This window comes from Lygodium microphyllum, chromosome 3 (assembly GCF_053477565.2).
Source record: "Lygodium microphyllum isolate KBCC chromosome 3, Lygodium_microphyllum_v1.1.10, whole genome shotgun sequence".
NCBI classification, from domain to species: Eukaryota; Viridiplantae; Streptophyta; class Polypodiopsida; order Schizaeales; family Lygodiaceae; genus Lygodium; species Lygodium microphyllum.
In genome coordinates this window covers 184,986,034-185,130,212 of record NC_141137.1, presented here as the reverse complement: position 1 = coordinate 185,130,212, position 144,179 = coordinate 184,986,034, and the positions used below count along the sequence as shown (strand labels likewise).

At 42.2% G+C, this 144,179-nt stretch overlaps 3 protein-coding genes across 3 annotated transcripts; 1 reads left to right on the top strand and 2 right to left on the bottom strand.

Annotated features, from left to right (window-relative positions):
* Positions 1-40,323: 40,323 nt before the first annotated feature.
* On the bottom strand, positions 40,324-44,735 carry LOC148039292 (pentatricopeptide repeat-containing protein At2g03380, mitochondrial-like). Its single transcript, XM_087675188.1, has one exon. The coding sequence runs from the start codon at positions 44,346-44,348 to the stop codon at positions 41,106-41,108; it is 3,243 nt and encodes a 1,080-aa protein (XP_087531314.1). The 5' UTR covers positions 44,349-44,735; the 3' UTR covers positions 40,324-41,105.
* Positions 44,736-60,795: 16,060 nt separating this feature from the next.
* On the top strand, positions 60,796-139,456 carry LOC148039290 (putative plant SNARE 13). The gene is made up of 10 exons (XM_087675187.1): positions 60,796-61,165; positions 86,987-87,079; positions 104,135-104,228; positions 104,337-104,374; positions 104,514-104,605; positions 136,888-136,967; positions 137,083-137,139; positions 138,488-138,580; positions 138,710-138,784; positions 138,912-139,456. Exons 1-10 carry the CDS (start codon positions 61,083-61,085, stop codon positions 139,008-139,010), a joined length of 804 nt encoding a protein of 267 aa, XP_087531313.1. The 5' UTR covers positions 60,796-61,082; the 3' UTR covers positions 139,011-139,456.
* Positions 128,793-132,723, bottom strand: LOC148039291 (uncharacterized). Its single transcript, XM_087675579.1, has 2 exons — positions 131,653-132,723; positions 128,793-129,032 (listed from the first exon to the last, which is right to left on the bottom strand). Exons 1-2 carry the CDS (start codon positions 132,610-132,612, stop codon positions 128,793-128,795), a joined length of 1,200 nt encoding a protein of 399 aa, XP_087531705.1. The 5' UTR covers positions 132,613-132,723.
* Positions 139,457-144,179: the final 4,723 nt, after the last annotated feature.

The following is a 144,179-nucleotide window of genomic DNA, read 5'->3' as shown; positions in this document are numbered from 1 at the left end:
CCACCAATATCCAGCTCTTAAAACCTTCTGTACCATCAACCGCCTAGCAAAGTGCGCTCCACAAGCAGAGTCATGTCACTCCTCCAAGATAAATGGAACCTCGTCAGGCATCACACATCGACAATAGATATCATTGATACCCTGTCGATATAGTGTTCCTGTGATCAAGGAAAATTTCAAGGCTTGCTATTTAATTTTTCTCTTCTCGGATTTGGATAAAGTAGCTTTAGTCTGTCCCCCGTAGATAAATAGTGTGTTATAGCAGCATACCAGGAGGGAATAGATGCCGTATCAATCTTGAACAAAGTTTCCATGTCACTTTCTTTAGCCACAGGATCTTTGGGCTCTCCAAAATCCACAAGACATTCTACAATGCCCTGTAGCCTTGGTGTCTTGCTCTTGATCTCATAATCAAACTCTTGCAAAGTGATTAACCACTTTGCTAAACGATCTGGTGGCTATAACTTGTTCAACAACAATCGAAGCCCTTCCACCTTTGTATAGAAAACCACCTTCTCATAGAGAATGTAGTGCCTGAACATTTTGGTCGCAAATACCATTGCAAGGCATAACTTCTCCATATAGGTATAGTTAATTTTCGATATGCCCAACTTCCAACTAGCAAAAGCTATCAAATAGTACCACTTTTTCTCCCAAATTTGGGATAAGCAACAGCTGATACTATGCATAGTGGCTTCTGAAAATATATAGAACATTTCACCCTTTAGGTGCTTTAAAAACATGTGCTTTGGCAAGCTCCTGCTTCACATCGTCAAAAGATACTTTGCAAGTATCACTCCATGTAAACTAACAATTCAAGGATGATAGGTTTGTCAGTGGCAATGCTCTTTCTGCCAAGGCATTGATAAACCTCTAATAATACCCTATCGATGACAAAAATCTATGTACTTCCTCTGTAGTACGTGGCGGACTCATGGTGACTATGACCTTGATCTTTTTAGGGTCAGTCGCAATCCCTACTGAACTGACCACATGGCCTAACAATAGCCCATAAGGGACTCCAAAGATGCACTTCTGTGGGTTAAGAGCTATGCAGAATTGTTTACAACGCTCAAAACACTTCCGCAAAATTATCAACTGCCTTTCTCTTGTGGTGGCTGCCCCCAGGTCATCAATGAATACTTTCAACTCCTTTGGGGAGATGTCACCAAAGGTCTTGTAGGCTATTCTTTGCCATGAAGCAAGTGCATTACATAAACCAAATGCCATCACATGGTATGCAAAGGTACCAAAGACAGTAATAAATATCGTTTTAAGTTTGTCTTGCTCAGCAATTGCCATTTGATTGTACCCCACAAATCAATCCATAAAATATACTTCCCTACTTGTTAATTGATCCAAATTTTGGTCAATAAAGGGCAATGGGTAGTAGTCCTTGACTGTTTGCTTATTTATCTCTCTAAAATCTACACAAAGCCGAATTTGATTGTTCTTCTTCTTTCTAATCACAATTGGTGAACACCATTCAGTATGCTAAATAGGGAAGATCAAACCCGCTTTTCGCAACTTCTGTAGCTCCTCAAACAATCCGTCCCTTAGTTCAAAACACATATGCCTTACTTTCTGACGTACAAGGTAGGTTCCTTCCTTTACAAGAATAGTATGCACAGCCAGACTGGGGAGAATGCCCCTAAGTTTGTCATAGCTCCAAGCGAAGATGTCGTGGAACTCTTAAATTAGGGACACATAGTCCTCTCTCTCTTTCAAACTGAGCATGGAACCTAATTTAATTGGCCGTGAATCATTAGGCATACCAAGATCCAACTCAATAACGTACGCGTCTCTTATTCGATCTTAAGGCTCTATCGGCTCATTCAATGTTATTTGATAAATGTCCCCTGTAGTGGACCCTTCTTTAGATCCATCGCTCGATGACGTCTCACTACCAGATTGATCTTCTACTGTTTCTAGTTCGGTAGAGGATAAAGGAGCCCTCTCACTCTGAGGTAACTTAGGGTAAGCATCCACTATTACACGATTGGCACCTCTACCTAGAATCACTTGACCAGTGGGTAAATCAACTTGGCAGTCTATTTGTAAGATCCATGGCCTACCTAGAAAAACTCAATAGCTAGGATGTCCTGCAAACCTTATCACCCTAAATTCCAGATACCATTCCACGTTCGCAACTATAATGTGGACTTTAGTGATGCAACCTTCTAGTTGTCTTAGACTATCATCCGCCATCCTAAGAAGTGTGGAGCTGTCTTTTTGAATTTCAAGACCTAACCTCTCCATCAAGTCTGAACTCATGATATTGATAGAGAATCTAGTGTCCACGATAGCATGCTCTACTAATATTCCATCCACATATGTTGAAACCCCAAGGCAATGCTTTTCAACATGATCAAACCAATCTTCTTCGACTCGTGCTATGCCCAAAGGTTCTACAATATACCCAATATGCAAGATTTTCTTGAATTCCTTGCATACTCCTGGAGAAAGTTTAATCGATTGCAAGAGATTCACGTCTGGTATAACTTCGCAAAGAGAACTTGCTGGGTCAAAGTTATGGTAGTTAGCCAAAGTTCTCTTCTTGCATGAAACCATTCTCTCCTTTGGTCTTTGGACCGGCTTTAGTGCCTCTTTTTTAACTTTTGCCTTCTTTCTTGGCAATCCCTTATCCTTCTCTCAGGATCAACTTTACTATCAATAGGCCTTAAAGGTCCACCTTCCATATTAGGATTTAGAACTTGCTTTCCCCTAGCCTCTTGCTTAGGGTTTCCCTCGATAGGTTTTACAGTTCCTTTATCACCCTCTTTAATCTTTTGACCTCTTGTTATGGCTCGTAGATTAGAAGTTTCAGCATCATTGACACATATAGCTTCAATAAGACTGACTCCACTGTCATGAGGCAACTCCTCTACAATAGTCTTTCCTCTTTGTAGTATTTGTCTTGGTCCCTCATCTTGCTAGAGATTATTCCCTTGTGCGTGATGGTTAATTGGACCCGACAGTTTACTCCCTTGTTGGAGAGAACTAATCTTACTCCAATAGGTAGCAGATAAGTGGCCAGACTTTCCGCAAATATTGCATTTGACATTCGGGTGATTCCTACGGAAATGTTGGCCACTACACCACTTACAACTGAATCTTGAGGGGGCACCCTCTTTAGGGCATTGACTCCCTATCAAATTATGTTGCTCCTTAGAGCATTTGAAACTCCTTAATATGTAGTTCTCTTTCTTCTTCTTCTAACCCATGGAGTGGACTAACATTGCTAGTGTTTATTGTAGACGATCTCTACTTGTTATGTCCTAAATTAACAGAACGTGTTGGGGGTAAATGCACATCTGCCTAGCTGCTCATGTATTACTACACTGATAGTACCCGTGCCTTGCACACTACAGGTGGTGGGTGCCCATCACTATGACTTCATTCTTTATTCTTTCAGTGACATTTGAATAAAGGGAAGGCCCATCACACATTGTGACTATAGGAGTTTCCACATTTGGAGTTTCTCTCTTGCTCCTGCTCCTTCCACCATAGCTCTTGCTCTCGCTCATGCTTCCACTTCAGGGCTCACCTCCCTTCAACTGGTATCAGAGCCTTCTTCTTCATGAGCTTGAGCTTGGTTTGGCACACTCTCATTTTCCATTCGAATACATATAGCAGTCATCTCTTTGTTGGCAGTTATAGCAACTTCGTTTGAGCTTCCTATCGGTTTCATTCTTCTTGGGCACTCTTTGAGCCTTCTCGAGCAAGTTGGAGCAACCCCCCATAGCCCTCACCCTACTGGTGCAACATCATGTTGCATGGAACATGCCCTTTTTTAGCAACAGCTCACGTTTTTCATCTCCTATAGCATATCTTCTTCATTGGGCAGCTATACAAGCACTTATACACTTGGTTTTGATGCTTGGCATTGATCCTTCCACTCTTGGCATTCAATTTGAATGTTAAGCTTTAGTTTTGGACTAATATAATAGTCCGTAGACTGTCATAAAATAGGGCAATACTAGATATCTTTGATATCTACACTCATTGCCATTGGTAGCCCGGTTATGCCCGGTTGATGCTTATAAATTCACGGATGCTATGTCCTTGCTTGGAGTTGATTTTAGAGTGATTTAACCACTTTATTTGCTATGTTTTGGTTGTGGTTTGCTGGCTAGAAATGCAAGGTAGCACCTTGTTCGATGCTTCTAATGGTCAACTTTGTTGGTCTTATGATGCCCGGTTATGTTGGGGTGATGACTGCATGTATGGGAATGCTATGCTTATGTTATGGATTGGATTTGGAGCTTATTTTGGTCCTGATGTTAGTACACTAGTACATCATATGCCTATGATTTGAAGTGGCTTTGAGTTTGATTTGAGGACTCATTTAATTAGTTTTGACAGTGAATTTACTACTGTAATAACCAAGGCTGAATTCAGCCTATTTGGTCAGTGTATGCTCTACCTATTGCTTCTTGGGTGATTCGTTTGACCAAATGAATGTATATCAAGGTTGAAAATTTCTTCGTTTTGGTTTTGGAATGGTTTTGAGTAGTGATTAAGCTCTATTTTGGTCTACACTAACTGGCATTGGACTATAGTTGGCATTCTTTGTGACAATTTATGCATGATTGTCTATGCTTGACATCTAGGCTTCATGCTTTGATACTTATGTCAGAAATGGATGCTACTTGGAATGTCTATGTCTGATCGGAATTTGGGGCTTTATCTGTGATTGCATTTGAGCATTTTGGAGATCTTGGACACTCCATTTGGTTGCCAGCTGCTCAACTTTGGAAGCTTTAGTGCTTTATGCTTTATGGGCTTAAGCTACTTTGGGATTCATGCTCCGAATGTATCCTACTTGGATATCGAATGTCTGATGATATGTACTTGATGTATTTGAGTAGCGCTTGCTCTATTTGCATCTAACTTTCCTTCTAGTGGGAGATTTTGGCCTATTTGGATGTACGTAGAGCTTTGACTTTGCAATTGAGCTTGAGATCATGGGGCATTGACATGTATCTGGTCTCTCTGTGCTTCATGTATGCAGTTCATGCTTAGTGGGTTGATCTGACACTACTCTTGGGTAGGCACCTATCTCTGTCATGGTATTGTCAGTTACGTATGCATATTGAATGGCTCTGTATTGAGCTTTACTTACCCTGCTCTATCAATTGTGCATGTGCTTGTTGGTCTCTTTTGTTACCCTGAGAATTTTTACATGCATGACTTTTATGTCTATGAGATGTATCTTGTCTGACACCTTGCTATTGCTCTCTTTCACTCACTGTTAGATGTATTTGCTTCTTGGTAGTTGCAGTTGGTCATGTATCATGGTCATGTATCAGTGATAGCTCTACTGTGATTTATTATAGCAAGCTATAAATTGCAAACCATGAGCATTTACTAAGGGCAATCATTACTGCTAAACACCCTTTTAGTCATATTTGGTGGACAATTGGTCATTTTAGCAATTTCTCTTATTTTCAGCTTATTTTGGCAGTGGTTTTGGCATGTTTCTTGCTAATTACAACAGCATGTTTTATGCATTTTCTGCTTCTATTTGACTCATTATGTTTGGTCATCTCAAAGATACAGCTTTGTTTAACATTGCCAAGTTGGATGGCATTGACTATGGCTACTAGAGGTCTCAAATATGGCAATTTGGTGCAGACATTGCTAATTAAGCCACCAATAAGAAACAAGAGTATTAAACCCAAGAACATGGATGATGATGACTGGGCTGATTTAGATGCACTATGCAAGTCCACTATCATTTTATCACTCTCAAAAGAGGTCCACAACAATGTTGAAGATGAAGATCAAAGTGCATGGAATCTATGGGAAAAGATTCATGAGCTTTATGCAAAGTAGAGCCCTTCTTCGCAGATGTATTGGCTTAAATAGTTGATGGATCTCCACATGAAGGAGGGGACCCCATTGTCTACTCACATTAGCTAGTTTCATTTTATCATGAAGAATCTGCTTCAACAAGGTATTGAGTTTCAGGATAATCTGCATCCTTTGTTTCTTCTTGGTACTTTACTTGAGTCTTGGGATGTATTTCACGTTGCGATCTCTGTACCAACAAACTTGATGGGCTGAAATTAAAAGATGTAGTGAGTGTTCTTTTGACTGAAGAAATTAACAAGAAAAACAATGATGCTTCCTGCAGTTCACATGCTTTATCTATTAGAGGTGGCAGAAGTGGAAAGAAATATAATGATCGTCATGCAAAGGACTCTTAGAAATCCTGGTTTAAGTCTCGTGGACGTAGCAAGTCCCATGGATGTAAGTCTGATCTTACATGCCATTATTGTGGGAAAGAAAGACACATATGGCCATAGTGCCATAATATGCATGATGACAAGTGCAAAGAAAAGGGGAAAGAGAAAGTGTAGGAGAAATCCAATGATCGCAATATTATGCCTGCAAAGTCCAACATAAAGATTGAGGAGATAAATGTCATGCAGGCTATAGGATGGTGATCACATATTAGCAGCCTCTTCATGTGATGCTTCTCAAGTGACCGAGGCTCGATCTGTATATGCAGAGTGTTGGCTCTTGGATTTGGGTGCATCTTTTCATGTGACCCCCTACTATGAGTGGTTTCATACCTATCACAGTGTATCTGGTTCTGTGTGCTTAGGTGATGATTAGTCTCTTGCTATTTTGTTGGCATTGGTAATGTCACTCTACAGTTTCCCTTTGGTAGCACTTTTCTTATGCAAAATGTACATCATATACTCGCACATACTAAAAGCCTTATGTCTGTTGGGCATCTTGATGATGTAGATTATCATATATGCTTTAGCAATTTTACATGGAAGATAACTCGTGGCAGGCTTGTTCTTGCAAGAGGTGCCAAGTCTGGCAACCTCTACACCTTGGTTGTATCTGATACTACTGACCATGTTTTGTCAATGGGTTCTATCCCATATGTATGTCTCTCGCATGCTCATCTTGGACATATGTCACTTAAGGGAATGAAAACGCTTACGGCTTTGCAATATCTTCCACCTTTTGACTACTTGCATTTTGAGTCATGTGATCATTGCTTATATGGCCGGTAGATTAGGAATTCGCATAAAAATTCTAGTTTTCCATGCATGAGTGAGCCTTTGGCTCGTGCATTCAGATGTACGTGGACCCATGCCTTGTCAGTCATTAGGGAGTGCGAATTACTTTGTCACATTTATTGATGATTATTCACGTAAGCTTTAGGCTTATTCCATAAAGTAGAAATCTGATGTCTTGGTTGTTTTAGCATTGGGTTGCTCTCGCAAAGAATCAGTATGGGCATAGGCTGAAATGCCTAAGGACAAATCATGGTGGTGAGTACATCTCGTGTGCCTTTGAGCAGTTTTGTGATGATGGGATATTAAGCGTCAGTTGAACGCCCCTTATACCCCTCCTTAGAATGGTATAGCCGAGCGCATGAATAGGAGAGGGTCCTCAATATGCTTAGCCAAGAAGGCTTACCGCAACATTTTTAGGCTGAGGCACTCTCTATTTCCATGCATCTCATTAACAGGTTACCTTGCAGTGGTATTGAATTCTAGGTTGCAAATGAGGTATGGACAGGAAAGCCTCTCTCATATGCTCATTTGCATGATGTCTTTGGATATGAGGCCTTCTGCCATGTGTCAAAGGACCAATGCAATGAGTTGGATCCGAAAAGTGTGAAATGCATTTTCCTTGGCTATGGAGATGCACATAAGATGGGCTATCATCTTTGGGATCCGCATGCATGGAAAGTCATACATAGCCATGGTGTAGTCCTCCATGAAGACAAGATGCATAGGCAACCTAAGAAAGTGGTTGAGATACGTAGGGCTATCTTTTAGGAGGAGCTCCCTTCTGTCAAATAGACATCTAGATAGCATGCACTAGTAGAGCCAATGCTCATGGCCAAGATGTTAGACATGATGTTGGACAGGCAGCATAGCTCCTTGAGCTGTTCTACTAGAGATAGACGACCTCCTGACCATTATACAGCCTCCATGGATTATGTCTTGGTTACAAATGTAGGAGAGCCTCTCACCTATGATGAGGCTATGCACACGGGTGATTGTCACTCCTGGGAGAGGGCTATGTAGTCTGAGATTGACTCATTGCATAAGAATCATACGTGGGACCTAGTTTCCTTGCCTAGTGGCAAGAAGGCTTTGCCTTGCAAGTGGGTGTACAAGTTGAAAAGTATCCCTAGCCACCCCAAGCCAGCATACAAGGCCAAATTGGTTGCTAAGGGTTTTAAGAAAGACTTTGATGAAGTCTTTTCTCCTGTGGTTAAGGTGACTACCCTACACTTAGTCCTAGCTTTGGTTGCCCCGCTTGACTTAGATTTTTATATATTGAATCAAGACGACTTTCTTACATGGGGACTTGCATGATGAGATATACATGGAGCAGCAGCCTAAGGGTCTTACAAAGACTCGTAAGGAACACCTAGTGCGTAGATTGAGGAAGAGTCTTTATGGTCTAAATCAGGCACTTAGGGAATGGTACTACAAGTTTGATGCTTCTATGCAATCACAAGGCTACAGTCATAGTGCTATGGATTCGTACTTGTATACAAAGAAAGCTTGTGATGGTTCATTATTGATTTTGGTACTCTATGTGGATGACATGCTTTTGGCAGGGAAAGCTCATGATGAGCTAGGATGCTCTTAAGTCTCGGCTCAAAAAGAGCTTTGAGATGAAAGATGTCAGACATGCCTCTCATATACTTGCTATGCGCATTAAGTGTGATAGGTCTCAGGGGCTACTCTATCTGTCACAGAAGGAGTATATACGTAAAGTCCTTGCGCGCTTCCATATGCAGGATGTGAAGCCTATTGGTCATCCATTGCCTTCTCATGTAAAGGTATCACAAGAGGATTGACATGCAAATAGATGAGCAAAAGTTCAAGATGGTCAACATTTCCTATGCATTCACAGTGGGCAGTCTTATGTATGCCATGATAGCCACCCATCTAGATATTGATTTTTGCAATTGGTGTTATGGCACGTTATATGGATACACCTGGAAAGAGGCATTGGGATGCCATGAAAGGTATCATGAGGTACCTGAAGGGCAGTGCTGATATGTGCATTTGTTATGGCAGCTAGGATATGGGAGTCATGAGGTACACTGACTCTGACTATGCAGGACATGCAGACAATAGGAAGTCCACTTCTGGCTATGTGTTCACTTTTGCTAGAGGTGTTTTTTCATGGATGTCCAGGGTGCAGAAATGCACGGCCCTCTCCATTATATAGGTCGAGTATGTTGCAACCATTGAGACTTGCAAGGAAGCCATCTAGTTAGGTTGTTTGGTTGCTAACCTTGGTATGACAGATGCTATCCCTACATTACATTCGGATTCTTTGAGTGTTATCCTACTAGCCAAGAATTTGGTCTTCCATACGAAGATGAAACACATTGAGGTGAGGTATCACTTCATTCGTGAGGTCGTTGAGGACAAGACTATTGATCTTGTCACTGACCACAATCCTGTAGACTTGCTCATGAAAAGTCTCTCAGTGGAGTGTTTTGCCTTTCTTAGGAAGATGATGGACGTAGGATGAGATGACGTCTTTCCCCATCCTGTTGTAACTATGTACACGTACTTTTTTCTTCTTCCCTCCTCACTAGGGAAGATTCGCCTTTAAAAGTGGGTGGTTGATGAGAGTAAAGGTGCCTCTACCTAGCCGCCCATGTATTACTGCACTTACAGTACCCACACTTGTACACTGCAAGCGGTAGGCGCCCATCACTGTTCAGTTCATTATTTATTGTTTCAGTGACATTTGAATAAAGGAAAGGTTGGTCACACATTGTGACTATTAGAGTTCCCACATTTGGAGTCTCTCTCTCTCTCTCTCTCTTCCTCCTGCTTCTTCCACCATAGCTCTTGCTCCTGCTCGTGCTTCCACTTCAGGTCTCACTTTCCTTTAGAACTAGTATTGAGAGGGGTCGAGAAATATATACCTAGAGCCCTTTTGTGAGGGGGTTGAGCTAGAGGAGAGCAACTCCTCCTTAGCCTACAATCTATCATTTTTAGACATCTCTTTAGATTTTTCTTCCTCCATCCTTTTGTTATCCAAGTCACTGATTTCCTTTTCAAATGTATCCGCGAGTCTTGGAAAAACTTAGTGCCATTGAAAAAATCATCATGAGTGTTAGTGTCAGATTTTGGAGCTTTCTCCTTACCCTTGTTGGCTACTAGTGTTGAGATATTTGTAATCACACCTATTGTAGCCTCTTTATATGAGGAAGTTCTGGGCTTAGTACATGCAAGTAGACTGAATCCCATATGCACAGAGAGGAAAACTGTAGCCATCCAATAACTATAAAGCATTGTACTTAACTACCACTTTTCATATAGAATGAATACAATGTCATGATACTTTGTACTTTCAGTTAAGTTTATTGTCTTTGTCAGTCCTACACAAGATTGTGTTTATGAGTCCAAGCTTCCATTTTGGAACCTAATTCACTTGTATAACAGTTGTAGTCTTCGGTCAATGTCATCATGAGTTTAGTCTATACTTACAAGCTGCCATAGCCATGCTCTAGATCTGCGTATTTTAACATGGTATCAAAGCTTAGTTGAGCATGGCCTAACTCTCTTTTCACTCCTCTTAGGTCCTTTCCATATTTGCTCAGCTTAGTTTGAGTATTGGACCCTATCTCCAACTTTATTTGCATTCCTACGTTCAATGAAGCTTCCATGGCAGCATTAGCCAGCAGCACCCTGTCAGCTTGAAGCTTTCATATCTCTCTCCACAGGCCAAATCTCTCTAAAATTCCTTCTAGAGAAGTGTTTCTCTACTTCTAGAGCTCCTCTTGGCACCTCAATCATTGAGATTGGGCAAGTATAGCTTCAGCATTGCCTCTTTCCAGAGTCCCTGTCATAACTGTGTCTGTGGATAGCACCTACCTACCTCTGTTGGAGCAGCCATATCTCATCAACCAGGCCATATCTCTTCAATATTTCTTTTCAAAAGTTGTTCTTCAAGTCAAGACGCAACTTCTTGCCACAAAAATTGAGGAGATTGATGCAGACCATACCCGAAATTTGTATTTTTCTAAATCTAGACACAGTTTTGATAGCAACCACTTTGAAGGCTTAGATCTCTCAAGTCAAGTAAAATGAGTACAAACCCTCTTAGGGGGAGTTAGACCCATTAGTGAGGGTCCTCGATCTCAAAGGGTTTGAGCAGATTCAACATGTGGAGCTCGTGGGAGCTCATTTACCAGTCGTTGGTTCCTGTTTTGATAGGACAGCCATAGCCACTTACCTTCAAGCTCATTTTTCCTTCATTTTCTCTCTCCTGCCACCTAAACCAAGCCAAGGCCACTCTAATCTAAAGTTTTCAGCAAGTACTCAACCATCAAATCAGCAAGGAGGGGAAGCTATGAAGATTTTTTGAAGATCATCAAGTCAAACTCAAGCAACAAACATCAAATTTCAAACTAGTATCTTTTGATACTTCACTGCCATTGCTTGTGTCTTTTGATACATACAAAGATCAACTTATTGCTGGTTATTCTTTGTCATTTGAAGCTGATTTCCATCATGGGGATGACCAAAATCAAGTCTTTTATGAAGATGCTTCTCATGAAGAGTAACATTACTCTTGTTGCTCAATTCAACTACATGGAAGACTTGTTTATTCCGTTTGCAGGGATGGATGGATTTACTTGTTTTGAAGAGAAATCGATGAATTTATTTGAAGATTTTGAAGACATTTCTACTGCCTCAAAGATGATGATACCTTTGCTTGAGGGGGACATGGACATAAAGACTCATACAACTGGTGCAAGCAAAGTCAATGAAGAAGCAGATCAAGAGGACCAAAAGATCAAAGAGAAAAAGAATAAGAAGAAGGAGCATAAAAATCATGAAGACTTTGAAGTGCCAAACAAAGCGAAGTACAAGTACAGGAAGCTAGACAAGAAGAACTGCAATGAATCAAAGATCTATGTCAAAAGAAATGCTAAAAATTGCAAGGGCCTCACGGTCCTTAATCTTATTTTTTACTGAATTTTTTAGCCTTGTAATGTCTAGCCCAAATGTCTTTATCATAAGCTTGTAAAACTCCTCATGTAGCCTTGTACTACAGCCTCTGTAAGGCCCCTACTATAGCCTCTGGATGTCCATCATGTTTGTGGTACCCACACTTAGCCTTTTTTGCAATAGCCTCTGGTGTTTTGCCATGTTTATGGTGTGCCCACACTTTGCAGGTGTTACTTTCACTAAAGCCTCTACACACTTTGTACTTTCTGGTTGTGATTGAGGAGGGGTGTTGAGATATTTGCAATCACACCTATTGTAGCCTCTTTGTATGAGGCAGTTCTAGGCTTAGTACATGCAGGCAGACTGAATCCCCACAGAGAGGAAAACTGTAGCCATCCAACAACTATAAAGCATTGTACTTAACTATCACTTTTCATATAAAATGAATACACTGTCATGATACTTTGTACTTTCAGTTAAGTGTCTTGTCTTTGTCAGTCCTACACAAGATTGTGTTTATGAGTCCAAGCTTCCATCTTGGAACCTAATTCACTTGTGTACAGTTGTAGTCTTCAGTCAATGTCATCATGAGTTTAGTGTATGCTTACAAGCCGCCATAGCCATGCTCTAGATCCACGTATTTTAACAACTAGGGATCCCCCACAGTTGATCAAGAGTGCAGCATATATGTTACTAAAACTAATCTCATTGTTATTGGGTTTTTTACTACAGTTATTCCTCTTACTATTTGCTTTTGTTTTCTTGTTCTCTACTTTTTGAAAGCTTCCCTTGTCCATTGTCAGTGAGTTATCTTTGGCTTTTTCTTCTTTTTTCTTTACCCCATTTGGGACTATCTTTTATTAAATGGCCTTATTTCATGCATTTGAAGCATGCATTCAAGAGATTTTTCTAGACTATATGTTGATCTCTAATTGGTTGGCCCTTGGAGTTCATGATCATGATAGTGTCCTTTAGTTTTCGACTGATATCTATTTTAATGAAAATCTATGGGTGCCACCTAGGATTAATTTCGGCCACTGGCCTCTGCCCCAAGACCTTACCAAGGGGGGCAGCTATGGTGCCTAACACTTAATGAAACATGTTGGGCACGTTTAGGAATTCTGCCCAAATAGGAACCTCAGTCGGCTTTGGAACATTCAAGTCAAATTCTGGGTGTCACTTGAACAACATGAGGGGAGCATTATGAAGCATCCATTGTCCATGGGAGAGGACCAATAGTGTCATTTCCTTAGTCTCAAATAGAAAGACAAAGTAATTATTAGGGAGATATTGTGTGGATAGCAACGTGTAACTTACCATCCCCAATGCTCTCAAATATGAGTTCTCAAGACCTCAATGGGGGGACATGCCCCATGGCATAAACTGATTAAATCCATATAGTGCTATGGTGAAAACACATGATCTAAAAGTTCATTGTCAATAATTGTTAACCCCAGCTCAAGATGGAAGAAGCAGGTTGGAGAACAAGCAAAGGCGCAAGGACAAACTCTAAAATTAAGCTAAAGAAAAAAGCACATTTTTAAGTGAAAGGTGCCTTAAAATTTTTAAAAGAGCACCAGGCTCTCTCCTGTGCAAATTGTAAAAGGGAAGACAAGCATAAACTAAAGAAATAGTCCAAGTAGAAGGGAATGGGTAAAAGGACCTTGCCACAATAGTCGGTCATGTAAAAAAGAGGATGGATGCCCATGGGATTTTATGGCATGTATATAAAGTTCAAAAAGTGAATGAGAGCTCATTCTTTGGTGTGTGGTAACAAGAGACTCTTCTTCTTCTCTCCTTCTCTTCTCTTGCTTGCTTGTGTGTGCTTGAGAGAGGGAGTGTGAGAGTGTGAGGGAGCGAGTGTGTGAGGGTGAGGGATGAAGAAGGTGAAGCTCTCCGCCATCTCCTCTCTTCTCTTCTTCTCTTCTCATCTCTTGTCTCATGCGTGGTATGGAGGATGGAGCTTGGAGGTGGAGGCTTGAGGATGCTTGAGCTTGCATCAAGAATTGTGGAGTTACCGGTGTGCTTGAGGGAGGAGGCAACTCATTTGGGCATCAAGGTAAGCTCACTACACCTTGGTAGGATCGAAGGCACGTCAGCTAGGTGAGAGATAGCCATAGGTGCTCGCTTGAAACGCTTGAATGAATAAGTGATTTGTGGGTCTTGGTGGTTGAGCGTGAGCTCCCTACATTTTGGTTTCATTGCCGGGACCAACGGATTCAAGCTTGAGCACTTGTGCACTCAAATCGAGCAACGTAGTAAGGGTTTCATCCCCAAACCAAAGCTTGAGATAGGCGAAAAGTTTTGGGTTTTTTAATCTTCACAAAAAGTAAGTATTTTGGTTGTTTTGATGGTTTGATGATTAGGAGAGTAGGAGAAATCAATTCAGTGCTTTCCTTTCGATTCTTGTTGCATTTAGAGTAGGTTAGGATTAAGAAATTGGATTGGAAAAGCGTAGGATTTGCTATAGTAAAACAGGCCTGAGCAAGACACAAATCAAGAAAAACGGGGAAGAAAGAGTGATCAAGGAAAACGTGAGGGATTAGGAGTGACAAGACTCTTGCTGGGAAGAACATACTAGGTAGTCAGCCCACCCAATCTGTGCTCGATTCGGCCGAGTCCAACTTGGCCCTCGGCCTCGAACCGCTCAACCGCCAAGACCCACTTAGACACTGGTCATACAAACCTCTGAAGGCCATACAAACAAGCCTATCGGACCAAACACATAAATGAGAGTGCAAGAGCCACTTAGACACTTTGTTTTCTCACTCACTCTGATTTCCAGCACTCAAAATGCACTTAAGAAAAGCTAAAAGCCTGATTACGCATAGTGCACAGAAACAAGTACGCACACACATACACATATACACACAGTGAGGGTAAGTTGAGGACTTTTTGTAATTAACAAGGAACTCATTCAAACATAAAAACTTGAAGGAACCCACCATCAAGAGAAGATCCCAAGACATAGATGGGTGATCGAATCCCCAAAGGTAGGACCAAGTGAAGAACACGATTGGAAAGCCAAACACAATAAGGACCAACACTATAGAATCCCTATGGGTGAGAGACCAATCGAAAGAGCGGTGTTCACAGTATTCATTAATGGAATAAGAAGTGAAGAGCTCTACAAAGCCTTGGCAGACAACTCAAGCCTGCAATGAGATGTGTTGGCAAGGGTCTTTGAGGAAGCTATTAGAGTGGATGACCAGCTCAAGGAGAGACGCTCCAAGAGCTCTAATCGAGAAGAGTCGAGTGCTAGGAATTTTGAGAGAGCTTCAACACCAACCGAGAGATCAGGTTCAACTGTTGAAGATAAAGGGAAGGGCACTGATTCAGGGCAAGAGTTAGTGCAGGATGAAGATGGACATAGCCAAATTTCAAGAGATAATGAGACGACCAACACGCCCACATGTCCAATGTATGTATTGTGGTGGAAACCACTTGCCAGTCGAGTGTCAGGGCCCTAGGTCACGATGTTGCCCGAACTGCAATAGGTTCAGTCATGAGACCATGCATTATCGACTACCTCAGAGACTCCCATACTCACAACCCTATGGTCAACCCTACCTTGTGAATATTCCATCGAACTCTTTGGAGGGGATCCCCATTGGCCCTCCCAGCACCTAATGATGCTAAGCCGACCATCCCTAGGATGGAAATAAATCCTACAGGTATCCCCAGACCACCTGGACCCTATGTAACCCATCCATGAAGTGACACTCCAGTCCACTATGTGGAGGAGCCAAATGGCGATGAGCCTTATGTACACCCTTACGTATCATATGATAAAGAAGGCAATGTAGTCCTTATGGACTATTGACCAGTGCCGGTGATGGCATTAGGTAGAGGAAGAGGAAGAGGGAGAGGCCTAGGAGGGTAGACACAAGAGCCAATCGTGTGTTGCACCCAAGACACATTTCTTCACGTTGCCCCGAGAGGGAGCAAGCAAATAGAGACAAGGGTGACTTAAGGTACGTTGAGTGCAGAATCACTCATCTCTTTGTTGACTACCCTAGATGGAAGCCATCCTCTAGTTTGAAAAACAAGCCATTGGTTCCATTGGGGTTGTTCGGTGTCAAGACACTCAATGGGAGGGCCACACCTATCCCATTGCATGTCATGACCCACACGTAAACAAAGCAGGTCGGCATATCATTGCCATAGCCTAGCAACCTCGACGCACCCTCAGTTGGAAGGAAGAGTTTGAGGCGGAGGAAGAAAAGGCCAGATGCTAAGGTCACACTTAAAACCGAAAGTGCCACGACATTGCCTATTGGAAAGAAAGTCACCGATGCAGAGGCAGAAATGTCGGCTCCAAAGACAGCTGAAAAGGGAAGTGCTAAGGTTGGGGAGTACCCCAACCTAAAGCACCAACTTGAAGCCATTGAGAAGGTGAAGGAGCAGGTGAAGGAAGCCCAAGAGCACCTAAAGGACGCTCAGCCCATACTAGAAGACGAGATTGATGATCTCTCAAGCATAAGCATGCCAATCTCACCCCCACGATCGAAATTGAGGGATGCGATGGCACCACAAGCAGTGTTGCTTAGAAAAAGTCTAAATGTTACAGGCCAACAAACTAGTCAAGGCCATTGGCCAAGAGCCGCAGATTTAAGAGAGAGGCAAGCAGCTAGCAACCTCCTTAATACATTAGTGACTACCCCTGTGACTCTAAGCTTAGGCGACCTGCTTAGGCTGTATCCAACACTATGGCAAGAGCTGAAACAGTGGGTCAAAGAATCAAATGAGAAAGCCGCCGCAAACTCGCACGAGAACGATGCGAAAACACAAATACCGAACCTAACAATGCACTCAGTGCCTAAGTCCTTGCACGTCAATGCCTTTTGGGAAGGCACAGAGATGCATGCAGTCCCGCTAGTCTTAGCTCTTGGAGATGTCACAAGAAAGGGAATCGTAGACATGGAGGTGGGAGTAAGTGTGCTAACCCATGCAGTACTCCAAACCTGGGGTAACCCACCGGTCGAGACTGCTAGGTTCAATGTCACATTGGCTAATAAAATGAAGGTGAAACCATTTGTTGTGTTAAAAAATTGGCCAATGAAGATCGTAGGAATCCAATTCTCTGTTGACTTTATAGTCATGAAGGGAGTGGACTATGACATCCTGCTAGGTTAACCTTGGACGCGCAACGTGAGAGTCATAGAAGACTGGGGCAACATCCTCATCTTCCTAGTCAATCAAACGAAGGATGTGAGGGTAGAGATGGACACCTGGAAGACTATACATGTTAACCTAGATGTCATCCCCACCATGCTAAAGGGTGATAGCCAGATTAGGAAATCGTATGGGGCCTTAACCAAGTATATCACGTGTCCTGAGGACAAGAGAAACTGGATGCACGTTCTTTCTACCATCGACCTACCGTTCTCGAATAATGAGGAGTACGAACAAGCCATCAAGACAATTAGCAAGCCCAAGGACACACCCTTAGTACCAGTCTGCATGATAGTTGGAAGCGTACGTGGAAAACCCAACCATGTCACATTCCAAGTCCCAAACAATAGACGAGAGATCTTGGAGATCCTAGGATATCTGACCGTGACAAGTTGGCTGGCAATCCATCAACTAATCTCAAGCCACTCCACAATCTCTTGGATGAGCCTGAATGGCGATGGACCAAGGTGCACAATTTAAACTTGATGTACAATTGGGCTCTAATCCCCGACCAACAAGAAGAGACGTATTAGAACTTGTGAAATGATGAGCAGTTGGACACAGATAGCTCTAACGATGAATATGAAGACTGTTATTCCTTCAATGATGAGAGTGAAAAGGAAGTAGACACTATAGAATACAACACTAGGGGGCGTGAAATCGAACAAATACGAGTTGAATCTAGACTGTGCAAGTAGAACACCTTCAGGATAGAAAAAGGAGTCATGCACATGGAGTATGATCGAGCTTGGTTGGAGCAGATGGGTGCAATTGACTACTAGCAGGCAGGCCTAACCCTACCAAGGGACACGCCACTACTAAGAACAAACTCACATTCCGAGCTATGACCACACCAAAAGAGACTCCCTCTTCTAGCAAGGATGGGGAGTTTGATTCTGAGTTGAAATTCAGCTCAGATAGTGATCATGAGATTCTTCAACCTTCCAGGACTAGACACACCAAAGGGAACCTACCCGTCCACCTGAGGCGCTGACAGCTAAGGGAGGAACGATGGAAGCTGCCTAAGGAAACACAAGTAAAGGAGCAACGAAAACCACAAGACCTACCAAAGAAATTCATGAATTTTAAAAAAGGAGATACGGTAGTGATCTTGCTAGGAGCCAAACGACAAGGGCAAGCAAGCAAACTAATCGAAGGGCCCACCAAGGTCAAGGAGGTCAATTTAGCCAGGGAAGGAGAGACAAACCGACCTGTCTTTATAGCCAATGACTTGACTAAGGAAGAGGAAGCAAGTCTCATTGCTCTCTTACGAGAGTATATAGACGTCTTTGCTTGGTCCCTAGAAGAGCTCAAAGGGGTAGACTCGAGTGTAGTGACTCACAACATACCCGTGACATCTGACGCAATGCCGATCAAGCAGCAACCATATCCCATGAATCCAAGGCACGCCCACACCGTCAAGGAAGAAATTGACAAGCTAATGATAGCAGGATTCATCTATGAAATTGAGCACATGGATTGGGTTTTGCCCATAGTCATTGTATTAAAGAAGAATGGAAAGATTAGAGTGTATGTCAATTACAAGAAGATAAACGCTGCTACGAAGAGAGATAACTATCCATTTCTGTACACCGAGCACATGCTCGAGAGAATGTCTAGCAAAGAGGCCTACAGTTTCCTGGACGGCTTCTCTGGATACAATTAGGTGCAAGTGCATCCTAATGATAGGCATAAGACCGCATTTGCCACTGTGAGTGGGGCGTCTTTGCCTACATAGTCATGCCCTTTGGGTTGACTAACGTGCCAACTACTTTCCAGCGACTTATGTGCACTACATTCAAAGACATGCTTAGAAAGGAGTTAGAGGTCTTTGTAGATGACCTATGTGTTCACTCTACTTGGACGGAACACTTGGACAAACTCCGAGTGGTCTTTGAACGGTATCAACTATATCGTCTCTGATTGAACACCTTGAAGTGCCAATTTTGGGTAAAGCATGGATGCATCTTAGGGCACGTAGTATCAAAGAATGGCATTGCCACAAGGTCAGAGTCATTGTCAATCTTCCACTCCCAGCTGATTACAAGGGCGTTCAGTGCTTCTTAGGCCATACAAGGTATTATCGATGGTTTGTGTGGAACTGCACATTGATTGCTAGACTTCTATACAAGTCGATAATCATATTCGAATGGACCGAGGAATGCCAACGCACATATGAGAAACTGAAAAAGGCTTTAACCACCGAACCAATTCTACAAGCCCCCAGATTGGACACTCACATTCTATGTGCACATTGACGCTTTGAAATTCATCGTAGGAGCTGTGTTGTGCCAACCCGGTGAACACAACCTAGATTACCCAATGAGCTTTACTAGCAGACAACTCACTGAGACCGAAATAAATTGCTCAACAACAACAGAGAGAGGGGGCTTAGCCATGGTATTTGTTGTAAAGAAATTTTGGCATTATCTTTTGGCTACACCTTTTATCTTCTTTGTTGACCATCAGGCCCTGTTATATCTTGTTAATAAACCTTGTGATACAAGATGCATCACTCAATGGCTACTTCCGCTTTTAGAATTTGACTTCTCCGTGGTGGTACATAAAGGGAAGCAACACTACATGACTTACCATATGTCTCACATCCCCACCAGAGAAGCTGCTGGACAAGGCATTGTAGACGAACTGCCAGATGTGCATCTATTCCACTTATCCAATGAAAGAGATTTGTTTAGAGCTGACATGAAGCCGTATTGGGAAGATGACATAGTCCAAGTGCTTGAGCACGCAACTACCAGAATGACCAATAGAAAAGGCCCGACTTAGGAGACTCATCTTAAAGATCCAACCCTATCAATTGATAGTAGGCCAACTTTATAGGTTGGGGCAAGATAGTTTGCTGCGTAGATGTGTGTGTAAGCATGAGATGTGTGAGTACTCACAGAGGCACACAGTGGAACCACAAGAGGACACTTCAGTGGGAGACAGGCCAGTCCGCAAGGTGCTACAGCCCTAGCTATGGCGGCCTACTCTTTTTCGAGATGCAGCATGATTTGTAAAGCATTGTGCTGAGTGACAAACGGACTAAGGTCCCTATTTGTAAGGATTACATGGAGCTAACCCCAATCATTGCACGACAACCCTTCGAGAAATGGGGGATTGACTTCATCGGACCCATTAGTCCCGCGGCATAGTATTCACAAAGCTAAATACATCATTGTCACCACTGACTATCTAACGAGATGGACAGAAGCACAAGCTATAAGAAAAAGGGACGCTAGGACTACTGCCAAGTTCGTATGGGAGCAAGTGATCTCACGATTCTACTGCCCCATCAAACCAAGGCACACACTTCATCAACAAATTGATAGCTCATCTCCTATTTACCTTCCTAATCATCCATCAAAAATCTTTGCCTTACTACCCTCAACCAAACGGCCAAGCTGAATCCATAAATAAAATCTTGGTAAACGTCCTAACCAAGGTAGTCTCTGCTTCATGCAGTGACTGGGATAACAAGTTGATGGCGGTCTTATGGGCCTATCGCACGGCTTATAAAATGGATGTGGGTCAGACTCCCTTTAGGTTAACCTATGGAACTGAGGCAATTCTACCCTTAGAGCTCTTCATTCCTAGCCTGAGGATATCCCTTCAAGAGAGATGGGATGGGAAGGAGGCATGGGTGGAACGCCTGGTTGAGCTTGAACGCTTATCGAAAACTCGGCTTCTAGCCACCCATGTGCTAATATGCGAGAAGACAAGACGCAAAAGTTGGTTTGACAAGCATGTCAAGCAGTGAGACTTTGAACAACGGGACTTAGTACTACTGTACTCAATCAAGGGACACAAACAGAAAATGAAATTTCGAGGGGTAGATCCTTTCAGAGTTCAAACCAACAGCCAAATTGGCAATGTAGAACTTGAAACCCTAGAAGGTGAGGGCATAGGCTTCGTCAATGGCAGCCACATAAAGAAGTACTTCCCTCCCACACACCCACTACATGAGCCTCCAATGCTAGCACCCCCTATCAAAGTATGAGTAGCCACTATCACTGAGATGGACAATGAGGATGAGGAAGCTATAGGACCAGCTTACCTAAGCAAAACAATCACTTCCAAGCACATATGCACCATCAATGCATTGATTAATGAGAGAGCTGACTGACTTTAATGTCTTAACTCATGATCCCAAATTGGCAAACTATAGTTACAACCCACTAACGCTAAGCTCAGCCCATATGGTGCTGATCATACACACTAAAGATGCAGGCATGGAGTCGCTATTAGGATGAACCTTTAAGAAGAAAGCTCATTGTAATGTTGACTATGAGTCCTAGCATATCCACCTAGCCATGGGTAACGTCCTCATAGTTAGAGCTTTCAACACGGGCTGCGTGGCTCCTTCCAAGTCCGCAAAGCCATTGATGGAGAAACCTGCCGCCAAGTCTAAGGAGGGGGGTGGTGCTTCATCACAACCCACCAAGCCCCAAGACTAGCAAATCACTAAAGTCAAAGCTAAAGCCCATGAGCCAAAGCTTCAATGGATGCCTAAATGGCAACAACCGCCACCTAGGGGCAGCCACCCACAACCCCACAAGGCTAAGAATCCCACCTCATGCCCTAGGGAATCAAGATGCAATTATAGACATTGATGTACAATCAAGCCAGGATGGGTCCCCAAGACCATGTTTTGCGAGCACAAGATTATTACAAGAGTAACGCATAGATATGGATTCCTAAGGCCAAAATGGCCCAAGCACTAATCAAACGCCACCCTCAAACTTGACCACACAAACCCACATGCCACAACCAAGGCCAAGGTCGCAAAAGCCTCTAGATTCAAAGACTTCAAAATCACCAACACATAAACCAACGAAAACTGAGTGATTCTATCGACCCAAGCCGCAACCTGCCACCCACACACATGCCATGACTAGTCCTACAGCTCATGGAACATCACACGAATGTAGCAATACACTGTCAATAGCCACAACCCAGCATCCTGTTGTACAAAAGGTGCAACCACAAGCTCAGGAATAACCAAAGCGACCAGCATTAGCTGTTGAACCCTCTAGTTCAGTCAAACCCCAACCACCTGCCGGTCTTACACCCTCCTATGAGCAGCGATCAATTCTGACTATGGCCCTGGACTTAGCGGAGGACACAAGGGATGAATCGGTTGCCTGTCTTAGATGCTTAGATGTCACCTTCATGTTCCTTGCTAAAAGTTATGACCTCTTAGACTTGGGGCTCTTAGACGATCCTATAGCGACAACGGAAGTACGGACACTCCCTTGTTCCTGGGAAGAATTGGAATTTGTATTTTTCAAGGCTTTCGAGGCAGCTGAGGAGCTGATTGCCACCGAGGTTTCCCACAAAAAAGTGTAGAAACAATGCCTCATCACGTCATATGACAAGCTCACAACTTATGCCAACGATCAAGAGATAGAAGACTTGAAACAGCTTGCTGCTAGCAACTCTCCTTTCTTGAAAAAATGGTACACTCTTTGCCTTCAATGGGAGCTCAAGGGATGTCAAATCATGACAAATGCTGAGCAACGATGCGCAATCAAAACATCGGAGTATGACCCAACCTATGTCGCTCCAACCTCTTATAGGGTATTAAACAACCATTCGTGACCGACCCATAGAAGAACACATTTAGGAACACCCCTACTTAGATTGCATCCTCACCGAGGAGAAACTACACATTGCTAGTCGCATAGACTTCGATGACTTCTTACTCAATGTCCTTACTTACATCACCTAGGTAGGCATCTCACCTTTTGACATTGACCAGTACGCTCATATGGAATATAATCCAAACTTCTATGCTTGGCTCATGCAAAAGTAAAGTACTATGCCCATGCGCAAAATGCCCTCTACACTCTATCCTTCAATCCTAAGAAGGATTCTTCTCAATTCCAAGGAGGCGGGGGTAAGGGGGTAGGGTGAATCAAGATAAGGTGAATCATAAGGAGAATCAAAATCAAATCAAACACATAAGGAAACAAGAAAAGGAAAAACACATCTTAGAAGCCTCATTCCACATCTAAGAATAGAAAAGGAAGGAAAACATTAAATAGTGATTGAGGAAAATATCACAACCTTTGAAATAAAGCTTGGAAGGAAAGTTTATTTCTATGCTAAAAGCATTTCGAACCAGTAAGCATAAAGTTTTTTCTTCCAGCAATTGACTGAAAAGCACTAATGACAAACCATGGCTTATGACAGAAGCTGAAAATGTCAAATCAAGACCGAGCCCATTGCCTTCCCTTCACGAAAGAGGAAAGAGCAAAGTACAGCCTCTCTCTTGAAAATCGGGCGTACAACTAGCTCAAATTCAGGAGCATTCACAACATCAAAGAGGTGGTGACCAGTGAGGAGGCCATCAAGAGGATTGTAGACTAGTGCAACCTTGCTAAGTACATTGAAAAGTTCGGACAAGAGGATTGTAGACCAATGCAACCTTGCCAAGTACATTGAAAATTTCCTGACCACACTAAGTGTGTGGAACTCCTGAGGACATATGACCCCGACAAGGAGAGTGGGATAGTAACCGTGGAAAGTATAGAAGGAATCAAGCAGGTGCAGGTCCCGCTCAGTAAGGCCTTGGTGGAACTCCTGAGGACATATGACCCCGACAAGGAGAGTGGGATAGTAACCGTAGAAAGTATAGAAGGAATCAAGCAGGTGCAGGTCCCGCTCAGTAAGGCCTTGGTGGAGAAGGCAGTAGGATTGGAAACGAAAGTGGAAAAGAGGCAAAAAAGAGATGTTTATGCCATGATGGGGATGAGAAAGGAGGGCGTCTTGGACGAATGATGGCATAAGCATCCAAGACATCCCCGACGCGGAAGTTAGATTGCAGGACAAGGTGATCCACTCCCTCTTCTCCAGCCAAAGGTACAACTCACTCATGCATAGGATCAGCATGTATGTGCTAGAGAGCATGGCGACTCACTCGTTGGATGAGGTGGATTGGAATGGCTACATGCGGAAGACCATAGACCAATCCGCTAAAGCACTAGCCCTTGGAAGCAGACCCACAGGTGGAGAGTCCCCAGCATCAAAAGGAACCAATAGGCCAAAGCCTCATTTATTGGGTATGGAGGAATCTTGACCACCCTTATCCAAGAGGCAATAAAAGAGGCACAGGTCGGGGAAGAAGGAGCGCACGAAACACTTGATAGGTCACCTCCTCGTCATGACAAAGAACAATCAAGTGAGAGGACGATTAGTGAAGATGAGGGAGAGCAAGAACCTCAATCCAATAGAAGGAAAGCAAAGACGCTTAAGAAGAAGATGATGCAGAAAAAGCAGGAGAAAGAAAGGAAGAAAAAGGAGGAAATAGGCCTACAAAAAGCCAAGAAAGAGTCAAAAAGAGCCGAGGAAGAGAGGAGGAGAAAGGCTGCCGAACAGGAGGAGGAGCTAAGGAAGAAGGAAGAGGAAGACATTGAGCTAGCCAAATGTAGGTCAATGGAGCAGCAAGGCGAACAAGGCAAGATGGACACATTGAGCCCAAGGAGAGAGGAGGGCCCAGGTTCAAGCACTCACGTACCTGAGGACACACCAACCACAGCACAAGAGGGCAAGGGCAAAGCCCCCATCCACCCCATTCCTCCCCTCATGATGCCTACCCCCGCAATGGCAACACCCACCCAGAGCACCCCCATGCCACTAACCTTATGGCATGGGTGCAATATTTCGTCAACAAGGAACTAGCTCAGGCAAAGAGCATGGAAACCCCGACTGTAGGGCAAAAGAGGCCGGTAACAGCAGCAAATGCTGAGTCAAGGCAGGGCCCTAAGTGGCAAAAAGTAGGAGCCTCCACAACTCCCATCCCCACAAATGTGACACCACCTGCTACCTATGACGAGTATTTCGCGGAGCTACTCTCTCAATTGGAGAAAGTCAAGGAGGAAAAGAGAATAGCGGTAGCTGAGTTGGAAGCCAAGAAAGAGTCAACGAAAACCTTCTAGCTGGAAAAGACTCGGCATAGGTGGTGCTTTACCAAAAAGAGGTTAGCGAGCTAAAGGCCAAGCTCAGTGCCAAGGAGGAAAAAGAGAAAACCTGGAGCAGCAACTCGAAGATGAGAGCCAGGAGTTGGTTGCGCTACAACATGAGTAAAAAATCTTAATAATGCAACATCAGGACCTGGAAGCTCAATTGCAAAGAGCCCACTAGGCATGGAGAAGCTTACTACAAGAGAAGCAAAAAGAGAGTAGGAACAGGAGGAGCACCAACGAGAGGTCAAAGACCTCGTGGTCAGGGTGTTCTAGAGATAGATGAGTAGGAGAGGCTGGCTGGAGAGAGAAATCGAGCACCTGGAAAAGAAGGAGGACCTCACCCCACAAAGAGAAAGAACAAAAGTCGATCATAACAGCCTTAATAACAGAGGTAGGGGGAGAGCTCCGGGGAGATGACTAAGAGAGCAGAAGAGTGGGCAATCCGCAATGAAGGGAGGGTGAGAACCCTGGTACGCCGTTTGGCTCAAGTAGAGAAAGACAAAATACTTACTGAGAGTAAAGTAAAGGCCGCTCAGGTGAGCTTCCAAATGCAGCAATGCACCTTCTTGAATACCCTATTGGACATCAGACAAGCAAAGGAGGGAGAGTCCATATAGAAGCCATCAAGAAGAAGCTCGGAATGGCATGCACGGCCCTGAGGACAAGCCTGCAAATGCCACCACAACCAGTGGGAGTGGGCCTTAGCCTGGAAGAGCAGCGTCACTATCTCCTATTGGCAGGCATAACCCCACAAGAAGTGGACGCGCTTGGGTTCACTAAAGGAGAACAGCAGGAGCCAAGGTAGGAGGAGGTGGCGAGCATGAACCTTGAAAGGGGACCACATGAGGAAGAGCTTGTCCCACCGCCTCCCTCCCCATAGCCTAATGAGCAGCAACAAGCAAATACCTGTGCAGAAAGAAAGGCGGCGCTAAGAGAAAGAAGAAAAAAAGTGGTGGAGGAAACAAAAAGAAAATGGAATGCCTGAGGAATAAGGGCACCCACGGCACCTATTCCCCCCTTGTGAGGACAACTCCCCAGCAAGCTTCCACATCGATCTTGTAATCTGGAAGAGGTAAGAAATGGCTAGGAACCCCTTTGACTTTAATTTCCAATTGCCCACCACCCTGCGTAGAGTTTTTCCCATCAAGGTGGTGGAGGAGGTGAATAATATCGGAGGCAGGCTGCTCGGGGAGAAGTGGCTGAAGGAGAGAGAGTAGAACCCCACACTATGGGGCACTGAAGATGCAGAATTCTAGCAAAACAAAGTTTTTGAGGTGCCAAGGTCTATGCCTAGTTACGAATGCCAACCTAGATGGAGAAGGAGGATCTTTGACACCAACATGGACACTTGGATGGCCTTTTGCAACACTCAACCCTTCGAGCCGAACGACCCAACTTTCATGCCATACCCTCAAAGGGTGGGAGTGGATTTTGACTTCAATGTCCACGGTCGCTATGACTTCCCAATAATTTATAATTTTCATTGTACTACATATAAAGATGCCATCATTTTCACATCAGAAAATTTGTATGATACCCTAATCCACTTCATTAACGAATTCTCTTCATGCCCTGACCCCGCCTTTATCACCACCTGTAATTACCTTAGATTGCTTAGGATACTCCTTAGGCAAGATCCCACTCCCTAAGAGTGCAGCTTCCCAGTCCTCCATTTTGATCCTAATGCTATAGATAGTTGTGCGATGGCTCGACTAATGATGCGAGCTCCTCTACTACCCTCATTTTGCTTAGCTCTTCTAAAGGACATGAATGATAGCCGCTTCACCCACTACAATCATCCATTCCTCTCCACCACTACCCTATAGGTCCACCTAGACCTCAAGGGGTATATCCAAAGCTGCCAATTCCTTAACAAATCTATTAAGCCTCCTTCTCTATCTCACTCTGATGACAAATACTAGATTTTGTCATAACTATGTAACTCAATACAAAAAAAAGGAAATGGAAAGAGATATCACACAAGACACTGCGAGCTGCACGTCGATCACAGTCACTGCACCTACAAGTTCTCAAGTTAGGCACGTCTGATGGTCTCGGTCGACCGGGCCTTGTGTTTAACCCCCTAGCCTCTTTTTGACCCCCCACTACCATGCTTAGGGCACATCAAGGGCAGGACATACCTAGGGAAGTAACACTCGCCTATGGTTAGACATGTCACCCTAAGCTGCCCACATCGCACCCCCTTATGTACACATCGGGTCCTCAAGTGGGGGACAACACCTAGGCTTGTTCAACCCAACTCCCAGTTCCACTAGCACAATCACAATGCACCACATAGCAGAGCAAACACCCCCATGTAGTGCACCTTCTTTTCTTTTTAGATACAAACAAAGGCCCTAACCACCAGCTTCGGAGACCCCATCATCCATGCAATACGCCCCTGGCCTCCACCACCTTAACCGGGTGATCTGTTCTTCCCAAGCCCAATTCCCATCGGACCCCATCAACATCGACTCACATGTCTGCACTTTCTCATCGATCCTTCACCAGCTCAAAAATGCAAGTGTCTTGGAACCAGCACCCACTTAAGAATGAGGTCATCTTATGCAATGATACCATGCAGGTGAAACATAACAAAGACAGACCAAGGCAGTCCTAATCAAAAAGTGAATGAAGAAGCTCATTTGGAACAGTGCAAGAGAAGGCAACTGTGGAAAACCAAAAGATGGATCTTTCTAAAACCATCTTCAATTTCAAAAAATGGATCTTCCCATCAGTCTCTCTCCACGTAGGGATCCATCCAACACGATATTCAATTTCACAAGACAAATCTCCTCAAAGAAGGACCCATCCCAACTTCATCTTCAATTTCAAGGGCTAATCCACCCAGCACCAAATCTCGTAAGGGCTTGTATAACAACTCAAAAAAAGCCACCCACCTACACCCATCCCTCCTACCAACCACTCCACATCAATGCCATGGGACTAGCACTAAACTAGAAGGGGGTAATGTCAACCCCAGCTCGAGACAAAAGAAGCAAGTCAAAGAACAAGCAAAGGCATAAGGACAACCTCTAAAATTAAGCTAAAGAAAAAAGTGCATGTTTAAGTGAAAGGCACCTCAAAATTTTTAAAAGAGTGCCAGGCTCTCTCCTGTGCAAATTGTAAAAGGATAGATGAGCATAAACTAAGAAATAGGCCAAGTAGAAGGGAATGGGAAAAAGGACCTTGCCACAACGGTCGGTCATGTAAAAAAAGGGGATGGACGCCCATGGGATTTTAGGGCATGTATATAAAGTTCAAAAAGTGAATGAGAGCTCATTCTTTGGTGTGTGGTAACAAGAGACTCTTCTTCTTCTCTTCTTCTCTTCTCTTGCTTGCTTGTGTGTGCTTGAGAGAGGGAGTGTGAGAGTGTGTGAGTGTGTGAGAGAGGAAGTGTGAGAGTGTGAGAGTGTGAGGAAGTGAGTGTGTGAGGGTGAGGGATCAAGAAGGTGAAGCTCTCCGCCATCTCCTCTCTTCTCTTCTTCTCTTCTCTTCTCTTGTCTCGCGCACAGCTATGGAGGATAGAGTTTGGAGATGGATGCTTGAGCTTGCATAAAGAATCATGGAGCTACCAGTGTGCTTGAGGGAGGAGGCAACTCATTCGGGCATCAAGGTAAGCTCACTACAGCCCAATAGGATCGAAGGCACATCAGCTAGGTGAGAGATAGTCATAGGTGCTCACTTGAAATGCTTGAACGAATTAGCGAACTGTGGGTCTTGGCGGTTGAGCATAAGCTCCCTACAATAATGATAGAGCATGTACCTTCATCTTCTTGGATGTGGCCTTGCGGCTTGTGGTTTTCCTATTAGAATTTCAAGCTCCCGTTACTCTTCAGTCAGTCTATCTTTATGTGTGTGACCAACATTAGCTGGATACAGTTGTACACATGTGTGGCATTCAATAAGTCGGTGTAGTCAGTGACTTATAACTATAGTTAGTCTTGGTTAGACATACCTATGTGTGTAAGTCTCTTTCAGTTAGTATGATGGAAGAATAATGGAAGAAGAACAAGAATGAGCTTAGGCTCATCTTCCCCTCCACTTTATCTCTCTCCCTCTCTTCCAACATGGTATCAGAGCTTGAATGCCGAAAGCGTGAAGGCTTGGCAGTGGCCATTTGACATCAAGACATCAAATCTGAAGAAAACATCATCAAAGGAGACTGTGCCTGCAACCTATTTTTTTGCAGAAGCTATATCTTGCTACAGAAATGGTTCTTGGAGAAACGGCCCGCTACCTAACTGTTTCAACGTGGTCTACAAATTTTCATAAGAATTTTTTTTCAAGTTCCTCGTAGATTTTGAGATATTCAACACAGACCTATGCAGACTGGTTGTTTACTGCAGTAAAAAGCAGGTGATTCCAAAGCACTAGTGGCTTTCATCCTAACAATGTATATGCCCTTATTATTATGCATTTGAGCATGATATTGGAGTGTTAAATGCTCAATTTTGGAGCTTATTTGTAGGCTAGAAATAGTGAACTAGTTGCTATCCTGAATTTGGAAACAATATACCTACAGGATTGAAGTATCTATGATGCTTATTTGCTAGTGACAAATGCTTGGATCATACCACTTGAGTGGTAGATGCTTTTTGGGATATTGTGAGTGCTGAGAGTCCAAAGTTTGGACTGATTTGTTGCTAGTTATACTAGGGTATTGGCTGGTTATTGTCTGCAAGAATGATACCTATCATCTTCACTTGGCATACATGCAATATATTCTGACCAATTGAACATGTATCAACTCCTGCATAGAGTGGCAACTGAATAAGATGTTTTGAGGCTGTTTTGAGGTCTGAATACTCTTGTTTTAACAAAGAAAATACTGTTGGTTATAGCAGTGGGCTGGCTGTATTTGGTACTACTACTTGCAGACAGTACAAACATTGATACTTGTATGGACATTGTTTGTTGCTAGAATATTTTGCCACTACCACAGAATGTTTTAAACTTATTTGAACTTGGTTTATGCTCAGTTGACTGTGTTTTTTCATTGTTGGAATACAGTTTACAGCAAGCAAGTTGTCAAGAAAACTGTCCTAAATTGCAAGAAATTGTCCTGAATAGCAAGAAACTGGTCTTGCATTGTAGGAAAAGGAGTCAGATACTTACAGGTTGTATATATCACTGAATACCTAAGCTGCAACTATGGCAAATGCTCAAGGCACTGACAATATCACTCAAATTGTGGGAGAAAAGCTGGACAACAAAAAATTTTCTTTATGGAAGTTCCGTAGTATGAAGAATTTTTTTGGTTGGCAAAGGTTATTAGGACTTATGTACAGATGATGAAGCTAAACCTAAAATACATGAAAGGAATCCGACAAATGATCAGAAAAGGTCTCATAAGCTATGGATTGAGAGAGCATGCAAGGTGTTACATTGGTTTTCCTTATGTGTATCAGATGCTATGGTTATACAGATTACTAGATGCAATTCCCCAAATGATGCATGGGACATACTCATGAAGAATTATGGAATTGTAACACATGCAAGAAAGATTCAGCTAAAGCAGCAGTTCAATAACATATCTAGGAATGGCAGAAGCATTCAGCCCTACACTACAGAGATTAAGAACATAGCGGATCATCTTGCCACCATTGGATCTTCAGTGCCTGAGGATGATATGATTGCAATGACATTGAATGGACTTGGCAAAGAGTATAAAGCATTTGATATGTCTATTTCTGTGAGAGCTGAATCCTCTGATTAGGATGAGCTGATTGCTTTACTGCTGCATGAGGAAGTTAAGCTTGGGCTGAATACAGGTTCTAGTACGTCTCAAAACAGAGACATTGTTCTTTACTCTAGCCAACGTGGCAGATGCGGCAGAGGCCGTGGCTCTTTTCGAGGTTGAGGAGACACTCGAAACACTTATGGATAGCATGAGCAGAATGCTTGGCATGGCATAAATACACATGACCAGCATGGATCTTGCAATTTTCGAGGCAGGGGGAGATTCCCTAGAGGCAGAGGAGGATCCTGACAGTCAAATGATCAGTCCAACAAGGACAAGGACTGTCATTATTGTGGTAGATATGGGCATATAGCCAAAGATTGTCATAAGAAGCACGCTGACATGAAAGCTAAGGGTAGACAACATGGAAATTATGCTTCATCTAGCAGAGTTCATGATGAGCAGGTTGACAGATTGTTTGCCATGTAGCATGTGTCTAAGAATGCATCTAGGCAAAACAGAGATGAGAGATGGTATATTGATTTAGGGGCATCAAATCATATGGCACCCCGTGGAGAATGGTTTGATGAGATGGTTGCAATTTCACATGGTTATGTGTATACTGGGGATGACACCCAACATGACATTCAGCACACAGGAATTGTTCCATTGTTGATGCCTGATGGCAAGAAAAAGAGCCTGCATGATGTACTACATGTACCTACAATAACCAAGAGACTTTTGTCAGTTGAACAGATGGCAGAATAGAATCTGCATGTGAGATTTAATAGAGATGGATGCTTTGTTGAAGAATATGGTAATGGCTGCAAATATTTTGCTAGAGGTCGAAGAGATGGCAGAATGTTTACTCTTGATGTGTTAATTCCAGAATTGAAAGCAGCCATATTTGCACATGATGATGGTGCTATACGGGATGTTGAGATATGGTATAAGCGGATTGGCCATGTGAATGTACAAAAGCTAAAATCTATGCAGCAAAAGGAGATTGTACTTGGACTGCCTAAGTTCAAGTATCATGACTTTGGACATGTATGTGATACATGTCAGTTTGGAAAGCAAGCACAGTTTCCATTTATGAGACATGTACAGAATAGCTCACGACCCTTGCAGTTGGTACATTCAGATGTATGGGGTCCATCTCATAATGCTTCGTTTGGTGGTGCTCATTACTATGTATCCTTCATTGATGATTTCAGCACATGTATACTTGGCTTTACATACTAAAACATAAGGATGATGTGTTTGATACATTCAAGGATTTCAAGAAGCATGCTAAAAATGAGTTGAGTTGTAAAATTTCATGTCTTGGATCAGATAGAGGTGGAGAATATGTATCTAGTTACTTTGACAAGTACCTTGCTAAACATGGGATCAAAAGACAATTAACTTGCATGTATACATCGCAACAAAATTGTGTAGCAGAAAGAAAAAATAGGGTACTTATGGAATCGGCAAGAGCTATGCTAAATGAGAAGAGTTTGCCAAATGGTTATTGGGCTAAAGCAATAGTGATTGTTGTCTATATGCTGAATAGAACTCCTACACCGGGGATTCATTATGTAACTCCATATGAGATGTTGTATGGCCATAAACTTGACATTTCACACTTGAAGGTATTTAGCGGCATTGCATATGTGCATGTTCCTGATAAAAAGAGGAAGAAATTGGATCCTAAAGCTATCAAGAGTGTGTTCCTTGGTTGTGCACAAGACGGGAAAACTTACAAGTGTTATGTACCGTCTACACATAAGACATTGATTAGTAGAGATGTTTTTGATGAGCTAGCATTGTGGTATGGTAATCCTATTGCAGTGGCTACTAGTGATGGATCAGGCAGCACTAGTAATGCTAAAAATACACCTACATTGAGTACATCTATGAGTGGTCCTACAGGTGATGGGTCACCTACAGTAAGACCTTGGTCAGGACGCTTATGGAATCGTACTCCTATGTCCACTAACACGGATATGTCAGTGAGGGGGAGATTGGATAAGGGAAAAGAAAATATGCTTGAGGATGTGACAGGTCTACTTGCAGCAGGTTATGAGTCATCCAGCAGTGATAGTTTGGATAGTGAGTTAGGCATTCCATCTGTTATAACGCCTAGAGCAAGGTAGAGTCGTTATGTACCGCCTCATGAGAGGCAAGCTCAGAGTGAGCCACAATTATGGAGATCTGAGAGAGTCAAAAAACTAGTTGACAAGTTTACATACACTGGTTATTCAAGCCGCCATTATGCATATATGTCTAGTGTGACATGTTACAAAGAACCTACAAAGATTGATGATGCAGTTACAGATGATAACTAGTGTGCTGCCATGGATGAGGAGTATGTAGCTCTGGCTGAAAATGAGACATGGGAATTGGTTGAGTTGCTTAAAGGCAAAGTCCCCATTGGCTACAAATGGATGTACAAGGTTAAGTGCAAGTTAGATGGTTAGTTAGAATGCTATAAGGCCAGGCTGGTTGCAAAAGGGTATGCACAGCAATATGGCCTAAATTATGAGGAGACTTTCAGTCCGGTGGCTAAAATGGCAATAGTTCAAAATTTCATTACTTTGATAGCATGCAAAGGGTGAAAATTATGGCAAATGGACATCAAGACTGCTTTCTTGAAAGGTGATTTGGTTGAGGAAGTATATATGGAGCAGCCTGAAGGCTATGTTCACCCGAGCTTTCCTACACCTGTATGTAAGCTGAAAAAGGCTTTATATGGATTGAAACGGGCACCTAGAGTATGGAATGCTCGGATCAATAGTTATTTACAACAACATGGATTTAGATTGGGTGATGCAGATCACAGTTTGTTCACGAAGAAGAGAGATCATGGACATGTGTTTCTAGTGGTTTATGTAGACTGGAGATGATGAAGAGGGCATTGCTGAAATTAAATCATGTTTACAGGCTAAATTCATAGTCAAAGATATTGGTGAACTAAAGTATTTTCTTGGGATTGAGGTAGTCTCTGCCTCAAGGTATATGGCTACTACAGAAGTAGTATGCTCATGACATGTTACAGAAGTATGGTATGGCTAAATGCAAGCCTATGGAGATACCTCTTGATCAGAATGTCAAGCTAAAAATTGATGTCTTATGTTATGCAGTGGGACTGATTAGTCAGTTCATGTAGAAGCCTCGCAAACCACATTAAGATGCAGTCAGGAGGATGATGAGATATGTAAAGGATACTATATATTATGGATTTTTTTATGCATATGGAAAATCCCTTGACTTGACAAGGTTTACTGATGCTGATTGGGCTGGTTGTGCCTATGACAGGAGGTCAACCAATGGTTATGCATTTGGATTGAGCAGTAGTATGATCAGTTGGTAGAGTAAGAAATAGCCTATTGTTGCATTGTCTAGTACAGAAGCTGAGTACAGAGGAGCTGCCTTAGCGGCTTGCGAAACAGTTTGGTTGATGAAACTGCTGGAAAACTTGGAAATACAGCTAGAAAGCAGAGTGAGATTGCATTGTAATAACCTCAGCAGTGTTATGTTGGCTAGCAATCCTATCTACCATGCTAGGTCCAAACATATTGAGATTCACTACCATTTCATCAGAGAAATGGTTCTTACAGGGCAAATTGACTTGATTCATGTGAAGACGGAAGACCGGGTAGCATATATATTTACCAAGTCTCATGGTAAAGAAAAGTTCATATATTTCAGATAGCTGCTTGGAGTTTATCAAATGGTTTGAGCTTGAAGGGGAGTGTTAGAATATCAAGCTCCTGTTACTCTTCAGTCAATCTATCTTTATGTGTGTGACCGACATTAACTGGATATAGTTGCACATGTGTGTGACATTCAATAAGTCGGTGTAGTCAGTGACTTAACCATAGTTAGTCTTGGTTAGACATACCTATGTGTGTAAGTCGCTTTCAATTAGTATGATGGAAGAATAATGGAAGAAGAACAACAATGAGCTGAGGCTCATCTTCGGCTCCACTCTGTCTCTCTCCCTCTCTTCCAACATTTTCCCCCTAGGGTAGGGGGGCCAGTTTAGTGGCAGCTACCGGCCCCTCTATCGAAAAATCTCAAGATGGCAGAATAGGGCCAAATGATGTTTCACCCCTCTTCGCAAGAGATTGAGCTTCCCAAAAACAAAATATAGGCAAATACGTAACTATGGCGAGGCCTTCATAGTGCTGCGCAAGAAAATCAGTGATGCAAAAAAGGCCTGTTGTTTTGTGATATGGGTGTGCCTATTTAAAGACAGTGTGCTAACAGCTCCCCATTGGTTGCATGTTACACATGGCAAGCAATTATTCATTTGATTTGCTCTAAAATCGGTGCTGGTTTGTCACAATCATTGTCACAAAATAGGGGGCCAACCTTTAATCATGCCCCTTACCCTAGTGGTTTGCCTCTTGTTGGAATCTTCTTTGTTCTTGTGATCCCTTCTCAGTTTGTATCTCTTCAATTGAGAGCTAAAAGGGTTTGAACTTGTAACCTCTCACTTACTACTATACACATTTAAATTAATCAGTCAGCCATGCCTGAAAGTTATGCAACTACCCTGTCTAATCTGTCACATGCGTTTCAATGCCTTGCAAGCCTTGTTTCGTGTGGATCGATCGACGACTCAACTTGTATCTGGATCAGTTGCTACCTTGCTTCCTTGGTGGTGATCGTGCAGTTGGAGCTATGGTGGTGATCTCTTCAGAGAGAGGATCACTCTCCTTTCAGACAGGGAACAAATCGTTGTTACATCAAAGCTATGACTCCCCCATGCTTCATGTTCCTTGTCAGTGCTTCTTGTCACGGTGTTCCTCCGTGTGAGAGGGATGGATACATGTCCTATGGAATGTCTATGCATGTTTTGCTCTTGGACAGCTTGATGCCACTGCAAGTGGTCTTCTTTCCTGGTCTGAGCCGACGTCATTCTCTGTAGCAAGTTCCTTGGCTAGAGGGATGCTCTTATCTTATAGTAGTGGAGTGACACTCCTCACGTATTCTCAGGCCAAAGGGACAGTTAGAGTGTGGAGGGTAGTAGCAGCAAGGCATTCCTGTTTCACTAGTATATGCTGTGGCGGACCATTCTGTGTGGCTTTCTACAGGCATAACTTATGTGGCCGTTATTAAACCCTAGGAGCTAGTTTGACTCAAGGTCCATGATGGATTGAGTGACATAGAATAAATTTTCTCGTCTGTTATATCCACATGGAGGGGCATTTTGGCATGGTGGCTAAAGGAGGGGGAATACATGGTACATGTTGAGCTTTTGTAGGGCTCTGCATGACTAACATTGAGACTATGCTATTAGTTATCTATGAGCAAGTTTGGAGTATGCTAAAAATTGGCTTGATGCTTCTTTCAAGGCATATACAGCATTGGGGCATAATGTTGGTGTTCCATGGTGCATTTGTTGGCATATGGTCGTATGTACTATCATGGTGGGGGTTTTCTGATGGCTATTGTGGTATGGGACACACTAGACATTCAAAGCTTTAATGGCTGATTCCAAGTACTATATCACTGTATACTTTACTGTTCTGACCACCCATGATTTGAGAGAGGGTGTTAGCATTATGCATACCACACATGCATGAGACCTTCTATTGGCTTCTATATGGGTGTGTGGCAGGTTTATGGGCATTGTAATATTGAAGTTGGTCTGTCTTCAGGTTCATGATAGGATGGCTTGACAACAAGCTGGTGATTGCTCCTAGTTTGCTCTCATGAAGGCGAGAATCCATGGCCACAATGTGCTTTCTATGAACCTTTTGTGACAAGCAACAAGATTTAGTTATTTCCACTTTGTGTGGGCAAGCTTGAAGTATGATTAACACAAATATCAATGTATTTCAAGATACCACCTACAACTTGTATATCCATGGTCCTCTTTCCATGTCATTGTTGTATGTATTATGATGTTACATGCTTTTGGCGAACTTTTTGCCATGTTATGGGACATGGTGGGCGGTGTTATATTAATGTCTACAAAAGGACGAATCGGCCTATGAGACCAAAATCTTACATTTGAAAAGTCGGGGAATTTTTGAAGTCCCAAAATAGTTATCATCTAATGTTATGACTAACTAAATGAAAAACAAACAGTAAACAATACATAGCTTATGAGTACAAAATGATTTATAAGCCAGATGCAATGTGGAATTGCTCAGGAGACATTGTCATCCCAAGATATCTCTAATGGATCTATTTAGTTTAGAGAGATTAAAGCGGAGAGGCATGGTTCCTCAATGATGGTGTAGCATCCTTTGTATTTGCAAATGGTGCCTCTTTCAAGAGTGTGGACCAATTAGATGTGGTGGGGTCGTTGATTGATTTGATAGGGACTCTATAGTGGAGGAAGTAATCAATACTCTGTAGAACTCTACAAGTGTGCACTAGTGTGTGGCTTTGTGTCTCTGCACCTCAATTCGTAACAGGTGCTCTCTGTGGCAATCTAGCTCTAGTAAGAAGAGCTCGAGATGTCGTTGGTCCGAGAAATCCATCACTCTAGATAGTGGCCTAAATCCCTCTCTAAACAGGCAATGGAAGCACCCTTAGATCTCATAATATGTTGGACATTTGCATAAGTAATACTCCTCTATCTCTCGCTTGAGCTAATAGAGTTGGCAAATCCTATCCTTTGGGAGGAGGAAAGTTGTGCCATATCTACTGTCTCGATTCGGAGCTAAAGTGAGGATATATCCAGCTATCCAATGGCACATCATACACCATGAGACAAGTGTGTATCCATGTATCTTGGGCAAACAACAAAGCCATCAAGGAATATGTGCAGAAGATGCTTCTAGTAAAAAGCCATCTTTGTTTCCAAATTTTCAGTAGGTGTCACCCATGTCCTAGTTGTGTGTATCTAAATAATGTCCATCCTGAAGATGTGGTTCAATTCCTCTTGGCTGAGCTTCAAGTGAGGGGAATCCAAGTTGTAGTGGTGGAAGGTAATCCATGTAGTCGTCGTAACCATGCCTCTATTTGAGCATACCAGCACTAAATATCCCCTTGTGATGCTAGTTGTCTAGATGACTCTAGTGCAAGCTGGGAGTATCTCTATCTCAGCAAGGTCCAGAGCCTATGTAGAAAAGTCATTGTCTAGAAGAGAGCCTCTGCCACAATGGGTGGTACACCTGCTTTACTTTGAGAATCTTATGTGGTACAAAGGTCTCCAAATCATCCGTGAAATCATCAATGTTAGGGGTCTCTTCATTTGCTCCCATCCCTCATATATCTCCTTTCACTTGGATAGTGGTTGATCCTATGTGGCTCTCCTCATGTGGTAGAGGCTCAATTCCCATATGGGGGTCTCATACAGAAGTGTTGGTGCGACCATAGTGTCAAAGAGTCAGAGCTTCGTTCGAGGCTAGAACTATATACATGTGCAATGGCTTTCCATCAACCCTAGAGCCCCATAGCCATGTGTCAATCTCTCCTCTCTTGCTCTCCTCAAAGTGAATCTCTGCCTTGAAAATGTAATTGCCAAGTAATATATCTCTCGACCGCCTCCACTATCTCCTCTACGTATGTGAAATGGGGTAGTGATCGTCGAATCCATTGGGAGGAAGTTTTAGACACCATAACCTTGGTTTTCCCAAGGTCCACTATGAAATCTTTGTCCTAACAAAAGGTCTATAGTGCATCTAGGTGGTGTTGCAATCCTTGTGGTGTAGTGGAGATGAGAACTATGTTATTGATATACAGTAATATGGGTATCAATGCCCCCCCCATGCCAAGTCCCCCCTCCAAGTCCATCAATGCAATTTGATATCTCATCAATATAAAGGCCGAATAGAGTGGATGAGAGTGGGCATCCCTGTTTCACTCCAAATGGTGTTGGTGATCTCCTCTGACAGCCCTTGTGGTACTCATACCCTTCCTGTAACAAACACGTACAGTGCTAATATTCCCCATCTCATCTCCATTGGGACCTCCAACTCATGTGGTCTATGCATGAGCCTAGCACGTGGTCTTACAAAAATCCACAAATACCTCTCTCTTTTGTGCCCTACTCTCCTCGATGATGGCTCAAAGTGTGAGGATATGATCAAGAGTGGAGTAGCCCCTCCTAAACCCTACCTATCCACATGTCAATGTTGGTGCTACTTTGGCCATTTGCTCAACTTATGCTCTTGTATGAATCCATAAAGCTTGACTAGCACGTAGCCAACCATGACCATCCTATAGTTCGTAAGAACCATGGGGTCTCGAACTTTCAGGATTTGTACTATAGTGTTAGCTAAACAACTAGTAGGGAAGCCTTCACAAAAGGCCTTATTGAATAGGTGATCTAGAAGGGGTGTGAGGATATCTCTGGCATGTGATAGGTGCTCTACTTCTAGTCCATCATGGTCCTAGGCCCAACCAGCCATTCTAGAGTCTATCCATGGCATTGCAAACCCTCGTTGTGTTGAAGAAGGTAGATGATGTGGGTTTGTCTCCTGGTGGTCAGTGGGGCAATGGGGGCTACCCATGTACCTGATATAGTGAGGTAGCATATGCATGCTACATGTCTACAAAGGTGATGAGTGTGGTCAGTTGCTACTGCTAGTAAATGAGGGGACACTCTAAAAGACTATACACTGGGGATGAGGGATAAGGACCCTAGGAGATAGTCTATTGTGCTTGCTCCTAATCTATGTATAGATCCTTCGGAGGGGGCTCCTCCTATACATCTGGATACATGCTTATGTGTAAAGCATGTGAGCGCATCCGATCCAAACCATCTGTCCAAGCTGTTAAGAATAGCTAATCCATGTGCACCTCCCAAGGCTAGGAGGTGGTCACCATATTCTATGCAATTGGCTATATCCTATGATGGTATTGTATTGTTCATTTCATGCTTGTCTTTATGGATTCCATTGCTCATTTATTCCAAGTTATTGTGTTCATTTGTCACTATTCATGTATCAGTGTTTATGCTTTCTCTTTTCACACTTTCATTCATTTGCATATTCTCATGAAATCTCAACCCACTTGCAATCACTACGTACCCTATTTGCCAACCTAGTCAAAATATAGAGTACACTAATACGAGCATAGAGTTGGGTCCCAACATCAAAACCAAAATGTTGAGGCTCACAAGCTCAACACTAGGCACTAATCAACTAGTTCCACACACAAACAACTCTCCAATCTCTCACTGAGGTTGCTCTATCTCTATCCTTCTCACTCCCTTTGCTTCCACTTTACCCTCCAAGAATACAAGCCAGAATAAAGAAGAAATTTGAAATCTCAATGAGCACTCATCAATACCTTGATCGTCACAATTATAATCTAGATGGAGTGGAGATTGAGGAAGTATGGATCAAGAGGAGCTATAGAGCTTTCAGTGTTGAAAGTGAGACCATTGGATGCATTCATCAAGAACACACAAGCAAGCAAGAGGGAAAAATAGAAAAGAAACACTCAAGAGGGCAAGACGCAAGCAGCTCTCACACCCTCAAGCTCATGGAAACACCCATACAAACATACAACCTCACTTTCACTCAAGCTCAAGCTATAGCAAATAGAGAAGACAGAAGTGGATAGAGAAAGGGAGCCATACAAGTTTGCATTCACACTAACTTTTATTAGACAAGTTTGAACGTTATATACAAGAAAGGATTAGGGTTTCCACCCTTCCACTTGGCCTTTTGGCCCATCTCTTACACATACAATGCCTGGCTCTTGGCCTTGGGCTTTAACAGCATGCAGGATTTTACAACCTGAACAAGACAAAGTGCTGCACTTGGATTTACAACGGATGTCTATCTCAATTGCAAGATTCAAAAATAACGGAAGATAATAGCAGAATAAATCGGCAAAAATTGTGCTCCATGCTTTACGGTTTGACACTTGTACTACTTTCTTTTGATTTATTCATTTAGCTTTTGCTTCTCCTTTTGGTGACCTTCCTACAAGCAACTTCTTTTGTGCAGCAGCTCTTGCTTGTCTTTTTCACCTTGTGCTGTAAACAGGTAACATGTCAGTAACTAATGATTAAATTTCGCCACTTTCAAGTGGTGAAAAGCTCTTTTACAGCAGAGCTCAATATCTTGAATGATTGGCAAAGCTGCTTACAGGCCCTACTTTATAGAAAGGAAACCACCATTGACCATAAAACCTGACATCTATATCTGTTAGAAGCTTCTGGATGCACCTATCCTGCAGTCAGAAAATTACTGAAGGGCTTTACAGCAACTCTTGACAATCAAAGACAATGAGAAGCTGCTAGATGTGGAGAAGATTAAGCTGAAAAGGGAATGATTCTTCACCCCCTTTCTGAATAGTTCAAACAGCTGTTGAACACAAAAGTTGGCATTAGATTTTGTTATTGCCAAAGAATCAATGAAAAATCTCCTGTTCCTTCAATCTTTGCTGTCTCATTCGCATAGCTTCAACCTTGTCTGCATCATCTTTCCTACCAGCATCTGCATAGATATTACTCATAGAGATGTAAGCTGCATCATCATTTTTCTCCAACTGCACTGCATGTTCAAAGGCAAGTCTTCCAAGCTTAACATTTCCCCATTTGTGACAAGCACTCAAAACAATATGCCATACAGGTAAAGTAGCAGAGAATGGCATGTCATTGATTACCGCTACTGCCTTCTCAAGATATCCTGCACGGGCAAAGAGATCAACCATGCAGGTGTGCTGCTCTAAAGTCGGAACAATGCCATAAACTGAACTCATGGTTTCAAAGTACATTTGGCCCTTGTCCAGTAGACCTGTGCGGCTGCACGTATTGAGCACACTAGAAAATGTAGCCAGATCTGGCTTTATACCTTCTTCTACCATTTTATCAAACAAGTTGAACACACTTTCTGACTTTCCAAGCAGGGCATATCCTGCTATTAGTGCACTCCATGAGACAACATCCCGGACTAGGAGTCCATCAAATAACACTTGGGCTTTCCAAAGTAGGCCACATTTGGCATACATATCTACCAATGCAGTTCCAATGATAACATCCACCTCTTGAAACCCCTCCCTAATGATCTCGGCATGTATTCTCTGGCCCTTTTTGGCAGCTCCTATGCTGCCACAAGCTTTCAAAATGCAAACAAACATGACAGCATCAGGAGAGATGCCCTCCCTTTGCATTTGTTCATAATATTTCAATGCTTGCTCACCATGTCCATGTTGGACATATCCTGCAATCAGTGCACTCCACAAGACCACATTACCACATGGAAGCTTGTCAAACACGTCCTGTGCGTGAGCGAGCAGGCCACATTTAGCATACATATCTACCAGTGCAGTGCCAACAATAATATTTTTGTCCAATGACTCGTCCTTGACAAGTTCAGCATATACTTCTTCACCCTTATGTGCAGCCTTGATGCTGCCACATGCTTTCAAGATGCAAGAATAGGTGACAGCATCTGGAGAGAACCCCTCATGTTTCATTTGCTCATAGCAGTCGAGTGCTTGATAGCCATGCTCATTTTGAGCATATCCTGCAATTATTGTATTCCACAAAACAGCATCCCGAACTGCAAGTTTATTAAACACTTTCTGTGCCTTTTCCAGAAGGCCACATTTGGCATACATATCTATTAACGCAGTGTCAAGAGCCATACATTTTCCCAGTAAACCCTCTCTGATTATGTCAGCATGTATTTCTTCACCCTTTCCCACCAATCCAATAGTGCCACAGGCTTTCAAAATGCAAGCAAAGCTGACTGCATCTGGATGAACACCTTCCATTTGCATCTGATTAAAACACTGGAGTGCTTGTTTACCATGACCATGTTGGGCATATCCTGCCATTAGCATGCTCCATGCGACTACATCCCGAGTGACAAGTTCATCAAATACTTTTTGTGCTTTTACAAGCAGGCCACACTTGGCATACATATCCACTAATGCAGTGCCAACAATGGTATCTTGCTCAGAAACACCCTCTCTAGCAATCTCAGCATGAACTTCCTGCCCTTTCACTGCAGCTCCTATGCTGCCACAGGCTTTCAAGACACAAGCAAATGTGACTGTGTCAGGAGAGAGGCCCTCCTGTTGCATTTGTTCAAAACACTTCAGTGCTTGCTCAAAATGACGATGTTGGACATATCCAGCAATTAGCACACTCCAAGTGATGACATTCCCAGCTGGAAGCTGGTCAAACACTTCTTGTGCCTTAGCAAACAGGCCACATTTAGCATACATATCCACCAATGCAGTGCCAATGACGACGTCATTTCTGAGCAGCCCCTCCCTTACAATCTCAGCATGTATTTCTTGGCCCTTCTTTGCAGCTCCTATGCTGCCACAAGCCTTCAAGATGCATAGAAATGTCATGGCATCTGGAAAAAAACCCTCAAACTTCATTAAGTCGAAGCATTTCAATGCTTCCTGGCCATGCCCATGCCGTACATACCCTGCAATTAATGCACTCCATGAGACAAGATTTCGAGCTGGAAGACTGTCAAACACCTCTTGTGCTTTTGCAAGTAGGCCACATTTGGCATACATATCCACAAGCGCAGTGCCAAGGACAATATCTTTCCCCATTAGCCCTTTCCTGGCAAGGTCAGCATGTATCTTCCTGCCCTCATCCACGGCACCAATGCTACCACAGGCTTTCAAGATGCAGATAAAAGTGACTAAATTTGGAGAGAGGCCCTCACGTTGTATCTGTTCAAAGCAATCCAGTGCTTGCTCGCCTTGCTCATAGTGGACATATCCTGTAATAAGTGCATTCCAAGAGACTATATTCCGAAATGGAAGTTCATCAAACACTTCTCGTGCTTTTCTAAGCAAGCCACATTTGCCATACATGTCTACCAATGCAGTGCCAATGATGACATTGTTTTCCAACAACCCCTCTTTAACAACATCAACATGTATTGCTTGGCCCTTGTCTGCTGCTCTGATGCTGCCGCAAGCTTTCAAGGCACAAGTAAAGGTAACTGCATTTGGAGAGAGGCCCTCTAATTTCATCTGTTCAAAAGAAATGAGTGCCTGCTCACCATGCCCATGTTGGGCATATCCTGCAATGAGCACGTTCCATGAGACTACATCCTGAACTGGTAGCTTGTCCCACACCTCTTGTGCCTTTGCAAGTGAACCACATTTGGCATACATACTAACTAAAGTGTTGCCAATAACAGTGTTCTTTTCCAGCAACCCTCTTTTGACAATATCATCATGTATCTGACTACCCCTGTGCAGATCTTTATGCTCAGCACAAGCCTTTAATGAGGCAACAACAGCGCGAATATCGAGAAGCATTTTGTGACGAGTGTTGATGGAAAAATCTTCTTGCGATTGTGCTTTCTTATGAATTCTTGTAGGTTTCTTAGCACTCTGCTTTTTACCTGCAGGTACCTCACCATTTTCTTCTTCTGTTCCCTGCTGCTCTGCCAATCTCTGAGGCAGTTGCAGCACTTTTGGCCTTTGGTCTCCATGAACCCCCCGGCGAGTGTGCTGATGATCAGTCCACAATAATGATTCTTCAGTGAAATGTTGGTGCTCAAATTCTGGGGATTTTAGGATGGTATCTGACCATGAGCATACAGTATAGTCAGCATTTGCAACCTCGTAAGGAGGATACCCAGCAGGTATGCCGCAGATATAAGCTCCCATGAGAAGAGTGGGAGAACTGCTCTAATTTGCATTCATGTTCATTGGTAAACCAAGTAATGAAAACCTTCAAGGTTCGAATGAAAGTGTTAAACGCAATAAGGTCAATTTGTGTGAACTGCATCTCCCCATTAGACAGGCCAGTTCACAGAAAATCTGCAGGGATTGTACAAATGTTTACATGTGGTAGGCTCAGAAGAATGCGACACTCTGCGAATATTTTGCCGATGAGGAATTTAGCGAGAGTGATTGACGCACATAATATCGAGTCTGGTACACATAACAAGTGTGCAGGAGTCTGATACACATAACAAATGGGCACGAGGCCTGTGCGTCGGAGCATCGCCCCGCGCCGGGGGGTTCTCTTGCGGGCGACAGAGCGCACACATTCGTGCTACTGCAAGTATTAATAATCGTGTCTTACCGATTATCATTTTATATGGAAAAGGAGCTCAGCATTAAATATTAAATGTGGCACATATCGAGTTTATTCTAGTTACCTTAAGACACTCTTTCAAAGCTTGAAGAAGCAAGGCAAATTGTTACCTTAGAAAGAACAATGATAGGAGTTGATGGTGCAGATTGTTAGGTGGTTCCTGTCGTGCAAGTCACCAGAACATTGACAAACGATCGTCAAGCATAGCAAATCAATAAGACACAAGAAGTACACATCACTAGAACATAAAAATGAAACCAAAAGCCAAAAAGTGTGCACATATGTTTATAACAACTAACACAAGGAGCAAGCTCTGATGATACAATGGGCTTTTGATCAAGAGTAGAGCCTAGAACCTTCCCAAGCGAGGCCAAGTATGATAAAAGTAATTGTGCTACAAACCACTAAATCCCAAGCCCAAAGAACCCAAGGTCTAAGCCCAAAGTAGCTCTTAGCTAGAGCAGGCAAATCAAAAGTGTTGTCCCTATTTGAACATATGCATGTCAATGGTTTAGTAGCCCCTTCAAAAGAATAAGGGATCCTTTATTTAGTACTCACATGGGTTGCTCTAACTTCTTGGCTTTGAATTCTCATCTTGGCTATCACTTATTACAATGCTTCTTACATCGGTTGTCACTTCTTGGTTGCTTCATCTTCTCTTACCAATGGCCACTTTCTTGCCTGTGTGCTTGCCATTTGGCCCTTTGACTTATCCTTGATATTCCTTTTGTAAAGAAATGCCATGGCAAACACAAAGAGATGTGAATGGTACATCACAATATGATGAATGCTCAATGAAGATGAGAAAAACATAAGATGTTGGCTAAGAATGTAGACCTAGGAGGTAGCAATTGATGGTGATATAATGGCATTGGTTAGATGTCCACTTGCTATAAAAAACACAAACTAAAAATGCAAGATGCAATAAGTTATGATGATGACAAACTATTGGCCACAAATAGACCTAAGAGGCAACAAATGATGGTGATACAATGGCATTGGTTGGTTGTCCACTTCCTCTAGAAAACCCAAGCTACACTACTAAAAATGCAAGATGCAGTAGGTCATGATGATGCAAACTATTGGCCATAGCTAGAGATGATGATGATAGGCTCGATGGTAATAGCTAACTATGATCTCCATGTGGCTAGTGATGTCCTCCGAGATAGGGAGGCAAATAGGTTGGTTGCACCTCTAGGTAATAGGACTATACATAATCAAATTAAGTGGCACTTCCTCCAAGGGGTATGGATAGTAGAGTAGTACAGATGATGATTGTTGGCCACTATGACACTAATGATGGATGATAAAGGTATAAGACTAGATATCCATAGCATATGGCACATGATGGTTGTTGGCTACTATGACACTAATGATGGATGATAAAGGTATAAGACTAGATATCCATAGCATATCCTTTTATAGGGGATTTATGACATTTGTCTTACTAACGAAAAGTAGTGCCTTTTTCACAAATATAGATTTTTGGGGTTATTTTAATGAGATACAATTAGGCATCAATGCAAGATACTCTTTTGTTACTGCATTCCTTTATATTGGGGCCTTGATATTTTCTCTTGTGCCTAAAAGGGGAGAGAGTCTTACTCTGCCATGTTTAAGGCTAGAAGGTCCCATCCCAAGGAAACCAAGGCATCAAACCAAGTATACCACAATGGACTACCCAAGTGCCTACCATGATTGTAGAGGTGATGGATATCTTCTTTTAAATAGCCCGAGTTAATGGACCTTATGTTTTTTATCCCCTAAAAGGTGATATATACACAATAGGATCCCCCATAAAGAATTGTTATGTGGCAGAGTGGTGGTGGAGAGGGTTATAAGAAGGAATGAAGAGGTAATGAAAAAGTAAGGTTACCAATGTGACTACTCAAACTCAATATTGCATAACAAAGTTGGCCACTCTTTAACAAGGTAAACAAATGCATCCATACATAATGCAAGAATTTTCATTTGGAGAGAATCTACTTTCATTTATTTTCATCCCTTCTAAATGTCATGTTTCACATATATAATGCAATGCATGGGTGATGCAAGGGGTAATGTAAACGATACTACAAAAATGTGTTTGAAAAATGTATCATTGGCATTTGAACAATGCCCTCTATGGGAGCTTCTCGCTCAACCGCCAAGACCCATGGACCACTTATTGTTTCAAGTGTTTCAAGCCAAGTGCAATGGCTACCTCTCACATAGCCATACACACTCTCACATCTACGAGTGTAGTGAGCTTACCTCCATGCTCGATCGAGTTGTCTCCTCCCTCAAGCACTCTAGTATCTCCATGATCCAAGGTTCAAGCTCGATTCTCAAGCTCCAAGCTCCATGCTCCATTGCCACACCCGAGACAAGAGAAGAGAAGAGAAGAAGAGAAGAAGATAGGAGAAGATGGAGAGCTTCTCCACCACAGTCCCTCATCCTCACACACACACTCCCTCTCTCAAGCACAAGCTCAAGCAAGCAAGAACAAGAAGAAGAGAGCTAGTTTTGGCCACACACAAAAATGGTCTTCTTTATTCCCTTTTTTCCTTTAAATACATGCCCTCCTCTTTGGTGCCCATCCCTTTTTACATGATCGGTCGTTTTAGCCAAGGTCTTCTTTCCTTATTTATTTCCTCTTTTCATGATTCCTTCGCCCGTGCCTGTCTACATTTACAAATTGCACAGGATGGAGCCTAACGCTCTTTTACAAAATGAATTACAATGCGCCCAGCTGAATGGAGAGTTGTGGAGGCTGCGGATGGATTGAGTGGATGATGGGAGGCCCCAATGCTGATGGTTGATTGTGGGTTGCTGAATATTCTTGAAAAGGAAAGGAAGTGCACTATCTAGGGTGTACCTACCTCACAGTGCAATGCATGGTGTCTATGCCAGTGGAATTGGGAGTTGGGTCGAGCCTTAGGCGCACGTCTCAGGTGTTGTACCACACTTGTGGATCCAGTTCTTATATAGAGGGAGGTATTGTGGGTGTGGCTTAGGAAGATAGGTTTACTAACTATAGGTGAGCGAGAGCTCCCTAGGTATGCCCTACCCTTAAGATACCCTAAGTATGTGAATTGGGGAAAGGGATAGTGTGGGCCCTAGAAGTAGTGCTTGTGACGCTCGTAGAGTACAGATGGGCTTAATTCCTAGTGGTGCTTCTTTTCTTTCTACTTCCTTCCTTCTTGTCCTTGTCCTTTTTCTTATATATTATCTTTTACTTTTCTTTTTCTCTTCTTTTTTCTTTTTTCTCATTTTTTTGAATGAATGAATGAATAATTTTAATAAGGGAGCATGCTATAAGAGGCATCCCGTTGTTGCGCACGGGCCAGTTGCATGGCAGTTTAAGGGCTTTACTGAGGAATGCCTTACTTTGCAGATACCCCTTTAAGCTGGTTCTTACATTGAGTGGAGTAGATGACCAAAATGGGTGGTTACACTGGTAAATCTATTGTCACTCATATCCTCTAAGAGGTTCAAGAAAAATGCTCGTAAGAGAGTGGCTCTCATCGTGAGGCACACCATCACATGGCTATTTATCCCAACATTGAGATCAAAAAAGAGAGGTGGCAATCGCTCTTCCTCTGTAGTAGATTTTTGTTTTAGTAATACTTGCAGTAGGTGGAGGTAGTTACATGTGGTGATGAAAGCGGGGTCGAGGCATGAGAAGGAGTCCTTGAAGAAACTTGCTATAGATGGGCAAAGGTTCCTTTCAGTGAAAACCAAGCTCTCTTCAAGGATTGAGGCCTTTGCATTATAGATTAGAGGAAAGTCGTATCTACAATGTACCTTTCGGTTAAAATCAACTCCAATTCTTCTTGGGTAGGGCATGTAGATAGGATCATCCCACTCATAAGGTAGGGTGCTACAAAAAGTGATCTACGCTTCTAAGCTACAGTCCCAAATGTTCATGCGCTACCTTGGTTGTGCCTCATATCCCTCTACCCTCTGGGGTACCTCCACTCCCTTATCTTCCCAATAGTTTGCAGGTTCATATCGCCACCTTGTGGGATGCCTCCTCCATTCCTCAAGCCATCTCCTTTCCAACCTTGCTAAAAGCTTGATGACATCCTCCACTACCCTAGGAGATTGCACTTTGTCCAATCAGCGAGGGAAAGTGAAGGAGAACTCAAAGGAGCTATGGTTCTCCCATTGCTCCCATGTCGCAAGTTCTTGGCCCCAGTTGACAAGATTGCACTCCTCACTTTGAGGGATGGCCACTTGTGGAACTTTGTGGTGTCCTAGCTTGAAACTTCTTGCAAGCATGTTCCACCACCTTCTCCCTTTATTTGTGCCTTGCCTCCACCATTTATTCAGGCGGTCCTACTTCCTCTCCTTGCTCCCCTAGTTGCACTTGTGGCTACACAAGGGGGTTTGGTTCATGCATGTGTTCTTCCTCTTGATGGTCTGGTTCAAAATCAGACCCTTCTTCCTGGACCAGCTCTAATGACTCCTGTTGCGGTGGTAGCATTTGTTGTTTTGGCTCCCCAAGCCCTAGCAAGGTGAGTTCCTGTGTGGTTAAGCCAATTGAGATTAGGTGAGCCTTGTCATGGAGTCTCTACTCCCAAATTAGTGCTAGTCCTGGGTTCCTTGTCATGGAGTCCATGCTGCAGGGCTCTCCTCATCAATTCTAGCTTTCTCTTTAATTGCTTCACCATCTCTTCTCCTCTTGGCTGTGTGACATTCAATATTGTGCTTAAGAATGTGCGTTGTTGCTCCAACATTCCTATCTCAACAGTCATGACTTTGCTTTCTACTAGAAGACACTCACCCTCGACATGGGACAACTTGTAGACTAAGATTTTTATTCAATCTTCATTCCTGGCTGCCCATTCTTTGCTTTTTCCTTCATCTTCTCTAACCCTTGGTTTTGGTACTGGGCTAGGGTGGCAATCACCTACTCTTGCTCTTGCCATACTGTATGCATTTGCTCTTACTCTTGGGTTTTTCATTTCACCTACTCTTTCAGTATGACTTGTTCGTGGAGAGCTGATTGTAGCTGGTTGTGCAGCTCCATTAGTTTCTTCTTGTTCTCCTCATCTCGTTGGTTCCTTACCTCCTACAACTCTTTCCTAGTCTCTTCTTTTTTCCTCTTTAGCTCTTTTATTTCCACGTCTAGGCATTTATTTTCGCAGGAGTTGAAGGCACACATATTTTCCAAGGAGGTGCGGGTCTCCCTCTCTTCATCATACAACTCCTTGAGACCATCTTCTCCCTCTCTTGCCTTCACGGCCTCTTTTAATGCGATCATCTCCCAATTTATGATGGTCATTACACTCGCTTGCTCTATCTTGTAGTCTGTGAAGGCAATCTTTTCCTTTTTGAGCTCTGCAAGTGCGGCCTTTTTATCTTCAGTTGCCTTATGGAGTTGGCTTTGAAATTCCTTCACCAATTCATCTTGATCTTCATTATGACACATGGTTGAAGGCACCAAAGTGGTTGACATTTCTAAGCGGGGTACCTTAGGCCCTTGGCATGATTCTACATTATTGGTTGATGCTGGTCTCTTGGTTCCTACAAGAGGGGCTCCTTCAATGGGTGCAAGCACAATTTCTTGTACTTTGCTAACTAGGCACTGCACCCAGGCCATGAGATTGCTTTCATTGACCGCCCCTTCTGCAATATCCTGTGTTGGAGTGATTGTTGGTGTGGCCAAGAATGGAAGGATTTGTTGTAGCAAGGCTTTACCCTTGCCATCCGCCCCATCATCTTGGGCCAACTTCTTCCATTGCTATGCTCATGCTTGGCACGTCCTCCCTTGTTGGGCTCATCATCACCAATTCCTGAGATCAGGAGGTTTGCTCCACTAATCTTTGAAAATGGCTAGGGCAATCTCCTCTTCCTCTTGTTGTCTCAACCGTTCTTTCTTCTCTTCTTGCCTCTTTCTACACTCTTCTTCTAGCCTCTTTGACTCCTCCTCTACCCTTTTCAATTCCGTGTTTTCCTCAACAACAGTGAAGTGAGCCCTTCATATCAGGATCTTGAGAGTGATCTTTCTTCTTACCCCTTGTCTTGAGAGTTTTGAGCCTTGTTGTTCACTAATTGTCTCCTCTCGCTTGAGGCTTCTTATGGTTGAGGTGGTTGGTCATTCTCCTTTTCCTTACCAATTCTTTCCACGATGTCCTTCTACTCTTTGTGGCTTTCTTCTCCCCCCTATTCTGTTAAAAGTGAGATGGTCGGGCTTGCTGGGGTGGGAGAGCAATGCTCCTCATGGATTGATGAAGGCTCCTAGTGGATTGATGATGGCTCCGAAGTTTCCTCTACCACTTCTTTCTCTGCCTCCCATAGAGCTTCCTAGATAATGGATGTTAACACTCCTCCAAAATCTATAGTTGAAGCCTTGGAGGTAGGTTTTTTCCTTTCAAACTCTATAGTGGTAGTAGCCAAGGACTCTCCTCCTGCCACCCTTGGTGCTGTGGCCAGTACCTTTGTCGAGGCATGCATTGTTTTCTGGACATAGGCATTCCAATTCACCTCGTTGAGGGCATTGGCTACAAGGCTTTCCAACAAGGGTACACCAATTCTACTCATAAGGGCACTGTATCTCTGGCTTGAAAAAAGTGTATGGATCATTTTAGCCTGCAACCAAATGGTGGGGTCTAGAATATCAGCTAGGTTGATTCCATCATTGGTATAGACCCTTCTTTTGTACATCCCTAATATTCCATACACATCCCTCTTGGGTCTCTTTTCCGACTTCTCTACTAGCCCCAATGCCTTCTCTATGATCTATGGACTAAGGGGAACCACCACACTTCTAAAGGTCTCGCCTTACCTTACAATCACCATGCCAATGTTATTTTGGGCATTGAAATTCCTCAAGAATTCAGTGCATTTATTGTGGCCTATGTCTTGTCCCACCTTTTCTAGGTACTTGGTAAGGTTACATCACTCCAGCATCTGTGCCACCGCCTCTTCGGCTCTATCACCACTCCTTCTAGATTGTGGATGCTGTGATATTTCAATTGGTTGAATGCCCAAATCTCCATGGCTAATCCATATCTTTTATGTTTCTCCTCCAAGAAGGGAATCCTATTGGCTTTATCCTATTGTCCTACCATGTTAGGTTCCTATCACCACACAACATTCCATAGTTAGTTTTCTTTAAATGGTGTCTCTTGCATGGAAAGTAAGATGACTAGAAAGATCAGTGTTTGAAAATAATAATTATTATACAATGAGAAATATAACCCACAAAAACTTGCAAATTAAGAATTCTCGTACCAATCAATCCACATCTTCATTCGTTTCTTTTAGAATTCAATTTCTATTTTGAGTTTTCATCCCTCTATTACTCCCCTTCCCCATGGAAAGGGTGAAAATCCTTCCTAGGATTGTGAAAATCAAAGTGTATGGGTCATCAATGCATCCATGGTATGCCTGACTTTCTCAAGAACCATTCATAAAACTTGGGGTAATATTCAAGAGTCACATAACTATCCAAATCCTGTGGACAAATGCCTACTTGTGTGATATAAGTCAATAATCAATCAAGAGGTCACCTGAATTGAGTTGACTTGCAATGTCGAGTTCCTCCTCCATTAAAATCTTATCCAAGTATGGGTGAAGCAAGACATTGTCTTCTAATGGCTCTTGGTTATGCCATGGACACCACTTAGCTCATGTCCATGATGCAGTTCCTGGTCACAAAAGTACAAGAGATGGCGCCATGGGCAAGAACCAAAAGGTTGGCTGTGGTGGATGCCGAGTCAAGGCAAGACCCAAAGCGGCAAAAGTTGGAAGCATCCACCACCACAACACCGCCAATGATGCCCCCGACTGTGGACTATTATGCCTACGTGGCTAAACTCCTAGCCCAACTAGAGAAGGCTAAGGAAGAGAAGAAGGCCATGGCTATGGAACTAGAGACCGAAAGAGACGTTGCTACGGCTCTATAGCTAGAGATGACACGGCAAGCCACGAAGCACCAGAAAGAAATTTGAAACCTGAAAGAGTAGCTCAATGCCAAAGAAAAGAAAGCACAAGAGAACAAAGATCGCCTAAGGCAAAGGCTAGAGGATGAAGCCCAAGACCTAGTGGCAGAGCAGCAGAACCATAAGTTTCTCATCCAACAATACATTGAGCTCGAGAAACGAATGGCACGGGTGGAAGCTATGCATGCAAAACTAAGGAAGAGCCTGCAAGAAGAATACTAGGTATCAAAAGAACGGCGCAAAGAACAGGAGGATGCCCTAGTATTCCAGTTGTGGTCGGCAATGGAGAAGAAAGGAAGGCTGGAGAGAGAAATAGGAGTTTTGTTGAAGGAAAAGGAAGAGGCCATAGGAGAAGCGACTAGGAGCCTGTAAGATAACTTGCGAAACGCCAAGTAGGAAGTGGAGGGACTAATGGCCATGGCCATGATGGAAAGAAAATTGCACCTGGTGGAGCTAGAAAGCCACACGCAAACTACTGAAGATCTATCAGAAGGGCTCGCAGAGGCCCACCAGCACTTCTCTGTGGCTGATCAAGGTAGAAGAATAGCCAAAGAGCAACTGAAGAGCAGCTAAACCATTGGGATAAAGAGAAGGCCCAAATGCTAGAAGTATGGGATGAGCAGTAGCAGGTGGTAATGATGCTGTCTCAGGAGATGGAAAGAGGCAAGGAAGACCTGGAAGAGAAGGCACAACTTTGAAAGAGTCCGAGGGTTGACAGAGCACCTGGCCGTGGCAAAGTGCAAGAGGGTGCTAGTAGAATCCACAGCTAAGGCCACTAAAGCGTGCTCCATCACGTAGAGGAAAGCTTTCTTGAGCACAGTGATCCACGTCACCCAAGTTAAAGGTGAGGATTTGGTGGAGAGAGTAAAAAGGAAGTTGGAATTAACAACAATAGCTTTAAGGTATGGCCTTGTAGCTACTTGCCAAAAGCTGGCCTCTCCACCAATGAGCTTAGAGAACTTGGATTCAAGGAACAAGAGTAGCCCCATCTAACCCCAATCCAACCCACTATGGAACAAGACACCGAGGGAGGGTGGGACTTTGAGCAAGCATTTGAAGAAGAACCGCAAATCAAAGAGCCCAGTGCGCCCTTGCTTGATCTACCCCTAGAAGATCCAGAGGATGCCTAGGTTCTTGAGCGCATTATTGCTGCAAGAAAAAGAAGATGGGAACTTATGGAGCAAGCCCAACAGAGGACGCAAGCATGGCCACAACAGCTTCTTGACGAGCCCATGCTACTATGCAAGGATCACCATCCCATCAACTGGCTACAGGAGCTGACTATCTAGCAACTGTGGGAGCTCCAATCCCGACCCTTTGAGTTCTCCTTCCTCTACCCATAAGCCTTGGACCGAGTCTTACTCCTGGATGTAGTGGAAAGGATCATTCATTTGGACAATACTCTAGCGAACCAATGGGTCAAGGAGCAGATCATTATAATCACACAATGGAGACGGGAGCCCACAGACTACTAGCAAGACAAGGTCTATCAGGTTCCCAAAACCGTTCAAGGTTACAAGGCGCAGCCAAAGTGGCGGAAGAGGATTTGGGACACCAATTTTGATGCATGGACAGCCTTCTGTGGCACGCCACAAGAAGAACAGAATGATCATATCTACATGCTCTACCCTTGTAGTAGACACGGAGTGGATTACGATAGGGGGTGCATGGCATGTACAAATTTTCAAAGATCTATAATGTCAATGCATCAACTCCCAAGGAATGCATGACCTTTAGAGCAAGGGACTTGTGCCCTTCCATCAATTGCTTCCTCGAGGATTTCTCTTTCTGCCCGAGCCCAGCCTTCATAACTACTTGTAATTACCTTAGGATCATTAGGCTTTTGCTTAAACAAAAGTCAACAGTTTAGGAAGCGCACCTTCCCCCACTCTTTTTTTACATTAACCTAGCAATAGATAGCTGCGCTATGGCTAGGCTCATGATAACAGCAGCCCTGCTTCCCTCATTTTGTATGAGGATCCTTGAAGACATGAGTGATAGCCACTTTACGAGGTGCAATCATCCTTTCTTCTCAACCACACCTCTTAATGCAAAGGCTAACATCAAGGAATACCTGTAGAGCTACGCCTTTTTGACGAAATCCCTAAGACCAACTTGCTACTCGTTCGAGGAAGATCAGGGTAGAGCCTGAGAGCACCCCTTGCATCCAAGTGCTACCTATAATCATCTACATTTTTTTAAAAAAGGTGGAAACACTGAACCCCCTAAAAAGCACCTTGCACACCACAATCGCTGCACCTAGGGTTTCCATACCTAGCCCTATCCCCCACAACACATGCTTAGGGCACATCAAGGGCAGGACATACCTAGCAAGGTAATTCTTGCTAATGGTTCGACCTGTCACCCTAAGCCCCCTGCACTGCACCTCCCTTCTGCACAAACTGGTTCCTCAAGTGTGGGACACACCGAGGGCTATGGGCCCATCTCCCAGTCCTACAAGCACTGGTACCATGCACTCTATTGTAAGGCAGACACACCCCCACTCATGTAGTACACCCTCTTTTCTTTCCAGGTACAAACCGAGGCCCCGACCATCGGCCCCACAGACCCCATCATCCATGCAATGCACTCCCATCTTACACGATATGCCACCATGCATGCACGACCAACCAAGGGGAGCAAATGCGACAGCCCTAGTCGAAAAGTGAATGAAGAAGCTCATTTGGAATAGTGCAAGAGAAGGAAATCACAGAAGGCCAGGCGACGGATCCATCCAACACAATATTCAATTTCAAAGACAGGCCCACCCATCAACCTCTCTTAACACAAGGGATCATATCCAACGCAAGGGCCTTCTAGTTCCATAAATCCCTCCAGCACACCTCCCAACACGGCTTGTATACAAACTCAAAAAGCCATCTGGCTACCCCAACAACACCCTCCGACTCACCACCCAGCAAGTGCCATGGGACTGGCACTCAACTAGGAGGGGGGTAATGTAAACCCTCAGACAACGAGCAAGTTGGACAAGTGGAAAATCCAAAAAATCTAGAGCAGAAGACAAGGCCAAGGCAAAAGTGGAATAGAAGACAAAGGCATGTCAAGAAAAAGCGCAAATCGATACTTTTGTAAAAGAGCGCAAGGCGCACCATGATTTATTTTAAGAGCGCTGACCGTGCAAATTGTAAAGGTAGATGGGCGGTAGGAAAGAAGCTAAGAATATAGGAGAATAATGGAAAAAAGGTCCTGGAGGCCATGTAAAAGGCGATGACCGCCCAAGGGAAAGAGGCTTTTGTATACAAAGTTCAAAAAGTGAATGAGAGCTTATTCCTTGGTGTGTGGCAAAGTGGACTCTTCTTCTTCTCTTCTTCTCTTCTTCTCTTCTCTTGCTAGCTTGTGAGTGCTTGAGGGAGGGAGTGTGAGTAAGTGAGGGAGTGAGTGTATGAGAGTGAGGGATCTTGGAGGTGAAGCTCTAGCAATTGAGTGATTGAGGATGCATGAATCAATATGCATTGTTTGCCTAGAATTGATATTTATGTTCAATTTTCCACACATGATGGATCCTTGATTAATCAATCTTCTTTGACCACTAATCATAAGTGGAATATGGCATGCTCTAGTGAGATGGGTTTTCTTATTGAGATGAGCTCAATGCAAAAGCCTTATGCATCATAGTGTTCCTTATAGTCATTCTCATTCCAAATAGTATGACATTGCCTCTTAGGTTGATAGAAATGAGAGGGCAACCAATGCTTCCTCTCTTTGAGAGCTACTCATTCATCTTTCTTGCATCCTTCTGTTCCTTTTTGTAAGAGCGATGAAAGTGAGAGAAAGGGGAAAGATGTGTTAATAGAGAGACATAATAGAGATAAAGGAAATTTGAGAGAGGGGAAGAGAGAACAAATTCACCTTGACTAGAGAAACAAGTGAAAGAGATTGATTTCTTGCATGAAGGGAAGTAAAAGCATGAAGTGCAAAGCTACAAAGAGAAGTGACAACTAAAATTAGTAGAGCATAGAACTAATCTACGGCATACAGACTACGATGAGGTGAGACTCCTTTACCAGTCAATCTTTCTTTTTGATAGTTTTGATTACCAAGCTTGGAAGGATAGTAGATTCTCCAACTAGATAAGGTATGAGAGATTCCTTGGTTAGGGTGATAGATGACAAGCATGAGTGATTGAGGGTGTATGGAATATTTCATGCTCTAGCAAGATGGGTTTTCTTGTTGACATGAGCTCAATGTAGAAATCTTGTGCATCATAGTGTGCCTTGCAATCATTCTCATTTCGAGATAGCAATGTGTGTGAGGATTTGGAGGTTATGAGGCAACTATAAGTCACATGGGACTTTGCTATGGATGGTTAGTGAAACATTGAGGTTTCTCTCATGGCCAACATGTTCACTCAACATTTTTTGTCAAAATTCCATTGTAGCAAAGGCAAGTGTGTATATCCATGAAGGCTTAATGTTGTGAGTTTGGCATTGTGTAGCTTGTTTCCTTAATCACTTTTCAAGGATTTAGTGATGCATGGGACTATGATTGAGACGAGTGCATCCTAGGTGATGCTTGTAAATACTTTAGACAAAATTATGAAAGTAATCATATTAAAAAAAAGCAAATCTTAGCTTTTTAAGGGTGATTGATATTGTAATTAAATGATCATCCCAATCTCTTTAATCCATAGAGCATCATGATCCAAAGGTTAAATCCAAAAGTTCATCTTGCGATTGTAAGGTCAAGACATGTAAAGACTATATGTACAATATATTTTTGTGGATAACATGAAATATTTGACCATGTACTACCACCTCCTATTAGCCTTTTTGGTGACAAAATAGAACGTTATCACTGAGTGATGTTTAGTTACGATCAAGTCATCATGGGCTAAGCGCATGGGCATGGAGATGGATGAGGCCAACAAGCCAACAACATAAGGAGTTGAGTGCCTAAAATGTGGGTGTTTGAGAGAGTACGGGCCATGCTGCAAGTGAAGAGATGAAGCAAAAATCAATTGAAGTTGGGGTCTCAAGGTTGTCGAAGCACTTAAAAGAATGAGTGTTTAGCAAAGTATCACATGCCCGAAGAGGTTTGGTGAAAGCAACAACATTTTGGTTCCATTCTTGAGATAGATGAAACTAACCAATGAGGCATACACTCCCTTCTCCATGTGGTAAAATAGGGGCTTGGACTTCGAAACGGGAGGGTGAATCAAGAGGAGATTAGTTCCCTCATGGATTATCATCGATTTTTTAAAATATAGTTTGGCTTCAATAGATTTAGTTGTTTGAGAGAGAGAGAGAGAGAGAGAGAGAGAGAGAGAGAGAGAGAGAGAGAGAGAGAGAGAGAGAGAGAGAGAGAGAGAGAGAGAGAGAGAGAGAGAGAGAGAGAGAGAGAGAGAGAGAGAGAGAGAGAGAGAGAGAGAGAGAGAGAGAGAGAGAGAGAGAGAGGGGGGGGGGAGGGAGGGAGGGAGGGAGGGAGGGAGGGAGGGAGGGAGAAGTTTATTATCGTCCACGGAAGGCCAAATTATGACCCATGGGACCTTTCCAGATATACAATGATTCTCCTCCCCCATGGTAGGAAAGGGGTAGCTATAGTGAAAGAACGATCTATGCACCGTGGCTCTCCCAAAGGAGGGGGATAGCATGGGGATTTATTTTTTATATTTTCTTCTCTGTTAGTTTGAGAGAAGTAAGGTGTAGAGAGGAAGGATTGCTATTGTTGTTTGCAACGGAGAAGGAGCTTGAAGCAGGGAGGATCATAAGAGAAGAAGAGAGGAGAAGGATGCACAATTGTTCATGTTCAATAGCAGAAGTGGATAGGAAGAATAAAGTAGGGTTTGGTGTCCATAAAGCATAGGAAAAGGAGGAGGAATCAAGGCAATATGTTCAATTCCTAACCTTCTTTTTCTTCGTGATGTGACCAGATCAAGTTTGTGCTTTCTTTGTGGTGTTAAAATAAATAAATAAATTATCTTCCTTTGCTATTGGTCTCATCTCACTTTTTTCACCGCCATACCATCCTACAATCACTCAACATGTAGCTTCTCAACTAATGCCGCTATGACTATCTCTCACCTAACTATTACACACTCTTTATTGTCAATCCGCCTTTTCATGTCTCAAATCTAAAAGCATGAAAGTTTGAAGGACAACGAGTGCAGTGAACTCATCGACTCACATTCTTGTTGTAGTCAAGGCTCAAAGATGCATGGATGGCTCCACAATTTGAACTGGGCTCCTCAAGCATGCTCTCTTTCTATCTCTTCGATTCAATCCCATGCAAGCTTTGCACATTGAAAGAAATGGAGAAGAAGAAGAAGATAGAAGAGGAGAAGAGCTTTTGTAAATCAAACTCTCACACTCCCACTCAATCTCTCAAGCTCTCTCCCTCTCACTCTAACTCTCTCATCACAAGTAAGTAAAAAGCAAGAAGCAAGAATGAGGCTCTCTCATGTTTTTTCAACTAGAAATATTTTCACAACTTGCAATGTGGAAGACTCTTACCTTGAACAAGGAGAATAGAATCAAAGTAAATATTATGTTTATCTAAGTTGAAAGAGAGGACTTGGTGATCCTTAAGCCTTTGAAGAATAAATGATAAGAGATATAAGGTTGGGTAAACATGACTAGTCCCTACCTTTCCCTTTGAAAATGTAAAAAACTTGGCACTATTTCTTTATACATTAAAATGCACAATATGCACCAAAAAGGCAACCTTGGCCTAGTGGTTCAATAAACGGTCTCTCAAAGCAATGGCTAGATAAAATCTCACTCAATAGTATGATAATATTTTGAGAGAATTCTGTGTCTTCATGTGCATATGGTGCGAATGATTCAATTGACTGGGGGATGTTACCAGTCTAGATTTGTTTGCAACTTGTGAATTGGGGAGGCCATATCTTCTTGATGTATGGCAATATAGCCCTTAACTTTTGTAGGTGGTCTAGGAAACTTGTGAATTGGGGAGGCTATGTCTCCTTGATGTGTGGCAATACAACCCTTTACTTTTGTAGATGGGCAAGGAAACCTGTGAATTGGGGAGGCTATGTCTTGTTGACATGTGGCAATACATCCCGTTACTTGTGTAGGTGGGCGGGGAAACTTGTGAATTGTGGAGGTTATGTCTTCTTGATGTGTGGCAATGCATTCCTTTACTTTTGTAGGTAAGTGGGGAGTTTCAATTGGTGTGTAACTAGTCTAAGATAGGGTTAAAATTGCTTAGGAAAGTGGTTTATTGTTTGGCAATACATTCCTTCACTTTTGTAGGTAGGTGGGGAGTTTCGACTAGTGTGTAACTAGCCTAAGATAGGGTCAAATTGCTTAGGAAAGTGGTTTATTGTTTGGGCCAAAATGCTAAATGCATTTTAAGTGATGCTTGTAAATGCTTTAAATAAAAAGATCAAAGTAGTCATAGAAGAAAACAATTGAATTTTAGGTTTTTTAAAGGACAATTGATAGTGTAATTAAATGGTTGGGCTTCATCCTAATCTCTTCAATCCATAGGGCATTGCAACCTAATGGTTAAATCCAAAAGTTCACCTTGTGATCCTAAGGCAGCCAAGACATGGTAAAGGCAATATTAGTTAGGGATTTAAACGATTGATGACCTTGAACTCACACCCTTTACCTTTTGGTAGCCAAATTTTCTTTTACCCCTTGCAATCAAATTTTATATTGCATGGAGAGATCACAACATGAAAATCAAGAATGTCATGCCACTTGCCTTTCCCACTGTTGTACTACAACCTGAAGTTTTTGATTTTATTTCTAAAATGACTATTGTAAGGAAATGTTAGGAAAGATAATCAAAACGAGCTAAATAAAAAATTGGATTAGCCAATTCCCAAGGGCTTTAAAGAGTTTCAATAAAAGAATTTTAAAAGATCTTTTGTCAAAGCGAAAAAGTTGTCACAAGTGAGAGTGCTTGTTGAATAGGAAAATTTTAAGTGGGGTTAAGGGAAAGTGCTCAAAATTTAACGGATAATTTGACGCAGAAAATTTTAAGGGGGGTTTAAGGGAAAGTGTTCAAAATTTAAAGGATATTTTAACGCAGAAAATCCTTAATTAATAAGCGTGTTTGCTAGAAAATAAACGAAATTCAAACCGAGAAAGGGAAGAGTGAAGCGCTTCAACGTTGATCCTCTCTCTCTCTCTCTCTCTCTCTCGCGCCTTCCATTCTCGTTCGCGCGCGCGCTCTGTCCCATTGGTCCACCGGGGGTGGATATGGTAGATCCGAGTTTCTGCTACTGCCTGCCTCCCTCTTTCTCTTCTTCTCCTACTGCTTCTGCTTGTTCCGTGTCTCTTCCGCCGTCATCATTCAGTGTCCTTCGGATGAGCCTCGACACGTCGACGAGCCCCTACCGAATATAAGAGCACTTTCCTTACTAGAACCCGAGTTCGCGCCATGGCGTCCCCTTTGTCCGTCGATCTGCCTCCTCCCCTCGCAGACATCGACGGACAGCTTCAGGATCACTTCCGAGCCCTTCAGTAAGTGATTTTGCTTTTCCTCCCCATGGTTTTCATCGTTAGGGCCTCACCAAGAAAGGCAAAAAGAAGGTCCTGCATTTTGCTTGCGTAGCCAGGATTCTCGTCGGACCTCCCAGTGAGTTTTTCCCCCATGAATTGGAAGTCAGAGACAGGAATCGATCTGTGTTTGCCCTGCCGAACATGCAAAATGTTTCCCGAAAGCTTGAGTTTTTTGCGATGCATTTGAATCTTTGCCTCAAGGCTCAACACGTTTCACAATTCCGGTTTGTCCGATCGGATATCCTGCAACAGATTGAAGAGGGGATGTAATCGTCCCAAATAATCTGCCGGGGCTTTATTTTGTGCTGCAGTAGTATGCTGTGCCTGCAGAAGTGGTATTCGTTTCCTTGGTCTGTCCATGCCTAATGTTGCTCCAAACTTTGGCAATTTATCGTGATAAATGTCAAGCTTTTCTCATCTTATGTGATTGCTCTGTTCGCGGAGCAGCTGCTGTTTGCAACAGTTAGAATTTTGTCCAAGTTATTCAAGCCGCCAGTGGAACAGTTATATAATTCTGGCTTGCTTATTTCTGTGGCTGCTTTAACGTTAAAATTGACTTGAGCTGGCTGTGACTGGTTCGAGTACTTCTGATATATAAGAAGCGGAAGGTTCATTGTGCTACAGGAGGGTTATCAGTAAGCTGAGTGGCTGGGGACAAGACACTGTCGAGTGAAAGCCTGTAATGATAAGCTCAGATATGGTTTCAAAATACCATATCAAGTTATGCACCCAACCTTGTATGCCAAAGTGGAGGGCTCCAAGTCTGAAGTTGACTGTTTTCAAGTTGGTCTCTAACATGAATCTAATGAATAAGCACAAGCAACAACCATGGCAGGGAACAGCTCCATACAAGCCAAATAATGTTCACATGTGCAAGTATTTCTAGTGGTTCATGTAGCTTTTGTTAGGTTTCTAGACATGATACTGCATGAGAGAAAGATACTTATTTGTATATCTGCTTGTGGATCTTGGATTATGGAATTGTGGAGCTCATCCTTAAAAGCATGAAAAGAAGAACCTTAGTGGAGTGATTTGTGTAGGAATCCATAATTGAGTGTGACATCATTTGAGAAATGCTTTGTCTTGTAATGCACTGTTGTCATGTGCACATCAATTCAGGGTGCATATAAACATGTATTTGGCTTATGGTAGCTTCAGTAGATTCCACATAATCCTTTGTGCAATATAATAATTTGAACATGTTGCAGGATTCACAATTCAAATGATTAAGCCTAGGTAAAGTTAAAGCATGATAACCAACATAAGTGAACACTCTCTTAAGCTAAAAATGTGAATGCGATCAGATTTACCACCAGCCAACAATGCAAGGACGATGAGTTGTAAAAGAGATAGGCGATTGCAATAGGGGGGCTAAACAAAGGTAGTAGTAGCACAAGCTAGGTGTCAGAGTTGAAAATGTAGGGTGTCTAGTATGTAGTGTGGCGAAAAGATAGGGTTTGTGGGAAGGAACATAAGTTGTATACGACAAACACAAAGATAATGATTGAATACAGAAACTCAAAGAATGAAAATGATCAATCATGTACAATGGTGATACAATGTAGCCTTAGAGTTTTGTGTCTTGTAGATTGACATCGAGGTATACAATTAAGTCGATAATACTAATCAAAGCTCGGGGATGACTATAGGGTAGGAAGCCCTAAATGATGGAAATGCAAAAAGTGTTGATCTGATGATGTTAGAATTCCAAATGAAGGGAGTTGGTTGGTAAACTATCAGTAGAATGAGAAATAAACTTAATGAGTTAATTAAGCTTCATAAAGATTTTTTATGAAAATGAATTTTAATTTTGGTATCCCTAGCTCTTGGTATGGTGACCATTGCATTGGCAGTGAAGGATTTGACACTTGGCATGCAGTGGATAAGTGTGCGAGCCATGTGGTGTATGACCAAGGCTAAATGAACAAGGTGCAATGTGAAACTTTTATTAAATTAAAAGTTTGTATCTTAGAATTAAGTCACATTGAAAGCTTCACTCAGTAAGCAACTCCCTTAGGACACTTAATTTATTAAGCAGGCCTTGAGCTAGAGTTATTAGATATACTTAATGTTCCATCCTCATAAGATATCATCGATGATCCATGGTGCTCTAAGTTGTAAGGCTCTAATTATGAGGAGAAGCCATGTGCGAGCATGGACATTGGGTGGGCGTTGATTTGTATATCAAATGAGGTTTATGTGATCAGATAGTAAAAATGTGATCTTTGTGGATCTAGTCTTTGGGTTAGATAGAGTAGTTATTTTGGTAGTAACTTGAGGCATAATGTATGGAGTTATAGGATGTGAGAGTTATCAAGAGTCTCTATTTTGAGATTCGGGGGTAATATCCTTGGTCTAATGGTAAAGGAAATATTTCTTGGAATATTTCCTTGCCGACTAGGGAAGATTGATAATATGATTAGATATGTCAACCAGACTACTTTCTCGGGCTATAAAAGAAAGACCTTTTTAAAGCCATCGTCAATCTATCTTTCACTCAGTCAGAGCTTTTTAACTACCCTTAAGCGCTTCGGCTATCATCTATTTGGATCGCCATCTAAGCTTTACAGTGAAAGTGTACGGATGGATAAAGCTATCTTTGTATCAAATTGCTTGAAATTAAAGTAGTTTTTGTTTTTTTATATTTACTGTGTGTATTTCATTCCTTACTCAGATTTTGTCTATTGTCTTGTAAAAATTCTATATAGTATCAAAGCCCAGGGGGCTTTGAGGAGTGAAGAGTATATGAGAGGCAAGGGCTTCAATAGCGAAGAGAAGAAATATCGCTTGTTATATCAAGTAGCGGTGTTGGCGCATTAGGTGGTAGTGTTGTTGTATCGACAATTTAAACATTGAGGATTCATTCACTAATATTCAGCAAAGACAAGTTAGATAGTACAAATTATACTTGTGGAAGTTTAAAATCACTTCTATCCTTGATTTTTATTAGTGTTTAGAAACAAAGCTGGGGATTGATCCATAACTATAATCCACTGTTGATCCATAAAATTTGAGTGTTATGATTTCTCCAAATGTAGATATTTTATGAGCTTGGAAACGAAGGAATGTAAATGCACTGTGTCTTAGTTACAAGTTGTTTTGATAGTATTTTGATTTTGATTAAGCATATAACCAAGGCATTAGAGGCTTGAAACGTACTGAGGAGTCGGTAAGAAACACAAAATTAAACAAGAATTCAGAACTTGGAGAATCAACTAATAGTAGAGAAGTTTGTCGAAGGAGAGACAACTGAAGTATTTATGACTTGGATCAAGAATTTGTGTAATCAAATGGCTAGCGTTGGGATATAAAAAACTAGTGAGGAGCTAGCTCAGAGCTGTCTTTGGATTCGTCTATCAAAGTTTGATGGATTGGTAACTATCCTCAACACTCAGGTGAGATTCTAAGCTTTGACATTTGGGGAAATTTGTACATTACTAATGGAGAAGAAGTTGATGCATAAAGCTTGAGAGAATAGCAACAGTGGAGATATTGTATTCTTCGTCAATGTGAAAGGCAAAGATGGTTCCCTTATCAACAGTGATAAGAAAAGAGTTTAAGGAGAGTGCTTCTATTGCAAGAAAAAAGGACATGCAATTGCAAATTGTCATGTCAAGAAGGCAGATGAAAAGAATGGCACGGTGTAAAGACTAAAGGGAAGGAGATAGTCAATACGGTTGAAGCAAAGTTGGAGTTATTCAATGTAACCATTGAGGAAGTGTGTTCCTCAACACAAGAAATATCTAACATTAACTCATGGATATTGGATAGTGGCGCCTCTCGTTACATCACCAATAAGAAATGTCTATATAGTTCTATGAAGTTTGTAAGAATCCATCACTATGACAGTTTGGAATGATGCAAAATGGCATGTTGATGACACATGTACTATTTCCTTTGCTATTGCAAATGGTGAACTTAAGAATCTTTCAAATGTATTGTATATTCTAGAGATTAAGAGAAATTTGCTATCAGTTGCTTCTATAATTGATATTGGTCATGAGGTGAGGCTTACTAAGATAGGTACATAAATTATTGACAATGTTGGTAAAGTCGTTGACAAAGAAGAAAGGAGGAATAACTTGTATGAGCTACATGCTTTTACAGCCACCGCTAGTGTGGGCACAAGTGAACCTTTCGCATGAAAGATTTGGTTACATTGGTTTTGTAGCGTTGAAGGAGATGCATAAGCAAGGTATGGTTGCTCATCTACCTGCAGTAGTTGTAATGAAGAAACCATGTGAAGCTTGTATGATAGGCAAGCAATAGAAAAAGGCATTTCTATAAGAAAGCAAGAATAGATCAAAGGCTCCTCTAGAGTTGGTGCATATTAACTTATGTGGCAAAATGCTTACAAAAACGTTGGGAGGATCTTCTTATTTTATGTCGATCGTTGATGACTATAATAGGAAGATGTGAGTGTACTTTTTTTGTGATAAGGCTCAAGCTTTTGGTAAATTTAAAGAATGACTAAAACTTGTTAAGAATGAAACAGGGCAAAGTGTGAAGAAGTTTAGAATAGATGGTGGTGGTGAGTTTAACTCAAAGGAGTTTAAAGACTTTTATAAGAGCAAAAGGATTAAGTGTTAATTGATGACGTCTTATACACCTTAGCAGAATGGTGTTATTGAATGTTGAAATCGCACCATTGTGGAAATGGCAAGGTGCATACTTAAGGGCAAGGGATTGACTTATTAATTTTGTGTAGAAGCTGCTAATACTACAGTCTACATTTTCAATCGAAATTACACAAAGGCTCTTAAGGGCAAAACTCCTCATAAGGCCTATTTTGGTAAGGAATCATTTGTCTCACATTTTAAAACTTTTGGATGTGAATGTTATGCACATCTTTCAAAGGATAAGAGAAATAAGCTAAATTCACAAAGTATAAAATGCATCTTTTTGGGTTATAGTGATGAGCAAAAGACTTACAAAATATACGACCAAGAGGCAAAGAAGATCATATCAAGCTGCGATGTGGTTTTCAAGGAGTAGCCACATATAATGAAGGAGGAGAATATAAGTTCTTTCACTTTATCATCCAACGAAGTAGTCCACTATAGACCTATCCCAACAGCTGTCTCTACTCTCAAGGAGAGGGAAGCATCATCTTCTGATGATGAGGGAAAAGTTTACCAACCTGTAATCACGCCACTAGAAAAGCCATTGTTGCGATGGGTAAAGCAACTCTATGATCATAGTGATCCTATGCCTACCACAGTTGAGGAAAAAGAAGATGGACCAAGGCGGTCTCTAAGAATAGGGAAGCAAAGAGAGGCTTTTGTTCACATAGTCAATATAGCCTTGATGTGGCTGAGATTATGAGAGAAGTAAAGGTGCCAACAAACTTGAAAGAAGCATTTGCCGATCCAGCATGGAGAGCAACTATGTAAGCTTAGTATGATAGCATAACCAAGAATGGTACTTGGGTGGATCGGCCAGAAAAGAGAAAGATTATTTTTACCAAGTGGGTCTGGAAGGTAAAGTACAAGGTTGGTGGCCGCTTAGAAAAGTACAACGCCAGATTAGTTGCACAAGGATTTTCATAGGTTGAAGGATTTGATTTTCAAGAATCATTTGCTCCAATTGCTAGAACGACCACTATTCACATAGTGCTTATAGTGGCCGGTCATAAGAAGTGGCCAATTTATTGAATGGATGTTAAATCAGCGTTCTTGAATGGTGATCTCAAGGAGGAGATGTACATGGCTCAGCCACCTGGGTTTGAGGCATCTCATTTAGAGAACAAAGTTTGTAAGCTGAAGAGGGCATTGTATGGGCTAAAACAAGCCCCTAGGGCATGGTATCCACGGATAGATAAACTCTTTTTAGGCTTGAATTTCAAAAGATGTGTCTTAGATGCTAACTTATATGTTTACATGGGTGGTGAAAAGTATGTAGTGATTGTTTTATATTTAGATGACCTTTTTATTGTAGGTGATTATAAAGATACGATCCATTAGACTCGAAAGACTTTGAGCTTTGAGTTTGAAATGACAGACTTGGACTTGTTGCACCATTGTTTGGGGATTGAAGTCTTGGTAAAATCTTCATCTTTTAAAAAAAGTAGGCATGGGAGATCTTAAAAGCATTTGGAATGATCGAGTGTAAGGAGATAGCTACACCTACGGAGGTCAATGTGAACTTATCCATTGAGGATACATTAGCATTAGCAGACATTGGGAGGTAGAGGAGGTTGGTTGGTAGCCTTTGTAAAGAAAAATACCCTAACTCAGACGCATAAACAGAAATCGTACGACAAAGCACAGACTGATTTATCACAGTTGGGGTTAGGGTTAGAGTAACTCAGAGACAATGAATACAATGAATAAATGAAATGATATGACTACTTATAATACGATGCTCATGCAGCAAACACACTATGCAGTGAATGAATACTGAACCTCGAACTCCTGTATCTCTAGGATTAGGGTAGGGGTAATGAGCTGGAGAGTGTGTCGTACTTCGAACGGATTCCGAATCGCAACAAGGCGGTCTCCAGATCTCGAATACTAGCAAACGTAGCAGTGAGAAGCTGGATCTGATGTAGACAACAGTGAGAAGAGAGAAAAACTAAAAATGGAGCCTGCAGGAGAGAGAGAGTAAAAACGTAGGCATGACAGCCTATAGGAGAGAAAGACTAAAAATGAAGCTTGCAGGAGAGAGAAAGAGGAGAGGGAAAGACTAAAAACAGAGCTTGTAGGAGAGAGATTGAAAATGCAAGCAGGACAGCTTGCAAGAGAGGAAAAGACTAAAAACGGAGCTTGTAGGAGAGAGAGAGACTAAAAACGCAGGCATGACAGCTTGCAGGAGAGAGAAAGGCTAAAAATGGAGCATGCAGGAGAGAAAGACTGAAAACGCAAGCAAGACAGCCTGCAAGAGAAAGATTGCAGCGATTGCAGACAGGAGAGAGAAAACTGTCAGGGCGGCAGCTGGAGTCTGCAAACGCAGCAATTTGCTAGCGTGGCAGGCTGTACGACAGCAGTGCAGATGAACAGCAGTCAGTTGCCAGGCAGAAATAGCAGCAATCAGTGTATGGAGGACTGGAAACATGTGCGAGACTGTAGGGAATTGTGATGGACAGCAAGGGTTGAGATGTCCTTCGTGACGGGGGTGTGGGCAGCGAGCTGGTAACACCTGAAACTTGCAAAAACAAGATGGTGAAAGAGTGGAGGGCTGGCTGCCAATTTATAGAAAATTAGGGTTCTAGATCCTCTCCCACTTAACTTTCTCGATCCGCTCCCCGTTTTAGGGTTTTGGCTAAAATAAGCCTTAAATAAGCATGTTTTGGGTTTGTTTAAGTGGATAAGTGCATTTCTTGGCACAACACCCCCTCTCAGGCCCAAAATAGAGTAAGAAAAGTAGGCCAGTCTAAATTTTGATTTACCCCAAGGCGTCCCATCCCTAAGTAGCGAGGGCATCGGACAAAAGGTGCGCGTCGGCTGCCCAGTGGCCTACCAAGACTATAGAGGCAATGGATATCTTACCAAGTGATCACCTCAGAGAGGTCAGGGCATCGGACCAAGGATGCTCGTCGGCTGCCCAAGGGTCTACCAAGGCCTACAAAGGCGGATGAAATCAACAATGGACTTGTTTGTTTTGTTTTGTTTTTTTTTTGTTTTTTGTTTGAAAAGTGTTTTGAAAATACATAAGTAATATAGGGGCAACGGCCGATTAAGTGACAGATAGGAAAAGATAAAGAGAGTTTTAAACCCAAGTTATTCATAAAACTAGCATGCCAATCCCTCGCATTGACGAGGATAAGTGCCTAAGGATGATAAAAGTGAGTGTATGTGCCAATCATGTGTTGAATATGTGAGAGGCAAAAAAAATGGTGGGCTTAGCAAGACAAGCAAAGCAAGCAAGCAAGGAAGGGTAGGAAAACTGCCTTTAGGAGAACTGCCATGTGTTATGCTACGAATATGGTGGATCCTAGAGTCGACTACTCCAAAAGACCAAAAAGGGATAAATGCGCACAGATGCATGTTGACATGAACAGAATGCCAATGCAAAGGGTAATGCAAAAGGAGATGCAAGATGTTATGCTCATGCAATATGCTATGCAACGGTGCTGTTGGGACAGTGCTCTCGTAGGGAAAGTGTTAACTTGTCCAAGTGCCCTTTTACAATCAGGTCATCTTGATAGTGTGGATGAAGTTACAAATGCCCATAATACAATACAAAAGAATAAGTGAATGTAATGTCTTAAAAACTGTAAGCATCATCACTGCCACGATCAAGAGTAGGAGCTGCCCCCTCTTAAACTGGAAGGGAAAGCAAGAGAGAAGCACCCTCTCCTCGTCAAGCTGAAGAAGTAGGGGAGGGTGTACCCAAGCCGATCCTGGGTAGTAGGTACTGAAGAATCAGCCGGTTGACCGCTTTGGTCAAGATATCTGTAAAATTATCTGATGAAGGCACAAACTCTAGGCGAATAGTGCCTAGCTCAACTTGCTCTCTGAAAAAGTGGAAGTGGACTCCCACACGCCGTGTTCGTGGTGTGATGATCGGATTGCCCGCAAGGGCAATGGCACTGTGCTTGTCGTAGTAGACAACTGTGGAAGAGTCACATGGAAAATGAAGCGCCGTCAGTAAACTCCTCAGATAGATGACCTTGGTGGTGCCATCGAAGAGAGCCCGGTACTCAGCCTCGGCCGTAGAAGCCGCCACCGTCTCTTGCTTACGGCTGGACTAAGAAATGGAAGCTGTGCCCAAGGTAAAGAGGTAGCTGCCACGGGAACACCAGGTGTCAGGATCTCCTGTCCAATCAGAATCAGTGTATCCTTGCAAACATAAATCAGAACCATATGTCAAGCCATAAGAAAAAGTACACCGCAAATAACGTAATACACAAAGATATGCAATCCAATGTGACATCGTAGGTGCTGTGAAATACTGATTGAGTATGCTAATTGAGTAAGCTAAATCTGGCCTAGTGTGAATTAACCAAAGAAGTTTTCCTACAACAGAATGATAGGCTTTCGCTTCAGAGGAATGTCCCACAAAAATAAGGAGATCAGCTCGAGGATTAAGCTTATCTATCTTGTCATCAAGCGTGTGTGTGCGCGCACGACCCCCGAAGACTCTGAAATGGAAAATAATAGGCCGAGAGTCAAAAAATGCCTCATACAGGTTTTTTTAAGGAAGAGCCGCAATCAAGCACTTGTTGAGGATGTACACCGAAGTATTAATAGCCTCTACCCAAAGGCGCTCAGGAAGCTCTGCTGCGAACAACATAGAGCGTGCTATTTCCATGACCGTGCGGTTCCTACGCTCTACGACTCCATTCTGAGAGGGGGAGTTGGTAGAGGTGAGTTGGTGAGAAATGCCATGCTTCTGTAGAAACTTGGAAAACTTGTGAGAGATAAACTCACCACCGCTATCACTTCTCATGCACCCAACACAATGACCAGTCTGGTTATGAACCAGCAATACCCAAGCAGAAAAGTATGTGAAAGCATCTGACTTATGCTTGAGGAAGTACACCTACACCTATCGAGAATGATCATCCACTATCAAAAAGAAGTATAGCGCGCCGTTCAAAGCAGTAGTGGATGTCGGCCCACAAAGATCAACGTGAATCAATCTACAAGGCTTCTCAGCTCTATGTGTAGACTGTTGAGAAAATGGGGTATGGTGCTGCTTCTCAAGCTGACAGGCTTTACAGATATCTTGAGCTAGCTTCAGGCGTGGAAGGCCCTCAACCAGCTCACGGTGTGACAACTCATAAAGTGAGTCATAACCAAGATGCCCTAAGCGAAAATGCCAAAGACGCTCATTGTGCGTAGGCTCCCAAGATGTGGCTAAGGCTTGGAAGCTATGGAAGACGAAGCCTTCGGCGGTCGGCTCGGGCAGAAAGTGTCATGTGGTATAGGCTATTAGGTTGTGCCTCACTGCGAGCAATCACTAAACGAGTCAGAGAGTCAAGGACCTCGATTGTGGTCGCTGTAAAGAAAACTGCTCGCCCCAATCGGCAAAGCTGTTGAACAGATAACAAGTTCATCCCAAGCTGAGGGACATGATATGCATGGTCCAGTGAAGCCATATCCGGACCCTTGTTAGTGGCACAACTGGCGCAACCTTGAGCTTGAATCTTGATCGAGGAGTTGTTTCCTACACGGACCCGCCCGGCTGCAGGGGCTTCGGTACGGAAAATGTCCTCTATAGGAGTCATGTGATGTGTAGCTCCACTGTCCACAATCCAAACTGGAGTTGAAGTGCTCGGTTGTGACAAGTGGGTCTCTGCAGTAACCTCGTCGGGAGGCAACTCACAGATGTGGATGAGACTCGCATTTGATGTCTCTATGGAGACGATATGAATCTCTGTAGACCAGTTAGACAAGCCCTCTGGAGTTGAGAATGTTGTCGACTGAGATGATTGTGCGGTGGCAGTGTGAGTCTGACCTTTAAACTGCCCCTTGCCATCACCTTGCCTCTCTTGCTGGGGGTTGTCCGAGTGAGGGGTGGGGGTCTGAGACTCAGGTTTTGGTGTTGTGCTCCGTGCCTTTGATCGACACTTGTCGTAAAAAGGCCAGTCTTTTGACAATGTTGACAATACCTATTCTTTTAGGTACATTCTGCCACCCAGGTTTGAGTTGTGAGTGGGAGTTTCCTTGAGAATCCCCAGATTGATTTAGCTTTTGAGTTTGATTTTGATTTTGAGTGGAGGTTTGGTTTGCCCTTCTCTCGTTGCCCTTTTTGAGAATGAGCAAGAAGAGCCTCCTTTGAAGAGGAATTCATATGAAACTAATCGAACAACCGTGCTTAACGCAACAACTGGCACTCAAATTTATAGAATGTAGGCATGGTAGGCTTTGAAATTATTCCTTCCATAAAATTGAAGTATTTCTTGGGGAGTTCATTTAGGAATAATGTGACCTGATCATCAGAGGACTTGGGAGTCCTTGTAGTGGAAAATTCAGCGAGGAGACGTCGATACTCAGTCAACTTGACTTTCAAGTCATCCCGGTCAGTGATTTTGAAAAGCTAAAGCTCATGGTCAAGATTAATAGGACGGGTTTTATCTCGAGCCACATAGCAGTCAGACAAGTGTGCCCATCGCTCTAACGCTAAGTCAAAATGCTAAAGCTGAGAATGAAACTCAGGCAATAAGCCCTGCATCGGCTCGACAATAGCAGAGGCATTCCTAGCCTTCCTTGAGCGCACAACCTCGTATGGAACAAATGCGGGATCGGGTTGGGTTTTCAACCCCTGCAGTAGATGCCATAGGTTCTGTGAATCAAGGACATTTCTCATTAAATTCGACCTAGTAGTAAAGTTTGACCCGTTAAAACGAGTCTTGTCATTAAATGCATTCTTGGCAGAAGATGAGCTAGAATCATGAGGTGTCGGGTGGGTGGAGTAAGATGGTGGAGGTGAGAGTGTCTGATAAGAGTAAGAAGGAGGAGGAAGAGGTGGGTAGGCAGAAGTAGGTTGTGAGTATCCAATGAGTGCCGATTGATGCGGAGGCATTGGAATATGAATGTTTCCATAAGGTGCCGGTGTAGGTGGAGGCATTAGGACACAATAGCCTTGTCCAAAGTAAGGTTGCGACACAACATTATGACTAGAAGGTCCACTAGGCAATGGCATGGAGGCAAATTGTGGAGGCAATTGATCTACACTCGAGAGAGATTGAGTGGGATACCGAGGCTACAATAATCTCGAAAGTGTGTATGAGGTAGGTGGAACACCATCCGGTTGAGGGAAGGATGAGGTCCTAAAGGATGTGCTTATGTTTCCATAATCCCCCCGGTGTGATGTGCGGTGCGACATGAGGTGTTTGAAATGGAAATGTAAATGGTGTAAATGGAAGTGGTGAAGCAGCGGAAGAATGTGGTGGGATGGGTGGGTTTTGAAAGTGAGGTGTATGAGGTGTAGATTCTTTTTGTTCATTTTTATCATTTAAAGACTGAAAATGAAATTGTGAAGATGATGATACACCATGTAATGAAGTGAAAGGAACACCAAATTCATTCTGATTATGTGAAGTAGGCGAAAAAGAATGAAGGACAAAAGAAGAGTTACTTGGCTTTTTCTTATAATCCCTGCGACGTGTGTTAACATACAAGAATTGGTCCTCTAGAGGACCTTTTTCTTAGTTAACAGACTGGACTCTTTCTTCCACATGATCTCTACCAGTATATTGCAAAACAGAAGAGGTAAAAGAAGAAGGCACAAAAGACAAATCAAAAGTACCTTGTACTGGAGAGGACCAAAGAGTTTGAAAAAATGGAACATACTCCGGATCTTGCTTTCGAAGAGAGGGGCCCATTCTTGATGGAGGTCTCGACGGCCCTACAACATCATCAGACTTACGCGCAATATCTGAAGAGTGAAATCCATACATACTTTCATTTAGAAGCTTTTCTTGAAGGGCAATCCTTCGGTTGAGCTCCTCAATCTTCTTTTGTCGATAGGCTATGATCAGTTTATATTTCTCAGAGGTCAGCTTGCCTATATTTTCTTCCATGTACTCAGATGTTTCTCCCACCATGTCGGAACTTTGTGGAGCAAGCTGATTGGTCCACTCTCGCTCGGTTCTCGGCATAGGTTGATCTGGAGATTGGATTGGTGTTGATGTGTTCGAAGTCATTTGAACCTATTGTTGTTCTTGCTTCTTGCGAAGAGCTTTTAGATCAAAGGCTTAGGTTTCTCAGAGAGTACTAGGCTCTGATACCATGTGAAGAAAAATACCCTAACACAGAAGCATAAACAAAAACTGTACGACAAAGCACAGACTGATAAAAAGAATACAGTTAGGGTTAGGGTTAGAGTAACTCATAGACAATGAACATAGTGAATAAATGAAATGATATGATTACTTATAATACGATGCTCATGCAACAAACACACTATGTAGTGAATGAATACTGAACCTCGAACTCTTGTATCTCTAGGATCAGGGCAGGGGTAATGAGCTGGAGAGTGTGTCGTACTCCGAATGGATCCCGAATCGTAGCAAGGCAGCCTCCGGATGTGGAAAACCAGCAAACGCAGTAGTGAGAAGCTGGATCTGATGCAAACAACAGTGAGGAGAGAGAAAGACTAAAAACGGAGCCTGCAGGAGAGAGAAATACTAAAAACGCAGGTACGACAGCCTGAAGAGAGAGAAATACTAAAAACGGAGCTTGCAAGAGAGAGAAAGACTAAAAACGGAGCTTGTAGGAGATAGAAAGGTTGAAAATGCAAGCAGGACAGCTTACAAGAGAGAGAAAGACTGTAGCGATTGCAGGTAGGAGAGAGAAAACTATCAGGGCGGCAGCTGGAGCCTGCAAATGCAGCAGTTTGCTGGCGTGGCAGACTGTATGACAGTAGTGCAGATGAACAATAGTCAGTCGCCAGGCAGAAACAGTAGCAATTAGCGTGTGGAGGGTTGGAAACAGGCGCCAGACTGTAGGGAACAGTGATGGACAACAAGGGCTGAGATGTCCTCCGTGACCGGGGTGTGGACGGCAAGCTGGTAACACATGAAAACTACAAAAACGAGATAGTGAAAGAGTGGAGGGTTGGCTGCCAATTTATAGAAAATTAGGGTTTTAGATCCTCTTCCACTTAACTTTCTCGATCGGTTTTCCGTTTTAGGGTTTTGGCTAAAATAAGCAAAAAATAAGCATATTTTGGGGCTGTTTAAGTTTAAGTGCATTTCTTAGTACAACAGCCTTATCTACTTATATAACACCATGCCAGATATTAGTTTTGCTGTTGGTGTTTTGTGTAAGTTTTCAAATAAACCATGAAAAAGTCATTGGCAAGTTGGGATGTGGGTGCTTAGATACTTGGAGGGAACTCTTGACTATGGTATCACATACTTTTCTAGAGCTCTTATGGGAAATTGTGACTTAGATTCAACATGTAACAATGTTTTCAGGAAATCAGTTTCTGAATATTGTTTCCTTTTAGGTTTAGAAATCCTCTCTTGGATCAGTAAGAAGCAACCAATTGTGGCATAATCAAAGTACAAGGTAGCTTGCGTTGTTGCATGTGAAGCAGTATGGTGAAGGAGGATTCTATGGCGTATAGGAGTACAAGATGAAGATCCAACTGTGTTAAGATGTGACAATTAAGAGTCACAGCGGCATTGTCCAAAATCTAGTTTTTTTTATACGCACCAAATACATTGAGATCCAATATCAGTATGTACGTGACTTGATCGAGGATGGTACAGTAGAGATGGTGTACTATCCAATGGAGGAGAATGGAGTAGATATCTTTATGAAAACTCTTGTGAAGGATCTCCTTCGAATGCATCTTTAGAGACTCGGTATCGGGTGTCATGAGGACCCTCACTTAACATGTGGGTTAATTTTTAATTACATGGTTAAGTAAATGTTGCACATGTGAGGGGTAATTGGGGTTAGAGTAAATTTAGGAGCCTAGGACAAGAGGAAATTATGGTATGTCAAAGGCGAAATGTGCTATAAGTTATGCCGCACAGATACTTGGTGGTATTTGGTGCCAGTTGTTGGTCTAGGTCATTCATTTGGCCATAAATGTCAATTGTTGGTGACACTAGAGAAGTGGCGTTTAATGGTACCTAACGCTAATCTGATGGTCAAAGAGGCGTAGAGACACTCAGGAATGGAAGTTGCCTGGCCAATTTGATTATTGGCCAATTAGATTTACAGCCATTGGAGGACCTTTTGAGGTAGTCATAGGGGCAGGAGAAGGCCAATCAACAGCAAGTGACAGCATCTACAAGTTGTTGAGATAGGGTAACAGCAGTAAATGACTGATTTTCTTTAGCTCTTTGTATCTATAAGATGTTGAGATAGGGCAGCAGCAGCACCGGCAAAGAAGTTTTGAATTTTCTTTCTCCTCAGCATTCTCTCTCTTATCTTCTAGCTTTTCTACAGCCTTGCTTTGAAGATTATATCATTGAGATGACTAGAGGTTGAGAAATTTCAGATTTCTCAGATGTAAATCCTAATTTGCAAAAAAAATCAGGGTTTAGTAGTAGCCTCGAGAAGCATGCCAGAAATTGAAAGCTCAAAGACTTGGAATCAATAGGGTTGAAGCTGTTTTTAGTCAAATTTAGGTGGAGGGACCGGCAAATCAATGAATTTTGGGCATTTTTCATTTTCATCAAAGCAAGTGAAGGCCAATTGATTGCCCGAATCAAGGGGTAAATCGGATCGAAGACTTGCTGTCATTTTGAACAACAAGGGGAGTTGAAATACCGAAAGGGATTGGGAGGATCTCATTGTACATCAACTTATTTTTCAATTAAGTAAATTAAATACCAAAAGGGGTGTCAGTTTTGGGGCCAATAGGGTGTCCATTGTCTAAGATTGTAAGTTAATTTGCATATATCAATTTTGTAATAAATGTTATTTTGTAACTAAGTTGTAATTAGGGAATTACCACCCATCCTCGAAAGGAAGGCTGGTTTCATGGTTCCATTGTCGGGATTACCACTCAATCCCTTGATTTGGTAGGCTCCAGACACTTGATTGCAAGCCAAAGCTTTGTGTTGGCACTGATTTTTACTCTCAGCTGAGAAATTAGGGCAATATGTCTTAATACAGTGAGATGGACTTAAGCAGTGATGATGCCTCTCAATATGAACATTTACATGGGAATGAAGGAAATGCAATGCCCGACCTTGGAGAAGGCTCAGGCCATTGACAACAAGCTGAAAATGTTGTTGTTGGCTAAGATGCATAGCCTTCAAGACATAAGGAGGTTGATGACCAGCAAAGTGAAGAGGAATTTGATGACGAGTTCAAGAATCGGATGAGGACAATAGCAAATCTCTTTGCTGAATTGGCAAAGGATCCTTGATTTTTGAATGCTCCAAAGGATAACAAAGGCAAGAAAAAGAAGATGTTTTTTATATCTTCGGAATAACAAGATGCATCGAAGATAATGCCAAATCCTTCATTTAAAGCTCTTAGAGATGCTAATGAAATAAAACAGTTGGTACCTACAAGGCAAGAAATGCAAATGTAAGGCTATCACGGAAGTGCCAATCTAATGGATTTTGGATTGTCGGGCATGCTATGATGAGGTATCCAGGATATTTTGGTGAAAGCATGATTTTTCATGCTATGCTTGGACAAGGACCGCATGTGAGAATGTATGGCACAAATCCCTATGGTATGGAGCTACCGATGCGTGGTGTGTAAGGCCCAATGTATTCGGGTATGACTGGAAACATGCAAAACCCTATGTATGGTAGTATTGGCTTGATGCTTGGGGCACAAAGTAGCATGTTTGGTACTGCATTTGCATCCTTGAATGCTTATGGGGCTCAAGGAATGAATGCTAGTTATGCAAATGCTTTATTTGGCATTGGTTTTGATGTAAATTCATCAAATATACCCTTTTTGCCGTAGCCAATGTATGGCAACTTGACACCCAAAGGGGCAACAAAAGACTATGATGAGGGTAGAAAAGCAATGAAGTTTGAGTCCTTTAGTGGTGTACAAGATAGGTTGAGAGCTTTGACTTTCATTTAGTAGTTTAATGCAGCCTATTAAGGAGAGAACTTCACAAAGTCCTCAAAGATTCGAAAAGTAGCTACTTTCTTGAAAGAGAATGCATTATAGTGGTGATCCACTCTTTTCATGCAAGGTAGAGCACCGTCAATGTGGTTACAATTCAAGCAAATTTTTGCATTGAATTGATTGACAAATACCTTTGAGGTGGACATCATGATAGCTTGGAATAAGTTGGATGCTAAGGATTGATCATGAGATTCGCAGCTTCTTGGGTTTATGTTCTTTCTACAGGAAGTATATACGCGGGTTTGCTGAAATTGCATCTCCATTGCATGCCTTGCAGAAGAAGGATGTGCCATTTAGATGGACAACAGTGAAAATTTCAGCACTTGAAAAGTTGAAGGAAAAGATGACTTCACATCCTGTGCTTGTGTTGCTCGATCTAAGGAAGTCATTGATAGTTCAATGTGATGCATTTGGTAATAACATTGGGGCCATTTTTATGCAAGACAGTTGAGTTGTGGCTTATGAGAGCCAAATTCTCCACAGTGCAGAAAATAATTTGCAGGTTTGGGTTGTAGCTCATGCATTGTCTACGAGGAAATATTATTTGTTGGGGGTTGATTTTACAGTGCAGATAGACCATCAAACTTTGAGGTAGGATTGTCTGCGTACGTAGTACGAATTGATCCATACAGTATGGTACGGTACATATTCATACGATTTAGTATGAAAAAATGGGCACTTTTTGTTCTCTCTCCTTTAAGTCTACATTTTTTTTCCCTTTTTTCTTTCTTATTTCTTTCCCAAGCCTCTCTCTCTCTCTCTAGCCTTTTCCTCTCTCTAGTTGCACTAGTACCACGTATGAAAGGTTTGATACTATACCATACTTTAGGTACTGTATCTTACGCATTAGTACCATAAGGTACCAACTTAATTGATACATCTTTTCCATTTGAACTGTACTTTGGGACAAGCTAAATGCTCCTTATATTAAAATATGATTCTCCCATGAGATTAGGTTATTTGAGATTCAAACAATTTCTCTCAACATTCTCTCTCTCTAGCCCACACTTCTCTTATTTGTATGATCATGCATATATGATGTATCCACTACTCATCTTATATACTCTAATAGCATTGCTATTTAGACTTGAAATATGTGTTCTATTATCTTTAGTTCAAAATAATCAAGTTATTTTTTTTCGTTCTAATATTGTACCGTACCTTATAAAATCTTAAGGTATTATTTAATACCGTATTTTATCATGCCGTACCATATCCTACCTTTCGTACTTGACAACTATACTTGAGGTACTTTTTGATGCAATCAAAGTTGTTAGAGAAGTATATGAGATTGATAAATTTTCTCTCTATGTTTCATTTTTAGATTGTATATATTGATCGTAAAAAGAATGTTGTGGTTGATACACTATCACGTAAGCCATAAATTTCAGTCGTTAGCATGGTTTATCATAGAGTTGGATGCCATGAAATAGCAATATGTTGTTGATTTGGACTTTGCTAATGTTTATGATTAGCATTGAAATGACCAAAGGCATGAACACTTTGTGCTAAGAGACGGATTTTTGATGATGCATGGACAATTGTGTGTCACAAAGCAGTTAAGGCCTAGAATTATCATTGAAAGTCATGCTCCTCCATATGCAGGACAAAGAGGTATTGATATCACGGTCAAGGCAGTGGAGCATTTCTTTTATTGGCCAACTTTGAGGCATGATGTAGAACAGTTTTTTAAGACATCCATTGTATGTTAGAAGATAAAGCATGATAGGCAAAAGATGTCGGGTTTGTTACAGTCCTTGCCTATTCTAGATAGGCCTTAGCAGAGCATTGCAATGGATTCTATTTTTGAGCTTCCTAAGACAGTTACAAGAAATGATGGGATATGGACTATCATTTGCAAATTTAGCAAACAAGCCCATTTCATTCCGGTGAGGAAGAAAATAAAGGCTGATTATATGGTACGATTGTTTTTACAACACATATTTAAGTATCATGGTAATGCTAGAGTCGATCATTAGTGATTGAGATCCTCGGATGACCAATTTATTTTGGAAGGGGTTGTTTGAGAATATGGGTACAACATTGAAATTCTCATCGTTCTGTTTTGCATTAGTTTTTGCATTGATTGTTGGTCAATTTTTGCAATGAGTCTGTGATTAATTTGGAGTCACATTTGTAGTAGTTTGTGAACAGTTCTCAGATTAGCAAGTGATTAGTTTATGATTAGATTATGCTCAGTTTTCAATGGTTTACACTTGGTTCCACTGACAACAGTATATATTATTATGCCATTGATGTTTTAGTCATGGTTTATACTTGGTTATACTATGGTATGGTTTGATTTTGCCAAATGAGTTAAGCTAATAAGAAATAGACATGCTACATGATAATGTGCCAATGTTTTTAAGATTCTTTGTGAGTCTTATGTTATGTTATGATTGACTGGTAATTTTTAGCATGTGTTTGGGTATATGGAATGGTTAAGCAATAGTGCGCAATGTTGTGTTAACTATGATGCCTTGTGAAAATTTCAATCCACTATTTTACTTTTGATGCATCTGGCAATGTGATCGAAGACAATTTCAAGGATTTTAGGGGGGAGGGATGTCATGAGAATATGTATTTTTGAAACTTCACTTAACATGTGGATTAATTTTTAATCATATGGTTAAACAAATGTTGCACGTGTGATGTGTCATTGGGGTTAGAGTAAATTTACGAGCCCAAGACCTAAGGAAATCATGGGATGTCAAAGGTAAAAGTTGCTATAAGTTATGCTGTATAGGCACTTGGTGGTATTTGGTGTCAGAGTGAAGCAATGCGAAAGCGAATGACCGTGACAAAGAGTGAACGGAGAGAGAAGAGAGAGAGAAAAAGACAGTAAAACGCAGAAAATCTGCAGTGAAGAATGCTATATATGAATGTAGAATTATACATAGTTGTAGAGAGAATATCTGTGTATGTCTCCGCCTTGAGGACCTCGATCTTCGTCAGCCCAAGTGCTATCTTTATCACCAGCAGGCTGAAATCTGTCGGATACAAGTGATCAAAATTGTTGGAAACTCAATCTTTAAAAGGTTGAAAAGAATACCTTGAAAAATATCCAAAATAGGCAGGTAGGCAGGTCGGTTGCAGTTGGACAGTCCAACTGTTGTCACATGGCAAAACTGCCACGTAGCAGGGAAGCTGACTCCTAATATTTGGTACTTGTTGTTGGCTTAGGCCATTTATTTGGCCATAAGTATTAGTTGTTGGTGACACTAGGGAAGTGGTGTTTAATAGTACTTAATACCAATCTGATGGTCAAAGATTGTGTAGAGACACTCGAGAATGGTAGTTGCCTAGCCAATTTAATTATTGGCTAGTTAAATTATTTTTTAGAGAACTAAAATAATTATTAGATTAATTTTAAATATTTAAAGATTGATAATTAATATTTAATTAGAGATAATGTTGAAAAAACCATTTGGGAAGGTTGTCACTTGTCAAAAATGTCCATGCAAGACTGAAAAACGTCTTTAGAGATTGGAGAGAAGTATTTGTGTATGTAGTTTGCAAGAGAGAGAGAGAGAGAGAGAGAGAGAGAGAGAGAGAGAGAGAGAGAGATGGTTTGATTTGCAGCCATTGGAGAATCTTATGAGGTAGTTACAGGGGTAGAAGAAGGCCAATCAATAGCAGATGACAGCATCTACAAGTTGTTGAGATAGGGCAGCAGCAGTAAATGATTGATTTTTTTCAGTTTTTTACATCTATAAGATATTGAGATAGGATAGCAGCAGTAAATGATAGATTTTTTTTAAATTTTTTGCAAAGAAAGTTTGAATTTTCACTCTCCTCAACATTCTCTCTCATCTTCTAGCCTTTCTATAGTCTTGCTGCTATCATTGAGATGACCAGAGGCTGAGAAATTTCAGATTTTTTAGTTGTAAATCCTAATCTGCAACATAAATTAGGGTTTACAGCAACCTTGGAAAGTATGCTAGAAATTGGAAGCTTCTAAACTTGGATTCAACAGGGTTGAAGCTATTTTCAATCAAATTTAAGTGGAGGGACTAGCAAATCAATGAATTTGGGGCATTTTCCATCTCGATCAAAGTGGGTAAAGGCCAATTGACTGTCAGAATCTAGGGCAAATCAAATTGAAGACTTGCTAGTCTTTTGGGACAGCAAGGGGAGTTGGAATACCGAAAGGGATTGGGTGAATCCTATTGTACATCAACTTCTTCTTTAATTAAGTAAAATAAATACGGAAAGGGGTACCAGTTTTGGGGCCAACAGGTTGTCCATTGTCCAAGATTGTAAGTTAATTTTGCATTTCTTGGCTTTGTAATAAATTTTATTGTTGTAACTAAGTTGTAATTAGGGAATTACCACCCATCCATGGAAGGAAGACTGGTTTCATTGGGCCAAGAATGTAGTTCACCTGCGGGTGTACATTGAGGAGGGGTGCTAGATACGCTCAATGTCCCACCGTCATAAGGTACCATCAATGATCCATGGTGCTCTAAGTTATAAGGTGCCCATTATGAGGAGAAGCCATGTGTGAGCACGAACATTAGGTGGGTCCTGACTTGTACCTCAAATGAGGTCTATGTTATTGGATGACAAAAATGTGAGCTTTGTGGATCTAGTCTTTGGGTTAGATAGAGCAGTTATGTTGGTAGCAATTCGAGGCGCAATACATGGAGTTGCGGAATGGAGACAACTGCTATTTTCTTTCTTGTTGTAGAGAATTGTAAATTTCAGCCATTGAATGAGCTTATAACATAGATGGAGTGTGGACAACAGCCAATTTTTCTTCTCTTGGTATGGGGATTTCATTGGGCAGTCTCATGACTCCTTATATAGCAAAGTATGTTGCTGTTTTGAGCAAAATATTAGAAAAATAGGTTACGACAGCACTACAGATTGAAATCCTTTTTAAATTTCAGCCATGGAATGAGCTTACAACATAGATGGAGTGTGGACAACAGCCAATTTTTCTTCTCTTGGCATGGGGATTTCATTGGGCAGTCTCATGACTCCTTATATAGCAAAGTATGTTGCTGTTTTGAGCAAAATATTAGAAAAATAGGTTACGACAGCACTACAGATTGAAATCCTTTCTTCTTCTTTGAGATCTCAAGCCTAGTGCATTTTCTAGGCAATTTTGTCGCGAAAAAGCGGCTTTTTCATAGTTTTATCATGAGGAACCCCTTGTTTGTGAGAGGAACAGTGTGGGATTGCATGGAGACTATGTAGGAGAGCTATCTTAGCAAATGCTCCATGAAATTAAGTTCAAGAGCTTGCTATCATTTTTAGGGTTTGACAGATTGAAGTGTTCAGTTGCAGTTTCGAACACTCTATAATTGGTTGGAGGCCAACAGTGAAAGTGTTAAGGTTATTGTGCACCGTGGATGAGTTATGTTGCAAGAAATCATTGAAATATGACCATTGGTAACCAATTTCAAGCATACTTCAATAAGCTAAAGAAATACCGAAAGGGGCACCAAGCTTTGGGGACAACAAGTATTAATGTGTGGTGCAGGAATACTCTAGCTTAAGTTGTGTGTGGAGTTTTCTTGTTTGATTTTTATTGTTAAGTTAAATTAAGTGCTTGCTAAAATGTGGTTTATTACCCTTTGGGCTTCCAAAGGCCGGTTTCATGGTTCTGTTTTGTTGGGACATCACTAACTTTTTGAAGGAGGCGAGCTTGTGGTCGTATTGAGGAGCAAACACATGCGTTTTGGTTTGCTGTAATTCAATTACAGCAATGCTTATACTCGCTTGAAACAATGTACAGCAAGGGGCAAACGGTAAAAGATGTCACACAATAGTGGTAGTAGGATTGAGAAATAGGAATCCCCTCTTGACAAGCACTCAACACATGGTTTTGAGTCTCCAAATGCTGAAAATGCTTTAGGATAGTGAGCAACAAATGCGATCGATGAGCATGCAACTCAATCACATGCAATTCCACAAGTCCAAGGTGCTTAGGAAGCAAATGTAATGTTTATGGCATAATTAGCAAGTGTTGTTATGAACTTTTAATAGTTAATTCAGTAACCTCAATTTACTGAATTTATTGTAGTCAATTCTTGACGTTCAAGGAAAAAAGTTGCTTTGCATTTTGAACAGCCAAGTGAGGCTCATGGGCAAACTTTTTAGCCGAAGGTATTGCATACACTAGCACTTGTAATACTGAATGTGCAAGGACCTCCGGTTCAAGAGCACGATCATCCATTAGGGAATAATGTGCAGCATATTCCTCATGGTCCATGGACAACAAATAATTCCTCCACCATCTATGTATCTAGGATATTTTGGGGGTGAATCAATATTTCGAGCTATGGGTACCATTGCACCCGCCAATGTTGGCATGCAAAATGCAGCTGGTTTTCAGCCACCCATGTTAGTTGTTCACAGGAACTATCATGGGGCAATGCAGCTCCAAATGCACACTGGCATCCATGGTAACATTGGTATGCAGTCATGTATGCAAATTGGAATGTTTGGTCACGTGGGAAGCACTACTGGGTATATGTTAAATGCAAATGCAACGATGGCATCAACGGGACCACCATTTTTGTAGCCACCCATGTATGATAACTTGACTCCTTTGGGTAAAGTCAAAGACAACAAAGAAGGTGGAGTAGCTATCAAATTTGAAACATTTAATGCTATGTAGGATAGACTAAAGGCTTTGACCTTCATTCAGCAATTTGATGCAGCCTAATCCAAAGGCAATTTTTTTGAGTCTTTAAAGTGTGCAAGGTAGCTAGTTTTTAAAGAGAAAATCCATTTCAGTGGTGGACAACCCTTTTGATGCAAGGCAAGACACGAGCAACTTGGTTGTAATTCAAACATGTTTTCTCTTCTTAATGGCTCACAAACACTTTTAAAGTTCATGATGGTTGAGCAAATAGAGATCTATTGTTGTGGTCTACCCTAATAAATCTGTGACTATTGCACCAAGACAAAAGTGACTAGCAATGCACAATTGATTGAAAATGCAAATACAGCTTATGAAATTGTTGAAGCATAGACAAGAGGAATAGACTCTCCCTTCAACTCTACATCAAGAACATGTTGCCTTCCTTTATGAGTGAGAGTGATTTTCCTATTATATACATCAATCATTGCATGCACTGTATAATACAATGGAAGACCCAATAAGACATTGCAGCCCTCCAATGGCATAATGTGAAAATCCTCACTATCCACATATGACTACAAATGAATTCTGAGTTTTCCAATGATAGGGTGGTTGGCTTTGCATGTCCAAGGTAAGCCAAACTAGCCTGATCCATGGGACCCATCTCATCATCTCTAATGCCCAACTTGGTTGCCAATTTTGGGGAAATGAAGTTGGCACCAGCTCATGCATCAAAGAAAACTAAAGCATGTCGATCCCTTACTTTGCCCCATTCACGACATAGCTCTGAAGCATATGTGTTTGGTTGCTCACCAACAAGATTGAATATCAATCTAGTAGAAGTTTTATACTTCTTGCCTTTTTGATCCTTATTGTCATCTGCATGGTTTTTAGACTTATGTTTTGGGCATTCACGTGCTATATGCCCCTCTTGCTCACAAACATAGCATTTGTTTGCACCATACAATGCATTTCTTTCAGCAGCTTTCTTAGTACTAACAAATGACCTTTTGCCTCATTTACCTTTTTGAAAGAATGACTTTGACTGATTTTCAGCATGTTTTATGAGGATTTAAACTTTGCTGACCAAAAATTCAGTCTTGTTGCCCTTATTTTCAGCATTGTCCTTTGAAGCGTCTTTGCTATCCTTAAATCTTGTGTCATGCCCTTTCATTATCCACAACATCTTGTTGATCAACAAGATTGTGGTTCGCTCCCTCCACAATTGCTTGCATCATCATCAGCCTGGGCGAATAGCTGTTGTGTTTGGGGATTTGTGACAAGTAGGACACACTCTTGGAGGCATTGTCGGTCTCTATGATAGAACTCTTAACTCACTTTTGCCTTGATTCTGGAGACACTGCAGGCTTGACATCACATTATCTCATTTATATTCCTACACACATCTTTATCGAGCATTCCTCAATGATTGTGTTCGTTGTGGTGTGGTACCTTTTGCATGTCTTTGTGTTTGCCCCAGCATTTCTTCATATGGTGAGCTTGAATGTCCTGCTCTTGTGGGGGCCATTTTGGTGGAGATCAACTAGAGGCACCTTGTATTGCTTATGGCATTGTCTCATGCTGTAGATACAACTCCAAGTACTTTATGAACTCTATTTGGGCATCGATTTTGTTTGGATCAATGAAAGGGTCGATACCTTGGTTAACAAATATTACCCTTGCCATAATTCATGATACTGGTTGGTTCACAAATGTTGCCTTTCCCATTACCTATGATACTTGGTTACCATGCCTTTAGAGTTTCTTTTGTTTGAATTGCCAAGAATAGCTGATCTCACTATCCATGACAATTAGAGATGTAGTCGCCAATGATCTAATTTTTTCCCTTTCGAGAACGTGTGCAGCTTGACTAACTTTTTTTGCAAAGCTCCTCGACTCTCATTTTCTTTAGAAAAATTTGCCAACACCTTTTGAGATAGTTGTGTCATTCCTTCTCTTGCGTGAGTTTTGCCATGTCATGACAATTAATACCTGACTTGGGAAAAAATGTAATGTAGAGCCACTAAAGCACAAGCTGCCCTCAATTGGCTTGCAACAACAAGCATGACTGTTGCCTTGCAGGTGATTTGTACCATTGCCATCTGCTAGCTATATGTGTGATCTGTCCAGTTTGCCTTGGCATTGCCAACCGCGTGGAGGACAGCCATGCCATCTTGCCTTATTGACAATTATTCAAGCACTGAAAGTGTCCAGGTGCATTATGGTTCATTAGGCCAGGTCACAAGAATGAATGTGCCACCCACTGCTCTGGAATGCCATTGTGCTATTTTGGCCAAATGGAGTCTTCAGCCAGTTTTACCCTATATGGCTTTGATATCAGACACCAATTCCCAGCAAACCAATAACTTTCTGGCACTACCTTTGCTTTTATGGGTTTGCAAACTTTTTCGTCACCCCTTGCATAGGTCTGCATGATGTAACACTGGATGTGTAGTTCTAGAACAGCGAGTCAAGGGTGTACTGATACCCTCTTCTCTATTGTGCACTTTGTCATTGTTTATTTTGGCTAGTGGAAGGAATTGAAATTTGAGGGGAAAAAGATTGCTTTACTCAACAAACAAGCATATGTTTGGGATACACATTGCAAAAACTGTGTGTTAAACATTTGAGAACTAATTTGTCCTGGTTTTTATAATTTGTGATTTTAATCATTGTTTGCAGGAGCGGATTCCAAAAATTAGACAAGGTGAAAGACCCAAATAGGCAGACTAAGCAGCTAGAGGAGCTCACTGCAAAGATGCGAGAGTGCAAAAGGTAAATTAGTTCTGTAATAGTGTGTTTATCAAGATTCAATAGGATTGATAATTCACTAGTTTTTATGCAAATAGGCTTTCCAATATTTATTTGGAAAGTCAAAATTCAAGGACATTATGATTGAGTCTAACACTACAATCTTTTCATTCACACTTCTCAGTCACTCTCACTCATTCACATACTCTCTCTTTCAAAACATTTGGCTGTGTCTCATCTCGTTTGGCATTAAGTTACTACTTGGAATCAGGTCAAGGATGTCCTCTTTGGTGCTTTTCACTAGGGCTGCATGCATGGCTGTGCATGTGGATACTAGGTAGACATCAGCCTGGGAAGAGAATAGATCAAATTTACTGCTGTGTTTTTCCTCCAGAGTGAAAAATTGGACAGGCATGTGGTGTTTTCAGGCCATGTGATCACTTATAGAGCTGTGTGCTGCATCTCCATAATCATCAATGAGGTAAGCCTGTGGTTGTCTTGAGTGCAATGACAAATTGCTGTAATTTGATTTCAGCAAAGGGTATCCAACAAAAATGTCTCATAGAAATTATGATTGGGATGAGGAACACGAGTCTTCACAATCATCGTGTGATATGACTCCATTGATGATTAAAATGAAGAGGAACAACAACAAGCTGCAAATGCATTAAAGTGGGTATTTTTTAGTTAAAAGAATCTAAAAAGGTTAAAGATGAAATGGAAGCAAAGGCATTATTCAAGTGTAGTTGGTTAGTGCAGTGGGTATTGTAACAAAACTTCTTGATTTGCTAAATTTATGCAAGACCCTTTTGTGCCTAAGAAGAAAAAGAAGCATTGACAATCTAAGCAGCCCAGTGAGTCTCATGGAAAAACTCTACATACTTTTCAATCCTTTCAATGGGTAGATTCCAGTAATGCCAAACACACAGGGAGCTTTGTTCTAACAGTCCATTGATGAGTAAGGTACCAATTCTCATGGATAAGGTAGTAACTGTTTTCACAATGTTAAGTACATCCAAGTGTATTGGGGTGGTCATTCAATATTCTAGGCTATGGCTGGAAATGCTTTAGGTCGTCACAGAATGCTTGGAATTACACTGCTGGTTTTCAGCCTGCCATGCAAGGTCTGCAAGGGAATATGTTTGGGGTTTTGCAACCTGGAATGCATAATGGCATATATGGTAACATGGGAATGCAACCAAGGATGCAAAGTGTAACATTTGTGTTAGCCATTGATTCACACTCCATACATTATGTTTGCCCTTCGTATGTTTAGTACCTTGGTCATATTAGTTCTATGTGTGGGGCAGCCCTTAAATGCCTCATGAAGTTATAGTTATGATGGTAGTTTTTCAGCGTGGCTTGAAGGAGCAATTGGTGTCATTCTTGTTTTGGGATCATCTCTGGTGTTCACAACTTGTGTATGGTGGATTCTTATTATGATATATAAGATCTGACAATTGGCGCCATCATTCATTACATCTCTGCTCTATTTCCTGCATGTTCCTTGTGTTCTATTTTAGACTTCGAGTATTAGTGATGAAGTAGGTGTTCTCATTTTTCTGTGATTATATTTGAGTTTCTTATGAGTTGCTTAATACAAAATTAAGTATTTTCCATATGAGGCACTATTTGTCCTATTATGCATTCTGTATAGATTAGGGCAGCATTAGTTTGGTGATCTTGCCATCACTTCCCTGTTTCTCTGTGTTAAAATACCAGCAAAGAAATGGCAAAGTTCGAGGCCGGAAATTCGTATTTCTTGCATGAAGCATAGTTCCTGTATGAAGCAAAATTCTTGCATGAAGCAGATTTCTTGTATGAAGCAGAATGTTTTGTATGAAGTAGTAATATATTTCTGGAAGCAAGATGATACAACCCCTTTTATGTTGTTCTCTATTTTTGGATCTAAAGCCTAATCAAAATACTTCTCTTTGATGTTAGAAATCTGAAATTTTTGCCAAGACCTGAAGCAGTGGCAGACTGCCTAAAGCAAGATGATGCAGTCTAAAGGTTTAATTTTGCATTTCTATATATGTGTCAGAGAATTATCCACATCCATTGAATGTTATCTTGGCTTGAAGCAGGTCCAGAGAATTAAGAGAGTTATTGGCAGGACAACATTAGGAATTATTGTGGAATGATGGTGGTAAAGCAGGAGGAATTGGTATTTTGGTTGAAGGGGAGTTTCCATTGTTTGAAGAGTTCTTGGATGGTTGCACCTCTGTTGGTACTGTTACTGTGTATCATTCCTATGCTACATTTGCCAAATCTTTCCCAAATTCTCCTGAAGAAGGAAATGGAGTGCCTACGAAGTGGTTAAGAAAACCTCATGAGAGTAGGGTTTTGCAAGGTGCTGAGAACCAATTGTGTAATGTGCATTTAAGAGAAAGAGTCATTGGCTGTTATATATGCTCTTTCTACTTGAAAAAGTACTTGCTTAGGGTTGGTTTTATTGTTTATATAGATAATCAAACGTTATGCTATTTCCTCACTCAAAAGTAAGTTGTTTGAGAAGCATTTGAGATAGGCCAATTGTCACGGGGACATGAAATTTTGAGATCCTTTAATCTTACCAATAAAAATTTATTAAGTTATTAATAAAATGTGCAAGGGTTGTTTAGCACATGTGATGCACATGGCAGTTATTTCATGGTAATAGACCACGAATCTCGAGGATGTAATGGATATCAAAGATAAAAGTTGTGATAAGTTATGCTAGTTGAGCTTTGGGGATTAGTTGGTGTTAAATGTCAGTGGTGATACTAGGGACTAGTATAATTAATTAATTAATGTAAGTCTAAGGGTCAACAGAGGTTGGGAACTACTCTAGGTTGCAAATGGCCCAGCCAATTTAATTATGAATGGGCACATTTAATTTTGGGTAGGGTCAGAAGGGTAAAAATTAATTTTCAAGATTATTTTATTTTGAAAATTAATTAAATAACTGAATAATGTTGAAAAATGGGTTTAGAAGGTTGCTACTTGGCACAAATGCCCATTTTGGGAGTTGGGTCTCAGTCATTGAGTTAGTTTTGAGAGAGAGAGAGAGAGAAAGCCTTGAGGTTGGCTCTTTTGTAGGCGTTATGTGTACAAAGTCATCCTTGGTCAGACATTGCAAAATTTTTCATTGAAAAGACTGGCATGTCCCATGGTAGCACGATCATTCGTGCCTCTTGGTGGCATGTGCTTAATTCCTCAAGGCCTGTTAAGATCACCCAATCTTTTCTGCTTTCTCATTTGATTCCATCTTGGCAAGAGATCTTATGTTTTTCAGTTTGGCGCCCTTCTGAGATTCGTAAGGATGCAAATTTGCTGCAAGGAGAAGTCTTGGCCTCCTTCAGATTGTTAGATTGGCTGGACAAAGATTTGCACAGACTCAAGTTTAATCGGATGGCTCGTTTGGGGTTGCAAACAGTTTTTGACAGTGTTAATTCTGGGCAGTTTCGACTTTACTCTTTTCGGCGTATTCGTCAACACTTTTGAGTACCCTGAGGATATGGTGATATCTGGTCATCCATACAGGTCAAACTTCAGAGGTTCTCTCCGTTACCAGTGCTACAGTCATTGTATCCATGGCATGACTGGAAGTTTGTGATACTATGATTTTGAGAAGAGGTTTGCTAACCAGATATACCATCAGATGGTGGAGGCCAAGAGATGGGTCACTACAAAGGTAAATAAATTATGGCATATTAGGGATGGCAAAAAGAAGTGGCAGGAAAGATTCCTTCAACTTTGGAAGTCCAAGGTTCCCTATCAGGGGAAAGTCTTGTGGAGATTGCTGATTGGTGGTCTTCCAATTGGAGAGGTGTTGCGCGCTCGAAAGATCTTTGCTGGTCGTTGTGTCTTTTGCACTACATGTGATAAAACATTGCTTCATCTTTTTGCCTCTTGTCCAGTTGCACGACGGATTTGGTGTTTTATTTCTCGCGTGTGGCTCTCGGCGACTCAGCTACACATAACAGCCTGTTCATGGATTATGGAAAAGCTGCCCTACATGCCTTCTTTGCATTGTGATTCTTGTCAGTTCCAGTTCTTGAGATGGACTGCCTTGTGGCATATCTGGCGTACTCGGAATGCCTTCATTTTTGATTCGGTCTCGGGCATCCATGGTTATGTTAGAGATCAGATCAGATCAGGGCAGCTGGCCAGGTTTGGTGCAGTCGGACTGCTTGCAGTCGGACTGCACAGTCGAACTGCCACGTGGCAGTCCGACCTGCAGCAGGCAGTTGGCTGCATTTAATGCAGCCGCCTGGCCATTACTGGCGCCCCATTTCCCCCTGTTTTTCGGCTATTTATACTCGACATTCTCAGCAGTCCGGCACACTTCTCTGCTCGCAGATTACAGACCAGTGACACGTGCAGATTCCGTCTCTGTTCGCAGATTTCAGACAGCAGACTGCAGTGGACTTCGAGGTGGACAGCAGGTCGCATCGTCGAGGTGGAGACACGCAGTCCAGCGCATTGCTCCCGTGTATATATCTGCATATCTTTGTATTCAGCATTCTTTATATAGCAGATCTTCATCGTTCATTGTCTCTTTCTCTCTCTTCTCTCTCTGCGTTCTCTCTCTCTCAGTCCTACGCTTTCGCACCGCTGCACTCTGACATGGTATCAGAGCAGTGTTTGAGGGCTGACTGAGCGCAGAATCAACCTGAAGAGGAGTTTCCATCGCGACACAAATTTGCGTTTTTTGCGTTTAAGGGCAGACAGGAGGGCTGCACCTTGGAACAAGGCTGAAACGAGTGTGGGCGCACAGGAAAGGAGTACAGGTGGTGGATTTACTGCTGTTTACTGTTGTTTGACGCGGAGGAAGTTTGAGTTTTCAGCCTATAAGTGCAGGTTTTGTTGTTTCATCGCCTTCGGCGGGTGAAAAATGTTCAGGACGCAGAAGAGCCTTAGTAGGCTGAGTTTACCCAGTCAGAGGGGGCTGCTTTTGCGTTTGTGAAGGCATTGCAGGTGAAGATGTCTACAGAGATTGACTTGGAGTTCCAGGCGATTATGGACCGGAAGGTGCCTGTCTTACCGGCTCTTCCTACAGATCAGAAGCTCGACGGCGACAACTACCGCATTTGGTGCGTCATGATGTTGGCCATTCTTGAGTCCTATGATTTGGCGGAGTTGGTACAGGAGGAGACTGACCGGCCCTCGGTAAGAGATGAGTCCAAACTCTCTTCCGATGCTCGTGCGGAGTTGGCCAAGGCCCAGTCTCATTGGGACAAACTGAATGCCAGGATTCGATCCTTTCTCTTTCTATCATGCACTACAGCCGTGATCGCTCACATCGAGCACTTGACGGTGGCTCGGGAGATATGACTGGAGCTTGATCAGATGTACAATCGGATGACCCTAATGAAGCGGGTTTCTTTGGAGGTACAGATGTGGACTTTGTCCGTAAATAAGTCTTCTTCGCTACGGGAGCACATTAACAAGCTAAGGCAGCTACAAATGCAGGTTCAGAATGCGGAGAAGCCGATTTTCTCCGAAGACATGGCGATCACACTATTGTCCCAGTTGCTGCCACGATTCGGTACATTTTACTCTGTCCTTATTGCTTCGGAGCGAGAGTCTACTCTTCGGTGGGAAGAGTTGGTTCCTATGGTCTTGGACCAAGAGGAACAGTTAAAGGGACAAAATGCTTCCAAGTCGGAGGCGCTGACAGGTCAATCCTCTCAGAAGAAGGGGAAGGACCAAAAGAAGAAAAAAGGGGATAACAAGTCCAAGAAGGACAAGGACAAAGACTCTACATGCCATATTTGTGGAAAGACTAGCCATTGGAAGAAGGATTGCCCTGACAAAGACACGAAGGACACCAAGAAGAAGGACACCAAGGATTCTGGAGCGGTGGCTGCACCCTCATCAGCTGCATTTCTTCATCTAGCTGTCATTGAGGACGCTTCACCGAATGCTTCTGATGCTGCGATGACGGCTCCCCAGGCTCAAGAGTGGATTGTTGATAGTGGTGCCTCACGGCACATGACTCCTTCATCAGATGGTGTTGCCCAGTTGCGACCCTCGCGTGGGCAGATTCTCTTTGGAGACAGCTCTTCAGTTTCTGTTGCAGGTCGGGATACAATGCAACTTATTCCGGATGGACGAGGTGGTATCCATACCTCAGAGGTTTTGCATGTACCAGGATTAGGGTACCATCTCCTTTCAGTTCATAAGATTTGCTCCCTTGGTCTTTTGGTGGAGTTTGACAGTTCTACGGTGCGAGTCCTTGATTGTGGATCGAGGAAGGTTCTCTCATGTGGATATGAGGAGAACGGCATTTTCAAACTGAAGTCTTCCACCGCCCTCTCTACTCTTCTTCCTACCTCTCAGTCACAGTCAGAGTTATGGCATGCTCGGTTTGGTCACCTGAACTATGACTATCTTTGGAGGGCGTCACGTGGACAGCTTGTTCGAGGGTTGCCGGATATAGTGGTGAGCCAGCGGCCATGTGTCTCCTGCATTCGGGGGAAGCAGCATAGGGATGCCATTTCCCACACAGCTTCGCAGCGGTCTACTTCACCGATGGAGCTAGTATCTACGGATCTATGTGGCCCTATGAGGAATGAGTCCCTGCGTGGGAGCTCGTACTTTATGCTGATCGTGGATGACTACAACAGGATGACATGGGCCTACTTTTTGGCACTAAAGTCAGAAGCTTTCTCGCACTTCAAGGATTGGCTTCTCTTTGAGGAGAACCGATCGGGCCGGAAGTTGAAGACCTTGCGATCCGACAAGGGAGGTAAATTTGTTTCTAATGAGTTTGCTCGGTTTTGTGCAGATAGAGGAATTCACCAGGAGTTTGCCAATACCCACACTCCTTAAGAAAATGGTATTCTTGAACGGAAGAACCGCAGTGTGATCGAGATGGCGCGCACCATGATGGAGCACCGACAGACTCCTCAGGTTCTGTGAGCCGAGGCTGTGGCTACTGCAGTCCACATTCTTAATCGATCCCCTACTTCGGCCGTGGAAGGGATGACCCCATTTGAGGCTTATTTTGGGACGAAGCCAGATGTTTCTTACTTTCGGGTCTTTGGGTGTGATGCCTATGTTCACATCCCCAAGGCTCACCGTGATAAATTTGAAGCAGCTTCCCGAAAACAGGTATTTGTTGGCTACAGCTCCCAGTCCCAAGGCTACCGACTGTATGATCCCGTCAAGCGGGATGTGTACACTAGCCGTGATGTGTGGTTTGTGGAGGTTCCGGCTATTTCAACGGGTGAGGAGCATCCTGTTCTTGGAGATCCAGGGGAGAGTTGGGCTCCTTCGACAGTTCCACTGGAGCCCGTGCCTTTTGATTATGATTCTGTTTTTGACACAGAGTCTATTGTTCCACCGGACACCTCTGAGGAGTTACCATCGGTGGATATTTCAGAGTCTTCTGCTGATGGAGAAAGACGAGGGGAGGTTCCGCCTCCTCCTCGCTGGGCCCGTGACACACTTCGTGATTCAGGGATCGAGGGGGTTCCTGAGGAGTGGGGACCGCAGGATGGTCCGCGGCGGTCACGAAGGCACCATGCACTTTCTTCGGAGCTTGTTTGCTTAAACTATTGTTTGATGACCCGTGTTATGCAGGATCGAGAGCCCACCTCCGTGAAGGAGGCTTTACAGTCCGCATCATGGAAGAAAGCTATGGAAGCCGAGTTGGAGGCTATTGAGAGGAATGGCACTTGGTCACTCGTGCCTCGCCCCCCGAAGAAGAAGGTGATTGGAGTCAAGTGGGTCTTCAAGACCAAATATCTAAGCGATGGTACTTTGGATAAGCACAAGGCTCGCCTTGTTGCTAAAGGTTTTGCACAGCGCCCCGGGATTGACTGTCATGACACTTTTGCCCCCGCAGCTCGTATGGCAACCATTAGAGCTGTTCTTGCTTTGGCTGGCCATAGGAGATGGCCTGTTTATCAGTTGGATATGAAGTCGGCCTTCCTCAATGGTGATTTGAAGGAGGAGATCTATGTTGAGCAACCTCCAGGCTTTGGATCTTCCGATGGGAAAGTCTACTGGTTGAAGAAGGCCTTGTATGGCCTCAAGCAGGCTTCGCGTGCATGGAACGAGAAGATTGATTCGTTCCTTCAATCTCAGTTGGGATATCGGCGGTCCAAGGCCGATCCGCAGCTGTATGTTCACACTTCCGAGGATGGTTGTGTGCTGTTTGTATTATATGTTGATGATTTGATTGTCACAGGTGATGCTGCACAGCAGGTCCAAGAGACGAAGTTAGCTTTACATTGGACATTCGAGATGACGGACTTGGGTCTACTCCACTTCTTTTTGGGCCATGAGATTTATCAGTCTCAGAGGGGGATCTTTATCTCTCAACAGAGATATGTACAGGAGCTCTTGGTGTCTTTTGAGATGGAGGATTGTCGGGCCCTATCTACTCCTATGGATCCGAACTGGAAGGCCACTTCCCATTCAGCTTCTCCTTTGGCGGATGCGTCCCGTTATCGTTAGTTGATTGGGTCCTTGATTTGGCTTCTCAACACGAGGGTTGATCTATGTTTTGCTGTTGGGCTCTTGGCAGGGTTCATGAGTGAACCTAAGACGGTGCATTGGCAGGCTGCTCAGAGGATACTTCGGTATTTGAGGGGGACGTCTGATTTAGGGATTCATTACCCCGCAAGGACAGATGGGTCAGATCTTGTACTTGCAGGTTGGAGCGACTCGGATTGGGTTGGTGATGTGGACCACAGGCGGTCTACTACAAGTTACTGTTTTACCTTGGGTGCAGGTGTTATTTCATGGAGTAGCAAGAAGCAGTCCACGGTAGCCCTTTCGTCTACTGAGGCGGAGTATCGAGCCGCGTCTTCCACCACATGCGAGGTTGTGTGGCTTCGGAGATTATTGGAGGAGCTTGGGTGCCCCCAGACTCGTCCTACATTGCTGCGATGTGACAATGAGAGTTGCATTGCCTTGGCAAGGAACCCTGTTTTTCATGCCCGGACGAAGCACATCGAGATCCAGTACCACTTCATCCGCAAAAAGCTTCTGGATAAGACCATCACTGTGGAGTACTGCAAGATGGAGGACAATCTTGCGGATTTGTTTACGAAGGCGCTTCCTCAGGCTCTACTTCGGAGACATTCCAGATCCCTCAGGCTTCTGCCCTGCCCAGGCTCTGAGAGGGGGTGTTAGAGATCAGATCAGATTAGGGCAGCTGGCCAGGTTTGGTGCAGTCGGACTGCACAATCGGACTGCCACGTGGCAGTCCGACCTGCAGCAGGCAGTCGGCTGCATTTAATGCAGCCGCCTGGCCATTACTGGCCCCCCATTTTCCCCTGTTTTTCGGCTATTTATACCCGACATTCTCAGCAGTCTGGCACACTTCTCTGCTCGCAGATTACAGACCGGTGACACGCGCAGATTCCGTCTCTGTTCGCAGATTTCAGACAGCAGACAGTGCAGACTGCAGCAGACTTCGAGGTGGACAGCAGGTTGCATCGTCGAGGTGGAGACACGCAGTCCAGCGCACTGCGCCCGTGTATATATCTGGATATCTTTGTATTCAGCATTCTTTATACAGTAGATCTTCATCGTCCACTGTCTCTTTCTCTCTCTTCTCTCTCTGCGTTCTCTCTCTCTCAGTCCTACGCTTCTGCACCGGTGCACTCTGACAGGTTATGTGGCTCATATTCGAGGTTTAGTACTAAGGTAGATTTCTTTTATGATATCAGTTGACCTCGTTCTTCTTGACATTACTGCCCCTTGGTTAGCTATTGTTTGCTCTACACCAGCAATGTGCTTTTCTCTTTGCATTAAAGTCCTGATAGTCTTTCGTTACTTTCTTGGAGGACCTGATGGTTTGATGCAACAGAATGTAAGAGATTTAGTGAATACTGGCCAGATGGTCTGATGTATATATTTTTTAGAGAGAGAGAGTTCTAAGTCGACCCGATGGTTTGATGTAAAATATTTACTTAATTCAATTATCTTCACGAGAGAGAGAGAGAGAGAGAGAGAGAGAGAGAGAGAGAGAGAGAGAGAGAGAGAGAGGAAATGAAATGATATATTATCGTCTATAAAAGGCCAAAATGACCTATGAGACCATGAATTACAATCATGTGTATGATGGTACAACTATCTAGGCAAAATATGTATGTAGCACAAAGCAAAATAAGAAAGGAAACTAACTATGGCTATGTGTAAAACATAGAGCTCTATCTAGTAACAATGAGCTTCAAATGGTATAATCTCATGTGGGTATGGAGGACCTAGCTCTAGCTCGAGCAATAATCCCTTGTATCCGCCTATGAAGGTATCGTCAGTGTCTGTGTCGAGGCCTACGGCGTCTGGATTGTCTAAGCTGAACAGCTCGATCAATTAGTACTCCTTGTCTGTGTGTGGACTGTGGCGGTGAGAGAGGCTCTCATGTGGACTGTGGCTGTAACTGTATTGAAGTCTTTTGAGTCTCCTTTGCAAAGAAGTCTGTGAGCTTGCCTCTATGAAGGGCCTCAATGTCCTGGAGCAGTTGTACTCTTGAGGCGCATGTCATGAAGCTGTCGTATCTCAAGAAGAAAGAGACGAAGGCATCGCTGATCGGTAAAATCCATGAGTTTGGATAGTGGTCCAAATTCGTCTCTAAAGAGACAGTGGAAACAACCATGGACCTCATAATACACTGGGCAGAGAGAGCTGCTGGTCCATTTTTTGATTAGATGCAAAAGGCAGCCATTTGGGGGACAGTAGGGAGACACCTTGCAAGGGCTGGCAGCAACATTGTGGATTAGGTGACAACATTTTGGAGGTGCCTTGCAGTAGGTAATTGCATTAAATGTAGGTTGGAGCAAGCAACAAGCAGATTTTAGGGTTTTCTCATGAAGAAAATCAGATTTCTCTCTCATCTTGGCTTTCTCTCACCTTCAATAATTTCTCAAAAGATCTCAGCAGTTCTCAGCTATTCTCAACAGATCTCAGCTAGATTTGGTGGACAGTAGGAGGATTTGTGTTGTAAACCCTAAATTTTTGCAGAAATTAGGGTTTGACAAATACCTTGGGACCCATGCCAATAGAAGAAGGCATCGTATACGGAAATTAGCACCTGAAATTTGTGGAATTGACAAGGATTTTCAGATGCCGGCCCATCCATTGTAAATTGGGGCAGCATTTGGCCAATTGTTGGTTTCATTTGTGCAAGTCTTGGGTGAAAATCAAGGCGCAATTGGCCCAAATTGCTTGCTGATTGTATGTATAGAAAGGGGGTTTTGGATCAACAAAGGAGATTGTGGAATCTCAACTTGTATACTATCCATTAGCCATCAAAGTTTAAGAACTACTGAATGGGGTGGTAGTTTTGGAGTCTACTGGGTGTTTATTGTGCAAGATTGTTAAAGTAATGTGTATATTTCAGTTTATACTTAGTTATTAATTGCTGTAATTAAGTGCTTGATCAAGTTTTATCACCCTATCTGAGAAGGTTGGTTTTACCAACTTTGTGTGCATTTTTAAGTCTTTAAAAGACTATAGTGGTTGATGCTTTATTAAGGAAATCATAGGTTCAGCCATGTTTATGGCATATCATCACAAGTTTGATGAAATGAAGATACAATATGCAAAGGATGAGGATTTTGATGATCAATTGTTTGATGATCAATGACATGAGATGGCTTGCTTACAATGCATGGTCTTATTGGTGTCGCAAAGTAACTAAGGCTTAAAGTTATGATAGAAAGCCATGGACCACCATATACAAGTCGGTGTTGATGCTGTAGTGCAGTATTAGAGAGTTACTTTTATTGGCCAGCTTGAATCCTAATCTAGATATAGATTGTAGAAGAGTATTGCTATGGATTTTATTTGAGCTTTCTAGGACACCTATAGGGGATGACATTTGAACCATGGTATGTACGTTTAGTAAGCTTTCCCATATCATCTTGGGTTGATAAAATATAAAAGTGGTTAACATAGCGAGATTGTATATGCGGAACATCTTTAAATATCATGATATGTTGCATTCTATTAGTAGTGCTAAAGATTCGTGTATGATGAGTTTGTTTTGGAGATGCATCTTTAGGAATATGGGCACTACCTTGAAGTTCTTATTTCATCCCTAGACAGATGGGTAGTTAGACAAGGCTGATTTCAATTTTCTACATCTTTGAGTGCTTTCTATTAGAGCATAATCCCCATTGGAAATAATATTTGCCATCTGTGAAGTTTGCTTATAACAACATTATGCATATATCCATTGACAAGGTGCCATTTGAGATAGTGAAAGGAGGAAGAAAGTCGCAGCCACAAAGGATAAAATCTTTGAGATAGACAAGTATGTTGGGAGTATTGATGAGGCATGCAAGAAGGCGAAGTTGTCTTCGAAGGACTTGGATAAATAAAAGAAAGGAGGTGAATTTTGCTACCTTGCATTAGACTTTACCGAGGGTGATTGGGTTTCTTTGCATTTTGAAAAGGTAAGGCTTAAGAAATTGAAGGGCAAAGAGTGCTTGCTTTTTAAGTTGAATAGCGATGCTATGGGGCTTCCTGGGTTTCACAAAACATCAATCTTGTACATAGTCACAAGTTACAACTACTTTTGGACTTGAGGATTGGAGGGACGATAGCTTTTTTTTGTCGTCCCATATTCCATTCCATGTGATTATGTAGTCACAAGTGACGGATATTCCTCCCTATCCCCCGTTCCCTATCCACGTCCCATGTTGTGTCACTTGTGACTATGATCTTGTAGCTTATAGGTCGAAGCTACAGGATCATTGGAGGATTCATAATGTGTTTCATGTGAGTCTTTCTAGACCTTTTCGTAGGAATGTGTCAAAGAATGTAGTTGATGAAGTTTGTCTAGAGATTGAGAAACTTAATGAGATTTTGGTGTCGGAATATGTTTTGGCATACAAGGAAAGAAAAGTTAGAGGAAAGTTTCAAGTTGCTATTTAGTGAAGTTTCAAAACTATTCACATATGGATACAAAGTGGATGGAGGAGGGTGGCCTTGTAGACGTACCTTAGTTGTTGTAGCTTCAATTAGAGGCATTTTTGTTTGAGCGGACTTTGGTTGTGGCTCCTTTAGGCTTAGTGGAGCATAGGCCTAGAGCATTGACTTGAGCTCAAAAGGGTTGTAGCACCTCTAGTACCTTGGTTCAAACAAGCTCAAATATGTAGAGGCCACTTGTTGACATATATAACTCACCTAAGGTATTGCTAGCTAATAGTATATCTACTTTGGAACTTCTATGTATATTAGTCACTTGTAATGCCTCACCTTATCTTAATTGCATTTCTTTGGTTTTTATTGTTGTGTATGAACTAGGATATAAATTGGGTTTCTTTGAAATGGTGTGTGAATTGGCCCTTGAAGGTCAAAGTTATCAAACTTCATAAAATAATTGTAAAGGAAAATAATATAAACCTCTTTTTGTCGTCACTTGTAGTTGCCATTGGCATGCGAACTATTGCCACCACAATCTTTGAGGAGAGGAGATGGGGAAGAGATAGAGAGTTGTCATCACTCTTGAGTCCCTCTTCTATATAATGATAGCTCCTTCCTCCTCTCCCTTAGTTTTGTATGTACCATGGCCTTTAGGCATTGTGTTTAGCCTTAAATTGGGCATCTGACAAAATTAATAGTGTAGCCCATTTAGGATTTCTCAATTGTCTCATGTCTTGTCTCGAGGTTTCTATATATGCTCCACTCTAGACTTTGTTGTACTATCACATCATGTTGTAACCTTGGAAAGAGGGAGATTGTGTTAGCAAATAATGTTTGTTCGTGTTTGAGTTTGTGCATGTCCCAATGGGCTGGGCACATTTTCCTTATGAGTGATATAGTTGCCTATATTTTTGGTGTTTGTTTTGCGGCTGTCTAGTGATTTACTGCTGGCCGACTTGTTGAATTTATGCCTCCATCAGCTAGTCTTGAGCAAAAAGTACAATAGTTTTATTAAAATAGCCCCAAAACTCAACTAATTAGTGAATTGAACTTTTATTAAAAAGAAATGCGTTTCTAGAGAGTGTTTGTGTCCCATAAGCACAAACCCTAATTGGGAGAATCCAAACTTTCTATAAATAGGCATGCTGCCCTCAATAATCTAGCCACAATCTCATATTTGAAGCTTGAAGGTCCAAAGCTTTGCTGTCCACACCTTGTACGTGGAGGATATCTCAGTGGAAGCTGACCACTATTATCTTCTCCCGTAACGTGCTTGTTTTCAGCTATTCCTTGCAGATTTAGATTGTTTCCATTCCATCATTTACTTGCTAATCATCAAGGCGGATGCTGTCCACTGTGTGGAGTTTCCATTTGCTGCTGCATGTCAGCCGAGGAGCTGCATTTTGCCTAGTGTTGCTGTTGTGAATGGCTGGTGTCACCCAACAGCTTGCATTTTTATCATTCAGCTGTTGCCTGTGCTAATTTCCCACACCTATTGCTACATTTTGCTGTTTGGGATCATTGACCAGTTGCCACATCATCATCTTGTGGTGTGTTTGCAGTTTCCTACCCCTCTTTTGCTTGTTTGTCTAACTCATTTGGCATCCACTGTTGCATTTACTGTTGCCAGACACACATGGAGGCTGCTGTGCTGCATTTTGGGATCTATTAGAGTCCAACACACTCTCGAGCTCATATTCTTTGCTCTGGTCCTTGAGACAAGGGACTTCAGGGGTCAATATTCTTCACTGCATAGTGTGTTCACTGTTTGCTGCATTGAGCATTGTATTCTATTCAATATCCATTTATTATTATTCATTGTGTTTCTTGTCTTTGTGATATCCCAACCCTAACTATGTTTCTTTATCAATTTGTGCATTTGTCGTATGATTGTTTTTGTGTTTTCTATGGTGGAACATTTCTTTACAGGTGGCTGACTTATTTACATGCCATTATTGCTGCACCCATGTTCTCTAACATCTACAAGTAGATTGTGACATGTTTTCTCTAGTTTTGCTGCATTTATTTGCTTAATCAGCCTGTGTGTTTATGAGCTGACTCTGCATTGTCAGCATTTAATGTGGTTGCAGACTGGGCGACTGTGTTTGCAGGTCTATCTTCCTATTTATTAGCTGTAATGACCATTTTTGGCTTGTGTTTGATCAAAATTTGTCCTTTTGCAGCAGTCATTTTATCTCTTGATCATCTTTTGTGATTCATTGCTTCATTACTGTTTGAACTCTTGAAACTACTGTGAGTGTGTATTCTTGACACACATTTATTCCTCAAATTCCAACCATGTCGCCTTAGCGATTGTTGTAAGAGTCTCCCTTCTAGCTTGCTAGTATAGGAGATGCAAGTCATCCCTCACAACTCTTCAATGCGAGAAAGAGTGTAAGAGGGTGGTGAGGTAGGGTAGTTAGGTCTCGTCTGTACTTTTATATAGGTGCATAGGATTTGGAGAGCAGTTTTCCTTGATGCATTCATCGAAGTCTAGCAATTTGAAATCCTGGAGTTGGATTGCTTCGAGGTTCATGATGAGCTGTTTGATAGAGAGTGGAATTGGCTCCTGGTCCAAGTTCACATGAGGGGACTATTTGGCATTTAAGTCGAAGGAGGGGAATCCATGGTCGTTTATGCACCATGGCAGTGGTGATAGGATGGTCACATGTGCTACATCAAAGGCATTATTGATAGACCTAGAGTGTTGCTATGAGTATTTTTTGTTTTCAGGAGTTGGTATGATTAGAATCAACATCGGGATCTCTTTGAGGCACCTTGATGGTGGCTTGTGCACCCACAGCTTGGGTATCCGGGGCCTATTCTGATGTTGTCTGTACTTTGATGAGTCATTCTCATTGTATATTGCATTATACAAGATTACCCATGATCTAAGAGATGGTGTTAGTAGATATTGTTGGTTCATGTGTGAGTCTATGCATGCCCTAGTGGGCCGGCACATTTTCCTTATCATTGATGTATTTGCTTGTACTTTTGATGCTTGTTTTGTTTGATTGGTCATTTATTGTTGGTTGGCGTGTTGTGTTTAGGGCTCCATCAGCTGACCATCTTTTTCTAATGGTTGGCCTATTTATAGGCTTGGGCTCTCTTTGAGTCATTCATCATTGCATATTTCCACATCAAGTTCCGTTGGTGGAGAGAGGGAGTTGGTGTGTGTGTCCACACAATTGGTGACTCTATTCTTTTTGTACTATCTCATGCCTTGGTATATGGATTCCATTTCATGAGCATCTCTTTTCTTTTGAGTTCTTTGTGCAATGTTCTTTACTTTATAGTGTTTTTGTTTTCTCTTCTCTCCTGTTGTGCCGTTTACTACAGTAGATTTACACGCTTCCATTGCTGCACCCACTTCCGAGAGAGGCATTGCTATTGGTCATCACTGTGTTTTTTTTTTTTCCAACTTGCTTGTTTATATTGCCTGGGTATAAATTGCGGTGATGAAAGGGGGACCCAACAAGCTGAGGTATTAAAGTTCATGACTTAGGTCTTCCTTGGATTCACAATGAGGTCTGTCTGTGTGCAAAGAGCATGTTTGGAATCAATTTGGTGCTATAATCCCTTGGGATCAAAATCAACAGAATGGCTTATGTACTTCCTAGCCGGTTGAGTTCTACATTTTCCTTAGGGTTTCATTACCCAGCCTATATGTTGGCCTATCTTTGTCTTTGTTGATGGATGGAAATCGTAACACCAGTCAACTCAGCAGATATGGCTGTCTACAGCTCTAGTAGAAACTCCTCCTCTACCAAACACTCACAATTGAAAGCATCCTTGTATCCCTCTCTAATTTTCTGATTGCAATGTATGCACAAGTTATGGAGAGAGAGAACTACTATTGGCAAGTGTGCAACTAACTTATTGGTGTAAGAAGGCACTTATATGCATAAAGACCAACACATGGTCACTAAGCACCGAACAGCTTAGTGGGACAGGAGGAAAAGAGAGCTGAGGAGAGGAGCTGGTGATAGTCAACAGCCACATAAGTGGTCCAATACCTGAAGTAGAACCATTTTATACAAGGCAGCTATAAGGAAAGTTGCGTGTACTTCAGATGTTTCAAACATTAAGTATTGATCACCTAATACAATCTAACATGATAATATGTAACTACTAGCAGAATCTAACTTGTCAATGTCTCAGTTTTTTGTCTGCTTCTTGGTGAGCGAGGTGCATTGTTTTCTACAGGCTTATAAAAGATTTTGATCGAGAGATGAAGGAAGAGGAGTCAAAATATGTACCAGAAGTCTTCAAGCAAATCAATGAGAGAAAACAATCTTTTGTAAGCACAACTCCTGCTGCATTACTGCATGCTTTTGCATTCTGCATTTGCCTGAATTAATGCATGCTGCATGTGGTGGTGAACTTTTGTTTCTTATATGCTTGGCAGGTCAAACAACTAAATTCATTTGTTGGGATGAGAAAGACGTAAGTGGAAGCTTGAATCCTCACCTTCATTCTTCAAAACCGAAATTCAATGAATGCCCAGTTGGCACTAGGTTGTCTTGAACTACACTTGACTTGGGATGATTCAAGCTTTTTATGGTTTCTGGTTCTTCACCACCAGATATACAAATGCAATTGGAAATAAGAAGGCCGACCTTCTTGAGGGGGGGACAGCTAGAGAGCCTCTGGTTGATAATGCTCGGCTGGCCTCAAGTATGAGATTTCTACCCTTCATTCTGTCTCGGTACTATCTAGTTTAAAATGGATTATGATTCCGATATAGGAAACCTATGTCTAGCTTTATGGTAGTTGCTAGACATAGACAGGTGCGATTACTAACAGTGATGTCACTCAATACAAAGCTCTCATGTAGAAGCCTGCAGTTAATAGTCTTCTATGAAATTAGTAGCAATTCTGAATCCATGTAGCATCTACTGTTTCAGGTTCTTTGATAGTGAATGTGCAGCTTGATACATAACATTATACTGGGGGATTAAAAGAGGTTGAGTGACTTGAAGAGTTTGTTTCCTGAAGATTTCCCACTTTTGATGCAAATTGAGCTTTTGAGATGGTCTTTTTGGTTAAGCCAATCATTATTTTTAGCAAAAAAGGATTGCAAAGTGTTTCCAATTTTGATGGGAACAATCTCAAAAACTAGTATGCTTGCGATTTTATATCTGTTGACTGTTTTTAACTACAGAAGGCTCAAGGTTTCAACTAGTACGCTCGTTCATTTCTTTAATGTGAAATGGTCTCAGAAGTATGCAGGCTAAAGTTTCGAAATTATTTACTGCTTCAGGGTCTCCTCGATGGTCCTCCTATGCTGGGAGTGGGATGGCGTCTTCTGAAACTCCCTCATGAAGAAGCTTGTAAGCTGCCTGTGGATGGGTCCTCGTTGTCCTGGAGCATCTCTCTAAGCCACCAGATCTCCAGGAAATCTCTTAACAGACAATGAAAGCAGCCTTGTATCTCATAGCAAGCTGGGCAGTGGGCAGATATAGTTCCTCAATCTCTTGCTCAAGCTGACAAAACTGACATATGCACTCTGTGGGTGGTATGGATCTATATCTGCCAGTCTCAATCTCTAGCTGATGTGATGATGTGCACAATTGGTTGACAGCAAATTTGATCCCATAAGAGAGGTGGGCATCCATGGATCTTAGGCAGACCATAAAGCCATCATCTGTAGTGTGGAGAAGATGCTCTCTGTAGAAAGCCATCTTCGTCCTTAATTCTTGTAGTGGTGCCAACGATGTCCTCCTAGTGTTAAGTTGGGTGATGTCTATCTTGATGATCTTGTCAATCTCGGATCAGCTCAAATTAAGGGATGGGGCTTCAAGGGAATACTGAAAGGGGTGTAGTTTGTCCACGCGGAGGCCATGCAGCTCAAACAATGCCGACATCTATGTATATCAACACAAAGGGTCACCCTCTATGGCGAGCTGGCAAGAGGATTGGAGCTAGTCAAGTGTATCTATGTGGGATAGATCCCATACGCTGTGTGTGTAGGTGACGAGCTGGCTGAAGGCCCCTACTACAATTGATATGGCTCCTTACTTCACTCTAATGATTTCACGTGGGCTTAAGCCCTTACATCTGATCATTTTGGAGATCATGGATACAAGGGGTTGTTGAGAAACCCTTCACTCGTAGCTTTGCATTTTGCGTTTTGCGTTTAGGGTTGTGTTTTGCATTTAGGGTTTCACAGTGGATAGCCCCAAAAAGGGGCTAGGCGCCCACAGTGGGGCACCACCCTAGATAGCCGGCGCCCTCCCTCCAAGTGCCACCCTAGACAATCTCTTGCCTATTTATAGGCTGCCTGTCACTCATTTGACACGGCTGATTCATTTAGTCCGTCACCTCTTCTCTCCAGCCTCTCCACTACTCTCACAACCCTTCAGGAGCATTGTGGTTCGTGATTCGTGGTTGTCTTTATCATCTTCCTTGTGCTATGGCACCCTTGTTCCCTTGTATCACATTTACTCCATGATTCAGATTTTCATTATTCCATTTATCAGAGTTTCTTCTCTCTTCTCTTCTCTTCTTAGTGTCTACCGAGTTCACTCCGTGTTCCTCCTTGCAAACCCATTTTCTCGCTGGTACATCATCTTTTGACATAGTATGAGAGTTGGATCTGCTCAAACAGTGGCAAAGATCCTCCACTCGAGTGAAGGCAAAGACCGGTGGCGGGGTCGGCATCCACTTCTCTTCTTCTTCCGTTGCATCAACACCCTAACTAGCGGTTGCTTCCTCTCGCGTTTGTTGTTTTCTAGCTTGCGTTCAGGGTTGTTGCTGCCGCCTCCACCTCCCCGTTGCTGTGTTTAACTGTTGGCAGCTTTTCTACTGGCCTTGGCGGCATTCTAGCACCTACCCCCTGTTGCGTCTGGATTTCCCTGCCACCGGAGCAAGAACGGTCATTCCGTTGATGACTATCGATATCGACCTTTGCTCACCACCCCTTCAGAGCATATGCGTCTTCCACCAGGCACTCCTTGTGCCACCTCTCCTTTCTGGGCATAGAGATCGTTTTGCATCGGCTACACCACCACCTTTCACTTTCGGGGAGTTGCTCTTCTTTGAGTAGTCATTTCCTCTACTCATACCTAGGATCTACCTAGATCGGAGCCCTTGGATCTTTAGCGGCAACTTGGTGGCTAGGCCTTCGTATTCCTTTTAGCATGGAGACACGAAGCTAGCGGCTTCTCTCTTGAGGTTGAGTTTTAGGTTCTATAGCTCATCCAGTCTCTTGACTATCTTCAAAGGTCTCCTTTCAAGTGGTATTCTCAGATTACAGGGTGGATCTTCTTCGTCCCTTGGTTAGCATGGAGCCAACTCTCGAGATTGAGTATGGGTATATCCTTATGGTTCTCAGCACTACACAAAGTCCGACATTCCTCTTATGCATTGCATGTTTTCATCATCTTTGTACTAGGGCGCTTGGGCGAGTAAACAATTTCCCCATGAGGGACACTGTCCAATTGGTACCTGTTGTTGCATGAGTATTCTTCAGCATGTAGCATTGTATCTCCACCTCTTCTCTTGTTCCCCTTTTTTGGGCCTAAGGGGGGGTTGGAGAAACCCTTTATCCGTAGTTTTATGTTATGCATTTTTCGTTTAGGGTTGTGTTTTGCGTTTAGGGTTTCATAGTGGACAGCCCCAAAAAGAGGCTGGGCTCTCACAGTGGGGCACTACCCTAGACAACCGGTGTCCTCTCTCTGGGCGCCACCCTAGAAAGTCTCTTGCCTATTTATAGGCTGCCTTTGTTACTCATTTGACACAGTTGATTCATTCAGTGCGTCACCTCTTCTCTCCAGCCTCTCCACTGTCCTCACATCCCTTCAGAGGACATTAGGGTTCGTGGTTCGTGGCTGTTTTCATCATCTTCCTTGTGCTACGGCACCCTTGTTTCCTTGTATCACATTCACTTCATGATTCAGATCTTCATCATTCCATTCATGAGAGTTTTTCTCTCTTCTCTTCTCTTCTTAGTGTTTATTGAGTTCACTTCGTGTTCCTCCTCGCAAACCCTACTATCTCGCTAGTATGTCGTCTTTTGACATGGTTTTCTCCATCGATCTCCAACCATCATAGGTGTGACTTGATTGGTTGCATTTATCAAGGCTAGGTCCCCATATGTGCACTTTGTATAGCAATGTAGATGTGACCATTGTATCGAATAGCCATAGCTTAGTGTGGGGCTCTTGGAATTGGACTTGGTAGCACATCCTGTCCAAGCTTCCTAGTGCTGTATATCCCCTAGTCAATCTAGTATCTATTGCCTTTGTCATAGAGAAGATGGGGCCTATGAATAAAACTCCCAAATATGTATAAGAGTCCACATGCTTCATCTCTTCTTGCCCATAGGAGAACTTAGATATTGATCTTTTTATCCATTGTGGTGTAGTATTAAACACCATGACCTTAGTTTTACCAAGGTTTATTGAAAACCCAATGTCCTATGCATGGGAGTGTAATAATACATCATCATCTGCATATAAGTAAGAGAGGTATCCAAGTACTCGCTAGTTGGGTTCCTCTATCACCTTCATTAAGATGATGTTAAAGATCTCGTCAATGTAGAGACCAAATAGTGTCGGAGAGGTGAGTGTCTTGGCTTCGCCCCTATGGTGGACTGGATGGGTGTTGAAAGGCCTTTAGGTGTTTGTACTATGTCAATAACCCTTTCGCAGAGTATAATCGTTCCCCAAATAAGCTCCTTAGTTACTTTCATGGCATGTAGTCTGTGTAACAGCTTGTGTCTCAGCACGACCTTTGTGAAAATCCACAAAGCAGTAGTAATAGATTTGTCGGCCATGAGCTCTATCCTACTCAAAGCTCTATCCTACTCAATAATGGCCTTGAGTGTGAAGATGCGATATAATGTGGAGAAGCCATTTCTAAATCCTACTTGTCCTTGTGCTTTAAGCCCCCAACTCTCTGTCGAATTGCTTGGCTCATGCTCAAGAATAGAGGCATATAGCTTGGCTAGTGTATGATAAACCGGAATAGTCTCATTAGACATGGTGGGGTCTCTTGACATGAGGATAAGCACAATGGTTTTTGTGCTCCAGCTCTTTGGGAAACCTTCGCACATCACTGTGTTAAACATGCAGGTTAGTGGTTCAGCCACCAAATCTCTAGCATGAATCAAATGCTCCACCACTAGTCCATCATGGTGTTGTGCCCTCCCTCTAGTGAGTCTATTGACAACCTGTGGAACTTTGTCCTCTGTAAAGAAAGTGAAAGGTGTTAGACATGGCTCTAGTGGATCTGAAAGAAGAGGCTGCCATGTCTCTGTCATGAGGACATGAAATTTTGATGCTTTGCTTAGCATTTGATTAAAAGTTAATCAAATGTGCCATAGCAACATGGAATGCCCAATTTTGGATCCCCCATCTTCATTCCCTATCCCTATTTCCCATTCCATGCCTACTCCATGTGATTATATAGCCACATGGAATGGCAAATCATGGCATTCCCCGTTCATGTTTCTTGTTCCATGTTGTCACGAAATATGCAAATGTGACTTATATATGTGAGCTTACACATGTGAGGCGCAAGTAAATTATTTCAACGTGGGATCCATAACCTTCAGATGTCAGTTGGTGTCGAAGGCAAAAGTTATAATAAGTTATGCTTGACATGTACTAGGTGGTATCTGATGTTATATTTTGGCTTAAACCAATTTATTGGTCGTTAATGTCAGTGGTGTGTGGGTGACATTAAGGACTAGACATTAATTAATTATTTATTTTTGGTTTAAGAGCTAATAATTTCTTAGGACACTTGGAAGACAAATTTCTAGGCAAAGTAATTATTGGTTGGTGGAATTATTGTTTTGGACGCTAAAATAATTATTAAATTGTTATGATAAAAATTAATTTAATAAGTTGGATAATTTGGAAAATGGGATTAGAAGGTTGTGACTTGGCAGAACTTGCCTGTGCAAGTGAGAAGAAGGTTGTTGGAGGCTAGTGGAAGACTATTTCAATCATCGGAGAGAGGAGGAGATTGCTAGAGAGAGAGGAGGGGTTGCTGAACTAATGCACAACATTCAAGACATCCCCATAAGCTCGCAACGGTAAATTTGAGGCCTACAAGTGCAAGTGTCAGGCAAGAAGGAGCCCAAGATAGTAGATGATTGCTCTAGAGTAGTTGCCCAATTCTGAGTAGTAGGCTATATCATCCATGGTCTTTTGGACATGGAAGCTGCTGTTTTGTTTGAGTTTTTGCGATGAAAGTCAGAAATTTCTTTGTCTAAAGCATTTTGTCTCATCATCCAACCATCTCTCAAGTTAACTATGCAAAATCCAGCCATTTGAGTCATCAGAGGTGGAGATTTTGATCAATGTTTGCTGTGAATCCTAATTTACAACAAAAATTAGGGTTTGATGGTTGCATTGGGATGCGTGCTCAAAATTGAGGATCTAGGACTTGAATTCTAGTAGTTGAAATTGATGAAGTTCAGGGAGATTTAGGAGATCAGCCAACGAATATCAAGTTTGGGGCTTACTTTGTCTTACAAGGAGCATGATGAAGGGCAATCATTGAGCAAACCAAGGGGTAAATTGGTTTGAAGGCTTGCTGGTCATTAATGACAGCAAGAGGCATTTGGATAATCTTAGTTGTACTCCATCCATTTGCAATTGAAGAGAAAGAAATACCAAAAGGGGCGTTAGTTTTGGGACCAAGAGACTATCGATTGTCCAAGATTTAAGTGATAAAGCGTGCATTTCAGTTTATGTGATTTGTTTACTTGTTGGAATTATTGTTAAATTAGGTTATTACCACCCTCTCTAAGGAGGAGGGCTGATTTGATGGTTCCATTGTAGAGATACCATGAAAAGCCTTGATTTGGTGGGGTAGAGACACATGATTGAAGGTCAGAAGCTTTGCTCTAGTGCTGAAATTGTGTTTACCTAAGCATTTATAGCAAGTATGTCTTCTTATAGTAAGATGGTCAAGGAATGAGTGTTGGTCATGTGAATGCTTCTTTTGGTATTGGTCATGATGCCAATGCAACAAATGTATCCTTTTTGAATAGCTAGTGTACGATAACTTGACTTCTAAAGGAACAACAAAAGACTATGATGAGGATGAAAAAGGAGAGAACTTTCAATCCTTCAGCGGGGCACCAGATAGGGTGAAAGCCTTGACTTTTATTCAGCACTTTGATGTAGTTTACTTTACAAGAAAACTTTAGTGAATCCATTAAGATTTGGAAGGCGGCCACTTTGTTGAAGGGAAATGCAGTGCATTGGTGGTTCACTCTTATGCAAGGCGGAGTACTATAATCAGCCTTCCTCCTCGGATAGGGTGGTAAATAACCTGATTAAGCACTATTTACAGCAATTAACAAATTAACAAAACTGAAAAGTATACTTAATCATATAACCTTGGACATTGGACACCCTGTTGTCCCCAAAAATGGCGCCCCTTTCGGTATTCCAACTCCCCTTGTTCAAAATGATTAGCAAGCCTTTAATTTGATTTGCCCCTTGATTCTGACAATCAATTGGCCTTCACTCACTTTGATGGAGATGGAAAATGCCCCAAATTTAATTATTTGTTGGTCTCTCCACTTGAATAGGCTAAAAACAACTTCAGCCGTGTCGAATCCAAGTCTTGGAGCTTCCAATTTTTGGCACGCTTCTTGAGGCTTTTGCTAAATCCTAGTTTCTGTGCAGATTAGGATTTACAGTCGAGAAATCTGAAATTTCTCAGCCTTTGGTCATCTCAATGATGTAATCTTTAGAGCAAGACTGTAGAAAGGCTAGGAGATGAGAGAGAATGTTGAGAAGAGAAAATTCAAACTTTCTTTGCAAAGAACTGAAGAAAATCTATCATTTATTGTTGTTGCTCTGTCTCAACATCTTATAGTTGCAAAGAGCTAAAGAAAATCAGTCATTTATTGCTGTTGCCCTGTCTCAACAACTTGTAGATGCCGTCACCTGCTGTTGATTGGCCTTCTCTTGTCCTTGTGATTGCCTCAGAAGATTCTCCAATGGCTGCAAATCAAACCAGCAGCATCTTCTCTCTCTCTCTCTCTCTCTCTCTCTCTCTCAGGCTGCATACACTAAAATGCCTCTCTCCAGTCTCTAAAGACGTTTTTCAATCTTGCACGGACATTTTTGACAAGTGAGAGTATTTCCAAATGGTGTTTCTAGCATTGTAAGGCTTTGATGTCCCATTGTTTGGAAGTGATGTGCTTTGACATCCCATTGTCAAAATACCATGTGTGTTGTGTTTTAGCTGCGTTAAATGTTGAATCAGCCATTGAAGAATCAAAACTGCATGTGAGAAATGCAGTCATCCTCCACAAAGTTGGCTGAAGCACTGCCATTAGCAAATTTGTTGGTTGATGTCTCCTAGACAGTCAAATTGGAGTCTTTCTCCTCTCTGGCGAATCTCTTCTTACATTCATCAATATAGTGATCATGCTTCTTGCAATAATGATATTTCACATTTTTCCTTTGATGATTTTTCCCATTTTCTTAGACTTTCCCTTGGCCTTTATTCTTAGAAAGCATAGCCATGTCACTTAAATGCAATGCAATATACTTCTGATTCTCTTTCTCTTGCAGCAAGAGGCCTTTCAACTTCACAAATGTAAAGGCTGTTGGGCCCCCTTGAAAGACGACATCAAAGAGGGGTGGAAACCAAGATATAGCCAACTCTTTTTGGAGATAGGATATTGTAGCTTCATTGTGTATTGCAAATATGCACTCAAGTACATCCGAAGTCGATTTTGAGATTCTACAAGATCGAATGTGCAAAATAATTGTCCTTTCACTGATAATGCAATAAAAAACTTACCTATGCATCGTTCGAGTTCCACTTCCTTTGATCCTCGACAGGAGGATGGGCAGCAGTACCAACAATAGCAACACTAGCAACCTGCCCTCGAGCATCACGTTCAAGTATTTGAGGTGCAAGACCTCTTGGTCATTGCAAATCACTTGTGACACTGTCCCACAAGTCCTTCGCCACAAGAGGCTTGTGGACCATAATACTCTAAAACAGGTAGTTTGTGCCATCACCTTTGTCCTCTTAAGTTAGGACACCAAGGATGTTGCTCTAATTATTATGTGCATGATGTGCCATGTTATCAATGATTAACAAAAATTAGTAGCCAAATACTTTACAATTGGAGTATAGAGCATATTCCTTGGAGTACTAGAATTCCCCACGGGATTAAGATACAAATACCAAATTGTCACAAATATGCCAAGGTGTCCCCGATGTCATACAATTAGCATTCAGCCTGCCAATAACAACAATGTAGTGCTGTACCACACGTATCTTGAAATTCATGCCCACAAAAGTACAAATTACAGCAAGTCAATGCTAAGTCTTACCAAAATTTATTGAATTTTCCCAAAATTTTTTGCTCAATTTGTTGGACTTAGAGGGGCACAGTTGAGAGAGATGGAGATCGAGTAGAAATGAGTGTGAGAGTGTAACGGTTGAAGAGAGTGTGAGCAGAGTGAAAGTACAAGTCAATTAGAGTGTACCAACAATGTATCTTGGTACACAAAGAATAAAATGTATTTATGCTTAGAGTGCGTAAAGGGTGCGTTCACATGTACAATGTGTGTGTACTATACACAGATGTTATCAAGCCTTCATCCCCTCACTTAAAGGTCCGATATGAATGTCTAGCTAACCAACTCCCACTAGTCGAATGCAATGCTTGTGTTGAGCTTTGCTTAGACTTTTAGTGAGAACATCTGCAGGGTTATCTTGTGTTTTAATCTTGGTCAATGTGATTTGACCATCTTTCAGAATCTGTGTGATGAAGTGATATCCCACATCTATATGCTTTGTGTGTGAATGATACATGGCATTCTTAGCCAAATACACAACGCTCTGGCTATCACATCCCAAAACTGCAGTATCCATAGACATGCCGAGATCATCTGCAAGTCTGCTCAACCATATAGCTTTCTTAGAAGCTTCAATAGCTGATATGTATTCAGCTTCAGTGGTACTCAGTGCAACAATGTTCTGTAACTTGGAACACCAAGAAACAGCCCCACCAGCAACTGTAAAGACATACCCGTTGGTGGACCTATGAGTGTCCAAGTCACGTGCCATGTCTGCATCACAATAACCCTGCAAACTGAGCTCACCCTGCCCATAGCAAATATTTTTTCTTTGTGTATCCTTAAGGTATCGAAGAATACACTTGACAGCCTCCCACTGTGCTTTGCCGGGATTTGACATAAACCTGCTAATAACTCCCACTGCATGAGCAATGTCTGGACGAGTAGCAACCATAGCATATATAAGAGAGCCACAAGCTGATGCATAAGGAACTCCCTTCATAGCATTTACTTCCATGTCAACTTTCGGGCTATTGGCTTTGCTAAGCTTGAGATAAGGAGGTAAGGGTACTCCAAAAGGCTTAGCTTCAGCCATGCTAAATCTGTCCAGTACCTTTTCCAAGGTTGTCCACGTTCGACGGACGGGTCAACTTGTCCGACCCGTCCGCCATGTCCGGTCCCGTCCGGACCCGTTCGATTCGTTCCCCGCAAGAGTCGCTTGATTGCGCCCTGTTCGCCAACCTCAAACTCCTGAAAGTCGACCGTTACGCAGGCAACGGGTCCCATACACTTGGGCCTTGCGGCGAACAAACGGTCACTTTTTTGATCATTCTCAGGCCCCGTAACCCGTTTTTTTCATTTTTTTCTTTTCTTTCTTACCTTTCTTTTCTTTCTTGAATCTTCTCTATTCTTCTTTTCTTTCTCTCTATTCTTTTATTTCTTTCTAATTTTTCTTTTCATTCTCTCTATCTTTTCTTTCTCTCACACAAAGACTCAAGAGAAAAGATTAAAGATTAGAGTTTTAAACTAACAAATTCACTCTCCCTTTTTATAAAAATCTCCCCTCCCCTACCATCTCATTCATTCTTTCAAGTTCTCCCTTTAAAATTACATGTATTTTTCTTTCATCAGGCGTAACATCGAACGTAGGTCCAAGATTTATTAGTCTGATTAGTGCCGTACTAGCATCGGATTATACTAATCGGACGCCATTGGACGTGACAACCCTGACCTTTCCAATGTACTTTTCTTGAGATAAAAACAACAATTTCTACATTCTATCTCTACGGATCCTCATGCCCAAAATATGCTCTGCATTCCCCAAATCTTTCATGGAGAAAGCTGATTTCAGTTGATTTTTGAGAGCATCCAAGCTAGTCTTTCTTTTTCCAGTTGATAACATATCATCCACATACAAAACAAGTATGATGGGGTTTCCATCTGTATCCTTTTTCATGTACAAGCAATGATCTGCATGGCTGTGTGTAAACTCATGAGATAGCATAAAAATGTCAAACTTTTTGTACCACTGTCGTGGTGCTTGCTTCAGCCCATACAGGCTGCGTTTTAGTTTACACACCATTTGCTCTTTTCTAGAAACTACAAAGCCCTCGGGCTGTTTCATGTAGATTTCCTCATCAATGTCACCATGCAAGAAAGCTGTTTTTATATCCATTTGATATAGCTCTAAATCCAAAACAACAGTAAGAGCAAAAAGCACACGTAAAGTGGTCATCTTCACAATAGGTGAGAAGACCTCTTGAAAGTCAATCCCTTCCTTTTGTGCATACCCTTTGGCAACTAGCATTGCCTTGTACTTGGGTTTCCCATCAACTGTCTTGACTTTGTACACCCATTTGTTTGGAAGTGGCTTTCTTCCCTTGGGTAGTGACACAAGATCCCAAGTATCATTTGCATATAGAGATTTAATCTCTTCTTGCATAGCTGGCTTCCACTTACTGCTGAACTCACATGACTTGGTCTCTTTGTATATAAGAGACTCACCCTCATTTGTAAGCATCACATAATGCAAGGAGGGGTCAAACCTATGTAGTTGCCTTCTTATGCGTGTAGACCTATGTACCCAATGATCAACATTTTCAGGAATTGGGTCTACATCTGGAGGTATATTATTTTTAGCATTTATTGGCTGTTGTAAGCCATTTTCAGCATGCTATTCATGCTGTACAGCCCCTTCATTTTCATTTCCAATACTTGCATTTTCATAATCAGCAAGTCTATCTTGCTGTCCATGACCTTCTTGTGCTTCTATTTGCTGTTCATTATCATCTGGCTCAAAAATAACCGGCTGATCATTAGTTTCAGCCTATGGTATAGCACTGTGAGGCTCATTTTTTGAAGTAATAGGCTGTTGCAAACTCTGAAACTTCACATTTTTCAGATCTTCATTAGAGGCTAAAGTGCCTTTCAGCAATTTTGCCTCATTAGACACAACATTACGGTTGCGAACAATTTTCTTGAACTGAGGTAACCACACTGTAGCCAAATTCACCCTCATCACCATAGCCCATGAAAATGCCTTTGGTGGATTTTGGGCCAAGTTTGTTCCTCAGCTCATTCTTAACATGTACAAAAGCATCACAACCAAATATGCGTAAATGGTCATATGAGGCCGATTTGCCAGACTAAATCTCCTCAGGGATGTTGTTATTTAAGGACCTATTTGGAGAGTGGTTGCAAATATGAACCACGGTTTTGAGTGCCTCTCCCCAAAATGCATGAGGGAGATAAGCAGTGGACAACATTCACCGCACTCTTTTACATAAAGTCCTTTTATATCTTTCAGCCACCCCATTTGAAGAAGGGATGTAAGGGGCTGGGCTATAAGCTTCCTCTTAATACCATGCAAGTCACAAAAGGACTTGAATTCAGTCGATGTGAACTCACCCCCATTATTAGTTCTCAAGCATTTCAGCTTTCTACTTGTCAGAGTGGTCACAAATGCATGAAAAGTTTTAAAAACAGCAAACACTTCACTTTTATTTTTCAGCGAATACACCCAAATCTTCTTGAAACAGTCATCTGTAAAGGAGACAAAATATGCAGCACCACCCAATGATTTCATGGGCATGCTACATACATCAGAATGCACTAAGTCCAAGACATTGGATTTACGAGAGACACTAGAGTAAAAGGAATTTTTAATTTGCTTTCCAAACTGACACTCATTACAAAAGTCAAGTTCAGAGCCTTTTCCATCAACCCTCTTCAGAGAGGTAAGGACATGAAGTCCTTTTTGGCTCATATGGCCTAATCTCTTATGCCATAACTCCAAGTGGCTGCAAATTTCAGCAACTGCAAGAAACTTGCCATTTAAGACTTTGCAATGCAAACAATACAAAGTGCCCTTCTTGGATCCTTTTGCAATTAGCATGGACCCCTTTTTCACTTTCCACAAACCACCACCAAATAGTGTGGTGTAGCCATGTAAGTCAAGTTGACCAAGAGATAGTAAACTCTTTTTAATGCCACAGACACGTATCTGACATCTTTTAGCACAAGCTCTTGACCATTGTCTAAAGACAAGTGTACTGTGCCAATCCCATCAATGTTGCAAGCATGGTTATTTCCAAGATACACCTTTCCATAACTGGCTGCATTGAACATAGCAAAACACTCCAAGCAAGGAGTCACATGGAAAGAGACACCAAAGTCTACAATCCAAGACTGAGTGACACCATCATCAACTGACAAGAGTGCATCAATCACACCAGCCTTGGTAATCTGCATATCCTGCATGTGACATACAAGGGCATCATAATCAGTTGTGCATAATACATCAGCCTTTGTATCTGAAAGCTCCTCTATGACCACACTAAAGGCCACATTAGCCTTTTCTTTGCCTTTGGTTGTCTCCGATGCATCTGTCTTTTCTTCCTTCTTTTTATCTCCTGGATTCTTCTTTCTCTCTTGTTCCTTCTTGTAATACCTGCAATTAGGTTTATTGTGGCCCTTTCGACCACAATGATAGTAAGTAATGTCACTCTTTTCCTTTCCTTTGATGTTGCTCTTGTTTTTGTGTCTTGCATTTGCATTTTTCATTTCAGCCCTGCCTCTTACATTGTAAGCTGAGTTGTTTACTTTTCCACTAGACATACATCTAATTTCTTCATTCAAGATAGAACCCCTCACCCCGTCATATGAGAGATTGGGGTTATTGTTGAGTGAAACCACCAAGGTTTCCCACGAGAGTCAAGCAATGTCATGATAAAAAAGATTGCCCTTAACTTATCATTGAAGTCCAAATTTGCATCTTTGAGCTGATTTAGAATCCTTGTAAATGTACTCAAGTGCACAGTTGCAGGCTTTGACTCATCGAGTCGCATATTCACCAACTTGTGCATTAAATGCACCTGATTAATAGGTGTGGTGATCTCATAAGTAGTTTTCAGCTTCTCCCATATTGTATAACCTGTGTCTAAACCCTTAATGTCTGTCAGGATGTCATCAGTCACACCCATCTTTATGTAAGCCACAACCTTTTTATTCACTCTGGTCCAATCTGCATTAGACATTAGTGCGGGTTTATCTTTTTGCAAAGCATCCTCACAATCCTTAAGGAACAAAATGCTCTGCATACGGTCTTTCCAAAGGCCAAAGCCATGACCATCAAACCGTTTAATCTCCATCAAACTCTTGATGTTTGAACTGGAAGAAATTGCAGCCATTTTATCACGAACATAGGAGTAAATGCACTAATCTGCGGAAGCACAAGCTTAATCCGCAAAATACACTGTTGTTCTTCCTCAACCAGAAATAAATCTTTGTTGTTTGTACATGAACCAGCCACCATACGAGCAAAAGATGCAGAAATTTACCAAATTCTGCGCGAATCCGCAAAATTTCAAGTCTAAAATTGCATAAATGTCAGTCAATCTGACCTAGCTGAGTAAAGCTTTGCCAATACATGAAAAGCCCCAAGTTTTTGGGATCCAATATCAGGAAATTTTGCTCAAAGGGACAAAATTTTGACTAATTTGGCAAAATCCCCAAATTAATTTGGGTCATTGCTTGCAATGTTTGCAATTTTTGACTCAATAGTCACTGACAGGCATAAACTATGTCAAATTTGGGAAAAGTCCCAAATTTTTGGCTCGAATCTTCACAGATTTGAGATCTGTGCTTCTGGTGCGTGAATTGCTACCAGGAGTAAGTGGTGACAAAAAAAAATATAAGAGGAAATTTAGACTTTACAGGAAATTGATGTGGGTCATCAGGCGGATCGCGTGGCCTGTCTGCCGCGGGTCACATTTCTGCCCTTTGCCGTTGTTGACTTCTGCCTAGTCCCCATGCCGCGTGTCGCTTTTTGTCTGTCGCCTAGTCGCTTGCTTGGTCACGCCGGTTGTATCCTGTGTGATGCCCATGTGCCTTGCAATTGGCGCCCACTGCCCCGTCGTCGTTGGTTTGTAGCGTGGTCACGCCACACGCCTACCTAGTTACCTCGAGCAATATTTTACTCCGGTTGCTACTCTTTTTTACGGCCTCTTCATTTGCTGACTGCGTATCACCTAACAGTTGTGTCTGTTGACTGTTAGTCTGCAGTCGTGTCGTTAGTTGGTCTGATCTCAGGAAGCGTGCACAAACTGTGCTCTGATACGAGTTGTTGGACTAAGAGGGGCACAGCTGAGAGAGATGGAGATCGAGTAGGAGTGAGCGTGTGAGTGTGACGGCTGAGGAGAGTGTGAGCAGAGTGAAAGTACGAGTCGATTAGAGTGTACCAACAATGTGTGTTGGAACACAAATAATAAAATATATTTATACTTAGGGCACATAAAGGGTGCGTTCACATGTACAATGTGTGTGTACTATACTTGGAGGTTACCGAGCCTTTATCCGAACACAATTGGATTGTAATAGCAGTTAAATGTTGTTGTATTGTCAGTTCTGCCTTGGAATGCATATCAGGCAAAAGGCCTAAAATTTTTCTCAGAATTTCAAAGAAATTGAAGAAATTTATACCTAACATCTTTAACTTTTGAAAAAATGTCATGTCGGGACGTGTGCCAACAAGGAACAATAGCTAGAGTCCATCGTGATGCATGCAAGAGCCTCGAGAATAAAAATTTCCAAATTTCTTGCTTAAATCAAGATGAAATATGCAAATGTTATGTCATTTGGGTACCTTGGGATGTGTGCACAGTTGTTGAGACCTTAGAGTTGTCTTGGTGGTGGCTCAATCGGTTAAGCGGAGGGCGGGATGTTGATCCTCTAGTGTAAGTCAACAATTGGCACTGAAAGGGAGGAGATGGAGTAGGTAGGCGGGGTAGTAGGCTGCGGTTCTTGAATAGTGGGAAGGGGTAATAGCATACGGGTGTTGGCAATTGGCATGGCACTAGAGTAGATGATGATGGACGCAATGGGTAATATAGCTAAGTGGGCATTGCAGAGTGCTTTGGAGGTGCAATGGGGCTTACGTAGTTGAACTGGGTGGCCATAGGGTAGTGTGCAAGGAATTTCGGCAGAGCTGGACAAAGTGCATGCAGTAGCAATAGAGGGGAGGCCTTTGTGGTGAGGGCCATCACTAGCGAGATAAACGTTACACGTTGGGAGGATGACAAGGCCAGGTGGAGTTTGGGTTGCTCATAGGCAGCACAAGCGGCATGCAGGGGTAGTATCGCTAGTGCAACTAGAGGGCAGTAAGTTATTGAGTGTGTGGTGGAGCCTACAGACGGTGCAGGCTAACTGTTGGTTGTAGAAGTGGCATAGGTGGTGATGTAGCTTGAACAACGGGTGTTGGTGCAAGAGGTTCTTGCGAAAGCTAGAGTTTCACTAGAGTCTCTTCTCTTTCTCACAAGGACAAAGGTTGATTGCGACACGACTTCAGGGGGAGCAACACTGGTTGGCAGTGGTGGTTGAAGAAAATGTGTGTGAGCTACTTTGATATCAAATGTGAGAAAACGAATCAGCTATGGAGGAGAGAGGAACAAGATAGTGACATAGAGTGAGCTGAAGCAAGCAAGTAGAGTGTACTTGTTGAATTGAATTGAGAAAGGGTGAGGGTGTAAAGAAAATACCCTAACACAGAAGCATAAATAGAAACCGTGCGGCAAAGCACAGACTGATAAAAGAACACAGTTAGAGTTAGGGTTAGGGTAACTCAGAGACAATGAACACAATTAATAAATGAAATGATATGACTACTAATAATAAGATGCTCATGCAGCAAACACACTATGCAGTGAATGAATATTGTACCTCGAACTCCTGTATCTCGAGGATTAGAGGTAGGGGTAATAAGTTGGAGAGTGTGTCGTACTCCGAATGGATCTCGAATCGCAGCAAGGCAGCCTCCGGACGTTGAACACCAGCAAACACAGTAGTGAGAAATTGGATCTGATATAGATAATAGTGAGGAGAGAGAAAGACTAAAAACGTAGGCAGCATAGCCTGTAAGAGAGAGAAAGACTAAAAACGCGTGAAGCAGAGTGAGAAGATGGATCTAATGCAGACAATAGTGAGGAGAGAGAGACTAAAAATGTAGGCAGCACAGCCTATAGGAGAGAGACTAAAAACGCAGACAACACAGTCTGCAGGAGAGAAAAACTGCAGCGATTGCAGCAGGAGAGAGAAAACTGTCAGGGTGGCAGTTGAGGCCTGCAAAAGGCAGCAGTTTGCTCATGTGGCAGGTTGTACAACAGTAGTGCAGATGATCAACAGTCAGTTGCCAGGCAGAAATAGCAGCAATCAGTGTGTGGAGGGCTGCAAACAGGCGCCAGTCTGTAGGGAACATTGATGGACAGCAAGGGCTGAGATGTCCTCCGCGAATGGGGTGTGGGCAGCAAGCTGATAACATTTGAAACTTGCAAAAACGAGATTGGGAGAAGAGTGGAGGGCTGGCTACCAATTTATAGAAAATTAGGGTTCTAGATCCTCTCCCACTCAACTCTCTTGATCCGTTCTCCGTTTTAGGGTTTTGGCTAAAATAAGCCTAAAATAAGGATGTTTTGGGACTGTTTAAGTGGCTAAGAGCTATTCTTAGTACAACATCCCCTCTCAGGCCTAAAATAGGGCGAGAGAAGTAGGCCAATCTAAATTTTGATTCACCCCAAGGCGTTCCACCCCAAAGCAGCCAAGGCATCGGACAAAGGGTGCACATTGGCTGCTCAGTGGCCTACCAAGACTACAGAGGCGATGGTTATCTTACCAAGGGAGCTAAAGTGATCACCCCAGAGAGGCCAAGGCATCGGACCAAGGGTGCTCGGCGGCTGCCCAAGGGCCTACCAAGTTTTACAAAGGCGGATGGAATCAATGGACTTTTTTGTTTTTTATTTTTTGTTTTTTTTTTTGAAATATTTTGAAAATACATAAGTAATATAGAGACATTGGGCGATTAAGTGACAGATAGGAAAAGATAAAGAGAGTTTTAAACCCAAGTCAAACACAAAATTAGCAGACCAATCCCTCGCACTGACTAGGATAGGTGCCTAAGGATGAGAACAAGTGTATGTATGTGCCAATCATGTGGTGAATATGTGGAAAGGCAAAAAAGAGGATGGTAGGCTTAGCAAGACAAGCAAAACAAGCAAGCAAGCAAGCAAGGGTAGGGAAACTGTCGTTACTAGAACTGCCATGTGTTATGCTACGAATATGGTGGATCTTAGAGTCGATCACTCTAGAAGACCGAAAAGGGATAAGTGCACTCAGATGCATGTTGACATTAATAGAATGCCAATGCATGGGGTAATGCAAAGGGAGATGGGAGATGTAAGATGTCATACTCATGCAATATGCTTTGCAACGGTGCCACTGGGATAGTGCCCTCGCAAGGGAATTGTTCACTTGTTCAAGTGTCCTTTTACAATCAGGTCATCTTGACGGTGTGGATGAAGTTACAAATGCCCATAATACAAGATAAAAGAATAAGTGAATGTAATGCCTAAAAATTGTAAGTATCATCATTGTCACGATCAAGAGTAGAAGCCACCCTCTCTCAAACTGGAAGGGAAAGTAAGAGGAAAGCACCCTCTCCCCGTCAAGCTGAAGAAGTAGGGGAGGGTGTACCCAAGCCAATCCTGGGTAGCAGGTACTGAAGAACCAGGCGGTTGATCGCTTTGGTCAAGGTATCTGTAAAATTATATGATGAAGGCACAAACTCTAGGCGAATAGTGCCTAGCTCAACTTGCACTTTGGAAAAGTGGAAGTGGACTTCCACATGCCGTGTCCGTGGTGTGATGATCGGATTGCTCGCAAGGGCAATGACACTTTGGTTGTCGCAGTAGACAATTGTGTGAGAGTCACATGGAAAATGAAGCGTCGCGAGTAAACTCCTCAGATAGATGGCCTCGGTAGTGCCATCGAAGAGAGCTCGGTACTCAGCCTCGGCCGTGGAAGCTGCCACCGTCTCTTGCTTACGTTTGGACCAAGAAATGGAAGCTGTGCCCAAGGTAAACATAAACAAGAACCATATGTCAAGCCATAAGAAAAAGTACACCGCAAATAATGCAATACACGAAGACATGCAATCCAATGTGACATCCTAGGTACTGTGAAATACTGACTGAGTATGCTAACTGAGTATGCTAAATCTGGCCCAATGTGAATTAACCAAAGAAGTTTTCCTACAACAAAATGATAGATGTGTGCATCGAAGGGCTGTCCTAGGGTATCCTTTGACAAGTGGACAATAGGATCAAGAGGCGTGGCCACTGATCGTGTTTGATCCGAAGTGGTAGGCTTACCTATCTTGTCATCAGGCGTGTGTGTATACGCATGACACGCGAAGACTCTGAGGTGGGAAATAACAAGCCGAGAGCCAAAAAATGCCTCATACGGGGTCTTCTGAGGAAAAGCCGCAGTCGGGCACCGGTTGAGGATGTACGCCGAAGTGTTAATAACCTCGATCGAAAGGCACTCAGGAAGCTCTGCTGCGAACAACATAGAGCGTACCATTTCCATGACTGTGCGGTTCTTACGCTCTACGACTCCATTCTGAGACGGGGAGTTGGTAGACCTGAGTTGGCGAGAAATGCCATGGTTCTTTAGAAACTTGGAAAACTCGTGGGAGATAAACTCATCACCGCTATCACTGCTCATGCACCCGACACGACGACCAGTCTGGTTATGAACCAGCAGCACCCAAGCAGAAAAATATGTGAAAGCATATGACTTATGCTTGAGAAAATACATCATGTATCGAGAATGATCATCCACTATCAAAAAGTACATCGTGCCTTTCAAAGCGGGAGTGGATGTCGGCCCGCAAAGATCAACGTGAATCAATCTAAGAGGTTCCTCAGCTCTATGTGTAGACTGCTGACGAAATGGAGTATGGTGTTGTTTCCCGAGCTGACAGGCTTTACAGATATCTTGAGCTAGCTTCAGGTGTAGAAGGCTCTCAACCAGCTCACGGCGTGACAACTCATAAAGTGAGTCATAACCAAGATGTTCTAAGCGAAAATTCCAAAGACGCTCATTGTGCATAGGCTCTCGAGATGTGGCTAAGGCGTGGAAGCTATGGAACAGGGAGTCCTCCATAGTCGGCTCGATGAGAAAATGAGTCATGTGGTATAGGCCATTTGACTGTGCCTCACCGCGAGCAATCGCTAAATCAATTTGAGATTCAAGGACCTTGACTGTGGCTGCTGTAAAAAAAACTGCTCGCTCCAACTGGCTAAGCTGTTGAACAGATAACAAGTTCAACCCAAGCTCAGGGACATGATATACATTGTCCAGCGCAGCTAGATGCGGATCCTTGTCAATGGCAAAACTGATGCAACCTTGAGCTTGAATCTTGATCGAGGAGTTGTTTCCTTCACGAACTCGCCCGACTGCAGGGGCTCGCGTACGGAAAATATCCTCTATAGGAGTCATGTGATGTGTAGCTTCATTGTCCACAATCCAAACTGGAGCTGACATGCTCGGCTATGACGAATGGGCCTCTGCAGTAATCTCGTCAGGAAGCAACTCACAGATGTGAACGAGACTCGCATTGGATGTCTCTACGGAGACGATGTGGGCCTCTGCAGACCAGTCAGAAAAGCCCTCTGGAGTTGAGAACGTTGTCGACTGAGATGGTTGTGCGGTGGCAGTGTGAGTTTGACCTTTAAATTGCCCCTTGCTATCACCTTGCCTCCCCGGCTGGGGGTTGCCCGACTGAGGGGCAGGGGTTTGAGACTTAGGTTCTAGTGCTGTGCCTCGTGCCTTTGATCGACACTTGTCGTCAAAATGGCCAGCCTTTTGACAATGTTGACAATACTTATTCTTTTTAGGTACATTCTGCCACCTTGGTTTAAGTTGTGACTGGGAGTTTCCTTGAGAATCCCTAGATTAATTTAGCTTTTGAGTTTGATTTTGATTTCGAGTGGAGGTTTAGTTTTGGTTTGCCCTTCCCTTGTTATCCTTTTTGAGAATGAGCAAGAAGAGCCCCCTCTGAAGAGAAATTCATATGAAACTGATCGAACAACCGTGCGTAACGCAACATTTGACACTCAAATTCATAGAATCTAGGCATGGTAGGCTTTGAAACTATTTTTTCCACAAAATTGAAGTATTTCTTGGGGAGTTTATTAAGGAACAATGTGACTTGATCATCAGAGGACTTGGGAGTCCCTGTGTGGTGGTATAAGATGATGGTGGGAAAGATGATGGAGGTGGGTGGTTTGATAAGAGAAAGAGGGAGGGGAAAGAGGTGGGTAGGTAGAAGGAGGCTATGAGTCTCCAATGAGTGCCGATTGATATAGAGGCACTGGAACATAAATGTTTTCATAAGGTGCTGGAGTAGGTAGAGACACTGGGACACGGTAGCCTTGTCCAAAGTGAGGCTGGGACACAACAGGATGACCAGAAGGTCCACTAGGCAATGCCATGGAGGCAAACTGTGGAGGCAACTGATCCACACTCGGGAGAGAGTGAGTGGGATACCCAGGCTGCAATGATCCCGAAAGTATGTATGAGGTAGGTGGAATACCACCCGACTGAGGGAAGGATGAGGTCCTAAAGGATGTGCCTAAGTGTTCATAACCTTCGGTGCGATGTGCAGTGCGACATGAGGTGTTTGAAATGGAAATGGAAATGTAAATGGTGTAAATGGAAGTGGTGGAGCAGCGGAATAATGTGGTGGGATGGATTGGTTTTGAAAGTGAGATGTATAAGGTGGAGATTCTTTTTGTTTATTTTTATCATTTAAAGAATGAAAATGAAACTTTGAAGATGATGATGCACGATGTAATGATGTGAAAGGAACACCAAATTCATTCTGATTATGTGAAGTACACGGAAAAGAAGGAAGGGCAAAAGAAGAGGTACCTGGTTTTTTTCTTATAATCCTCGCAACGTGTGTTAACATACAAGAATTGGTCCTCAAGAGGACCTTTTGTAGTCAACAGATTGGACTCTTTCTTCCACATGATCTCTACCAGTATATTGTAAAACAGAAGAGGTAAAAGATGAAGGCACAAAAGATGAATCAAAAGTACCTTGCATCGGAGAGGACGGAAGAGTTTGAAAAAATGGAAAATACTTCGGATCTTGCTCTCCAAGAGGGGGGCCCATCCCTGATGGATGTCTCGATGACACTGCAACATCGTCAAACTTACGCACAACATCTGAAGAGTGAAAATCATGCATACCGTCATTCAGAAGCTTTTTTTGAAGGGCAATCCTTTGGTCAAGCATCTCAATCTTCTTTTGTCGATAGGCTATAATCAATTTATATTCTTCAGAGGTCAGCTTGTCTATCTTTTCTTCCTTGTACTTAGATGTGTCTTCCACCATGTTGGAACTTTGTGGAGCAAGGTGATCAGCCCACTCTCGCTCGGTTCTTGGCATTGGTTGTTTTGGAGACTAAATTTGTGTTGATGTGTTCGAAGTCATTTGAACCTACTGTTGTTTTTGCTTCTTGCGAAGAGCTCTCAGATCAAAGGCCTAGGTTTCTCAGAGAGTACCAGGCTCTTATACCACGTAAAGAAAATCCCCTAACATAAGCATAAATAAAAACCGTACAACAAAGCACAGACTGATAAAAGAACATAGTTAGAGTTAGGGTTAGGGTAACTCAAAGACAATGAACACAATTAATAAATGATATGATATGACTACTTATAATAAGATGCTCATGCATGAAACACACTATGCAGTGAATGAATAGTGTACCTCGAACTCCTGTATGTCAAGGATTAGGGCAAGGGTAATGAGTTGGAGAGTGTGTCGTACTCCGAACAGATCCCGAATCGCAGCAAGGCAGCCTTTGGATGTCGAACACCAGCAAACATAGCAGTGAGAAGTTGGATCTGATGCAAACAGCAGTGAGGAGAGAAAAAGACTAAAAACGCAGGCAGCACAGCCTGTAGGAGAGAGAGAGACTAAAAACGCAGGCAAGACAGCCTGCAGGAGAGAGAAAAACTATAACGATTGCAGCAGGAGAGAGAAAACTGTCAGAGCGGCAGCTGAGGTCTGTAAACACAGCAATTTGCTGATGTGGCAGGCTGTATGATAGCAGTGCAGATGATCAGCAATCAGTTGCCAGGCAGAAACAGCTGCAATCAGCTTGTGGAGGGCTGGAAACAGGCGCCAGATTGTAGGGAACGGTGATGGACAGCAAGGGCTGAGATGTACTCCGCGAACGTGGTGTGGGCAGCAAGCTGATAACACTCGAAACTTGCAAAAACGAGATTGGGAGAAACGTGGAGGGCTGGTTGCCAATTTATAGAAAATTAGGGTTCTAGATCGTCTCTCACTTAACTCTCTCGATCCGCTCCCCGTTTTAGGGTTTTGCCTAAAATAAGGATGTTTTGGGGTTGTTTAAGTGGCTAAGAGCAATTCTTAGCACAACAAAGCGTACAATCAACGTTAGGTCAAGGGTTGACCTAATCGACCCTCCACCAATTGACTAGATTTAAGATAACTAACTCTAGTTTCTAGTGTCACTACTTTTAAATTAAATGTCTGGACACTAGTTACATGCATACTAAAGTGATGCGTATTTAATTCTCTACACCAAATGAATTACATGGACATTGCCCAGAATTGATAAATTCTAATGCAAGATTCAACGCCTCTTGACCCATGCAAGTCAACTAGGTTACAAGCTTGGTGGAATAGTTCACTCTCTGTGAACTATGCTCTTATGCCTAAGATTTTTCAAGACCATGAGCATACTACAGTTGATGAGGCTCTCATTCAAGATGTTTGGCGTAGTGCTATGTAGGTTGAGCTTAATTCTATTGAGCGGAGCTAGAGTTGAGAGTCGAGCTAGAGTTGGGAGTCGGTTCCTCATTTGACGAAGTAGAAGGTCATTGGTGTGAAGTGGGTGTTCAAGACCAAGTATCTCGTAGATGGGACCTTGGACAAGCATAAGGCACAGCTTGTTGCCAAGGGCTTCTCTTAGCGGGCAGGTTTGGATTATTTAGAGACTCTTGCACTAACCACTCGGATGTCAACTATTCGAGCTATCTTGGCTTTAGTTGCCCTTCACCATTGGCTCGTTTATCAAATGGATGTGAAATCAGTCTTTCTGAATGGCGACTTGGAGGAGGAGATTTGTCTCATAGTCTCCTAGTTTTCTTGTGTAGGGGAAGGATAACTATATTTATAGGTTGCAGAAGGCCTTCTATGGCCTAAAGCGAGCTCCTAGGGCTTGGTATTAGTGGATTGATTGATTCTTCTTGGACAATGGCTTCCATTGATCAAATCATGACCCCAACCTTTATTACTAGGTTGCAGAGGATAGGTGCATCTTGGTAAAGCTTGTATGTTGATGGCCTCATTATTACAGGGAGCGACACACATGAGGTTGATCATACTGGGCAAATCTTGGGCGGGGAGTTCAACATGAAGGATCTGGGGATCCTACACTTCTTCCTTGGATTGGAAATCTATTAGATGGCACAAGGCATTTTATTTCCTAGCACAAGTACATCTCAAAGCTTCTTTTGGTGTCACTTTTAGTGTTGTCAGTTTGTCATCTCCTGGTGGTGAATTCCTGCTAGAGTCCAATGAAGACATAGGAGCGCTGGCATTTAGTGTGCATTTGTCTAGTTTCATGAACATTTTCTGCATTCCCCAGCCTATGTCACCCTTTTGGACATTGTCGTGTCTCTTTTGATTGTACTACCACGTTAGCTGAAAATTTCCAGCAATTTATATGCTGCGGATTGCATTAAATGCAGTTGACCAGCTGGCAGTTGGTGTGTCACCATTACATTGTCCAATTTAGCCCATTTTTTGCTACTTATAGCAGGCATGATGGTTGGGGCAGATAATCTTTTGCAAGTTGCTCCTTTGACTCCAGGCATGTATTCTCCATCTCCAGTGCTCTTGCTGCCATCATCATTTCCCCATCCTCTTGAAATATCAGTCTACAGATCTCAACAATTTTGATAGGCTGTTATCTTATCCTCATTAAAGATGACATCATGGTTTCATACTAAATTTCTAGATTTAGAATTCCACAAGAGATAACCCATTTCACCGCATTGTCCATAGTCAAGAGAAACACGTTTCTTGGATTGAGGATTAAGTTTACTTTGCTTGTCCCTAGGTATATGCTTAAATGTTTGAGAGCCAAAAACATGCAAGTGATCATAACTAGGTCTCTTGCTAGACCATAATTCCTCTAGTATCTTGCGATTCAATGGCTTGCTAGGAGTCTTGTTGATTTAATGTACTGCTCTTCAAGCATCATCGTGATTGGAGTGATGAGTCTTGACTCTCTCCTCTCCATCAGGCCTTGCCTCGACGCATGAAGAGGAGAGGATTGATAGAGTCCTTGATTCTATATGGGCCGTAGGGACAAAATACGATTGCTCCATTCTCACCGACAAATGGAGAGATTGTAGGAAACGAGGCATCATCAACGTACTCTGTTTCATGTCCACTTGGCATATATTTTTTGTGGATTGTAAACATCGACAAGAGGAGAGATAGAATGATTGGTACATTCGTCTACTCCCACATTTGGCGAGCTATCATTGAGGTATACATTGCCCTTTGAAGTTGTTGCTTTCATTATTATAATTTTGAATTCATGTCCCCTTGAAGCTTTCGTTATCATAATTTCGAATTTGTGTCATGTATGATGTGGTTTAGGGGGGTCTGTCAAATGTGGTGCATGTTGTTACCGATAATGCATTCAATTGTTGGCGCATGGGTCATTTGCTTGAGGCTCAGTTTCCTTCGATAGTGTGGACTCCATATGCAAGTCGTCGTTTGGACTTGCTCATGGAGGACATTCGGAAGCTCAAATAGGTGAATAGGGTGGTGCACAAGGCTATATCAGTTGTCACCTTCCTTGCAATAAAGGTCAAGGTACTGGTGATGTATCACGAGCACAACATGCTTGAGTTGAAGAAGCCTTTTCCAATTGGCTTTGCTTATATGTGGTTGCTGTTGAAGCACCTTTATGAGGTACGGCCCGCCTAGACAGTGGTGTCCACTCTATGGAATGAGTGAGATGAGCATCAGACAAAGGAGCCGAAAGCCATGCGTCGCTTGTGCTTGGATGAGCAGTTTTGGCAGAGTCTGTGGAATCATGATTTCGGTGAGTCCCTTTTATAGGGTGTTATGTATGAGTGATTGCGAGGGGTTCACCATGAACCTTCTCATTCACTTCTTTAGAGCAGCATTGGTGGAGATACGGGCATGCACGGTGATCATGGAGTCACAACGTGCACACAACATTGCCATAGTAGAGAAGAGATGGGCATGGATGTATAAGCCCATCCATGGATTTGCAACACTATTTTATTCGGCCTACAAGTCTCTAGCAATCATGGACGATAGAGAGTTACGTTTTAACTTGCTTGCATATCTCACTCATGTGGTCTTCGTGGATGACAACACAATCCTAGAGGAGCTTGGATGCTACGCAGATCAGAGAGGGCATGTGGCTTTTGCTTCTTCCCATAGTTACCAGGAACGGGGAACGGGAACGGGAACGGGACCCCCTAGAACGGGGGGAACGTCCAAAGTGAGGGAACGGGAACGGAGGGAACGGTGTGTGTGTGTGTGTGTGTGTGTGTGTGTGTGTAGAGAGAGAGAGAGAGAGAGAGAGAGAGAGAGAGAGAGAGAGAGGGAGGGAGGGAGGGAGGGAGGGAGGGAGGGAGGGAGGGAGAGAGAGAGAGAGTCAACACTTGTCTTAGAATCTAGAGAGAGAGATCATATCGACCATAATTCATGAAATTAGACTCTAGAGACATAATAATCAAGTTTCAACAATAATAAAGATTCAAAACATTGTAACTAGCAATGGATTGTCGCATTCATAATTCAACATTCTAATCAACAATGTTGCATAAGTTCAACTGGCAACAAGTGTGCATTGCAAAAACACAAAATATGCACTAAACTTTAAAGCCTAAATAGTAAAGATCCAAGTTACAAGAGCTCCAATTTCCAAGTCAATACTCTAAAGTTCCAAAAGGCTAGCTACTAAGTGCTCTGATTCATGGAAGATGGCTCCACTGTGCCTGAATGCTCATCCTGCTGAACAACATCCTGCCCATCATCATCACCATCATCATCATCGTCATCTTTTTCCCAACATATAAAAGAATCAGCCTTTGCAACTGATGTACGAGCTAGCAAGCGAAGATTGGAGCTTACATAAACTAGGTCATTCGTCTTCATTGTACCAAGACGATTTCTCTTCTTTGAGTGAATGTGATTGAATGAGCTCCATAGTTGCTCTAAACAAGAAGAGCTAATTGTTTGGCTAAGAATACGAATAGCCAAACTCTGCAACTTTGGAGCTTCTGCCCCGTAGTCCTCCCACCATAAAGCAGCCCCAATATTTATTCTGTCCTCTAGTGCATCCTCTGTACCAAACATCCCTAATGTTTGCCGATATACAGAGAGCTGATTTTTAATTTTGCATTGCATTTCATGGCTGGAATAAAGCCTTGCAAGCAATGTGTTCCAAGCCTTGACCACCTCAAGGTCTCTTTCTTGCATCTTTCCTTGAAACTCAGGATCAAGCACATATGCTGCAGCATGCATAGGAGAGTCATACTCATTCCATCTACTGATGCATAACTCCTTGATCTGCTCATACCTATTTGCATTTGGTTCCAAACTCTCCAACCTCTCAATCATGCGATCCATACCTTCATAGATCTTCCCAATGCATGGATCCATGCCATCTGCAAGCCTCAACATGTGCATAATAGGATCAACCATTTGGTTGGTGCGATTAACCTCATCCCAAAAATCTCTATCAGAAACATATGCATTACATAACACGGCAGTAGCAGTGGCAGCCCCAGTCCAGTTTTCATACTCATCACTAGCAAATAGCTCCCGAATTGAACCTTTGCAATAGTGCAATCGACCAAGCATAAGAAAGTTATATGCAAATCGTGTATCCGAGTATTTAAGAAGTTCTTTGTCACTTCTCTTGCGAAACTCAGCATGCAAGTACTGATGATTACATATAAAAGTGATAATCTTGTTGCCTTTCGCAACAAGAGATGCAATCCATGGCAAGTCTCCAATATCCTTCAACAAGTTATTCAAGCAATGCGCCATGCATGGACTAAAGGTGATATGTGGATACATTGCCATTAAAATGTTTCCTGCTGCCCTATTTGTAGGTTCACCATTTGCCACAAACTGGACTACATTTTCTGCCCCAACAACCTGCACTGCCTCGCACCACTCGGATGCCAATACATCTGCACTCTTTCCAGTCTCTGAAGCATCATGACTACCAATGAAGTATACATCTCCACGAGAATATGCAACAACACCATGTATGGATCTATGGCGTGTGCCACTCCATCCATCTGCTATCAATGTCACTCCATTTCTTGCCCATTGATTGCGAATATTTGTTGTTGCAATCTCTATGGCTACTTTCTCCTTTTGAAGCAATGTAGTCCTGATAGTTTCTGATGAAGGGGGCTTATATGTGGGTCCATACTCTGCAATCTTTGTCACCATATTTAAAAAATAAGGTGACCTGGCTGATTTGAATGCAATATGGTCATGGTAAAAAAAGCGTGCCACTGCTGCATCTGTTTCCTCTTTTTTCTTTGGTTCCCATGAAGTGTGCAATGAAATCTCTTTAACACCACGACCTGTTGCCATTGATGGCTCACGAGAAGGTTGCGTAGCCACTAATCTTGGTGGTCTTCTGCATGAAGCACCATGCCCTGCTGGCCTTGGAGTCCATGTTGTTGGATCCACTGCTATATTTGGCGTCCTAGCATGTGAATTCCCCATAGAAGTGGCTATGCGGTCAAGTAACTCTTGCCTTTTCTCAATTAATACATTGGTGCAAAAACGCACCTCTTTTCCCTCCTCATGTAGAAGATGGCCTCTCACTTTATCAGCCCCACTAGTGCGAGCATATGGGCAAAGTTTGCATTTCCAAGGGTGAGCCCCTCCACCTCTCAATGGCACCCCTGCATCTACCTCATCCCACCATGACCAAGTAGTGCTTCGACTTCGTCCAGTTGTTGAGGAAGTACCTGCTGAGGATGATGAAGATCTCATAGATGTCAATGCTGCCATCTATATAGAAGTGACAAATAATCAGTAAACTGTAAACTTCAATGAAATTAGTAATTACAGAAATTTGCAGCCAACATTTCAACATCCATGCGTCAAAGTTCAATGAAATTGCAAAAATTTCAACCAAGGTCCAAAGTGTACCGTGTGCCGCACGCGACGTAGGCGGGAGACTCAGAGGCAGGTGGGAGAGTCAGATGCGCAGAAGTAGGCACGGCGCACGCCCACGGCCTTGGCGAGGTAGGTGTGGCAGGCCGAGCAGCCTGCAGGCGGAGGAGTAGGAGCAGGCGGGGGAGCAAGAGCAGGAGCAGGAGCAGGCAGGGCAGATGCACGGAGCAGGCAGAGGAGCACGAGCAGGCGGGGCAGGCGGCCGCAGGCGCAGGGAACAGGTGCAGGCGCAGGCGTAGGGGACAGGGGACAAGCGACAGGGGACAGGCGCAGGCGTAGGGGACAGGCGACAGGCGACAGGCGGGAGCGAAACATCAAACAGGAGTTTAAAAATAAAATAAAATAAAAAATTACATGGTTGGGTTGGAATGGCCGTTCCAAATAGGGAACGGCCAGGGAACGGGATGGAACGGGCCAGGGAACGGGTTGGAACGTTTCGCCAACGTTTCCTGGGCTCGTACCTCCCGGAACACGTTAATCCGTTCCTATGCGCCGGAACGGGCGTTCCCTGTTTCTATGCTTCTTCCACTTGTTGGAGAAGAGAGTTACTTGTGAAGTCTCTCTTTTGGTGGCAGAATTTTGGATATGCGTTGTAGACTCTGTAGCCCTTGGCCACGAGTCCTTGCTCGAGATTGCTCTTTGGGTGCATGTGAGAGAAATTGGAGTGCCTATTCTCTCATTCACACAAAGATTCACAATCGGCTTGGCACACGATAGTTAGAGCGGCTAGTCTCTTTCTATACTAACTTGCACATGATGAAGGCCATGATGACCATGCGTAGTCCAAAGCAAGTAAACACTTATCATTTTGGTTAAGTCAAGTTTAAATTTGTTGTTTTCAATTTTATACTTAAAAATTTAGTATTTATAATCTTATGTGAATTGTGTAGGTGAATGTTGATAATTCAAGTTGATAGACAACACTCTTTTAAATAAACACTAGGCGGTTGATGAGCAGGAGGAGCAAATCTTTGCGGAGCTCTATGGAGAGCTCATAGTAGCAGACACTCGTGACACTCGTAGTCAGCATGCTTGTGGGTGAGGAGTTCAACAAGTTCAAGGAGTTTGGGTTGCAACAGTTGCTAGCAGGGGCATGGTCATTCACCAACCTCTGAGATTGACGAGAGGTGGTTCAAGTGGTTTGTAGACATATGTGAGGTGAGGTTCTAGTAGCTCTCATCCCATGCTTGATGATGACATCCTCCCCTTGCCTACAATTACATAGCCATTACGCAGGGAGCCATCATTTGATGATGATGATAACCTCATCAGTGAGGATGGGCACGAGAGAGTCTCATCATTAGATGCTAAGGGTTCATCTTCAAACTCTCTTGATGAGCATGATGATGATTATGATGTATGATGTATCATTGATGATTGTATCCAGATTGGCAGATTCCACTCCCGACTCTTGAGTCTGTTGTGAGCCGTGACTCGTCCGTCGACTCCTAACTTCTATGACAGTTGTATCATGTATGATCATTGATCTTATTTTGTAATGGCATTGCTATAACTTATTTTCACTTTAAAGATGTGTCTTATCATTTATAGTTTTTAAAAAGATTAAGTTAATTTTTTTGGGGAGGGGGAATATAAAATCATAAGGTACCATTTAGTACTGTATTTTATCGTACTGTATCGTATCATACCTTTCGTACTCGACAACTGTGGTTGATTTGGGAAGTCCACCTTGGATAGTGGTTCGAATCCCTCTTAAAACAGACAGTGGAAGTGTCCTTTAATCTCATAGTACCATGGAAACCTACATATGTAGAGCTTCTCAATCTCCAGCTCAAGCTTGACTCCCAAAGGGGTAGTAAAGGACCATGATGAGGGTGAAAAGGGGTGCAGTTTGAGGTGTTTTGTGGTGCGCAAGATAGATTGAAAGCTTTGATTTTCATTTAATAGTTTGATGCAGTCTTTTTGGGAGGCAACTTCATTGAATCCTCAAAGATTCAACAAACAACCGTTTTCTATAAGGTATATGCATTGTAGTGGTGGTCTACACTCTTAAAGCAAGATAGAGCACCGTCAACATGAGTACAATTTAAGCAAATGTTTATTTCAAATTGGTTGATAGGTAATTTCGAGGTAGACATGATGATAGCTTGGAATAAGTTGGATGCAACTCAATATTAGAACTTGGAGTAGTATAATAAGAAGTTTTAGATTGCATTGCTGCTTGTGACGTGTTATTGTCCAGTTTTTCCAAAGCAAGTTGAGAAGTATGTTTGTGGGTTGCCAAAAGAAATCAGGGATTTTTGCATTAAATCCACTGTGTCAAGTATGACACTGCTTATAGAAACAACCAATATAGCTAATGCTTTGCTGCGTGGAAAAGATTCAGGCTTGCAAGACATGGATGAGAAGCCCAATAAGAAGTTTTGAAAGGCTGAGAAAAGGGGCAGATCTGGAAATCGAGCTGAAAAGAAGTCAAGAGAGTCTATCCTTGGTTGGTCTTCTCATAGTGAATCTCAAAGAATAATCCCTTGGAGTTGCTCCATTATTTCACCACTATATGTAAACTGAGATATTGGGAGTCATAGGATCTCTAGCTTTTCAGACTGATACTATAATATGAGTTGACCAACTAGTAGGGGAGCCTTCACAGAGGGCCCTATTGAAGAGGGGGACTAGGAGTGGCAACAACACCTCTCTGGCTTATGAGAGGTAGCCTTCCAGCATGATCTTGTGCTTGACCATTTTGGAGTCTGTCATGGGCATCTTGGACCAGAAACTTGCTATCTTGCCCCAAGAATACCTAATAACAATCATGCTCTAACTTGGCCATGCTATCTTCCACTGCACTAGATGGCAAAAGATCATGCGTGCTTGACCATGTATATAGGTCCCTCATGTTTCCTCTTGTTGGAGGTGAGAACGAGTTTTTGGGCATTCCTCATTGTACTAGCTATCCTGTGGGACATTCTTGTTTGGAGGGGTGAGAGGAGGGAAAATGTGAGGGAAGTATGGTAGCTGAGGTATGGTGTGTGGGAGTGTTGTGTTGTGAACTCCTCCAAGGGTTTGTATGGATCCATGTGGTGCAAGACGGACCTGATGTAGGTGGTTAAAGTAGGCCCTCGCTGTCTCTCTAGTAAAATGAATCATGATACTTGGGGAATCGCTGAGAGTATCTCCATGGTGGGATCAAATCATATTGGCAGGTGATGCTGAAATGAAGGTAGGCATGATCTGCAGCCATTGCAATGGGATGTGGGGTGATGGTAAAATATTGTATATCTGGGATGAGAGGGCCCTTCTATTGGTCATTTAGATGCATGGGCTCCTCTGGGTTATCTAGATGCATGCTTATGTAGATGGGCATCCTCTTGGTCATCTAGAAAGCATGCTTACGTGGATAGAGAGAGATCTTATGGACCTGTTGAAGCCTTTGTCCTAGTCTTGTTTTTTTTGTGTAAATTCAATATGTATTGCCCAATTCAGCCTTTGTATCAATGTTTTACTATGACTTGCAGATTCCTTGCTAAACTCTGTAAAGTTTGCTGCTATGGTGGTGATTTAGTGTGGTGCATGCAGCAATGACAAACCTAGAATTGGTTGATGCGGGAAAGAAGACAATGGATGAAACTGACCAAGCTATTGAAAGATCTAAAAAGGTAAACAAGTGGTGAAAAGTCATTGAGAGTGCTGTTAAGGTTACCAATATTTTTTATGCTCGACTGGAGAAGACATGTTTAATTAAATTTTGGAATTTTGATTTGAGTCTTCCAGGTTGTAGAAGATACTGTCAATGTAGGTGCACAGACTGCACAGAAACTGAAGTCACAGGTAATCCATAATGAATTTGTACCTTTATTTTTCTTTAATAAGGGTCAAAGGCAAACCATTCATGTATGACTTATACAAGGTTGCACCGGTGTTCAATTCTTCTTAAAGATTTATTAGAAAATCAAAATGTAAGACACGCTTTAAAGACGATTTAAACATGGAAAGCATCCAAGGTTCAACATGATCCATCTCTCACCACGAGTGTGGTGTGTGAGATCAAATGGGCTCTAAGACCATAATTTAGCAATTTTACTAGCCAGCAAAGTTCTTGTGTTAGTATTGCGGAGTATAAGAGCATATTGTAATAATGCTCGATCAGAGGAGAATATAAAGTCACCAAGATAATCATGAAATGTTGTATTTCACCTTGAAACGCTTCACCTAATGCCCTTTTTTTGGGTGCATGCATATACTCTGCACATGTACATATTGGAATAGAGTAGAGACCAAGTATAGTCATTAAGCATGAGTGTATATCAAGCATCGGGATATTAGGTTCTTGAACTTAATTTCTTGGCAATGTATCTACTAGGTAAAGGTTGGGCTTTTATGTTCCAGTTAGCTGATAGATTATCGTCACTAATGAGGGTGTAGAAGGTTTCAATAAAAGGCAATAGTGTACCCTCGGAACTTACCTAACATGAATAAGCATGGTATCCTATATACTTTATGTGTGCAAAAACCCTTGGAACAGTTTTAAAGTTTGAAAATTTTCATTTCAAAATCATGTTTCAGCCAACTGTTTCACTCATGGCATTTCACGTTTCAACGAAACATTTTAGTGTAACATTTCACCCAGCCATTCCAATTTAATGTTTCAGCCAGTAATTTCACTTCAGGGTGTTTCATGTTTCAGTGAAATGTTTCAGGCATACTGCATTTCAGGGCTAGTTAAACACATTTCATGGATATAAACAGATGAGTATGCCACAGATGGCATGGCATGAGGAGCTTGGGCAAAAATGCTAAAATTGAGATGTACAATAGACACAGTCAGGCATGTCAAGAGAAGATGACAGGAGATTCTTAGGGTTGCATAGTAGTTTGAATCATTAATACCATTAGACACATGCCACAGTTCATATTCTGTCCGATGATTTTGCTCTCAGAAGCTTTGTATAGCTTGACAGTAATCAGGTTAATTTACTGACTTCTGTTGTATCTCTGGAGGCTCTCTTTGATAAGATTTCTTTTTAGAACTAAACTCTGTTTGTAAGAGCTCTTTCTTGAAGACCTCACGCATGTATAGCACACAGTGAATCATAACTTTCTGAATTTTATTTTATAAGAAAGCAGCCGTGGTCTACATGTAGCATGCTCTTCACTAGCACTGAATCTCTCTTTACAGACCGAGCAAATGGGACGAATTGTGAATGAATTGGATACTATTCAGTTTAGCATAAAGAAAGCCTCTCAGCTAGTAAAAGAGATAGGCAGACAGGTATATCATCTTCATGATATGCTCATAATATAGACTTCACATTACTATGATTCAAGTCATTTTTGTTCTGTGATAAAAAGTATACAATGTATTGTTGTCTGAATCTGGTCATTTTGTTTTGTGATGTAGATTGCAACTGATCGGTGTATCATGTTGTTTCTTTTTCTCGTTGTTTGTGGAGTTATTGCCATCATAATTGTGAAGGTATATATGTGATTCCAATTCCCTGCATAATGATGTTTCAGTTTTTTGTGTTTGAATCGGCATTTAAATGATTCCCTTGCTGATGTTAATTAGTCACTGGGTTTTGTGTCTCGTTTTGTGTGTGTAGATTGTGCATCCAAATAACAAAAACATTCAAGACATTCCAGGGCTTGCTCCTCCGGCCAGTGGCAGTAGTCGCAGGCTCCTAAGTGTGACAAAGCTGTAGTGTCACTTTAGAATGCCTGAGGTGTTGACGGTGCATAAGTGAGACTATTATTGTTTGCTGAAGAAGCTTTGGGTGCTGGCAGATTGGTCCACAAGATGCACGCTTAGAAAGCTCCTTGAGTTGTTCTTTGTAATTTGTCTTGAGCTTCTCTACTTTGCTGTAATGAGTTTTGAAATGGGACCTGTATTAGCGGTAGATTTCACATTCTTTGAGGGAAAATTTTACAGCAGTCGTTAGAAATTCTTTAACTGACTATTCTTTGGTGGGTAGATTTTGCCCCTGCATGTAAATTAAAAGCCTATCTTCTATCTTAATACATAATTAGGAAGTGGGTTTATGGGGCTTGTTGGCTGGGTTGACCATGGGAGGATCCACCAGCTTGCCAGATCTTGTATTTGTCTTTCAATTCACTGTATGTTATCTGTCCACAAGCTTCTTTCTGTTCATGCATAGACTCTATTCTCTGCTAATTTTGAAGTTACGCATCTGAGATGGTTAATTTGCAAGCCTTGGTTTTTTAATTCTTTATCATCTATGGTGTGATAACCCTTATTATGTTTTCTCATACGCGTATTTCTTTGGTGTACAATTCTTCTACATCTTTGATCCTTCAAGTGATATCTTTTATGTCTAGCCATGAGATGCTAATGCTATGCATGAATATCATGGTTTACAATTGAATACATAATGATGATTCAGCTTAGTAACATTGTAGGGCTTATTTTTAAAACCCTTTCACTATGTTCCCATTTAGGACTGTGTAGCTAGTAACATTGTAGGTTTTATTTTTGAAACCCTTTCACTATGTTCCCATTTAAATGATTCCACACAACTATATGCAAAACTTTGAATGATTTTAGTCAATTTAGTGGGAATGCATTTATTCTCAATTGTCCATACATATGGATCAATCATCCATTTCTCATCCTTACTTTCTCAAATCTTACAAACAATTGTATCTCCTTCCAATGTTTAGCCATTCTTCATTTGCAAGGGGGATGTAATTGGACCAAAGCTTGGGCAAGGTGAGGTGCTCATTTTGTGTAGCTAGTCTTTTTCAGGATTGTGTGATAGTGGAATGGCAAGTGTTCTAGATCAAGATGGGTGGAACCTACGTTGAAAGTGCTCCCCACAGAAACAATATTAGCAAGTTGCCTAAAAGCAAAATAGGATCAAGAACTTGAACATGGCAAAAAAACCCCTCTATCACAAGGGTAGTGACAATAATGTACATGAGCAATACCAACATGGAAGCTCCACAAAACTATAGCTATGCTTTTGCAATACTTCAAACACTATTTGTGGTCGCAATGAGAGGTAGAGGGAGCATCTATACATAGGCAAGTTATCCATAAATTGGGTTCCTCGTACATGGTCCACCTAACACTAAGGTTTGAGCTTGCCCTAGTGAAAGCTCCAATTATGTTGTGTCCATAGGCCAATGAGTTGTGATTTGCTCAATAAATGTATTGCTAGCACTCTTTGAGATCATGGGTGACGAGCACGATAAAATATGTAATTATATGCTTGAGACCTAAAGCTAAAAATGCAAAGGATTCTCCAAATGTCTACCCTTAACATTATTGTACAAACAACCATTATTGCCAGTGTAACATGGATACTCTTTAAGAATTGAATGCAATGGAATATGATGTGGAGTGAGTAGTTGAGTCAAAGTTGATCATACAACATCCAACATAGAAGAATAGAAATAGTATCAGTTTCATGTTGCCTTGCTTAGCTTGTCATGATGCATTGAGAAAACACTACTCATGCACTATGGTGAGAAAACATGAAGATTCATAGAGTGATAATTATGCAATGGAATCCATAAATCAAAGCATGGAATGTATTGAGCAATACCACGGCTACTAACAATGTGATGATTGGCAATGGTGCCACTAGTCTCCCTCTCTCCAAGGATGAGTGGTGATGCAATGGTGCAACCCAAATTGGATTGCCTAGTTGGCCACGTATGCCAAAACAACCTAATAAGGTGCCTTGAAACCCATAAAATGTACACTACTACTCACACCCTCTCTTTGATCATAGGTCATCAAAAATACCAAAAGATACCTAAATGAGAAGCACCAAGTCAATCTTTATCATACTCAAAACCTTGATCATAGAAAGTGGAAAATAGCCAAATCTCTTTGCTTATGATGAACAACTCTATGAAAAACATTCAACAAAGAAGAATAAGTAATTGCTACAGGAAAGTGTCATTGTTCCAAAACCTACCAAGCCTAATCTACAATAGGAGAGGTTAAATGATCTTGTTTTAAAAAAGTTACTTTTTAAAACAAAAATCAAAGCGATTTTTCAAAACCCCTTCAATTTAAGGTGATTGTATAGAGATTTTGAGATGGTTGACATCACTCGGTCCATCTTAAACATGAACAGATTATGTTGCTCAATTAGTTGATTGTGGCTCTCAGCCTCAAAGAGCTTCTTGTTGCCACCCATAGAGTAGCATTCAATGCATTCATTTCGAGATGCCAAGAGTGACGAAAGGAGCTAGAATTGTGAGCCATGATTGATTTTTTTTTTCCATACATTGTTGTATTGAGTGTTTACTACTTGCAACAAGGCATTGATAAATGGAGACTGCCATGATGAGCCAAAGTCTGTGTTATGCTTCCAAGAGAGAATTTTTCTAGAAGTGTGCAACCTCAATTTGCATGCAACAATTGCACCTTTTCATAGCTCTATCTATCTTGTGCGCCTCTACAATCTTGAATGCTTCACTTGGAGATTTAGAAGGGGCACATGTCATTAAACTAAGACTCCATCAAAAGCATGCAGTTGCCACCACAAACTCTACTATCACACACACATCATTAGCACGACACAACCACCTTATGTATATGCACAACCTACAAGTCTTACAATTTCACCATATGCCACAAACATATTTGGATACTAATTTGTCCCACCTCGTTATGTATACATGCATAGTCCATACCAGTAGCATCTCTCACAAATTAAATATCTAGAATTCCATCTCTTTATCAAATACTCTAGGATGTGAATATAGCCTTGCATTGTGTAGACTTGCAATCACTATTGCATTTAGCTCATTTATAGTGCATTACCTATTACATTCTGTTTTTGTTGCATGTAGCAAAGAGCTTGGAGCATCGTATGTTGCTCCAAGCTCTTGAAAGCCTTTGGAGCTGAACTTGTTCTAACAGACCCTAGAATCTTATATGCTCTAGCAATTTGAGAATCATGCCAACCCACCTTTTGCTCATGGTTTAAAAGAGTGCCTATTAATTGTGATAGGTCAAGTTAAGATAGCTCAAATGATAAGAGTAATGACACTAAAGTACTCATACGAATTCCCAAGTTGGATTCACAATCTAATAAGACGATGATGGATATTTTTAGCCATGACTCATCATATCAATAGATTCTCACAAATATATGTATCACAGATACCTTGACACGCCTAAGGTTATTTTCTGCATCTCTAGAGTCAAATATGTATGTCATGTCAAGATCTAGTCCTCAGTCAACCTATGATTCCATTGGCCAAAACATGGCTATACTATTTCAAGCAATGACAAAAGGGCATGGAGGTGATAATTTTTTTGATGAGGAAGACTTGCCTATTATGGATGAAGCAAGGCAACCTCTGTCTAGAAAGATTCCAATACCATCAGCTAGAATCAACCCTTACAAGTTAATCATAGTCATCTAGCTAATTTTTTATACATTCTTCTTTCTTTATTAGATACTAGATCAAGCTTCAGATGCCTATGGTCTCTGGCTTGTCTCAGTCATATGTGAAGTCTAGTTTTCCCTTTCTTGGATATTGGACCAATTTCCTATGTGGTTGCCAATCAATTGTGAAACTTATCTGGATTTGCCTCTATACAAGCCAAGTGCAAGTATGGGTATTAGCATTCACAACCTGTAACACATGGTGTCTGAGGCTATAGTGTGGAGCCCATTCTTTAATTCATCCAATGATTGTACATAATATAATGCTTAGCGAGTTACCACATGTTTCTCTTGAGGAGGTTCCATACACGATCTTGTTAAAAAAAAGCTACTTTTTAAAACATTGCCAAAACTCAAAGTGAGTTTCCAAAACCCCTTCAATTTAAGGTGCTTGTATAAAGAATTTGGGATGGTTGACATCACTCAGTCCATCTTAAACATGAATAGATTATGTTGCTCAATTAGTTGATTGTGGCTCCTAGCCTTGAAGAGCTTCTTGTTGCCATCCATAGAGTAGCATTCAATGCATTCATTTGGGGACGCCAAGAGTGACGAAAGGAACTAGAATTGTGAGCCATGAATGACTTTCTTTTTGCATACGTTGTTGCATTGGGTGTTTACTACTTGCAACAAGCCATTGACAAATGGAGACCACCATGATGAGCCGAAGTCTTTATGCTATGCTTCGAAGAGACACTTCTTCTAAAAGTGTGCAACCTCAATTTGCATGCAATAGTTGCACCTTTTCATAGCTCTATCTATCTTGTGCGCCTCTACAATCTTGAATGCTTCACTTGGAGATTTAGAAGGGGCACATGTCATTAAACTAAGACTGCATCAAAAGCACGCAGTTGCCACCACAAACTCTACTATCACACAACATCATTAGCACAATGACACAACCACCTTATGTATATGCACAACCTACAAGTCTCACAATTTCACCATATGCCACAAACATATTTGGATACCAATTTGTCCCACCTCGTTATGTATACATGCATAGTCCATACTAGTAGCATCTCTCACAAATTAAATATCTAGAATTCCATCTCTTTATCAAATACTCTAGGATGTGAATATAGCCTTGCATTGTGTAGACTTGCAATCACTATTGCATTTAGCTCATTTATAGTGCATTACCTATTACATTCTGTTTTTGTTGCATGTAGCAAAGAGCTTGGAGCATTGTGTGTTGCTCCAAGCTCTTGAAAGCCTTTGAAGCTGAACCTGTTCTAACAAACCCTAGAGTCTTATATGCTCTAGCAATTTGAGGATCATGCCAACCCACCTTCTGCTCGTGATGTAAAAGAGTGCCTATTAATTGTGATAGGTCAAGTTAAGATAGCTCAAATGATAAGAGTAATGACACTAAAGTACTCGAATTCCCAAGTTGGATTCACAATCTAATAAGATGATGATGGATATTTTTAGCCATGACTC

Excerpts from the sequence above, each read along its gene's own strand:
- LOC148039290 (XM_087675187.1), top strand. The coding sequence starts at position 61,083 with ATGGCGTCCCCTTTGTCCGTCGATCTGCCTCCTCCCCTCGCAGACATC. Across the intron at positions 61,166-86,986 it reads GATCACTTCCGAGCCCTTCA|GAGCGGATTCCAAAAATTAG; the intron begins GTAAGTGATTTT and ends CATTGTTTGCAG. Across the intron at positions 104,375-104,513 it reads TTTGTTGGGATGAGAAAGAC|ATATACAAATGCAATTGGAA; the intron begins GTAAGTGGAAGC and ends CTTCACCACCAG.
- LOC148039291 (XM_087675579.1), bottom strand. The coding sequence starts at position 132,612 with ATGGTGACAAAGATTGCAGAGTATGGACCCACATATAAGCCCCCTTCA. Across the intron at positions 129,033-131,652 it reads CTATGCATGCTGCAGCATAT|ACTGATATTTCAAGAGGATG; the intron begins GTGCTTGATCCT and ends TGAGATCTGTAG.
- LOC148039292 (XM_087675188.1), bottom strand. The coding sequence starts at position 44,348 with ATGGGAGCTTATATCTGCGGCATACCTGCTGGGTATCCTCCTTACGAG.